Source organism: Heteronotia binoei, chromosome 1, assembly GCF_032191835.1.
Source record: "Heteronotia binoei isolate CCM8104 ecotype False Entrance Well chromosome 1, APGP_CSIRO_Hbin_v1, whole genome shotgun sequence".
NCBI classification, from domain to species: Eukaryota; Metazoa; Chordata; class Lepidosauria; order Squamata; family Gekkonidae; genus Heteronotia; species Heteronotia binoei.
Window position 1 is genome coordinate 239,555,194 of NC_083223.1, and position 132,802 is coordinate 239,687,995.

A 132,802-nucleotide genomic window follows, 5' to 3' on the forward strand; every position below is an offset into this window, starting at 1 on the left:
GTCAGGACAGCTCTTTTGCTCATCCCATTCTGTCAAAGATATGCCCAGAAATATAGATGAGCAGTTGCTGATTTGTTATATATATATTTATAGAAATTCTGAAAGGAGGAAGGGTAAAGGAATACAGAAATGAAAGGGGAAAAGGGGTAAAGTTTAAAATAAAGTCAACAACATTTTTTTCCTGCATCATTTGATTATTTGATTATATGATAGTGCTCTTAGTCTTAACAAATTCATAGCCTATAGGTTATACTAAATAATTCGCTTGTATAAATTCAACCATATCAAAATGAGGAATACATTAGATAGCACAACAGATGATTTACATGATCAAGTTCACACATTAAGCCATTCATAAAAAGGTTTCCAGAGATTTTCTCCATCTTTTGATATCTTGTCCTTAAGACAAAGTGCAAGTATGTCCATTTCTGCTGTCTTTAATATTTTATCAATCAAATCTTGTTTCTTTGGAGCTTCGTGATGTTTACAATGTTGTGGTATCAAAAGTCTTGCTGCCATTTTAATATGTATCATCAAATGTTTACTCTGCCTTGAAAGGTCCATTGGTAGTATGTTCAATAAAAATAGTTCTGGTTTAAAATGAATGTGTTTTCAATATCTTTTGTAACATTTCATGCACCATAATCCAATATTTTTTCATAACTCCACAAGTCCACCACATATGGAAAAATGTACCCACTTGAGAAGTACATTTCCAACACTTATTAGAGTTGGAATACATGTATTAGTTGGAATACATGCATTAGTATATATAACAGCGCGCCTCGCGGTCTCACTGGATTGCTTCTATATGTGACTTATGGCTACCCCAGCCCCTCTTCAGCCCCAGTTCTTCCTTTTGAATTTTACCTTACAACTATGAAACTCAAGGGGTGGGTGTAATATGGATTTCTCACTACTAGTCTCTTCGGGGTTTTTGGTTTTGCTTTCAGATGGATATAAACTCAGTTTGTAGGTAGGGGACCACAGCAGCTTTGATAGCTTTCCCAATATACTGGCACCAGAGAACTTTAAACCACAGAAATTTATTAATGTGGTGGCCAGATTGTCCCGGTCACCCGGGAAAGTCCCGGTTTTGGCCCCCAATTCCCGCCTCCCGGGCTGGCTATACCGGGACCATTAGAAGTCCCGGTTTAGCCAGCGAGAGGAGCCGGCGGGCCGCGCGGGCGGGGAAGGCGGCGAGTGGGGGAGTGAGCGCCCCTGCGCATACACACGACGATTGGGGGTGGTGTGGCGGGCTCTGCGCATGCGCCGCCAATCGCCGTGCTCACTCGCCGCCTTCCCCGCCCGCGCGCGCAGCCCGCCAGCTCCTCTCGCTGGCGTAGGGCCCCGGTGGCACAGGGGGAGGCGGCGGAGAGGCCGGCGCTGGAGGTCCGCGGGGGCCGGGGGAGGCGGCGGAGGCAGCGGTGGCTGGAGCGGGAGGTGGGCTGGCGGCGCCTGTGGCGGCGTGGCAGGAGGCCCCGGGTCGGTGGGCTCGGAGTCGGCCGCCTCCTCCTCAGCCGCCGCCAGCCGCCGCTGCGCCTCCTGGACAGCCCGCCCAGAGGGGAGGCCGCCACCCGCGCCCTGGAAGAAGGTAAGCAGGCAGGGAGGGAGGGAGGGGGCCGAAAGCGGGAGGGGCGGCTGGCGGGAGGGGGCGGCCTTCCTTCCTTCCTTCCTTCCTTCCTTCCTTCCTTCCTTCCTTCCTTCCTTCCTTCCTTCCTTCCCTCTTTCCTTCCTTTCTTCCTTCCTCCCTCCTTCCTTCCCTCCCTCCTTCCCTCCCTCCTTCCTTCCTCTCTTCCTTCCTTCCCTCCCTCCTCCCTTCCCTCCCTCCTTCCTTCCTTTTTTCCTCCCTCCCTCCTTCCCTCCTTTCTTCCTTCCCTCCCACCTTCCTTCCTTCCTTCCTTCCTTCCTTCCTTCCTTCCTTCCTTCCTTCCTTCCTCCCTCCCTCCCTCCTTCCTCCCTCCTTCCCTCCTTCCTTCCTTTCTTTCTTCCTTCCTCCTTCCTTCCTCCCTCCCTCCCTCCTTCCTTCCTTCCTCCCTCCTCCCTTCCTTCCCTCCTTCCTTCCTCCCTCCCTTCCCTCCCTCCTCCCTCCCTCCTTCCATCCCTCCCTCCTCCCTTCCTTCCCTCCCTCCTTCCTCCCTCCCTCCTTTCCACCTTCCTTCCTTCCTTCCTTCCTTCCTTCCTTCCTTCCTTCCTTCCTTCCTTCCTTCCTTCCTTCCTTCCTTCCTTCCTTCCTTCCTTCCTTCCTCCCTCCCTCCCTCCCTCCCTCCCTCCTTCCTCCCTCCCTCCTCCTTCCTTCCTTCCTCCCTCCCTCCCTTCCTCCCTTCCTCCCTCCCTCCCTCCCTTCCTTCCTTCCTTCCTTCCTTCCTTCCTTCCTTCCTTCCTTCCTTCCTTCCTTCCTTCCTTCCTTCCTTCCTTCCTTCCTTCCTTCCTTCCTTCCTTCCAGGGTGTGGATCCCCCAGTGGGGTGGGCTCTCGACTCCCTCCGCCAGCTGTTTCTGATAGCCCTGCACCCCCTCTTTCATTTGATATGTGTCCCGTGCGAGTGCCACCCTCCCGCCAGGAGATGCCGCAAAATGAGCCCCCTTGAGGCTTATGGCGGCAGGGCTCAGGGGAAGCGAGCTAGACTGCTGCTCTTTTGAGGGGTTATAGAGTGTTTCGAGCCCGTCCCTGTGGCATTGGTCCCATCATTGTGGGACCCAGGGGGCCGGCTATAAAAAGGGCAGTCCAAAAGAACACGAGGGACCATTTTGATGACTCCTTGACTACAAGAGCATCGTCTAAGATTGTGGGGGATTCTGTGGTATCTTCCGAAAAGGATGGCTGATGGTAATGCATTAAATCTAGCCAGCATGAATGCTCTTTTTTGGTGAGGATCAGTTAAAAAGAGGAAATAGGGAGCTAAAAGCCCAGGAATCTGGGATAAACCCAGATAGCTTGGGAAGCAAGTTTTCTGAGCTGCCTCAGTTAGACATTGCAACTGGATATCTAGTAGTCTACGTTTGATGCATTGAAATACCGCAGAAGCAGAGGATAGATAAAATGCATCGAAGGAAATTCCTATGGATGTGATTTTCTTTTGGATCAGGGTCAACCATTTGGATGCATGATGGTCCATCAGCATCAAAAAGGTGAAAGAATTCTGATCAGAATTAAATAAAAGGCGCAGCCAAAACTTAAAGGTCAAAAGCCAGGCGCGAGTTTCCAGCAGCTACAGTCCAGTTTCCATGCAAATTGCAGCATAAGGAACACAGTTGGGTAGTCCCAGAATTTTCCTCAAAAAGAAGGATTGTAGGCCTTCAGTGGTGTGATCGAAGGCACTGATCCATATATGGGGGCACCATATAAAAGTTGGGGGCTAGATTTCGCATTAAAAGCTCTTAGGGGCAAAGGGACATATCGGTTCCCTTTCAGATAAAAGAAACAGGCAATAGCCAAGGCACTAGTTCTTGCCACTGTTAGAGCGCACTTGCGATGGGTTGCCCAGCTCCCATTATAGGAAAAATTAATCCCCAGATATTTGGTAGTTTTGACCTGTTCAATAGGGTTTCCCTGGACTGACCATAATAGTTGCTTCCAAGATTTAGAGAAAACTAAAATCTTTGTTTTCCCATAATTCAGGGTTAACTCATTGTTATTGAGATAGGTCATAACTTGGTATAATAGACACCTCAATCCAATTTGGGAACGTGACAATAAGACGGCATCATCGGCATATAAAAGGATGGGAACGTGACGGTGAGCAATTTTAGGGGCATGCCCATCGATTGCATATAAAACAGGGGCTAGATCATTTAAAAAAAGATTAAAAAGTGCTGGGGCAAGGATACAGCCCTGTTTCACACCCTTACAAATTGGAATTTCCGAAGTTAGATTTCCCTGGAGGTTGTACTTAACTTGACAGCCGGTACGTGTATACAGTTTTTTAATCAAGGTAAGCAATCTGGGATCCATGTTCATCCTGGCCAACTTAACCCAGAGCAACTCTCTAGGAACTGAGTCAAACGCCCCCTTGAGGTCTAAAAAGGCAGCGAAGAGTTTGTTGCCAGATTTCCCACTGTATTTGGAAACTAGGTGTGATAAAATGACACAGTGGAAACTACTATCAAAAGCACCTCTAAGCCTGCTGTTGCTATCAAAGGAAACAGCACTCCACCAAACAAGGCTATGCCAAATCACCTAATTAATTGGACGGAACCTGTTGAGTCTCCTCACCTCCTGGGTGAGAACCCTGTAGGCCAGCCTGACTTGGAGGGTGACCTCCTGGTTGCTTACAAAAACCTGTCTACCACTGAGCAACAACTAATTACAGCCAGGTTAGAAGAATTGAAATCCTGCTTATTGTCCTACCAAAATAAGAATGAGAACCCTTCTGCAAGACCCTACTACTATGCCTACATGTCCCATGTCCACCCAAAGTTCAGCCGGACCTTCTAAGCGCCTGATCGAGGTGGAAGCAGAGATTCACCCTCTCCTGGACTCTGGGATGGCCAGCCCCATGCAGCCCAGTGTGGTCTTGGGTATAATGTGCCAAGTCCCTTAAGTCGACTGGTGTCTCTTCTCCCAGGCCTTCAGACTTCTAGACCCACATCTTTCCCTCAACCACCTCTTTAGCTCTTAAGAGAAGTGTTTCTGTGTCTGTGACCTCGCAGGTCTTTTACTGTGACTCTTCTCTGGTCACACACAGCCTCTTGGCTGTCTTTATAGAGTGAACAGTGAGCTTTGCTTCTCTCGAAGACTCTCCTCAGCTCCTGTCTCAGCTCCTTCTCAGACCAACTGCTCTCTTCAGCAGTCTCCCTCAGACTCTGTCAGACACTAACTGCCCTCAGCCGTTAGCTATCAATCACCTCTGAGAGTTCCGATCACTCTGGCCCCCACCCTCAGGTCATCTGACACAGGCTCTATGCATCCTCAGTTTTCTTGTTAACCCCTTAATTACCGTCACAGTATACATCAGGGGTGGCCAACGGTAACTCTCCAGATGTTTTTTGCCTACATCAGGGGTGGCCAACGGTAACTCTCCAGATGTTTTTTGCCTACAACTCATGCTGGCTGGGGCTGATGGGAGTTGTAGGCAAAAAATATCTGGAGAGCTACCGTTGGCCACCCCTGAGGGAGACTGCTGAAGAGAGCAGTTGGTCTTGAGAAAGAGGCATGGCAAGTTGCAGCTTTGCAGCAGAGTGTGCAAAATCGGGGAGAAGCACCACGGGAAAAAGGAATGTTTCAGGAACAAAAGCCCTTCCTCAGGATAAGAATTCCTTATAACATCAATAACCTTAAAAGCATCTGAGACTGTGAATTTGATGAGCTTTTGCAAGATAGAATGTTATATTGGAGTCCTTGTGCTTTCATGTTATTGATGTCATAAGGAATAATTATCCTGAGGAAGAGCTTTTGTTCCTGAAATGCGTATACATCCAGAAATTGCATAGCAGCACAGCACAGCATTTTGAAGATACATTTGCTAATATTATGAATTGCATTTAATCTCTTCTGAAGATTTGAGCTATGTTCAACGTACAACATAATACTTTATTAAGATTGTACCAGAATTGAAGAATTGTTTCTCAATATTATGAACTGTATTTAATCCCTTCTGAGGATTTGGAGTTTGCATGAAGATGTGTACTTACATCTTATGGAAGAGAAGAAAGTCATTGTTGGAGAAATCACTTATTGAGGGTAAGAGAGTATATATTCAAGCTGTGATTGCTATACATTGTAATATTGCTTCATTTTTGTATATTTGTAATATATGAATAGATTGGATAGCATCTTAGAACACGGACTCTGTCTTACATTTTCTTGAAGGATCTCACGGCAGTATCACTAGCAACACTAGCACCAACAGGTGCTCTACTGGAAAACTTATTGTCCCTCTCCTGTAATACTAGAACTTGGGGGCATCCAATATAGTTGTTGTCAAATATGTTCAAGTCAGACAAAAGAAAGTGGTTTTGCTTAATGAATAATTAAATCCTGGAATTTACTATTAGTGGACACATTGATGGCCACAAGCACAGACAGGGGCTTAGACAGATTCACAAAGAAGTCCTGTGTTAGGGACCATCATTGTACAGTAATTTTCCTTCTGGCAGGGATCCATCTCTGAAGCATGGCCATTTTACACTGTGCTGCTTTCCATTTCCCGCCCACCCCCTCCCTCACCCCTCATGCACGATCTTCCTGAGAGGGTTTTTGTTATGCATGTGAACTAAAGTGTATAAGGACTGAATTGGGTGCTCCTGCCTGGCTCATTGGAGCCAAACGAATGGAGCTTGGGGAACTGGGAACAATGGGCAGCAGGATCCAAATATCTGCTGCCCTTTACCAATCACAGGCCCCCGGCTGGTTTGAATGATCTAATAATGTGCTTGTGCGGGAACCCTGAGTTGTATATAGTTGTGGCCCCGTTGGCAGGTTCTCCAGTCTTGTTAGTGCATCCACCTACCATGCTGCTGTACTTCATAAAGAGCTGTTTATCACTGCCACCTCGACTCATCCATGCATAGATCCCACTATATCATAGCTTTAAAAAACTTTCTATTGGAAACGCTATGGCACTGAAACTGGACAACAAAACAGTGCAAAACAAAGTGCTGCCATTTGGTTGTCTAGCAATTCAGTGCCATAGTGCTCCCAAAAGTATGTTCAGAAAAAGCAAGATCACCACCTGGCAAAAGAGGGTTTAAAAAATCTTTCCCAGAAGTGCTATGGAGCATTTCACACAGCCTTCTGTAGTGATTCTAGCCTGGAAGAAGGGGTTGAAAATAGAGATGAAAGCAGACTTCATGAAGAACATCTCAGGCATGCCTCACGAATGGGAGAGCAGCGGGATTGTATGAAAAGGTAAAAGTACTCTGTCAGTTACTGAAACGGGTCTGTCTGAAATGACAGAAGAAACCTGTTAGTGGCCAGTTAGCATACTGGAATATTTAGGCTGTCGGAAAAGGGCCATAGTGACTACAGGGAACTGGTGCTAGGAAGCCATTTCAGGGGAAGAAGAAGAAGATGAAAAGGAGAGGAGGAGGAAGAAATTGGATTTATACCCCACCTTTCGCTTGCAGTCTCAGAGTGGCTCCTTCTCTTCCTCTCCCCCAACAGACACCCTGTGAGGTAGGTGGGGCTGAGAGAGCTCTTTGGAGAACTGCTCTTAAGAGAACACCTCTGTCAGAATTTGTGGCCAATCTAAGGTCACTCCAGCAGCTGAATGTGGAGGAGTGGGGAATCAAACCCAGTTCTTCCAGATTAGAGTTCATGCTTTTAACCACAACACCAAACTGGCTTTCAACTGGAAGGTCCCTTGTGGCCTTTATGCCCTGTTTGTTTGGCTCTTTAGTCTAGAAATCCCCAACCTTTTTCAGCACACGAGCACCTTTGGAATTCTGACAAAGGGTGGTGGGTACAGCTGCACAGTGGCTGCCGTGGCTTACACTGTGATGATTTTTCTGTTGTAGTGACAGCTGCTGCCAAAGCAACATTTTAAAAAACGTGCACAGCTCTTCTTCCTCCTCCTCTTCTTCTTCCTTCTATCTTCTTCTTCAGCAAAATGTATACTAAAATGTATTGATTTACTTCATTTATACTGTGCCTTTCTCCCCTTGATACAAGCTTGGCAAGAATCTTTTCTCTCACTGCACTGGCCACCAGACTTTGGTATGCTAATGTTACTCCTTTCACTGAGACTTATACCTAAAGAAGAGGAAGACAATATCAAACTGCTTTTGCTCATCTCTGGCCCTGAAAACCCCATGAGATGATGCTTCATTAGGTCACCATGAGTCAGTTGTGACTCGATGGCAAACTTTACCTTCCTAAAGAGCCAGTTTGGTGTAGTGGTTAAGTGTGCGGACTCTTATCTGGGAGAACCGGGTTTGATTCCCCACTCCTCCACTTGCACCTGCTGGAATGGCCTTGGGTCAGCCATAGCCCTGGCAGAGGTTGTCCTTGAAAGGGCAGCTGCTGTGAGAGCCCTCTCCAGCCCCACCCACCTCACAGGGTGTCTGTTGTGGGGGAGGAAGGTAAAGGAGATTGTGAGCCGCTCTGAGACTCTTCGGAGTGGAGGGCGGGATATAAATCCAATATCATCTTCTTTTTCTTCTTCTTCTTCTTCTTCTTCTTCTTCTTCTTCTTCTTCTTCTTCTTCTTCTTCTTCTACATATGGCTGTGAGAAGAGCAGATGTTGCAAACCCTTGAACCCACATGATTGCAAACCTTGCCTGATCTTTCTTGTTGTGCAACATTCTAGCATGTCACAATTCCTAGAAGCCTTTAAATATCTGAGGATTGCACCCCAAATCAGTCTGAGCATTGCTTCTTTTCCATTAACGGCAGATAGGTTGGCCCTTCAGCCATGAAGTTCTTTTACCTTCTTGTTGCAGTTCTCTCCTTGATGGTGCTGGTTGAACCAGGTAATATACTATTAACTTTGTGTAATAGACCCCCAAATTGGGAACCTGGAACAATAGGCTATGGGTGCAGAAATCTAATAGCTGAAGCTTTTACCAGTAGAAAAATCAAGTGAGTTGACAACAGTGGAGAATGCAGTAAAGGTGACAATATTGAAAGTTACATTTTGTTGCCATAAAGGCTGAGGAATCTAGAAAACACTTTAATAAACCACTTTTAGAGTCCTTAACATTCTTTGTGGGCTGTAAACGAAAATATCTAGGCAGCTATAACAGAACAGGAAACTGTAGTTTGTTCAACTGTCATTTGCCCAGTTTAGTTCCACTTTTCATTTTGTGTGTGTGTGTAAGAGGAATAGAGATTTGTTAATGTGAAGAGTCATGTAGGTTTGTCAGGTCCCCCCTGGACATCCGCAGGGGATGTGGTGGTGGGGTTTTCAGCTCAAGCTGGGAAACTTGTGGCATGTTGGGGATGGAGCCTGTGCAGGACGGGGACCTCAGTAGGGTACAATGCCATAGACTCTTTCCTCCAAAATGTCCTTTTTCTCCAGGGGAACTGATCTCAGAAGTCTGGAGATGAGCTGTAATTCCAGGGGATGCCCAGGTCCCACCTGGAGGCTGACATCCCTAAATTCCTGTTTGGGTATTATTTCAACTTTCTATTTGTGTCTTTACAGGATTTGGTCAGCGAGTGACCAATTCCTTCCAATGCCGACGTAGATGGGGGTCATGCGTACTTGGAGGATGTAGCCCGGGTACTGTGGACATTGGACGCTGTGGTGGGAGAATGTCTTGCTGCAGATGGTGAGAACAAATAATCCATTAAAAAAAATCAGAATAAACAGACACTTATTTTTGTGTGGGGGAAAAAGCATGAAACTAATTTAAATGCCACAGTGTTTGGTGTTGATGCCAGTCTTGGTGTAGACACCAGATCGGCAAAGCCTGCAAGAATCCATATTTGGATAACGTTGTGAGCATCTGCCATGGTGTCAGGGCTGGGTGGGGGAGACATGCCCTCCAGAGTCTCCTTGTGGTGACTTTGAGAAGTTTCAGTCTACAGAGGTTAACAGCTTCTTAGGCCCTTCCTACTTTCTTGAGGGTTACCATACCCTCCTTGTCTGATTGACAGGCGCTATTGACAATCAGGTATGGCTTCATCCTCCACCTCCCTAAAGTGGCTGCCATGCCTCCTCTAAGTCAAGTGGTGCCAGCACATTAAGACTCAGGGCTACCCCGTGTGGTGACTGTTCCTCCTTTGGCTCACCCTGCTGGGTTGGGTATGCCACTGGCCTCTTGGATGGGCCTTGTTTCAATGGGCCTGCCACCTTGAAGACAGGCTGACAGTATTGACTGGCAGGGGCGGAGCTGATCTGCTGTATGCAGGCAATTGCCAGGTGGACTGCTCAAGCTGGTAATTTCCCCCTTCATCTCTGGTAAGCATGGGAAGTGCTAGGTCTACCCCTGGACAGTTGGTTGCAGGCAAACCTCTCCATTCCACAGCAGGTTGCCCGACTTGAAAAACCAAATGACATTCAGGGTGCAGGCTAGGGTCTTTGGAATCCCTCAGGAGTAAGGTTGCCAGGGGCCTGGTTGCCAGTTTCAGGTTTGAGGATGGAGTCTGCGGAGACCTCATTGGGGTATAATGCCATAGTGTTCACCCAAGCAGCCATTTTCTCCAGGCTAAGTGATGTCTGGAGGTCTCACCTGGAGACTGGCATTCCTACTCAAAATGTAAATTTGTAATTCCTCGGAAAGGTCCAGAAAGACCACAACTAGCTCCCTTTGGAGTCCATTCTTATATCTGAAAGAGAGCTGAAACCAAACATGAAACAGCAAAAAACTTATTTTTCTTCCTATACAGGAGACACACAAGGGTATATTCTGCATTGGGTTACCAGCTCTGAGTTGACTAATACCTGGAGATTTTGGAGATGGAGTTGAGGAGGGTGGGTTTTGGATAGGGGAGGAACTTCAGTGAGGTAGAATAAAATAGAGTCTGCCTTCCAAAGTGGCCATTTTCTCCAGGAGAACTTGATCTCTGTTGCCTGGAGATCAGATGTAATATCAAGACATCTCTAGCTACCACCTGAAGGCTGGCAACCTTAATTCTGCATTGCACTCACCAGAGGGAAACAGTGAGTTACAGCCTACTATGCACATGCCTCTCAGAAAAGGGAGTATGTATGCATATGTTCCAGAATTCTCTTAAATGAGGTAGGTCTCTGGGGAAGACATGCAAGAATTCCTGGGCAGATGTGTCAAACAAGTGGGAAGGTTTCCCCAAAGTTAGACATTTTGTGAATCAGTTTGCACATCACTCATATTGTCATATGAAAGAGGTCAGCCTCAAAAATTCCTCAGAGGTACTTGTCCTTTTCATCCATGGTTTGAGACATGGTTTCATTGAAGGCAGTCTGTACATGGAATAACCTGTGACCCTACATGGATTGGAAGCTTCCTGGAGACATAAGAACATAAGAGAAGCAATGTTGGATCAGGCCAGTGGCTTATCCAGTCCAACACACCGTCACACAGTGGCCAAAAAAACAAACAAACAAACCCAGGTGCAATCAGGAGATCCACCAGTGGGACCAGGACACTAGAAGCCCTCCCATTGTTGCTCCCCCCGTCCAGGCACCAAGAATACAGAGCATCACTTATCCAGACAGAGAGTTCCATCTATATCATGTGGCTAATAGCCATTGATAGTCCTCTGCTCCATATGTTTATCCATTCCCCTCTTAAAGCTGTCTGTGCTTGTAGCTGCCACCACCTCTCGTGGCAGTGAATTCACCATTTGGGTGAAGAAGTACTTTCTTTTATTCATTCTAACCTGACTGCTCAGACAATATGAGTGATGTACAAAGGAATACAGCATATTGTTTAGGTCACAATCAGCATGCTCCTAAGAAAACTGTCCTGGAAGGAAGCTCCTTTGAATAGACCTGAATAGGATGCCAATGTGCAAGCAACTGTGTAGGCAGCTAAGGACTCAGCTCATCACTTCAGTCTAGAAATCATCAATGCCCTTAATGGAATGAAACAGAAGGTGGAATTTAGCCCTTCATTTTCTTTTGCTTGAGGACCTCACAAATAGCTTCCCAACCCAAACCTCTCCGTGTCCAGGCAAGCTTCACAAAATGCAGGCATACAGGGTGATGGAGCCTTTTAGTTATATTTCATATGGTGGTGTTCTGCTTCTGTAAGCAAAGATAAATATCTCACTTCATCTCTTATTTGTACAGAGGGGGATGATGAATCACTGCATCGCTGTACAGGAGCAATGGATTCGACATGCTTTGCTTTCTGCTTCTTTGCTGTTCCTGTGGAAAATGACACTTGCTTGTGGTTGTGAAAAGAAAGGTAGCAACTCTCTGCCTGAATAAAATTAAACTGCTAAGCAACTCTCTGTCTGAAATGTTATCTGTTCACATACACCAAAACAAAATTCTAATTATATTATTTTGCTTTTCAAAATGTCCCCCTTAAAAGCAGTGTCCTAAGTCTTACCTGCAGATGGGTCATTTTGTCAAAAAAAGGTGCCGGAGTTTATTAGCACAGCTCATTTGCATGTGCCACACAACCTTGAAATCACTGGAAGGTGTACTAAATTATATCAGCTCAGCAGCTATCTTAAAATGCTTCTTGAATTATAATTGTCATTAAAAAAAGTCTTACTCCGATCATACTTTTAAAATTCCTTTCTCCTATGTAGTCACAGTGGCAGGATGAAGATTTCCATCTGTCTGCTTTACATGTTTTGGTTATTTTTCCATTTTTTTTGTGGGGACAAATATTAGAAAGTTTGTCAAATCTTAGAATTCGGCAAAATTCTCACAGAAGCAAGTATTTTGGAGGGGGGGAGTTAAGAAAGAAACAGCACAATAAAATTTAGAGGTTCTGGAGCTCCATTCCTGTGAACTCCTGCCCCAAATGAGGCCTGCCTGCAGAACTAGTGGGTGTAGCTGGGCTCATGATACAGTGCTGATCCTGCAATTTAGACAAAGAGCGGACTAACCAGTGATGTTGATTTAGGGATATGATGTTAGTCGGTTTCAAGGTTTGAGGCAACTCTTTCAGTTTCACCTGATACATCCCTGGCTGCATGGCATACAAGAGCAGTGGCTTCAAGTTCTGGAGAACTCTGAAGTATATCTGGGATTGCTCATGGCAGAAATGTTGTACTGAGAGACAATTTGCCTCCCAGAGGCCTCTTTGGGATTTCATTCTTCTGAATGAAATGGAGAGTAAAAATATAAACATGAGAAAAATAATCTTCCCTCGTAGAATGTAATACTAGTTGTCCTGAGTTGCACACACAAAGGGGGAAACAGTGAGGTCCAACCTACTAGATCCTATTGCTCTCAGAAAGGGAGAATGGATATGCCCCAGAATCCTCAGTGTAGGAGTGTTCTGGGGAAAACAGGGACGGGTTTCTGAGCTGCTGTGTTAAATACATGGGAAGGTTTTCTTGAAAGTGGGAAAACAGAATCGTTGGCTTAGAACAGCCTCAGGAATTCTTCTGAGATTACTCAGCCTTATCATACGTGCCTTGAGGCATGCCATCATCCTTCACCTGTTTGTTCATATACCTGAGGCCTCTGGGTATACATTTCTGTACTTCACACGGACCATTTCTCATTTTGTTCCCACCATTTCTAAAATATGTCACTATATTACTTATTTATTACAGAAGACATAAGAACATAAGAGACGCCATGTTAGATCAGGCCAATGGCCCGTCCAGTCCAACACCCTGTGTCACACAGTGGCAATTTATATATATAAATATATATATATAAATTGCCACTGTGTGACACAGACAGACACACACACACTGTGGCTAATAGCCACTGATGGACCTCTGCTCCATATTTTTATCTAAACCCCTCTTGAAGGTGGCTATGCTTGTGGCCGCCACCACCTCCTGTGGCAGTGAATTCCACATGTTAATCACCCTTTGGGTGAAGAAGTACTTCCTTTTATTCGTTTTAACCTGTCTGCTCAGCAATTTCATCGAATGCCCACGAACTGATGAGTGACAGTATGACTGTACCATAACAGCAGTTTTGAAATGCACTGCCTTCTGCTTCCTTGCTACTCCCAATGAGAAATGAGTTTGAAATTTTAAATATGGAGATAGATGTGGAAATTCCCTGCTTCAATGAAAGCAAACTGCTATGCCACTCTGCGTTATGAATCTGTGAGCATCCAGCAAAAATGAGACTTTTGTCTAATTTTTATTGTTTTATTTAAGTACTGTTGGCAGAACTGGATGGTGCAACTGTACCCATGATATAGTGCCAATCCTGCAGGTTAAGTAGCCATAAGATCAGTCAAATTTGCAAGGGTGTATCTCCTTGAATTGAAGAGCAAAATCTGCAGGTATTCTGAACATATATAAACAGCTGATTAAGATACTACCTGAGTTCCCTGCCAGATAGATGTTGGAAATGTAAAAAGCATGAAGGTTCCTTCTACCATATGTGGTGGACTTGTGAAAGAGCAAAACAGTTTTGGCAAATGATTCAACAAGAAATTTCTAGAATCTTGGGATATGAATTTAAGAGAACTCCAGAGACTTTCCTATTGGGATTACAAATGGAGAAATTTCCAAAAGAAGATAGAACTGTTATTTGGTACTTGCTTTCAGCTTCTAGCACATTATATGCGCAGTTATGGAAGAAAGATAAAATACCAGAAAAATGGGACTGGATTGTAAAAGTTACGTCATGGAGTAAAATGGACAAACTGACAAGAATCTTGAGAGACTATGAGTTAGATGGATTTAAAAGGGATTGGGATAAATTTAGAAAGTACATAGAAAAAGAATGGAAAATAAAAGGACACTGGGTGATTTTTGAGAATACCACTTAGGTTTTCAGAAGAAGAAGGAAGATGAATTATAACAACTGGGTGGGACTTTATAAAGAATAAGAAATGTTTTTTTTTTTACTTCTTTGCAAAATTATATATATATACATTCTTTTTATTTCTTATTATTAAAATTCTTTTAAAGCTAAAGATACCTTTTGATATTAGAAGTTTAGGTAACTGACACCGGCGGAAGTCAAGATTTGAGAGGAGGGGAGGAGGGGAAAGTGTAATGTATGGGGAAGGTAGTAAGTGTTAATATTTTATTAGAACTGGATATAATTACCATATATTACCAAATAAAATTGTGTTTAATCAAAAATATACTACCTGAGTTCCCAATATCAAAGTATGGGTATGAACATCAGGGTTGTCAGCCTGTGCTGCAGGCCCCAGAACTTTTTGGAAGGTGGAATGTGAGGAAGCGGAGTCTCACTGTCATGGCAATGTCACTTCCAGGTGACCATGCAAAAGATTGTTAGCCGTAATAGCAGACAAATAAAGAACAATTTTCATTAATGTCAATGATGACATAATCTTGTTATAGTTTTACACAATATTATTGCCTCTTAACATGAAGCATTAAAGCAACAGGCAGAGTACATAAAGTCCAATAAACAAAGAAATTAACACACAAAGTCCATTTATAAGTTCACACTCATTAGTTCTCTTTTGATTCCAAAACACTTAAGGCAAATATTTCTAATAGTAGCTTTGCAGAGTAATGGCTACTATTACATGTCTGCAAGGCTACTATTAGAAATATTTGCCTTAAGTGCTTTGGAATCAAATAGAGTGCCTTGTCTAAGAGAATTATTTGAAAACTTGGACTTAGTCACACAATTAATTAATTGGACCCACAAAATATTCAGGGTGGACATAAAAAATACCATGATGGCATAGTTTGGTATATGTCTTCACTATCTGGGGTTCATGAGGAAGAAGTAATCGGAACGAGGGATTATCTAGGATTCTCGTATGGACTAGGAATTCATACTGGACTTCTCATGGACTTGATGGTTTCCATTTGAGAACTAATGAGTGCGAATTTATAAATGGACTTTGTGAATTAATTTCTTTGTTTATTGGACTTTATGTACTCTGCCTGTTGCTTTAATGCTCCATGTTAAGAGGCTATAATGTTTAAAACTATAACAAGATTCTGTCATCATTGACATTAACGAAAATTGTTCTTTATTTGTGTGATATTACAGCTTAAAGTGTGTTGTTTCTAGTTGGTCGTTCATTCTGTAATCCTTAAATATTTCTGATCATTCAAAAGAGGCATTACTGTCCATCTATTTTGTGCATATATGGACATCGGGATCAATGACTTGGTTGCCAGGATGCCTGGAGTATGGACTCACACACATCTGTTCTAGAAGATGGGCCTTGGGTAGCAGTTTCCTGACAGGCCTATGTGGATAGCTTCATCTTTACAGCAGTCTCTTCTCTGACAGGTCCTAGCCTGAGCAAATAAGCCTCTCAGCTTTCTCGTGTGCAAAGCCCCGGTTTTTGCAGTGAAATAGGTTGTGCCGATGCCATGAGCTGTCCAGTCGAATGGTCTTCAGCTCATTCTCTATGGAAGCCACTTCCAAGGCTAACACCACCAGCGATCATCTCATGCATCTCCGGACGCCATTAGGGAGAAGCGGGAGCTCCACGTATCCAGTGGTTGCCTCAGACATTTCCATCAGGCAATCAATCTTATCTCAGGAGTGGATCCTGTCAGACATCCTGAGTCCATTGTCAACAGAGCATCTCACGAAAGACTGTGCCAGCCTGAAGAGGAAGTATACAAAGACCAAGTCTAATCTGGAATTCAGTGCCATTGTGGAAGTCGAATGTCACCTTAGATAACCATTCGACCCTCTATTGTCACCTTTAGATAACTTTGTGTAACATAGTTAATCCCTTCAGTTGATGTCACTTTCCAAACATCATCAATGGAGCCTCCCCTTTTTCTGAGGTAATGTACCACATGTCCCAGTGTCATGACCCACCTGACCTGGTGTCATTGGTCATCTGACCACCTCTTCCTGAGGGCACAAGGTAGACTTTAAAAGTTCTAACCCAATGATCCCCAGGTGTGCATCTGACAGTACCCCTACCTTGCTGTTTAGATACACCCCCAAAACCTGATCAGTTTAGGGTCTTTATAGGGAGACTCGCTGGCCGACTCTCCTTCCCCCATCTTTTTCAGCACCATTGGAGACTTCCTTGAAGACTACGATCAATAATTATCATCCTGTTTGTCCATCCCTGTATTACCCCTGTCTATTTTATGCTTTATTTCTTAGATCTGTCTGTGTGCTGAATGAATTAATATCCTTGTATGTTTGCCTTATTTTTATAATAAATATTGTTTGCTTAAATCAACATCTCGTTATTGGGTGACTTTCCTGAGAGAGATCTCCTGTATACACAGGTTCTGGATCTTGCTAAAGCCTTAATTGCTCACCAAACTAATTCCCCAAAGCTCTCTTGAGGGCAATTTGGCTTACAACCATGTCTCTCTAGGAACTCCTCTGGTCTCTCTCTGGTAAACTAGGGGAATTCCTAGAACAGTGTGAATGTGGTGACAGGTGCAATATTGTGTTGCATCTGTAATTTTACCCTCCCCTGTTCTCTCCTGCAGTGACAGTGGTAGATACTAAGAACATAAGAGAAGCCATGTTGGATCAGGCCAACGGCCCATCCAGCCCAACACTCTGTCACACAGTGGCCAAAAAACCAGGTGCCATCAGGAGGTCCACCATTGGGGCCAGGACACTAGAAGCTCTCCCACTGTTTTCCCCCAAGCACCAAGAATACAGAGCATCACTTGCCCCAGATAGAGAGTTCTATCTATACCTTGTGGCTAATAGCCACTGATGGATCTCTGCTCCATATGTTTATTCAATCCCCTCTTTAAGTCATATATACATATATAAGAACATAAGAGAAGCCATGTTGGATCAGGCCAATGGTCCATCCTACTGAGGAAAAGCAGGTGGGGGCAGGCAGCCTGGTAAGCCTAGTGAGCACTAAGGCACCAAAGTGTACACTAGAAAGATTCACACACCTCAGCTGCCAGGCACGATAATTATATTTTTTCTAAGACATTGTTTAGCTGAAGGAACACTTTTCTCATTTTTAATAAGCATGTTGTTTTTTAATAAGCACAATAATCTAATACAGCAGCAGTCCCCAACCTTTTTGGCACCAGGGACTGGTTTTGTGGAAGACAATTTTTTCAGGGACTGGGGGGTGGGGAGGGGCGATGGTTTCAGGATGATACACTTGTGCACTTTATTTCTATTAGTTTGGTGTGGTAGTTAAGTGTGTGGACTCTTATCTTGGAGAACCAGGTTTGATTTCCCACTCCTCCACATGCAGCTACTGGAATGGCCTTGAGTCAGTCATTTATTTATTTATTTATTTATTTATTTATTTATTTATATTAAGATTTATACCCCGCCCTTCTCACCTAAGTGTCTCAGGGCGGCTTACAACATGATAAATTAGACAACTTCAGATTGAAACATTTAAAATACAATTAAACTATAGGTTAATAAAAAGCAGGATAAAATAGGATAATTAAAACCGGCGGCCTATAAATACATTTTGTTCCATCCAGGATGTTTTCATTGTCAGTTAATGTCATAGGCCTGCCGGAAGAGGACTGTCTTACAGGCCCTGCGGAATTGCCCTAGATCCCGCAGGGCCCGTACCTCTTCCGGCAGCTGGTTCCACCAGTAAGGTGCCGTTGTTGAGAAGGCCCGGTCCCTGGTGGATTTTAGACGGGCCTCCTTTGGCCCGGGGACTACCAACAGGTTTTGTGAGCCTGAGCGTAGTACTCTCTGGGGAACGTGTGGGGAGAGACGGTCCCTAAGGTAGGCAGGTCCTAGGCCATATAGGGCTTTAAAGGTGATGACCAACACCTTGTACCGGACTCGGAATATTACTGGCAGCCAGTGCAGACTCTGGAGCCCCGGCCGAATGTGCTCCCATCTAGGGAGCCCTAATAATAGCCGGGCAGCAGCGTTCTGCACCAACTGCAGCTTCCGGGTCCGGCACAAGGGTAGCCCCATGTAGAGGGCATTACAGTAGTCCAGCCTCGAGGTGACCGTAGCATGGATCACTGTTGCCAGGTCGTCACGTTCCAGGAAGGGGGCCAACTGCCTCGCCCGCCTAAGATGAAAAAACGCGGACTTGGCAGTGGCTGCTATCTGAGCCTCCATCGTCAACGAAGGCTCCAACAGCACCCCTAGGCTCTTGACCCTGCCCGACGCTGTTAGCGAAGCGCCGTCAAAAGCTGGCAGGGGGATTTCCCTTCCCGGGCCGCAGCGACCCAAGCAAAGGACCTCTGTCTTCGCCGGGTTCAGCTTCAGCCCGCTCAGCCTAAGCCACCTAGCCACTGCCTGTAACGCCCGGTCCAAGTTTTCTGGGGCGCAGGCGGGTCGGCCGTCCATAAGCAGATAGAGCTGGGTGTCATCAGCATATTGATGGCAACCCAACCCATACCCCCGGGCCATCTGGGCAAGGGGGCGCATATAGATGTTAAATAACATCGGGGAGAGGACCGCCCCTTGAGGCACTCCGCAGTCAAGCGTGTGTCTCCGGGACAGTTCCTCCCCAATCGCCACCCTTTGTCCCCGACCGTCAAGGAAAGAGGAAAGCCATTGCAAGGCCAACCCCTGAATCCCTGCGTCGGCAAGGCGGCACGCCAGAAGCCGATGGTCGACCATGTCGAACGCTGCCGACAGGTCCAACAACATCAGCACCGCCGAGCCGCCTTGATCCAGATGTCGCCGAAGGTCATCCACCAGAGCGACCAGCACCGTCTCCGTCCCGTGGCCCGGGCGGAAGCCAGACTGGTAGGGGTCAAGGACAGAAGCATCCTCCAGGAAACTCTGTAGCTGCAACGCCGCTGCCCTCTCTATAAGTTTGCCCAAAAAGGGCAAATTCGATACCGGCCGATAGTGTGCCAATTCGGTCGGATCTAACGTTGTTTTCTTCAAGAGGGGACGGACCACCGCCTCTTTGAGCGCTGATGGAAAATGTCCCTCCAGTAGGGATCTATTTATGATATCCCGTATAGGATATCTTAGCTCCCTCTGGCAGGTCTTAATAAGCCAGGAGGGGCATGGGTCCAATTTACAAGTTGTTGGGCGTGCAGATAGGAGGATCCTGTCAACTTCTTCCAGGCTGAGGGCGCCGAAGCTGTCCAAAACACAATCCGAAGACAGGCACGGAGCCTCAGGTCCACTAACTGTATCCAATGTGGCAGGGAAGTCGGAACGGAGCGATGCGATTTTATCCGCAAAATAATCCGCAAAAGCCTCACAGCCAATTTCCAATTCATTAATATTTGGTCTGCCCTGTGGCAGCGTTGTAAGGGTCCGAATTATATTGAACAGTTGTGCCGGGCGCGAAGTTGCGGACGCAATCTCTGCCGCAAAGTAAGTTTTCTTTGCGGCCTTGACTGCCATCTCATAGGACTTCATAACCTCTCTATAAGATGTTCGGGTCGCTTCGTCTCGGGTACGCCGCCATTGCCTCTCTAGCCGTCTGAGTCCTCGTTTCATAGCTCTTGTAGAGTTGTCCTTGAAAGAACAGCTTCTGGGGAGAGCTACCTCACCTCCACCCACCTCACAGGGTGTCTGTTGTGGGGGTGGGGAAGATAAAGGAAACTGTGAGCCACTCTGAGACTCTGAAATTTGGAGTGGAGGGCAGGATGTAAATCCAATTTATTATTACTACTACTACTACTACTACTACTACTACTACTACTACTACTACTACATTGTAATATATAATGAAATAATGATACAACTCACAGACTGGTTGCTAAGAGGCCACAGACTGGTACCGGTCCACAGCCCAGGGGTTGGGTGCCCCTGTAATATAGCACACAGAAAGAAAGCAGACTAAGGCAGGAAACATCTGGAAGGTCAGGCATCATACAACCAAGTGTGCTAGTGTGATGCCATTTCCCTTGAGGTCACTTCCTATGACCACATTGGTGGATTTCTGTACTTATCCACAGAAACAGATGGATCTGTGAGATCAGAATTATATATTATTGTTATTATGGTAGCAGCATCCAGGCACTCTCCCTGCCCACTGGTCTGAAACAGCGAGCCCAGAGGGAGCAGCAATGTCATGGCAAAGCATCTCATTTGCTGTCGGGTTTATCAGTCCATCACCAGCAACTCTATTTCCAGTGAACCATTTCCCATCATCCACTTTGCTGTTTTTTCCATTGCACATAGAATTGACTTTTACAGAATCAGATTCTTTCTTACTACTAATTCTTTCTGGGCATGATGATACAGAGCTGGGATTGCCAAAGGGAGGCTCCAGTGCCAAAATAGGACAGGGAGAATGGTTGCCTACTACTTTCCTTCTTAAAATGAACTACCAGGAAGAGTGGGTGTGGATTCAAGGGTTGGTAAAAATTCTGCTGGGTTATATGGAATTATGACTAATATTGAATCTTAGTGCAATAGTGACCTGGATAGCCCAGCCACTAGCCCAGTCTTGTCAGAACTTGGAAACTAAGCACAGTCAACCCTGGTTAGTATTTGGATGGGGGACCACCAAGGAGGACAAGGGTTGCTACACAGAGGCAGGCTGTGGCAAACCATCTGAGAAAATCCTACAAGGTCATAATGCATTGGCTACGACTTGTAATATCCCATTTGCTATTGCTTGTTAAAGACCTTGGCAAAAGATGAAAAATAGAAAAAGAAAACTGAGCAAACCTAAAACAAGAACAAAGACATGACCATGGCTTTGATCTCATGGGAAATGTTTGTTGATAGAAGGGATTTCAATCAGTGAAGTGGGGCTTCTTGAATTGCTTCTTCTGGGGGAGTTGGAAATTGGCAACCTGCCCTTCCCATTACTATTAATTGTTAAGACTTTGTAATCACATTCAACTGAACATGGCATAACTAAGTAGGAGGATGGCACGTATTAACTGGATGTGATACCAGTTGCCATTAAAAAGCCATCATGCCATGGAAATGTTTGTCCAGAGAGGCTGAAAAGTCCTTGCTATTTGTACAAGCAAGCCAATAAAAAGGTCCACGTGCTGGGATGAAAGAGGAGCAATAGAATGTAAGAAGAGAACAAAACCTAGAGTGGGACAGAGGGTTCTCCTTTTTTGTTAGGCAGCTACGGGCAGTACCTTAGTTCCAACTGCCTGAAATACCTTTCTGTCTTGTAGCTACTGGGGAATGTGAGTATGCTCTCAGCATTTTCATGAGTGTTTTGATCTGCAGTCTAATGATCTTTATAGAATTAGCTGAGAACAAGTGGAAATCAACAGATTCTGCATTTTATTTTTAAAAAGGTAAAGGTAATCCCCTGTGCAAGCACCGGTCGTTTTCGACTCTGGGGTGACGTTGCTTTCACAATGTTTTCACAGCAGACTAGTTTGCCATTGCCTTCCCCAGTCATCTACACTTTCCTCCCAGCAAGCTGAGTACTAATTTTACCGACCTTAGAAGGATGGAAGGCTGAGTCAACCTGGAGCTGGCTACCTGAACCCAGCTTCTGCTGGGATCGAACTCAGGTCGTGAGCAGAGGGTTCCGACTGCAGCACTGCAGCTTTACCACTCTGTGCCACTCTGCATTTTATTTTACCTTTGTTGAATGCTCAAGGATATATCTTGCCAGATCTCTGCAGCTAAGCAGGATTGGCCTACAGAGAGGCAGGCAATGGTGAATCATCTGTGAATGTCTCTTGCCTGTGGGGTCACCATAAATTGGATAAGATTTGACTGCAAAAAAAGAAAAAGAAAAAAAAGAATAATGGGCTAGACCTGGGGTGTCAAACCTGTAGCCCAAGGGCTGAATCAGGCCAACCAGAAGACTCCTATCAGGCCTGTGAGCAAGACTGCTTCCTTCTCCCTCTCTCTGGCGTCCTTCAATTATCAGACTGTTAATTAAAATATTGCAAGAGTGCTAATCTTTTAAACATGTTTTATTTAATTTTTTTTCCCAAAAAAATCTTTAATTGTGTTTGTGTCCTTTACAAAGTTTATGTCTCTACTACCTGGCATTATATTTTATGACACACATGGCCTGACCCCAACAAGGTCTCATTTATGTCAGATCCGGCTCTCATGACAAATGAGTTCTATACCTCTGGGCTAGACTGTTAGAACAAAGGTTTTTCAGGAGAACTCAGCTCAGTGTCCATTGGGGCAAATAAGGCTTTTCATGAATGTCCGAAACACTAAAAACATATTCAAAACTCTGCTCAACCATCTGTCAGAAAGTGACCTGAGGGCCAATATGCTTTTAAGAGAACTGTGCCTGTGGTGTTGATCCAGAGGCTTTCCCTAATCCAAATGAGTTTGTACTCTGGCTGTTTATTAAATGGGACAAAAGCTTCCAACCTTTTGAGTAGCCCATCCGCAAGCTATTTAAAAGAATAAAAACTATTATCTCCTTAAGTGGCCTGCACTGGTTGAAATCAGGCCCATTCAGAGGCTACACAAAGGGAAGGGATTTTTATTCCTTTAAACAGCTTGTGTTTTACTTGCATTGGCCTGTCATGCAAGCCTTTTAGAAGAATGAAAGCTTTAAATCCAGGCTGGGTTGTGCTGTTTGCCAGCATTTTGCCTTCCAAGAATGGTTAAACTCTACAGGTAGGTGATCTGGAAACTGTCCCAGACACCTGTTTACATCTGTCTTATGAGAAGGTAGATAACAATTGGTCTATCCTTAAAACTTTAATCTCATGTTGTCTTTTCCCTTTATTGCAACTGAAGTAACAGACATGAAGACCACATACTCTTTCTGTACATGTATTTTCTTGGGATTCTTAGTTGTTACAGGTAAGTTGCATTAAAGAAAAAAATGAATAATGATATCAGACACATTTAAAGAAATAAGTGACTAGCATAAGGAAACATACTGTGAGGTAGTGTGGTAACCTTTAGACAAGGCCATGCCACTGTGCTGAAACTCAGAAAGAGCACTCTGCCAAGTGTAGGCAAGGACGGCTGCCTGACAAGTCCAGCCATCCTAAACCAGACCCTACAGACTTGAACTCTGTAGATGAGACACTTCCTGTCACCTTTCCTGTACTGTTCAAAGAGTACTCCAAAGCAGAAAAAGAAGTTATTTTAAGTGGGCAGATTCAGAAGCCCTAGATGTACTCAAATAAGTCTGTCTGTCTGACTTGTTTGGTGTATTGGTTAAGAGTGGCGGACTCTAATCTGGAGAACTGGATGTGATTCCCCACTCCTCCACATGTAGCCAGCTGGGTGACTTGCGGTCATTCACAGTGGTTTTAGAGCTGTTCTCTCAAGACCAATTCTTGAAAGCGTTCTCTCAGTCCCAACTACCTCACAGGGTGTCTATTGTGGCGAGAGGAAGGGAAGGAGATTGTAAACTACTCTGAGACTCCAAGGGGTATAAATCTGGATGAATTAGAAAAGCTTCATAAGCAGACATGCCAAAAAGCAGAGACAGCTCTTCAGAAAGTTACTGAGCTCAAGAAAAAAAATACCGGAGAGAACTTCGGATACTTGGGCATGGAAATGCTTTTTGACTTTGGACTATCGTAGCTGTGAGTTGCGCGTAAAGTTCAGAGGGCTCACATCAAACGGTGAGGCTGGAATAGAGCTGATTATATTTATGGCAAACTGGCTAGCAGCTACACTAAATCTTGAAGCTGGATTTATGCCCCTTCTGCAGAGAGCTTATCATACTAGTGAAATATGTGAAGAATCCATTTCGTCATCATACACAAGAGATATACTGGCAGAATTTAAGGACTTTTGAGCATGACAGAAGATTCTTGCAGAGGCTAGGGAGAGGGGTGGTTTGGACTATCAGGGGTTAAAGATCATGATGTATCCTCATCTCCTTCCTGAGTTCTTAAAAATCAGAAGAGATCTTAAAGACGCGACTGCTAAATTGTGGGATTTAGGAATAAGATATTGTTGACTCCAAACTGGCAAACTTTGTGTGCAACAAGGTTCAATTTTTTATACTGCCCATTACTCTTCCTCTGGTGAACTAATGCTGGCTGCTTTAAATTCCTCTCCCCCTGCATTGAGAGTGAACAAGAGGAAAGAGCGCTCTCCCCCTACTCCAGTAAAAGCAAGTCATGTATGCATTTTTGAAGATCATGGCGATTTTGAGGAGGGTGTTGACTCCTTTCTTAAAAAGTGAGGTTTTGGGTGCAATTTATAATGGAAGCATAACTCTGATACTAGAGAGTGGTGGGGCTTTTGTAAGCATCTGGGTATGTTCCTCCAAAGCATAATCAGTCCATGGAAGGTGGAGTTTTGTTCTTCCCCAGCCCTTAATTTTTAAGGTCTCCAAGGACTGAGCTACATTATTATTTGTAGAATAACTTAGCTCAAACTTGATTTGAAACATATACTGTGAAGTTAATATAATGAGCTAAGATTAACTAGTGAGTCTTATAAACCTTGTTATTTAATCTTTGAGAGAAGAACGAAGGAAGAAGATGAAGAAAACATGATGATATAATGTTTAAGTGATATTAAGTTTGTATAGTGTAAAAAGTTTCGTTGGAGTTGTTAATTTTTAAATTCTTCCTTTAATAAAGAAAGAAAATGCAAAAAAAAAAAAGTGGCGGACTCTTATCTGGAGAACTGGGTGTGATTCCCCCACTCCTCCACATACAGCTAGCTGGGTGACCTGTGGTCATTCGCAGTTGTTTTAGAGCTCTTCTCTCAAGACCAATTCTTGAAAGAGCTCTCTCAGCCCCACCTACTTCACAGGGTGTCTGTTGTGGGGAGAAGAAGGGAAGGAGATTGTAAACTGCTATGAGATTCCAAGGGATACAAATCCAACTCTTCCTCCTCCTCCTTCTAGCTCAGCTTTTGTCAGGGTTGCCTACATGGACATCCCCTCTTGCATTTCATCCTCACAGCGACATGTGAGCTGGGAGAGGAAGAAAGAGACCAACAGGTCACTCTATGAGCTTCATGACTGAGTGGGAATTTGAACTGAGATCTTCCCAGTCCTAGCCCAAAAGAACCAGCATGACACCAGATTGGCTTTCATGAGGCTGTAGAATGGTGGAGGCTGTACATTGCATGGGTATCATTGGCAACATGTGTTGTGCTTTTTAAAAAAACATTTTTAAAAGTTCTTTACACACAGGGAATATGTCCAATGGATAATTCAATAAAAAGCTTGCTATCATTGCCACATTTTAACTCTCAATTCTTTGAGATGAGCAGAATATAAATACTTAATTTCATCACTGCCTTGGAGCATTTCTTATAAACCAAAACTAGTTGTTCATCTGATTTGCCATTTGTCTCCAAACATCAATGCTATTTAGGGCTTCTTTTGTTAAAAAAAAAAGGGCCAGCAGGAACTTATTTGCATATTAGACCACACCCTGATGCCAAACCAGCAGGAATTGCGTTCCTATGCATACCTAGTAAAAAAAAAGCCCCAATGCTATTTAAAGGTTGCATCATACCTTACATTCACAGACCTTTTCTCTATTCCCTTCCCTGAATACAGGGATATCAGGAGGGGCTTCAGTACCTCAGACTTATGACCATATCAGGGCCTGTACTTGAGGTCTGTTGCATGTGATGTCAACCTTAGGATGGGTCATTACTACCTAGCTGTACTGTGTCCTCCTTATCTAATGTAGAAAAATGCCTAAGTAAGAAAAATGAGTGTCTCTGATAAGGGGCATTCATTGTGTCAGCAGCCATGGATACGTTTGCCTGGCCCCTTTTGCTGAACAAGGCACAGAGCAGCACTGGTCAGGGCTGGAAATGTTCCAGCCAAGGGGGAGGGGCAGCAGGGTAGCTATTTAAACAAGCTATGCCCCTCCCAAGCAATCACTTGCTATTCAATGCTGAATCAACCACGCTCCCATGCAATATCATGGGACTAGCTGGTTACTTGTAAAGGGCCAAGCAGGAATTTCCTCCAGGAGGACTTTTTATTTTTTTTGCTTGTTGGCTGCTTCACAGTGTCATTAAAGGGGGACGGTGTTAAAATTAATTAGGCCTGGTCTTTGATTGGTTAGGCTGCAACTAGTTGGCAGGAATAAAGCAGGTTGCTTAAAATAGGTAGGGATAATTGACAAACACCCTGAGACATTGAGTGTGATGGAGGGCATGTCTGGACCAAGCCATGGCACACCTTATAGTGGGGTTCACTTTGGATGAACACCTTTGGAGCTGAGCAGCATAATTCCAAACCTGTCACACAACCGGGCCTAGCAGGGCCTTCTGATGGCTGCCACCACTCTGGTAAGGGTCTGTATGGAGGACCCAGAGCATCCAACCACTCTTGTCTTCCTTTGATAAATACCTCCTAATTGTGACCAAGGAGATGTGAGGACCCAAGGAGTATAACAACAACAGTTTATTTACAGTGCTCAAATAAGTGGGTAAAACAGTGAAATATATTTACAGTAAAGCTTGTTGAAAATAAACAAAAGCCCTGACATGTTTAACAATACAGTCCCTGCTCTAATAACCAACACTCACCACTAGCCTTGGGTGAGGGACCTTTCCCCTCCAGCTCAGCCTTCCAGGAAAAGAACGCACCCTTCCTGGCCTTGGCCCTTTTATGTTCTCTTCCCAGGCCCCACCCCTCTCTGGTCCAGTCTCCCTTCAAAAACCTTGCCACCCAATCAGAGGGACAGATGTGATCCTGGGAAATTTAGGGTCTTTTATAACTCCTAGGCAGGATTCTCTGGGGCCTACAGGCCTCACTGGGCCCAGGATCATGACAGGGGCCTTATGAAGCACTGAGAGGAAGAAGATGAGGCTTGGCACCTTATGGAACACAGTGCATGTGCAGGCAATTATAGACAAAGGCTGGCAGAAGCACTGGCCAAATCTGGAACCAGGGTGGACCTACCCAACAAAGACAGCAGCTGGCAGGCTGCCTGGTGCAGCCTGTCTTTAAGATGTGTTAGCGTATTTAAATAAATTATAGATAGGCTTGCCAATCCCGAGGTCCCAGCGGGGGTTCTTCTGCTTTCTCAGGCTCCTTCCCACCCCCAGTCAGCTAGCCGGCGGGGGGAAGCCCCGCCCCCAGAGGACCATGTGCCTTTCCACCTCCAGAGGCTTCAGTCTCAGATTGAAAGGCTTCCTCTTGGGATGGTGTGTCTGTGTTACTTCGAAGAAGCTGGCAGCAACTCGTGAGTAGAGAGGCCAATCCCTCACTTCAGAGTTGCCAGAAACAGAGTGGGGCGGAGGGAAACGTCTGCTGAGCACTTCATTATTCCCAATTTGGAGATCGATTCTCATAGGGTATAATGGGGAATTGATCTGGAGGTTTTGGTGGCTCTGGGGGAGCTGTTTTTTGAGGAAGCGGCACCGAATTTTCAGTATAGTATCTAGTGCCTCTCCCCAAAGTACCTCCCAAGTTTCAAAACGATTGGACCAGGGGGTCCAATTCTATGAGTCACAAAAGAAGGTGCCCCTATCCTTCATTATTTCCTATGGAAGGAAGACATTTAAAAAGGTGTGCTGTCCTGTTAAATGTGATGGCCAGAACTCCCTTGGAGTTCAATTATGCTTGTCACATCTTTGTTCCTGGCTCTGCCTCCAATGTCTCCTGGCCCCACCTCCAAAGTCTCCTGGCTCCACCCCCAAAGTCCCCAGATATTTCTTGAATTGGACTTGGCAACCCTAATTATGGATCAAAATGAGTAGCTGTGTTAGTCTGTCTATAACAGTAGGAAAGAGCAAGAGTCCAGTAGCACCTTAAAGACTAACAAAATTTGTGGCAGAGTATGACTTTTCATGAGGCACTGCTCAGTCATGAAAACTCATACCCTGCCACAAATTTTGTTAGTGTTTAAGGCACTTCTGGACTCTTAACAGAGCAGCAATTTCAATAAACGAATTAAACCCACACTGTTGTCCCATGTCCTTGTTTGGGATGAGGGTGCTTGGGCAAAGAGTATGCAGTACTCAAAACGTAACAGGGAAGATGATTTAGAATTTCCATTTTCTACCTTTTGTGACAGATATCCTTGTAGATCAGTAGATTACTACAGGTCTCCTTTATTTCTGGTTGGTTTCAGTTTACCTCACAAAATGTTAACTTTTCAACTAATCTTTTTTCGTTCTTCAGGATTTGCACATGTTAACTCACCGGAAGAGTGTTTTGTACATGGAGGAAAATGTATTCATTATGGATGTACTGCATATGTTGAAAAATTTATTGGATTCTGTAATTATGAAACTACCTGCTGCTTACGGTAAACCTAAAAGTTAAAAGGGTGACAGTTCAAAAATGGGGAAGTGGCCTGGGATTGCTAGGTCAGGCAAGGGGAGAAAAATGAAACCACAGCCCTTGAATGATGTGCAGGGCCCTGAAGAGTTCACTCCTACCAGTTAGCTGCTGTATTATTAATATGTAGTAACTAAATATGGACATTTCTAAGATGATCCACTGGATGGATCACTTGACTGGACAAGGCCCCTGTGAACATACCCAAATGGAAAATGAGTATTTGAGGTTTGTGAAGACTAGCAAGGGGAATGGAATAATTGAGGAGCCACAGAGATGGAGATATTTCAGTCCACTTGAACTGGCTGCAGTTCAACAAGTAAGGGACATGATTTTCTTTCCCTCAGGGAAGTTTGTATAAGATCATGTGTGGAAGCACTCACTGAGGATGGTTCTGCACTATGACGTTTTCCTGCTGCTCAATAATACATTATCTGTTTATAATGTTTCAATCATTTTCTCCCTCCATGTTGCTCAGGGAGCCCCCAGTCTATTTGATTCTCATAGGTGTAGTTTATGAAGCATTTGGACAAAGTACAATCATTTGGTAGCAGATGATGATGATTTTCTTCCCTTCACTTCCTGGCTGACTGAGAATTTGATTATAGTCTAGAACAGGCCTGGCACTAGGGGTTCTGATGCCCCAGGCTGAACCCTGCCCCCACCCCAAGGAGTCTTCTCATGCATTTTTCGGGCGCAGCCACCCCCTCCCGCTTTAAAGGGAGCTAGGAAGATGCATGGCCTCTTCCCAGCTCCCTCTGAAGCGGGAAAGGGCCAGGCAAGGGGTGGCCTGAGCCGCACTTTCTTTCTTTGAGAATGCACAGCTCTGGCCACCCCTTGCCCGGCCCTCTCCCACTTCAGAGGGAGCCAGGAAGAGGCAGAAGGAGGTGGCTTCCTCCTGGAATCCCAGTTCCCTCTGAAGTGGGATAGGGCCAGGCAAGGGGTGGCTCGAGCCATGCATTCTCGAAGAAAGAACGCATGGCTCAGGCTGCCCCTCACCTGGCCTGCTCCCATTTCAGGGGGAGCCGGGAAGAAGCCCCCTCCTCCTTTCTTTGCAGGTTCCATGTGAGTGGGGACAAGGTGGTGCCCCAGGTGGCCATCTACTTTGCTGACTCCCACGCTCCCTGGGCTAGAAAAATAATGCAAGCAGCCAGGTAGCTGTATGACACATAGGGCAAATCCAGAATTTATTAATTTGATTCATTTTTACCTTGCTTTTCTCCCCAATGGGGACTCAAGGTGGCTTACATCATTATCCTCTCCTCTATATTATCTGCATAGCAACCCTGTAAGGCAGGTTAGGCTGAGAGAGTGTGACTGGCTAAGGTCACCCAGCCAGCTTCCATGTCATGAGTGAGGATTTAATCCTAGGTCTTCCAGATACTAGTCTGACAGTCTTAACTATTACACCACACTGGCTTTCACACTGTCTGATTTACATTGGCACTAAAGGAAAGGGTTAACTCCCCTCTCTCCCTTCCATCATTCTATTTCTACAACACCCCTGTAAGGTAGATTAAGCTCCAAATGAGTAACAGGTTCAGGAACATCCAGTGAATTTCATGGCTGAGTAAGAATTTTTACCAGGCCCCTAGCTAACCAGGGGCCCACAAGGCCCCTTGAAAGTTTTGTGATGCCCTCACCCCCCATCCCAGGGCCACCCCTCTGCCAATCCCATGCCATTCAAGGGCCAACCAATAAGCTGATCAGTGGGTTCTAAATACCACGGGAGGGAGCAGCTCCCGGCCTCCCACATGATTTAAAAGGCCCACCAATTAGCTAACTGGCAAGTCCTTTAAATCATGTGGGAGGGGTGGTGGCTTCTCCTGCATGCACCTCCCATACTATTTAAATTGCACAGGAGGGGGGAGGGAGAGGGGCGTCCTCAGTCTCCCTAGCATCCTGCTCTCACCCTGTGGCCCCCTCCCACATGCCCCCTGCGGCCCCCTTCCCCTGTAGCCCTTAGCTTCAGGCCTGATTTTTACCCAGGTTTCCCCAGTCCTGGTGCACCATGGTAACCACAGCACTACACTGGTTCTGTCAGTAAGCTTTGAGGTAACCTAGAGTTACTAAGTCTGACTCAAGAAATATCTGGGAACTTGGGGGTGGGTGGGAGGGGAGGATGGAGCCAGGAGGCTTAGGGGGTGGAACAGGAGCAAAGTTGTGACAAGCATGATTGAAATCCAAAGGCAGTTCTGGCTATCACATTTAATGGGACAGAATGCCTTTTAAATGCTTTTCCTCAAACGGGAATAATGGAATATAGTGGCATCTTCTTTTGGGGTTCATAAAATTGGACCCCCTGGTTCAATCTTTTTGAAACTTGGAGGGTTTTTTGAGGAGAGGCATCAGATGATATGCTGGAAATTTGGTGCCTTTACCTCAAAAAACATCTCCCTGGAGCCCCAGATACCCATGGATTGATTCTCCATTGTACCCTATGGGGACCAGTCTCCATAGGGTATAATGGAGTATTCACCAGATATTTCCCTCTACTGCCCCTCTTTCTGATAATCTTGCAGTGGGGGAAGGGCCTCCAAACCAGAGGATCCCCTGCCCCCCCCCCCCACTGGGGACTGGGAACCCTAGTAATCCAAGATCTTGTTCATGAAGTACAAACAAATCTAACCAGTCTGCAATGAGCATCCCAGGGTTACTATCATATGGCCATAATGTTGTGCAGGCATTGATTTTAATATGCCCTCTGAAGAAGTGAGCAGTGACTCACAAAAGCTCATACCCTACCACAAATTGTGTTAGTCTTTAAGGTGCTACTTGATTTTTACTCTTTTCTGCTGCTACATACAGACTAACACAGCTACCCATCTTAATATGTCCTCTGTATAAGCAACATTTCCATCTTTTAAATATCAAGGCTGAAACCTGCTTTGTGAAAATCAAAAGCTGGCTCATTATTTTGCTATGTATCATTGGCTTAATAAATGCATTATGACAGCGTTCCTCTTTTGATATTGTTGATATAATCGTTGGCTTAATAAATGCATTATGACAGCATTCCTCTTTTGATATTGTCTAATGGCCTAGTGATACGCTTCCCAATCCCCAGATCCCAGAGGGGGATCCCCCGGTTTTACAGGCTTCCCCCCTCCCCCAGCCAGCTGGCTGGCGGGGGAAGCCCCACCCCCACAGCCATCATGCACCTCCATGAACGATTCCCATAGGGAATGATGGGGAATTGAGCCGTGGGTGTCAGGGGCTCTGGAGGGGCTGTTTTTTGAGATAGAGGTACCAAATTTTCATTATAGCATCTAGTGCCTCTCCCCCAAATACCTCCAAAGTTTCAAAAATATTGGACCAGGGGGTCCAATTCTATGAGCCCCAAAAGAAGGTTCCCCTATCCTTCATTATTTCCTATGGAAGGAAGGCATTTAAAAAGATGTGCAGTACCTTTAAATGTGATGGCCAGAACTCCCTTGAAGTTCAATTATGCTTGTCACACCCTTGCTCTTGGCTCCACCCCAATGTCTCCTGGCTCCACCCCAAAGTCTCCTGGCTCCACCCCCAAAGTCCCCAGATATTTCTTAAATTGGACTTGGCAACCCTACCTAGTGAAGCTGCACTTTCAGAATTAAAATCACCTCAGTAATGGAGTCTGCATCTTGCCTCGCTTTCCCCAGAGGTCTCCTTCCTGATGTCTCAAAGGGGCAATAAAAATCAAACACAACATTTACTGCAGCTGTTACTACCTTTCACACTAGCATTTCCCAGTCTGCTCTTAAAAAGAGATCAAAGTAAATTAAGATTCACAGAATCAAAGCTATGGATTTGTAACCAAGGCATCAACTAAAGGAAGTTTCTGTTTAAAACTCAAGAGAGTATATACTTCAAAAGAGGCAAACCAAATGTGTTGGATTCAACCAGCTTTTCTGTTGGTGAAACTGGAAGGAGGTGGGAGTCTGTATTGGGGATTGTATCATCAAAACCTGTGAGCCTGAGGAGGAGGAAGGAGAAAGGGAAGAGCAAGCAGGAGGAAGAAAGAGAAAGTAGCTCCATCCCCTAGCAATTCCTCACAGGTTCCCATCACTCATACATGCAGGAATGGCACTGGGGCTTTTGCCATTGCAGGCAAAACCTTTTCTCCCCCCCCCCCCCCGTGACTCCCCCCTGTCCCAGTTGCAGGAAGTCTGATAGGGTCAGGGGAGTGCTACTATAATTGTGTACCATGTTTCTTGCAAGGAGTGCGGTATGCAAGTGCCAGCCCTGGCTCTGCTCAGGCTTTCCGCATCACAGGAAGTCTGATCAGGGTCGGGGGAGTGCTACGACGCTTGCATACTGTGCTCCTTGCAAGGAGTCCACTATGCAAGCACCCGCCTCAGCTCTGCTTAGGCTTCCCAGGTCACAGGAACCTTGAGTGGGGTCAGGAGCATCACAGGGGAGAGAGGGGGCACTGCCAGGTGCCTCAGGTAGTTGCCTACCCTGCCTATTCCCATGTGCTGGCTCTGCATACATTCAGCACTCTAAACCCGTTATTCATCCCCCCTCTGTTATTTTACTGTACACTATTTTATTGAACAGTCTGCTTGTATTTATTGTCTAATATATGATTGAGAATTACAGAGTACTATCCCCCTTGCTGTATGGCAGAACCCCAATTTTGAGTGTTACTACTTAGTGTGGGAAGCACTGACTCATATGTATATCAGCCCCAATTTCCCCCAGTAGCTAGATTTTTGAGTACAGGGCTTCATTTTCAAATGTATTGCAAAAACAATATGAAAACAAATTTTATTTATTAAAACAATAGCCTGCCCTTCTGCATTGTTTACACATTCATTTACGGTTGTATGCTTAATGTCTCCCCAGACTTTATTATAGATCTGAAGCCAGTGAATTAGAAGATACTCGATAAAGTCAAAATTCAAGGCTGGAGGCCAGAATGCATCTCTTCAAGGTTTTCAGGCTTCAGCTCTGGTTCAACACTGGGCAGGCATCCAGTCTGCATTAAAATCTAAAAGTTCATGTGAATTCTTAATGCAACTGAAACTTATTTAAAAGATTAAACTTTGTCAAAATGTCTCCCTATAATCTGACATTTGAATTTTAGAATAAAATTTGATAAATGTCAATTTTTTTATATGATTGGTTTCTTTCACCTCTTGTTGGATACATTTCCTGATTTAATAAATGAAGTATAAAATGAACTAAATGCTATTGCAGATCAGCTTCCACATACTGTCAGTTACTGATTACTACTGAAAGCCAGCTGATTGCTAGGCTCATCTATCATCTATATATCTAATAGTGGTGTTTGACCCTTTATTTATAGATACCTAAATCTGCAGATCAGAGCCACACTGATGCAAAACAGACTTTTCTGCAAACTTGGAGGACTCCCCTGGTTTGCAGAAAAATCTGAAATGTTAAAAAATATCATAGTTTAACACCCCCCCCCCATTTTTTTTAGAAGTGTTGTCCACACATTCACAGGCAATGCACTTACTAAAAGAGCTGGTGGCAGTGGCCTCAGGGATCACTCTGGGTGTGGCCATGGCAGATGCTGAGGGCTGCTCCAGGCCTGTCTGCACTGACAATGGATGCCACTACAGGCCTGGCAGTGGTGGTGGCAGATAGTGGGAGCTGTTCTGGGCCTGGCTGCCATGGCAGAGGATTCTGGGAGCTGTTTTGGGTCTAGAGTGGCTCCCAGCACTGCCCCTGCTACTACTGGACTCTAAGGGTGGGTGGTGCAGCCTGGAGCCATGCCAGGCTTGGTGATAGTGGGGAGATGGGATTTCCCCCCTGCAAGCTGTCCACTTGACTATTGTAATTGCTAAGTTGGGGAAATCTGAGGATACTTAAATCAGGTGATTGAAGTTGTGAATGAGCAAGCCAGGTCTTTTCTACAAATCTGAAAAAATGTGTCAGATTTGCAGAAAAATGTAACATCTAAAACTACTTTGAGGGTCTGAAAAAACTCAAAATGATAAAAGGAGCCCCTGTTTCTTTAAGAAAGGAATTTCCTCGATTGCTGTGATGAGGCAACCACAGCATCCCTGGCTTGAGGTTTCTATGAATAAAAGACAAGCAGAGGGGGCAGGCCTGTTCCAGGGCTGTTTTGGCCTTTGAGGGAAGACTAATGGGGGTCAGGCCTGGGGATAGGGTTGCCAGCTACAGGTTGGGAAATTCCTAGAGATTTTGTGGTGGAGTCTAGGGAAAGCAGGGTTGTTCTGCCACACAGAGTTGTTCTGAGGGTATAAAGGAGAGAAGAATAATGCAAGCTACTTTCCATGTGGAGAAAGGTGGGGTATAAATGAAGTAAATAAAATAATAAATATAGCTGATGATGGGAGACATCTAAAAGGTAGGTTGGTGAATTACTGAGAAAGACAGAATGATAGGGAGAAAGGGCTGTTGAGTTTTGCACCAGTTGCAGCCTCCATAGTTGAGTCAAGGACAGGCCCATGTAGAGGGCATTATAGTCGTCTATTCTTGAGGTGACCATTGCTTGGATCACTGTTGCCAAGTCGCTATGCTCCAGGTATGGAACCAACTGCCTTATCCACCTAAGATGATAAAATGAGGATTTGGCAGTGGCTGCTACCTGGGCCTCCATTGTCAGTGAAGGCTCCAGGAGTACCCCTAAGCTCTTGACCCTTGATGCTGGCATCAGTGACGTCCCATCAAAGGCTGGCAAAGGGATCTCTCTACCCAGGCCACTGTGACTTAAGCACAGGACCTCTGTCTTTGCCGGATTCAATTTCAGTCGACTCTGCCTGAGCCATTTCACTACAGCTTGCAATGCCAGGTCCAGATCTTGCAGGGCACAGCTGGACTGGCCTCCCATCAATAGATAGAGCTGGGTGTCATCTGCATACTGGTGACAATTCAGCCCATATCTCTAGACAATCTGACTAGCGTCCCTGAGAATCTAGACCGGGCCCTGCAGGATATGGCAATGTGGTTGAGGAGGAGCGGGCTGAAATTGAACCCAGCGAAGACAGAAGTCCTTTGTCTGGGTCGGGGCGCCCGGGAAGGGGAAACACCTCTTCCGGTCTTCGACGGGGCGCCGCTGAAAGCGGCGCACCGGGTTAGGAGTCTGGGAGTTTTACTGGAGCCTTCATTATCAATGGAGGCCCAGATTGCAGCCACTGCCAAGTCAGCCTTCTTCCACCTGAGGCGGGCAAGGCAGTTGGCTCCCTTCCTAGAGCGCCAAGATCTGGCAACGGTACTTCACGCAACGGTCACCTCGAGACTGGATTACTGTAATGCCCTCTACATGGGGCTGCCTCTGTACCGAACCCGGAAGCTGCAGCTGGTGCAGAACGCAGCGGCCAGGCTACTGTTGGGGCTCCCTAAATGGGAGCACATACAGCCTGGGCTGCGCGAGCTGCACTGGCTGCCAGTTATATACCGGGTTCGTTACAAAGTGCTGGTCATTACCTTTAAAGCCCTATATGGTCGAGGACCTGTCTACCTCAGGGACCGTCTCTCCCTATATGAACCCCAGAGAGCACTGAGGTCAGCTGGAAAAAACTTGCTGACTATCCCCGGACCAAGAGAGGTGAAGTTGCAATGCACCCGCAATCGGGCCTTCTCCTCTGTGGCCCCGAGCTTATGGAACCAACTTCCAGAGGAAATGCGGGCCCTGCGGGATCTTGAACAATTCCGCAGGGCCTGCAAGACTTTCCTCTTCCGACTGGCTTTCGATGATGTAGAAAATTAAGTACTAATGATACCGCCATCATAATAAAGAACAAATAGCAATAGCATTAGCACTTTTATAACTGTAATTAATTTTAAATCTATTAGAATTTTAATGTTGAATGTAACCTTGTTTTTATACAATGGAATGTTACTGTTACTGTTAGCCGCCCTGAGCCTGCCCCGGCGGGGAGGGCGGGATATAAATAAAATTATCTAATCTATCTAATCAATCTGGGCAAGGGAGCGCATATAGATGTTAAACAACATCTGAGAGAGAACTGCCCCCTGAGGTACACCACATACAAGCGGGTGCCTCTGGGATGATTGCTCCCCTATTTCCATTCTTTGTCCCTGGCCTTGGTGAATCCCTATGTCGGCGGGACAGTAGCTGATGGTCGACTGTATCAAACGCAGCCGACAGGTCTAACAACAACAGCACTGCCGAGCCATTCCGATCCAGATGTCTCAAAAGATCATCCATGAGGGTGACCAGTTCTGTCTCCACCCCATGGCCCAGATGGAAGGACTGAAATGGGTCAAGCATGGAAACGTCATCCAAAAAACCCTGTAACTGTGCTAGCTCTGCCCTCTTGATGGCTTTACCCAAAAAGGGTAAGTTTAACACCGGCCGGTAGTTTGCCAATATGGCCGATTCCAAAGATGGTTTTTTGAGGAGAGAGTCCTTTCGACAAGGACCTGTTGATAATCTTCTGCAATAGGGTTCGCAGTTCCATCTGGCAAGCACGTACCAGCCAGGATGGACACGGATCCAAATCGCAGGTAGTGGGACGGACAGTACAGAGCACCTTGTCAACTTCCCCCAAGCTGAGTGGAGTGAAATGATCCAGGATCAAATCAGAAGATGTCCTCGGAGCCTTGATACCATTGGCTCCACCCTCTAAAGCAGTCATTTCCTTCAGGGGAACTAGGGTTGCCAAACTCCACATGGGTCAATAAACAACCCACAGGGTTGTAGTGACAAAATTTACTAAGATGTGTATTACAAAAACAACTCTTTATAGTGAAATGTAGATCATACTATACATGCAATGACATATGTTGGAACAATCTGAATATACTCTCAAATTCCATATAACGTTCACTAGAGTGACTTCTCTCAAGATATTTTAAACTCCACATGGGGGCTGAAGATCATCCCAAATTACAACAGATCTCTAAATGACAGAGATCAGTTCTCCTGGAGAATATGGCTGCTTTGGAGGGTGGATTCTATAGCACTATGCCCTGCATAGGGCATTTCCCTCTATAGAATCTCTCTCCAAAGACTCCACCCCCAAAATCTCTAGGAATTTTTCAGCTGAGAGCTGGCAACCCTAAGGGGAAATGATTCCAGGAGATTTCCAGGAGATACAGTCCAGGTTGGCAACCCCAGGAGACAATGAAGCAGAAAAAGAGTAAGAGGGTATAGTGGAGGATGGGGGAAATGAGGTGCTTCCTGCAAGTCCTTGTGGGTTCCTGCTTGTTAATTATATTTGCCTCTTTGCTTATGCAGAGACTATAAAGAGAACAGTCAATATCAAAACATGCAGAGGAAATATTTGAGGATGATTTTTTGTTCTAGCAGTTATTGTCCATATACAGATAGTGTATATTGGAGCTGTCGTTTGTTTCGTAGAATGTGTCTCTTCTAATTCCTATCTGAAGTACAGTTCCGTGCATGCAAACATACACTGTGATTTTCAGTAATTAAATGGCTATGTATCTCTAAATAATATGGGAAGGAAATCAGAAATTCAAAAGTGTATGAGCCATGTTAATCTATTTTCAGATCTGAAGAAGTGAGCAAGTGACTCATGAAAGTTCATACCCTATCACAAATTTTGTTAGTATTTAAGGTGCTTCTGGACTCTTACTATTTTCTGTGGTTTAGATTAGCATTCATAAATAAATTCCATCTATACCTATTTGCATCTGTGTAGTCTCCTTATTCGGGGGATGGGTGGGCAAGAAAAAAAGGATCAAATTGGTAAGACTCAGAGTGAGTCTGGATGGCTGAAACCAGACGGCCGGTTTGGAGCAGTTTGCAGCCACCCCAAAGAGAACCGGCCAGAAATAGAGCACCCCGGAGCTTCCAGAAGGCACTTGGAGAAAGGGGCGGGCCGTGAGCACTCGGGGAGCATCTGGAACGCTCACGTGTCTTGCTCGCGGCTCCCTGGGCACTCTCCAGCCTTCCAAATGGCCGGGAGCCACCTCGGAGCCACCAGAATGAAAAGCTGGGTGGATCGGCCCAGAGGATGGGGTTAGTGTGGGATGGGGATGGCTGGCAGATGTTGCTGTCTGCAGGGGTTTTTTGGGCCGTCTTCAGAGGCGTCTCTGAGTTGGCCCAAAGTGCTGGTCTGTTATCAGCCGACAATAGCTTTTTTCATCACTAAAGAAAGGGAAGAGGATTTGAAAAAAAAATCTGTCTTTAGTATTGTTAACAGTATTGTAAATCATGAGAAGGTAGTAGAGAAAAAAGATATAGGAATTATTTGTATAGATGGCGAGTGGCTAGAGAGGGAAAACAATTTTGGCATCCTCAGCCAAAATCGAAATAGAATCTGGTTACTTAGAAATATGAATGCATAAAGTTGCCTTAATCTAATACAGTGTTATCTACCTAATTTAGAAATGGTTCTTCAGAAAACATGGCTCACTGGTGCTTCAGGGAGAGAAAGATATTTCTGTGCATTTGCTACTTAAGATCTTTAAATGGAAATGTCAGTGTTTGAATGTAAGATCTGCATGCAACAAATATGTTCCACCACTGATCCATGATCTTTCCCTGAATAAGAAAGAGAAGGACTAGGTGACAGAGGGCCCAAATACCAAGTATGTTAGGAACCCTCTGAGAAAATGAAAATATGTGGAACCTGTGCCAGGGAAATGAGGCAGGAAATATAATCATAGTCTATAAGGCTGGAAATGCATGATTTGGTTAATTAATATTTTAATGCCCTTCCATACTCCAAAGTAATTTTAATGCATACATTCTAATGCAGCTAGATCAAAATGGGTAGCCCTGTTAGTTTGTCTGTAGCAGCAGAAGAGAATAAGAGTCCAGTAGCACCTTAAAGACTTACAAAATTTGTGGTAGGGTATGAGCTTTCATGAATCACTGCTCACTTCAGATACAGATAGAATGTGTGAGTCTATCTGTCCTATATATATTGTTAGTCATTAAGGTGCTGCTGGACTCTTTTCTAATTCTAATGAAAAGTGGCATTAGAAGAAGAAGATACTGGATTTATATCCCACCCTCCACTAAGAATCTCAGAGTCCCAGAACAGTTTACAAAGGAGGACATTTGCATGGGGAAATTGGACTTGAAGAAGAGGGGGTTATGTTTCCTGAATCCATTGTTTTTGTTCCATAAACTGTGGAATATGATTCTAAGAGATGTTAACAGAGAAACAAAGCTGTAAATCCTCAGCATAAGTCTAGTAATGGAAACCATGGGACCAAATCCAGATTACTAACTTCATCCTTATGCAAATTCAGAACCACAGTGGTTTTGAATAAGTATACAGGTATCCTCCTCATACGTCTTCTAAGTGCTTCACAATTTATCTCAATCATCCTTTCAACAGTGCTGTAAGACAGGCATGAAGCTTTCCTTCCCCTGTCCCCATCAAGGATAATGGAACTGAGGCTAAAAGGGAATCGTTAGCCCAAAGATGTCAAATGGCAGTTATGAGTTTTGAATGGGGAAAACCCATATATTATGCTACAACCAATTTATTTAAAAATTGCATGCCACATTTTTGCCATAATAGGGCCATTCAAGATTAGTTAATACAAAAAATAAAATAAATCATAATAAGAACATATTAAGAACAACAATAAAACTTTTTAAAAAAGTGTTGTTATTTGAAGAAGAAGATGATGATATTGGATTTATATCCCGCCCTCCACTCCGAAGAGTCTCAGAGCAGCTCACAATCTCCTTTACCTTCCTCCCCCACAGCCCCACACCCTGTGAGGTGGGTGGGGCTGAGAGAGCTCTCACAGCAGCTGCCTTTTTAAGGACAAGTCCTGCGAGAGCTATGGCTGACCCAAGGCCATGCCCGCAGCTGCAAGTGGAGGAGTGGGGGAATCGAACCCGGTTCTCCCAGATAAGAGTCCGCACACTTCACCACTACACCAAACTGGCTCTCTATTTGGAGTTAATGTCCATGTTGTTATCAGTGCTTTTTTGAGCATGAGTGTTTTTGTCAAGCATTGTGGGTGTTGTATCCTCCCCATGTAATTTCATCACCTTACCTAACCATCTATGTCCCTGAGACTCAATTTAACCTAAAAAGCAGATGCAAAAGGCCAAAAAAGTGAACACAGTTAGTGTGCAGTTGCAAGCCATTCAGAAGCTGCAAAGGCCTTTTTGAATGGTGGTGACAACAACAACAACAACAATTTTTATTTGTATCCCGCCCTCCCCGCCGGAGCAGGCTCAGGGCGGCTAACAACATCATTTCATACATTGGTTATACAATCAATAAAACTACTACATTGAAAGTTTAATTAAAATTCTAAAATTAATACAATTAATAAAATATATACTGGTGCTATGATTACGTTTACATTTATGATGGCGAGTTCTTTAGCAGCTTCCCTCTTAATCGGTGAAGGCCAACCGGAAGAGGGTAGTCTTGCAGGCCCTGTTGGTTCCACAGGTGTGGAGCCATAGTAGAGAAAGTTCGGTTGCAGGTGCTTTGCAACTTCACCTCTTTCGGCCCGTCAGGTTTTTCCCAGCTGACCTCAGTGCTCTCTGGGGTTCATACGGGGAGAGACGGTCCCTAAGGTAGGCAGGTCCTCGACCATATAGGGCTGTGGTGAGTGGAAGAGATCTGAGCCTTGGATCACTTGTAACTGCAGCTGACAAACACAATACGGAGGTGAGGAGAATGTTGTAAGCCGCTTTGGTTTCCCATTTGGAAAAAGTGTGTAAAAATGAAGTGAATTAATAAACGAGTGTTTGGCTGCTGAACCTGTTTCCTATGAAGTTTGTGGCATCCCTTGTTCCTGTTTATTCTTCCATGTCAAACTCATTGCATCCGCACCCAGATTTGAAGATACAAGGCAATAAATATATGAGTTGAAATAGATTTTTTAAAATTGATAGTTCATCTGCATAATATTAAATACTTCGCTCTCATTTTAGTTTCTCTTACCAGTGACAGGCAGTCTCTGGACTGGCTGGCCACCAGTATTTCAGGCAACTCCACCCTGGCATCAAACAGTTTGTTTTAACTTCAAAGTGGTGGCAACAGATGCTGCACCTTATTGGCTGCTGCCAGACACAAAGACTTTAAGGATTCAGTTGTTGATGCTCAGCATCAAGGAAGTTCCCTTACCAGTCTCCAACTGCACAAGCCAAAAGCTTGATGATTTCATAAACCTAACTGATCTCTAAAGACTAGTTGAGTGATGTGCCCATACCCTGAGATCAATGTGATGCAGGTGAAAAAAAAAAACACCTTCCAAGTCAATCTGAAGGAAGCACCCCAAATTCCTGCTTGGCCGCAACAGCAACTGGCTAATAGTATACTGCTTAGTGTGTGGTGGATGGGCAGCTGTTGCAGTGAAAACTTGTGGTGGATAGGGAAAGCAAGCTTATATAGCCTCTTTCTGATCCCTATTCTTATTGGCTGCGCATCATGAGGCATCGGTTCCAGCCCTCTCCAAGCAGAACCTTTTGTAATCTTCCTTATGTCGTCATAGACAAATTGTTATTATCATTTATTATAGAGAATGCTTTCCCAGCCAAAAGGCAGAGAAGCAATGTATCTGTGGATCTAATGAGACTGAATCAGTTGAGCATATCCTACTACACTGCAATATGTATGTAGATATCCTTTTGAAGTTCATTGTCCCTCTGCTTCAAGCTTACCCCGGGCATTCTGATAAATAAATCACAGTGAGTCTTCTGAAAAGGACTAACTCTCGAACAACTATTAACTGTGCAAAATTCTTTGTAGCTGCTTAGAGAATACGCCAGAGACCCACAGCAATAAGTTGATTTGTTTTATTACAGGGTAAAATTGATTTTTTATCTAGTTTTATATTATTTCCCTCAATTGATACCTTTTTGTTTTATTCTGATCTATGATCGTAATAAATATATTGATTGATTGATATCATTTATTATCGTTTTAAACTATTTTAATACTGCTTTTCAACCCAAATTAGGATCTTGAGGGTGGTGAATGTATGTATGTCTTTTAAAGTTTGTTTTAATGTTTCAGCAGTATATAGCAGGAAGTCTAAAAACACACCTGCTCAGTATTGACAGACAATAAGATGAACAAGATATTAACTTTGATTCTTCATTTCATTTGTTCTTTCTGTGTACACTGCCTCATTAACTGTGCAGTTACATCCTTTTAAGCCCATTGACTTCAATGGAAATGTAATTATGTAACTTTGCCTAGGATGGCACTGAATATCTTGCCATTTTTACCTTCTCAGTCTAAGATGAATTCTTTCTTTTGTTCCAATGGCACCCAGGCATTTGTACATTTTCCTATTGTTAGATGACTGAAATATCATCTTTATTGGCTTTTGTTTTCATCAACCTACATCCTCTTTTTAAAAAATGTTGCTGTACATCTCCTCCACCATAAGAAGTTATCTTGGTTGACTTCTTCTTACGTTCCATGTTAAATTTAAAATCTCCACTCTCATCTCTCCCCAGATTTTATTATAAAAATATATGAATATACTGCATTATCACAATAGCCTCCAGTGTGCAAAGAAAAGGCAGATAATCTCTTACATAAACTGGAGGGTTGCATTACATTTATTGCCACAAGATATTAATAATAAGAATCCATATAAAATGGTATTTTAAAAATCTGAATGTGCTAGGAATAGAAGCTCACTATTCTCTAATTTTAGATTCTTGTTGTAGGAAGATAATTAAGATATTTAATCAAATAGAACATGGAGTAACTTGTGGGAAGGTGATTTACTTGTTTTGTTTTGGGAACTTAAATCCCCTCAATTGTACACTGTGGACCATGATGGTCTGTGGGTGATACCAATTCTAAAGCAGATAAAGGCACACTATCTAGTAAACTTGTGCATGGGAGTTTCTTTCATTTTTGTTATTAATTCCAAAAGGTGTATTTTATTATTGGGTTATTTTGAATGGTTTTATGTGATTATTGTTTATTTTGTTTTCATAGTTTGTTTCATTATTATTCCCCATTGGTTTCAATCCAGGTAATGTAATTTATCGAGGGTAGTGTAACTTCAGAGTTTATTCTGAAGAAATCATTCAGGTTGGTGTAGTACACTGCTCTGAACATCATTCAATGTCCAAAGACACAGGAGACAGAAGATAAAAAAGTGATACTTGCTGAAAATCAGGGTTTTAGCAAAACATCTGGAAGGGGAAGGCCTTTCCTTATGTTTTCCGTTATTTGACCTTTTGTACATAGTGTACAAACCTCATCCTCCATTACTTGAGCTGGGACCATGAACAATAATCTCTCAGTTTAAATGAGAATGTTCTAAGGCAAAGGGCTACATCTAATCTTCCACCTGTTAGAAGAGAATAACATGGGGCAGTTAGTAATTGGCTACTTGGCCAAGAGCTGGTGTCCACCCCCATGGAAGTCAGCAAGAGGAAGGATGCATCAGATCTTGAACCAGCTCCTACGTTCTTGGTGGGGAGGGCAGAGCCCTGACACTGCTTATAAAGGCTGATTAAGCAGGGAGGACAGATGCACTGAAAAGAGCTTAGTCCTTAAATTTGGGTCCCTCCCTCCAAAGCTTTGCTGCCTTTAAGGGAACTGGTAAGGAAGCAGAGGGCTTGAAATCCTCATAATAATACATTTCACAGAATACACACAAACAATGCATATTTTCTTCATGGTCTCCTGTACTTAGATACAGATCCACAAGAAGAAGTTTTAATTTGAATTGTATGCTTGCAGAAGAATTATAGCTGTAGCTATTTCCATGACCATGGTGGCTTGAAAAGGCACAGGCATGAGAATGAAAGGACTGTGTCCATTTCCTGGAAAGCAGTTGGTATCTCAAAGTGGCTCTATATCTGAGAACATAAACATTTCATTTTTGAAGACCAGTCCCTCCTTGATATATATAACTTACTTGCATTGTGACTGCTACTTGTTTTTCAGTGGCCTCAAGATCTCAAACAACAGTGCAAACATGAAGATCTTCTACCTTCTGTCCACCCTGCTTTTCATGACCTATTTGGTGGGTCCGGGTAAGCTGCACTGTAACTTGTTTGAGATGTTCTTGGGATATTTTAAGTATAAATGTTTTAAATAAATAATAAATAAATATTTTCAGTACAGTGGTGACAACCATAAGGAAAGAAAGGAACTGAGAATCAGGGCCCTGCTTTTGGAGGTTTTATGTGTGTGCATGTGGACATGGATGCATTTTTGTTTTAATTTATATTTATTTATTATAGCATTCATATACCACCTTCCCTTTCACCAAAGAGGGCTCAAAGCAGATTGCCAGTGATCATTAGAATAAGATGTGGAGCAACAGACAGGGAAGTGCCTGAATTTGGACAGTGAAAAGTAAAAAAGAACATGGCAGAAGTGGGATACTTCAATTAAAAAAAAATGAAGGAGGTGCTTCCTAGATATGGTAGTGCTCTAAATCCAACAGAGATTACACAGCCAGCTAAGCATACATCTTAACAGAATCCCTCTGACTCTAGGTGGATTTTTCAAGATCACCATTCCCCTTAGCATTTCTAAGGGACCCTGAAAACCTTAAAAAGCCCTACTATCATTGTGAGCATAACACAGTTATTAGATTTATTAATTTTGCTTACTTTATTCATAGCTCACCTTTCTCCCTGAGTTGCAAGGCATATTACAAAAATTATGTTTAAAATATTTTTATCCGGCATTCCCACCTCAAAGAGGCATACAGTTAACACTTGTTAAAACCAACTTTTTAAAAAAACTTAGAAAGTGTGCTAAGAACCTGGATAGTGTTAAATGAGAGGCAACATTTATTGAGAGGCATAATGCAAACACCTGGTCAGGAATTTATTTATTTACTTCATGGCCTTGGGTCAGCCATAGCTCTGGCAGAGGTTGTCCTTGAAAGGGCAGCTGCTGTGAGAGCCCTCTCCAGCCCCACCCACCTCACAGGGTGTCTGTTGTGGGGGAGGAAGGTAAAGGAGATTGTGAGCCGCTCTGAGACTCTTTGGAGTGGAGGGTGGGATATAAATCCAATATCTTCTTCTTCTTTATTTATACTCCACCCTTCTCCCCAAGGGGGACCCAAAGCAGCCTACATCCTCCTCTTTTCCTCCCTTTTATCCTCACAACAACTCCATATGATAGGTTAGACTGAGAGTATGCGACTGGCAGACTTCAATGACCGAGTGGGGATTCAAACCTGGGTCTCACAGATCCTAGTCTAACACTACATTATTCAAATACTCCTAGTAATATCAAGCATTCAGCAATAATACATCAACTCTAGAAACCCCACAATAAGTTCCTGTATATTTTAAACACACATACATGAGCACATGATGATGTCTTCTAGTGATCCAGGCCACTGATCTGTCCATGTTAGTGTTGTCTTTTCTGACTGACAGTTGGCTCTCTAGGGTCTCAATGCAGAAGTTTTTCTCATTATTTACTACTTGAACCTTTTAGCTGGACATCCTGGGGATTGAACCTGGGGCCTTTGGCAAAACAGTAAGCTATGACCCACAATCTGTAGGGTGCTCCTTTCAAAAAAGGTGAGCAAGAGGTTATGAGGTACAGCAAGAGGGCAAAGCAGGGGCTATATCCAGTTCCCTAGGCAGAAGTCCCAGCATCTGGCATCATATTAGCCAGGAAAGATATGTAAACAGAAGAGAAGTAGAGACACATGTGTGTCAGATGGGGTGCGTTGCAGTTCACAGCACAGGGATTCATTTGGAGATCAAGATGGCGACGAATAAGGAGCTCCGATGTTGAAGCTCCTGGAGTAACACCAAATTTTAACTATAATATCGAACTACACCCTCTGTAACTACCTATGCAGTTTAACTAGCAGTTGAAGAAGGCGAGGGCGATTTTAGAGCTTCACCCGTCTCTTCATTCAAAGAGGAAAGTGACGAGAAAGTGCTTTCCGGCGGGGCCGGCGCTGTGGTGGTGAAGGATGGTGCGGCCTGGGAGTACAAGTCGGTCGGGGGCTGTGGGCTGGACGCTGAGGCGGTCGGGGCCAGAGTGCGGCAGACGAGACCAGGCGAGCGCTGGGAGCTGGGCGTGGACTGTGCACTGTGGAGTGAACTGTGAATTGTGGAGTGGCTTGAGGCGGGAGCGTTTGTGGCTGGAGTGTGAGCAAAGCCTGGAGGAGCTGAGCAGCGGCGTTTGGCGAAGCTGCGGGAGAGGGACGGGGTGAAGTACCAAGGTAGCTGGGCTACCAGTGGGACGACGGCCCCTCCTTTCCTCTTCTCCGCTCCTCCCCCCTCCCCCCTGGACGTTGTAGTTTGGGGTTGTGGATAAAGAACAGGGGGGGAGTTGGAACAGGCTGGGGAACATCAACGGTGGTGAGGTGACCAGAGGACGCCAGCGGAGACGGTGATATCAGCAGGCTACTGGGCAATTCTGGGTTCCTGGGGGTGTAACCGCGCAGCTGGAGGGACACAGGGGGGCTAGCACCTCCCTGGGCCCCCGGTGTTGTGTGGACGGCTGCCTCAGGTTGCCAGATAGCACAATAGTACACTGCACCTCTGCACCTCTGAGTAAGACCTCGCCACCCCTCCCCCCCAATGAGAACACATGCACTTACACGGACATTGCCCAAGAATAAGAATAAGTTCATCTGCACTCTATGGACACGAATAAAAATGCCAAAGAATAAAAATAAGTTCATCTGCACTCTATGGACACTGACGCACTTTGATAACAACAACAAGAAGAACATTGCACTTTACGGCTATCGCCACTGTGGAAAAAACAGCACTTTACCTAGTTTTTAAGTCTCCTACCTTTTATTCCAACAGATTTTAACTGCCAAATTTTAAATAGAATTGGATAATTATTTATTGGTTATTTAAATGATATTTATTGATTAGCTAATTGGAGATTTATTTATGGCAAACTAATTAGTGATGGGTTATTGGTTGGGGAAGGTTTTTATTTATGGAGCCAACAGAAGTATTAATTTAATTATTGTTAGCTAATGAATTGGAGATTGATTGGGGGAGGGATTTGAATTAAATAACTATTAGTTACTGGTAGTTGGCAGTTTATTGGTTGGAGGTGGGAGAGTGAAGAGGGAATAGGTATAACTATTCTGCCAGTTGAGGGGCTGGTGGCCACCAGTAGGAAATGATGGGCCTGGGGATTCCGGTACTCCTGGGGAGGGGAAGGTATGACGGTGGGAACAGGCAGAATTATACGGGAAGGAGGCTGAGACATGACAGTGCTCGGCCACCTTCCAGCCTGCGTCCCATCCCGACGGTGACAAGTAGTGGGACCAGGCAAAATTACTCGCCTCCGTCACTGGTGTTATGTAATGCCAGGTCCATCAATAATAAGACCGCTACCCTTCAGGAATTCCTGCTAGAGCAGGACGTGGACCTGGCATGCGGGACCGAGACCTGGGTGCGCAATGGGGAGACTGTAGCTCTCACCCAGATGCCCCCCCCGGGATACTCGGTATTTCACCAGTCATGGACTAGCGGGCGGGGGGGGGAGTGGCACTATTCATATGAGAGGCTTACTCCTTTTGGGCTCTCCCGGACCCAGAGATCAAGGGCATTGAATGTGCCGGTTTGATGTGGGACGTTGGGGAGAGGTTGGCGATCTGCCTGGTGTACCATCCGTCTAACGCACTGGCTGTCGCCTTACCATCCCTGATGGAGGCCGCGGCAGGCTGGGCATTGGAGTGCCCAAGGCTTTTGGTCTTGGGTGACTTCAATGTTCATGCCAATGACGTGGCCTCCAATCGGGCGATGGACCTGGTGTCATCCATGGCGACACTGGGACGCTCCCAAATTGTTACAACACCCACCCATCAGGCAGGGCACATGTTAGACTTGGTCTTCGCGGCGGGAGTTTAAGTGAACGATATTACTGCTAAAGCAGTGCCATGGTCAGATCACTATGCCCTCAAGGCTCGTGTGGATGTGCCACCCCAAACCTGTTTAGGCAGAGAGCGTATTTTAGCTCGCCCGCGGAGCCTGATGGACCCGGAATGGTTCCTGATGGCGCTACAGGATCCCTGGCCCCCTGGCGATTCCTTGGATGGTCTGGTGGAGTCTTGGAATGATAGGCTCTCCAGAGCCATTGATGAGATCGCACCTAGGCGTCCTCTGCGCCCGCGTTTAAAGCCGACACTTTGGTATAACCAAGAGTTGCAGCAATTAAAACAGGGACTCAGATGACTAGAGGGGCAATGGCGGCGTACTCGAGATGAAGCAACTCGAACATCTTATAGAGAGATTATGAAGTCCCATGAGATGGCAGTCAAAACCACAAAGAAAACATACTTTGCGGCTAAGATTGAGTCCGCAATTTCACACCCGGCACAACTATTCAATATAATTCGGAATCTTACAACGCTGCCACAAGGCAGACCAAATTCTAACGAATTGGAGATTGGCTGTGAGGCTTTTGCAAATTTTTTTGCGGATAAGATCGCGTCGCTCTGCTGCAACCTCCCTGCCATATTAGAGACAGTTTGCGAACCTGAGGCACCGTGCCTGTCTTCGGATCATGTTCTGGATGGTTTCAGTGCTCTCAGCCTGGAGGAAGTTGACAGGATCCTCTTATCTGCACGCCCAACAACTTGCAATTTGGACCCATGCCCTTCCTGGCATGGGTCCCTGAGGGAGGGGCATTTTCCCACACTGCTTATAGAGGCGGTGGTCCGCCCCCTCTTGAAAAAAACAACGTTAGACCCAGCCGAATTGGCACACTACTGGCCGGTCTCGAACTTGCCCTTTTTGGGCAAACTTATCGAGAGGGCAGTGGCGATGCAGCTACAGAGTTTTCTGGAGGATGCTTCCATCCTTGATCCCCTTCAGTCCAGCTTTCGCCCGGGCCATGGGACGGAGATGGTGTTGGTTGCCCTGGTAGATGACCTTCAATGGCATCTGGATTGGGGTGGTTCGGCGGTGCTGATGTTGTTGGACCTGTTGGCAGCATTCGACACGGTCGACCAACGGCTACTGACCTGCCGCCTCGCCAACGCAGGGATTCAGGGGTTGGCCTTACAATGGCTTTCCTCTTTCCTTGAGGGTCGGGGACAAAGGGTCGCGATTGGGGGTGAGCTGTCCCTGAGACACACGCTTGATTGCGGAGTGCCTCAGGGAACAGTTCTCTCCCCGATGTTATTTAACATCTATATGCGCCCCCTTGCCCAGATTGCCCGAAGGTATGGGCTGGGTTGTCACCAGTACACTGATGACACCCAGCTCTATCTGCTTATGGCCAGCCGGCCAGCCTGCGTCCCAGAAAATTTGGACCGGGCGTTACAAGCCATGGCCAGGTGACTCAGGCTGAGCGGGCTAAAACTAAATCCGACGAAGACAGAGATCCTTTGCTTGGGTCGTCGTGGTCCGGGAGGGAAATCCTCCTGCCAGTTTTTGACGGTGCGCCACTGACAGCGGTGCACAAGGTCAGGAGTTTGGAGGTACTATTGGAGCCTTCCTTAACGATGGAGGCTCAGATAGCAGCCACTGCTAAATCCGCATTTTTTCATCTTAGGCGGGTGAGGCAGCTGGCTCCTTCCCTGGAGCGCGACGACCTAGCAATGGTGATCCATGCAACGGTCACCTCAAGGTGGGACTACTGTAATGCCCTCTACATGGGGCTGTCCTTGTGCCAAACCCGTAAGTTGCAGTTAGTACAGAATGCCGCGGCCCGGTTGTTATTGGGGCTCCCAAGATGGGAGAACATTCGGCCAGGGCTCCGGACTCTGCACTGGCTGCCAATAATATACCGAGTTTGGTACAAGGTGCTGGTTATTACCTTTAAAGCCCTATATGGCCTAGGACCTGCCTACCTTAGGGACCGTCTCTCCCCACATGTTCCCCAGAGAGTACTGAGATTGGGATCTCAAAATCTGCTGGTTATCCCCAGGCCAAAGGAGGCCCGCCTGCAATCCACCAGGAACAGGGCCTTCTCTATAACGGCTCCTTTCTGGTGGAACCAACTGCCAGAAGAGGTGAGGGCCCTGCGGGACCTTGGTCAGTTCCGCAGGGCCTGTAAGACAGCCCTCTTCTGGCTGGCTTATAATTAACTGGCATTGGAAGCTGAGTGTAGTTCTGATAGACCGCCGTTATATGTTTTATATGTTTTATTATTCTACTGTTTAACTGTGTAAGATGTTTTAAATTCAAATTATGTTAGATTTTTATGTGTTGTGAGCCGCCCTGAGCCACTTCGGTGGGAAGGGTGGGATATAAATAAACTTGAACTTGAACTTGGATAGGACAGGCATAATTATACTTGGGGGACAGATTCTGGGACATGTTATAAAAATCAAAGGATTCTTTTATTTCTCAGCTTGGAAAGAAGAGATAGACAAGAGGGGCAGATCTGCTATGAGAGTGGAGGGGAGGGGGAAGAGGAGGAAAGAGATCTAGTCCCAGGAACGTTGAACTAAGGAGGAGGGTGTGGTTCAGAGAGAGGAGGAGCCTCAGTATGGTACAGTAGATATAGTCCACCCTTCAAAGTAGCCATTTTCTCCAGGGGCACTGATCTCTGCCAGCTGGAGATCAGTTGTAAAAGCAGATCTTCAGGTCCCACCTAGAGGCTGGCAACCCTAGGGCCAAGACAGCACTTTTTTGGGGGTGAATTCCTTGCTCATACTCTTAGCAATCATTCACCAGTCTGAAATAGAGGGATCCATTCTTCCACTTCAGCTTCGTCATGAGGTTTATGTAGGTTAAGCCTAATTCTGACAATCTCATTTTGCTTGCACAGGAATTGGAGAGGTTAGATCCAAAGATCAGTGTCATAACTTCAGTGGTTTCTGCATCTTCAAAGAATGCAATCCTGCAGATGTACATATAGGAGTCTGTGAAATGGGTGTTAAATGCTGTGTAAGGTAAGCATGGGTGTGCAAGAGCTTGCATAGAAATGACATTTAGAGTATGGAAGTAAATGAAATGTCTGGATTATTCTCAGTAGTGTGTGGGCTGGCAGCCCACAATGAAAAACAACAGACTAAGCTTTCCTCTTATAGCATCTCTATGGCTTTGACCACTATTCCTACCTTCCCCTCCATTCCTAGAGTTGGGATTTAAAATGTCCTGTTTGAAACCTTTTTCTGAGAAAACTGGCTTTTGGATGGATTTAGATGGGAGCTTTGTTTGTTGCATTCTGGGGTTCTTGCTGAGATTAGGATGCTTGGATGTCACCTTTTTAGAGGACAGTCCTCTTTTCTGAAGTGCATCCTTTATAATGTTTGGGTTCTGTTTCTGTCCAGTATAATCAACTGAAGAAGCTGTGGAGGACAGATTATTGAGCTGCCACAGGGTCTACCCAGAGCTTCATGCAGTGAAAGAAGGGCTGTTCAAGCTAACCAGGATAACTGGAGTGACTTAATGATGATGAGCCATAAGAAGGGAGAGCAGGAAGGGCCTTGAAAAGTACCTCATCCCAATAGTAGCACCTGGACAGTAGACAGAACTGACAGCATTGTACAGAGGAAGTCTTAGCCAATAGCGGGACCCAACCACCTACAGCTCTGCACCCCCAAGGGAGGAAGGGAATGAAAATGGCTCTTGCCACTTCTTGCATCTGTCCCACTTGGGGCTCAGGTTTACTCAGGCTTACTCTGCTGTTGCTTGTGTCTGCCCCATCTGGGGCTCAGGCAGCTGGTTTCAGGTGGTAGTTGTGGCTTCTGACTATGTTTTACAGGGTGAGGGCCAACCGTGGCTTGGCTGTAATGGTAGCCTGTGTGGTAGTTCTGTGGCAGTGATTCTGGGGTTCATCCTGGACTTTTGCCTAGTGCCCCAGAATCACTGGTGTGGTATTTTTATTTAAATTATAGTAATTATATGTAAGCTTGCATCTATGGATATAAATTAGCATCAGCAAATTTGGTCCAAATGTTCTCTCTCTCTCGTCATCCATAGAGTTCCACCATGGGTACCCAACAATTTTGCATCCCCTATCACTGATGGTGAGAGGTAAAAAAATCACATAACCCAGCTTTAGTACCAGCTTGCATTAATGGCATTAATGGCAGGTAAGACATGCAGAACCATGAGAAATTTTAGAAAATTGATCAAAACTGTTTTTTATTTATTTAAATAATTTCTGTGCCTCCTTTCAATCCAATTCAGGCAGTACACATTAAATTATTTGAATAATTACAACATTTAAATATTCAAAAGCATATATAAATAAAACATAAAACCACATAAACAGGGAGGAGAGCTAAAAGGGTGCTTTCACACATGCTGACTAAGGCACTTTTAATCCACTTTCAATGCTTTTCAGTGATATTTTGCAAGTGGATTTTGCTGCTTGATACAGTAAAAACCAGTTGCAAAATGAATTGAAAGTGGATTGAAATAATTGGCGTTTTAGCACTGACCTTACTCCGGAGCGACATCCCTCTTCACCGCGCAGCATCTGCGTGGATTTCGCACCAACTGCTCCGCAGAACCTGGAAGAGCCACAAAGTCCCGCGTTTTTTGCGTCGCAAATGTAAACTGCCAAAAACCAGTTTACATTAGCGACGCAAAAGCCGCGGGACTTTGCGGCTCTTCCAGGTTTTGCGGAGCAGTTGGTGCGAAATCCGCACAGACGCTGCGCGGTGAAGAGGGATGTCGCTCTGGAGTAAGGTCAGTGCGAAAACGCCCAATGATTCAGCATGTGTGAAAGCACCCACAATGAGGAAATGTCAAACAAAACAAGAAAGTTTTCACCTGCTGGAAGAAGACAACAATATACAGTGGGAGGGAGTTCCAGAGTTTCAGCTCCACAGCCAAGAAGACCTTAGTCTCAGATGGCAAGGGCATCCAAAGCAGGGCGTCTGAGAATGACTAGAGAGTTTGAGTAGGATTGTGTGAGTGTAGGCGATCCTTAACTCCTTGCTGTAACTCTCAGAATTGCTTAGATGGAATAACCACAACACTTTGCATGAAGAAAAGTCAGATGATGACACCAGTCTGAGATTATTTTTTCTTTTTCTTTTTAAATTTCCTGGCATTAACTGGCTTGTCCCATTTACATGTCTCTTTTTTCTGCAGACTATAGACCTTTTCTGACTCCTGATTTTTAACTGCAAGAAATGTTGGAGCAATGACATTTTTCCGCAATACGTTTTCCAATTGCCATCACAGCTTCCACCAACTCTACTGAAGATAAAACTGGAAAGAAGTAGAGGAACAAATGCAGATTAATTTCTTTCAACTTTTTCTGAATATTTTTAATAAGACCTGCCTCAGGTTTCTTCCTATTCTTTTGATCCTTGAATTTTTGTAAACGCATTTTTTTACTCTCTTTCTGTTTAGAATGCTAATAAATTATGGAGAACAGGTCGTTTTTGTGATGTCATTTTCATTTTTTATTGGAAAATAAGATATGTATTGATTTATCGGTATTTAATTAATATGATCAAGTTTTTCTTCCAATATGGTGGTGCATGTTTATAGTATGGTACTGTGAATAAACCCATCTTATGTGCTTGGCCTAAAGTGGCACAGAGGATTTGGAGACTATGAGAAAAAGAGGCATCTCTTAACAGCTTCAGATATCACCACAATGTGCATGATGTATTCAACCACTTTAAGACCAACAAGGTTTTATTCAGAATATAAGCTTTTGTGTGCCCTAAGCACACTTCATCAGACAATAGTAAGGATTGTCTGATGAAGTGTGCTTAGAGCACACAAAGCTTACATTCTGAATAAAACCTTGTTGGTCTTAAAGGTGCTACGTGAGTGACTCCTGCTTTGTTCTGCTGTTTCAGACCAACAGAGCTGCCCATCTGGATCTATCTATGTACAAGTATATTTGTATTTGGGAAAGAGAGGGGGCTATATTAGAGTTTTGAAAACTCCTATAACAGTAGAACTGTTTGCATTTGCTAGCTATCAACATTGAGCAGATCATCACATTTTGCACTAGATGGAATTTCTGAGTTGTTTTTAAGGGCAGTACAGCCAAACCACAGGATTCAAAAGCACGGATTAGCATGGCCAGATTGGACAGATCAGAAAAGGTAGAGGGTTGATGCATCAACTGTAAATGGTAGAAGGTGCTTCTAGCAACAATCAACTCGTCTCTCAAATAAATTATTCAGTTTTCTTTGCTATGCCATGAAGATTTAACAGTGGCTGTAAAAGTTAAAATCTGATGCTGAATATAATCCAACTTCAACATAACTTCCAGCTAAACTGAATACAGCTTCTCAACATTCTTTAATATGGTGTCTTACCAAGGCACAGGAAAATATGTATACTTCAGTAAATGGCACACAAGATAAGAATCTTGATGGAATCTTTTGTATAACTGCTCTGCCTCTTTAATGTCAAGGTTATTTTTTGCACATGCACACTGGAAGATAGAGAAGAGCAGGGAAATGGTACAAACACAGGTAAACTGCAACAGACCACACATAATCCAATTTCAGTTTGTTTTCTAAATTCTCCTTGAACTGGAATTAGAAATAAGTAGTATACGGGTCAAAAAGAAAACCTGGAAGAATAAAATATGAGAATAAACCCTCATGGTTCTAAATAAAATGGGGAAGGCCAGGGAGCGTTTACAGTTATTTAACAAAAACATCACTGGATCCACCGAGATACAAAAATTCACAACTTATTCTTCAAATTAAAAGTGCATAATCAGTTTGTGGTACATTCACAACCTGCAGTCATCAGAGCTGAATGTTCAGTGCATGGTTTATTAGTGTCTAAACAGCACAAATATTTTTGGTAATGACAAAAAATAACTGTACATACATGATAACATACTGCTTCTCCACAATAGCTTCCTTCATACCAATTCCATTTCTGCTTCCACCTCCAAGTGTTAAAAGGCATATTATTAAAAGCAAAGCAAATAAAATAAAATAAAATAAAAACTTCATTTTCAAATGACTAATTTATTAATTAGGTGATGTCTCTTTGCTCTTTATGGCAGCATCAATTCATGCTCATTAATGGCTGCGAAACTGTTCAAACTGAGATAAATCCATACATATAATAATAATAATAAATTTTTATTTATACCCCGCCCTCCCCACCAAAGCAGACTCAGGGCGGCTGAGCCTGCATTCTACCACTGGTTTATGGGTATTCTAATTGGTCTTGTCAGCCACCAGCGAGCCTGCAGCAGACGTGGACTATTGCACCCTTCTTAAATCTTCGTTCGCGAAGCCAAGCCGAGAGAGAGAGAGAGAGAGAGAGAGAGAGAGAGAGAGAGAGAATTTCTTCATTCTCTACACATCTGTCAAAATTGTGCTTTGTGACATGGATGAATCTTGAGCATTCTGTTGCAAGGTTTAATATAAGAGTACCCCTAAATTATGAACCATGCATTTTAGGGGGAGCATAATCCCTTTATGAACAGGGAAAACTCCACCTTGTGGGCTAATCAGTCTGTTATCAATATTTTGCCTATCCTGAACTTCAGTTTTGTTTCCCTCAGCCAGCCCACTACAAACTGCAAACACTTATTAAGGATGTCTGCTTTTTTCACCTGAGGATGAAAATAAGAAAAATTGGGTGTCACCTACACATTAATGACACCTCACTTCAAATCTTCAGCAAACTTTACATGGCAGTTACAGGTAGATTGGGAATAAAATGGTGGATACACTAAAGCTTGAGGAACCTCATATCAGAAGTGCCATGAGGCCAAGCACTAACCCTCCAGCTTTACCTTATGGAATCAACCTGAAAGGTAGGATTGGCAAGAGCAGAATGGAACCCTTGATCCCCACCTCTGACCACTAGTTCAGAAGGGCATGATTGCTTATTTGAGCTACTGAAAGACCCAAAATATCATATCCTCTCTTCTGTCTCTCTCTAATCATCCATAAAGGTAACAAAAGTCCATTAACCAGTCTGGAAGTCAGGTTGAAATGGATTTAGACAATCAGTAATCCAGAATAATCTGTAGGTGAGCAACTATAAGAACATAAGAACCCTGCTGGATCAGATCATTTGTTCATATCATCCAGCATCTGTGAAACAGGATAGAGGACAACTGGTTGTTTTAACAGGGAACAAAGGCTAAAGTCTTCCCTTGATGTTGTCTCCTAGCACAGGGTTTCAGAACCTCTGAACATGGAGGTTCCCTTTTCTCACTGTGGCTAGTTGCTGTTAATGAACATTTCATCAATGAATCTGCCTAACCTTCTTTTAAAGCTATATATGCTCATGGCCATCACTATCTCCACTGGCAATGAATCCTACAGCTTAATTACTCACTGAGTAAAGTATTTCCTTTTCTCTGTGTACCCATTAGCTCAAATACCCTCCTTTCTTCCCTCTCTTTCAAGTGCTTTGAACTATATGATACCAGCACCACAACAACCAGGGAATCTGGAAGAATGTAGCTCACAGGGCACCTATGTATTATTTGCATGCCAGATACACAGGATACAACATATTTCTGACCTTCTTGAACTTGATATATTGCCACTGAATTCCTTGCACAGTGAAGAAACAAGGCAGGAAGGGGACAAACTGAGGTTTTGCAAAAAGGCCTTCAGCAAAGCCTCTCCACTGTTAATGCTAAAAAGCAGATTTTGGGAACAGAGAAAAGAGGCAGTAGAGTAGAACTTAGAAGTTTAGGACATTACATAAGAACATAAGAGAAGCCATGTTGGATCAGGCCAACGGCCCATCCAGTCCAACACTCTGTGTCACACAGTGGCAAAAATTTTTATATATACACTCACACTGTGGCTAATAGCCACTGATGGACCTGTGCTCCATATTTTTATCTAAACCCCTCTTGAAGGTGGCTATACTTGTGGCCGCCACCACCTCCTGTGGCAGTGAATTCCACATGTTAATCACCCTTTGGGTGAAGAAGTACTTCCTTTTATCCGTTTTAACCTGTCTGCTCAGCAATTTCATCGAATGCCCACAAGTTCTTGTATTGTGAGAAAGGGAGAAAAGTACTTCTTTCTCTACTTTCTCCATCCCATGCATTATCTTGTAAACCTCTATCATGTCACCCCGCAGTCGACGTTTCTCCAAGCTAAAGAGTCCCAAGCGTTTCAACCTTTCTTCATAGGGAAAGTGCTCCAGCCCTTTAATCATTCTAGTTGCCCTTTTCTGGATTTTCTCCAATGCTATAATATCCTTTTTGAGGTGCGGCGACCAGAACTGCACACAGTACTCCAAATGAGACCGCACCATCGATTTATACAGGGGCATTATGATACTGGCTGATTTGTTTTCAATTCCCTTCCTAATAATTCCCAGCATTGCGTTGGCCTTTTTTATTGCAAACGCACACTGTCTTGACATTTTCAGAGAGTTATCTACCACGACCCCAAGATCTCTCTCTTGGTCAGTCTCTGCCAGTGGACTCATTGTGGACTCATGAGGTGGTTGGAGAAGCTGTTCAGATCCTGTTGTACTCTTAATTTTTTCATTGGAAACACAACGGGGTCTAAACTTCAGGACAGGGATCCAGGAAAGCAGAGATTTTTTTTTTTCTTGGAAAATATCTCATTTAGCTGAGCTCATTCTGAACTGAGCTGAGGAAAGTTTGCCCACCATTGCTTGTCCATATCTAAGATACATGAGGAACTAGCTGTTGTCAATGTGTGATCTATCTTGTGGAATTCCACAGGGCACAATCCCATCCTCTACACTATTCAATCTCTATGTAAAGCCCTTAGGACAAATCATTTGTAGCTTTGGGGATGGATGTCATCAATATGCTAATGAATGCTGGTGATATGGTAAAGGTCCTGAATTTCTGCCTGTCTGCTTGTCCATAGGGAGGCAAGGGTGGTGAGCTCTGCAGAAAGAGGATGCAAAATAAGACAGGACAGCTGTAAACAGTTTCCTCTTCCCAGCCAATAAGTTGCCTGTATCACTAGGCAGTTCTTATTTCTCCCCACACCTAATATCTTGTTTCCACTATTCTCTAAGTAGGATGGGAGCAAATCTGCCCCTGCTTCTATTTGAGAGGGAATATGCTTCTTTTTAATTATTACATTCTAAGCATGGAAGTTTAGATTGATACATTTAAGTCTTCTTGTAGGTATGAAGAAGATTGAGATGTTTTCTTTATGTGATAAATAAAGAACACGCAGTAACGGCGTTGGAGGATCACATATGCTAATTCACTCAGGGGCATAAGTACACAGTGAGCTCACAATGTTCTAGGGGTGACAATAGTTCAATAGTTAGCAAATTAAAGCTCACCTTCTAGATGGTCTAAAAGGCTCCAGAACTAATTTTAATTCAAATAGGTAAACTGGACTCTCGAAAAAGTATGATTAAAAGCATTTTGAGTAGGGTTGCCAACTCTAGATGGGGTTATTTCTTAGAGATTTGGGGGTGGAGCCTGGGGAGGATGCTCAGCAGGGATGTGATGCCAAAAGAGTCTACCCTCCAAAGCTGCCATGTTCTCCAGAGGAACCAATCTCTGGATTCTGTTGAGCAGTTGTAATTCAAGGAGAACTTCAGCCCCCCATCTGGAGACTGACAACCCTAATTGTTAGAGGAGGATACTTTCTTTTTCTGAAAATTCCTCTTTCAATATAGTTATTAATTCCTCTCATCCTCATCTTTCTCTTTTTAAAAGAGGATTTTCCCTTTCATTTCTCTTTGAAGAGAAATCAGTGCAACCTTTTGTAACTTCAGCCCTTGCAGTTATGTTATGTGACACACCATGGCTGTTGCTCAGCAGGAGGACAGGAAGGTTTGAGAAGATGTTGCCTGCCTCTGAGCATCTACAGATTGAAATTCTGAAATTTTGCAGAATCCCTCTTCTTTCCCCTCCTCTCTCTGGCATTTCTAGTTGATTAAAACAAAATTTATTAGAAACAGACTGGGCTAAACTTTTCTCATGTCTGTGATAGCTTTATAGTTGCAGAACTTATTTTTACATGTGGAGTTATAAGGGCTTTTTTTGTAGAAAAAGCCCAGCAGGAACTCATTTGCATATTAGGCCACACTCCCTGACACCAAGCCAGCCGGAACTGTGTTCCTGCTCAATAAAAGCCCTGGGGGTTATTTAAAAACAGTATCACCCTATCGGCAGCTGAAGTGGTAGAGTCCACACTTGCGGTTCAAGGTTTATAATCTCATTTTACTTCATACATAGACCTGCTTTCAATGCAAAATGATGGAGGTCAATCAAATCACCAACATTTTATCCATTTGTTTTCCACGAATGTAAAATTAGCTCATTTTCCCACCTATTTTAAATCCTTTTCCTAGGAAAGGCTATAATTGTATTATCTAATTAATGAGAACATAAAGTAAAGGAGTTGGAGGATCTAATAACTATTTCAGACTCTCGTAAATTCATCATGATCCAAATTATATGTGGGTGATAACAGTTGGTTAAGTTAGAGAAGAACATCCAGGGACTATGCTGAAAGACCAAAAGGTTAATCACATCATGATAAATAGTCTATTTAAAATGAAACAAATTAATGTATTGTGATGAAAGGATGACAAAGCATATAAGGAGTTCTAAACTGGACTGTGACAGTATTTCCCTGGGTTTTGGTAAGTAGTTGTAAACAAATAAGTGGTACCATCTTCACTGCCCTTATGCTTTTTTTCCATTTTAGGATTTTATATTCTTCCATGACTGAACACATGAAGCTTTCTCCCATGGAGTCAGATGACTGGTTGATATAGATCAGTATTTTCTACTCAAACTGGTAGCAGCAGTTCATGCAAGATTATTGAAATTAACAGATTAAGCAGTTTGGAAATCCATACTTGACTTTAGCATCTGAGGACTTTCAAGGAAGGATTTTTCTGAAATTATGAATAGCAAAAATTTTAAGGGGAGGCTCACACATAGCTTTAGCCTAATAGATCACAGGGATGAAAAGCAATGTTTCTAATTGAAAAAGGATGTTTCTAATTGATCACAAGGATGAAAAACAAGAGTTGGTATTTCAAGTGACATTGTGACTTAAATTTATTCTTGTCTTCTTTCTTTTAGTGATGCTGAGACACAGCTTCCTGCTATGAAGATCTCATCCATTCTGCCTACAATTATCTTTTTGTCACTTTTGATTGCCTCTGGTAAGATGTATATGAGCTTGATGAACCTTGTAAAAAGGAGATGCAAACACCTCCCAGAAAATGCTGTACAACAGCTGAAATAATTTGACCAAAATGAGTTGGAGAGAAGAAGCTCCTGGTGTGCTCTCTTCTCATCTGGAGACTGAAGATTTTCTGCTTTTTAATATCCCTAACAACTAGAAAATGCTTCCTGGATACTTGCATTTAAGAGCTCTGATGTACTAAGCTATTTGCCAAATAAATTGAGATGCTAAGTAGCTGAAGTTCCTGCCAGTATTCACATAGATATCTCTAGATTTCTGCTCTGGAAAAAGGTTTTGAATTTAAGCCAAAAAGAAAGGGGGGGGGGTATTAATATTTAAACAAATAAACTTTGCTTAGTGGGGTGGTAGGGTAGGGGTAGGATCCACTCCAGTATCATATGGTCATACAAAGAGATGTGGCATCTGCTTTGCATGTATTAGGTTCCAGGCTTAACCTTCAGCATCTCTAAGGGATCAGATTGAAAGGCCTCTCTCTCAGACTCTGGAGAACTGTTGCCAGACGAAGTAGACAATACTGAGCTTAGTAGACAAGGGATCAGTATTAGGCAGCTTCATGTATTCAAAATAACACATGTGGGATTGGATCTGGACTAGCATTGTAATCCTAACCAAAGTAACAATCTTCTAAACACATTGATTGGACTGCACTGTAAATTTCCTGCTAATAGAAGCAAAGGGAAATGTCTGCTGATTACCCCTTTCTGCTGTTGACTGGCTTCATATTATTCCCCAGAAAACCTTATCTCCAAGAGGCCACTTTTTGTGGAGACCAGTGGGCTGCAGTTGAAGGGAGAAGGCAGGAAAGTTCTGTTTTGCTGATGGAAAATTTAGTCTGGATCCCACTAGTTAAGCTGAAGTTCAGTAGAAGAGCTGTTGATAAGAACCTGACAGAAGCTATAGAGACTCCATTATAGAGTAGTGTTCCCCAACTTGTAGGTCACAAAGCCTCTGAAAGTTGGTTGTGGGCCAGCCCTCTCTAATGGCCACCCCTATCCTTTACATTGCTCTCTTTTGCATTATGGAAACCAAGATGTGTCCCTGGAAAAGTATATTCTATATTATACATTAGTTGATATTTTTTTCTTAGAATCATAGAGGTGGGGTCATCTAGGGTCATCTAGTCCAACCCCCTGCACAATGAAGGAAACTCACAAACACCTCCCCTAAATTCACAGGATCTTCATTGCTGTCAGATGGCCATCTAGCCTCTGTTTAAAAACCTCCAAGGCAGGAGAGCCCACCACCTCCCGAGAAAGCCTGTTCCACTGAGGAATCGCTCTAACAGTCAGGAAGTTCTTCCTAATGTTGAGCCAGAAACTCTTTTGATTTAATTTCAACCCATTGGTTCTGGTCCTACCTTCCGGGGCCACAGAAAACAATTCCACACCATCCTCTATATGACAAACCTTCAAGTACTTGAAGATGGTGATCATATCACCTCTCAGCTGCCTCCTCTCCAGGCTAAACATCCCCAGCTCCTTCATCCTTTCCCCATAGGACTTAGTCTCCAGACCCTTCACCATTTTCGTCACCCTCCTCTGGACCCATTCCAGCTTATCTATATCCTTCTTAAAATGTGGTGCCCAAAACTGAACACAGTACTCCAGATGAGGTCTTACCAGAGCAGAGTAAAGCGATACCATCACATCACATGATCTGGACACTATACTTCTGCTGATACAGCGCAAAATTGCATTTGCCTTTTTTAGCCACCGCATCATACTGTTGACTCATGTTCAGTGTATGATCCACTAAGACCCCTAGATCCTTTTCACACATACTACTGCTAAGACAAGTCTCCCCCATTCTATAACCACGCATTGGATTTTTCCTACCTAAATGCAGAACTTTACATTTATCCCTGTTAAAATTCATTTTATTGGTTTTAGCCCAGTTTCCCAGCCTGTCAAGGTCATCCTGTATCCTGTTTCTGTCTTCTTCTGTGTTTCCAACCCCTTCTAATTTAGTACCATCTGCAAACTTAATAAGCATTCCCTCTATTCCTTCATCCAAATCATTGATAAAGATGTTGAACAAAACAGGTCCCAGGACAGATTCCTGAGGCACTCCACTTGTCACTCCTCTCCAAGAGGATGAGGAACCATTCACAAGCACTCTTTGGGTGCAATCTGTCAACCAGTTACAGATCCACCTAATGGTAATAGAATCCAAACCACATTTCACCAACTTGTCAACAAGGATAGTATGTGGAACCATATCAAAAGCCTTACGGAAATCAAGATAAACGATGTCTACAGCATTCCCCCGAACCAGCAAGGTAGTCACTTTCTCAAAAAAGAGATCAGGTTAGTCTGACATGACTTGTTCTTGAGAAAACCATGCTGACTCTTAGTAATCACATCCATTTTTTCTAAATGTTCCAGGACCGACTGTTTGATTATTTGTTCTAAAACTTTTCCAGGTATAGACATCAAGCTGACGGGTCGGTAGTTACCCGGATCCTCCCCCCCCTTCTTGAAGATGGGGACAACATTTGCCCACCTCCAATCTTCCAGCACCTCTTCTGTTCTCCAAGAATTTTCAAAAATAATAGCCAGAGGCTCAGAAATTACATCCGGACTTAGTTTCATTTAAAGAAACTATGTGTTTATGTACTACCCCTATGCTGATCCTAGGTTGGAACTTCATACCCTCCTTACATGTTCTGTTTTTGCCATGTTGAGCAGCATTCCTTTCAGAAGAGAAGACTGAGGAAAAGTAGGAATTGAGCAGTTCTGCCCTCTCTTCGTTACCTGTTACAATTTCACTTTCTTGCCCTTGTAATGGGCCTACCATGTCCTTGCTCTTTTTCTTACTCTGAACATAAGAAAAGAACCCTTTTTTGTTGTTTTTAGCATCTTTGGCCAGCCTAAGCTCATACTGAGCTTTAACTTTCCTAAATTTTTCTCTACAAGCACTGGTGATTGGTTTATATTCATCCTTTGTTATAAGGCCCTCCTTCCAATTCCTAAAGGAGTATTTTTTATTTCTCAAGTCTTTAGAGAGCTGTTTATGGAGCCACTTCGGCTTCTTTAGGCTTTTTCCATTTTTTCTTCTCGTAGGAATCGTCTGTGATTGCACTTTCAGTATTTCGCTTTTAAGAAACTCCCACCCCTCCTGAACCCCCTTCCTCCTAAGTATTTCTGACCATGGGATTTTACCCAGCATAGTTCTAAGTTTATCAAAGTTTGCCTTTCTGAAGTCCAACCTATAAGACTGACTATGTATAACTTTTTCCTTCCCTAAGACTGTAAATTCCAAAATCACATGGTCACTACTGCCCAGGGTGCCCACTATTTACACTTCTTCAATCAATTCTTCCTTGTTGGTGAGAATCAAATCCAAGATAGCAGATCCCCTTGTTTCCTTCTTCACTTTCTGGAAAAGGAAGTTGTCAGCAAGGCAAGTCAGGAATCTATTTGACTTTTCATTTTTAGCAGAGTTGGACTTGCAACAGATGTCTGGATAATTGAAATCTCCCATGATCACTGTATCCCTTCTCTTGGAGAACTTTGCAATCTGCTGTAGAAGTATCTCATCCAAATCCTCTGCCTGACTTGGTGGTCTATAGCAGACCCCCACAATAATATCACTGTTGTTTCTTACTCCTTTTAATTTTACCCAGAGACTCTCAACTGAGCTGCCATGCTCTGATTCACGTATTTCCTCACAAGTATATACCTCCTTCACATATACAGCTACGCCTCCACCCTTTCTCATTTGCCTGTCCCTTTTAAATAAGTTGTACCCCTGAACCTAATATTCCAGTTGTGAGTGTCATCCCACCACATTTCAGTAAGGCCTATTATGTCATAGTCTCCTTCCTTTATTAGGACTTCCACCGCCCTTTCTCATTTGCCTGTCCCTTTTAAATAAGTTGTACCCCTGAACCTAATATTCCAGTTATGAGTGTCATCCCACCACATTTCAGTAAGGCCTATTATGTCATAGTCTCCTTCCTTTATTAGGACTTCCAGTTCCTCCTGTTTGTTTCCCATACTCTGTGCATTAGTATAGAGACATCGGAATCCACATTTTATGCATCCCGAGGGTTTGGTTTCTGTACAAGCGTGCAAGTTAACATTACCTAGCATATGCACCACTCTCTGCAAATCTTTAATGTTCTTATCCCCAGTTTCTGGCATCATACGAGGCTTTGAATTATTGTCTCACTCCTCCATACAATTTAGTTTAAAGCCCTCCTTATTAGGTTAGCAAGGCTGTTACCAAATACCCTTTCCCCTACCACCGTAAGGTGCAAACCATCTCCCGATAGAAGACCACAATCTCGAAAGTGTAAGCCATGGTCCAGAAATCTGAATCTTTCCTGACGACATCATCGACGTAGCCAGTCATTTATTTGAAGTATTCTTCTTTCTTGTCCTAAGCCACAGCCTTTTAACAGGAAGCACGGGTGAGAGCACAACCTTTATGCCCAGCTCCTTCACCTTCTGACCCAGAACCACATAGTCTTTTCTAATACGTTCAGGGCTATGATGGGCAGTATCATTCGTTCCCACATGGATCAGCAAGAAAGGATAGTAATCCGTGGGTTTGATTCTTCTAATCCTTTTTGTCACATGCTGGATGTGTGCTCCCGGCAGACAGCAGACCTCTCGGGATGACAAGTCCGGTCGGCACACTTTGGTCTCCACCCCTCTGAGCAAGGAATCTCCAATCACCACCACCTTTCTCTTCCTATATTGGGGAGCAGAAGCTCCAGGCTTCTTATTCACAGGATCCTGAGAAACATTGTTAAAGCTTCAAGGAGGCTGGGGAAGTAGGCCTTGTTCCAGTGGTTCAAAATCAGTTACTGTGGGGAGATCCTGGAACCTATTGCTGAGCAGCAGGGGCTCAGAACATCTCCTGATTTTCTTTCTCCTTCGGGTTACATTTTTCCAGGAACCCTCCTCCTGTGTTGGGTTCTCTTCTAATTGCTGAGATACCATTTCCTCTCTCTCCTCTTGTCCTTTCAAGAGTGCCTCATGCGTTTTGTCAAGAAAATCCTCACCTTCCTTTATACACTGCAGTGTGGACCCTGTATACACCTCCCATCCCTGTATCTTCTCCTCCAGCCAGGCCACTAACTTACACTTGCTGCAAGTGTAATTTGTGCTACTCTCAGGTAAAAATTCAAACATCCCACAGTCTTTACACGTCACTGCCTCTGCTCCCTCACCAGCCATACTGATACAATCCATTTCAAAATTTTCTTTATCTTCACTTATTTTTAAATCCCACTACCAACTGCCACTTGAAATTACTTGTGGGTAACTACTCACCTATCTACAGCACCCCCAAGCTAGACCCCCAGGCTAAGAGTCACAGGCCAAGAGCAACTCTAGCAAGGATGAGCCTTGCAAATTAAAAGCTCAAGCTCCCACCCACCTCTGACTCAACAGGCAGAGCAACAGCAGAGGGTGGGGCCAGCAATTGCTCCCAGGCAAACAAGCTCTCCTCACAAAAGCAATCAGAAACCCCTCTCCAGCAGGCACCAAGCACACACACAGTTACCTCCCACAGCAACCCTAGGTAATGCTCCCCAGCAGTTTTAGAAAAGCAAATCAAGTCTCATTCACTTTACCAGCAGCTCTGTTCTAGATCCAAACAGCTTCTTCTACTGCAGCTGAGACACTTCACTGCATATACATGCTCATCAAATAAAATGTGAACAGATGGGTACTAGAGTGAGTTTCTTAAACTCCTAGTGGGGATTAGAGGGAGTAATGGAGAAGTAGAGGATGGTAAAAGACTGGGATGTAACCTCTATATGCGAAGGCTGTGTAAGTTGGGATGCCACTTGCTTGTGGTTCATGGTGGTGGCATCTGCATCCTTTGTGCATGTTTATTGGTTTCTCCAAAAACATCTGTTTAGCCATGGTAGAAAACAGAATGTTTAACTAGATGGGTGCCAAAGTTTGCACCTACCTTGGAATGGGTCAGTATACCAAGTAAAATTAGACTTGTGTGGGTCACCATACTGAAAAGGCATGGGACCACCGTTATTGAGAGTGATGCACAAATTCAAGGGGATGTGGTTCACAATACAAATCACTTGCACTTTACCTGGAGTAACACCACTCCCCCCACCTGTTTTTTTGGTTCAGATCATAATTCTTGTCAGAGAATGTATGAACACATGAAGCCACCTCATTTCAAGACTGCCCAATGGTGTCAGTATATCAAGATCAGTATTGGCAGTCAGCATGGTGTATTAGTTAGCATATCCAATCAGGAACTAGGAAACTCAGGTTCCTATCCCTACCACTCTGTCAGCCTAACCTAATTTACAGGGTTGTTGTGGGCAAAAAATGGAGAAAGGATGAGTGTTTGTAGCTGGTTTGGATCCCCAAAGAGAAGACTGGGAGATGAATGTGTTATAAATATTTAAATAAATAAATATTGCCTACTCAGAAAGGCAGCAGCTTTCCAGAATCTCATGCAGAGATTTTTCACACCATTTACTAGAGGATCTTTTGAACTGGAGAGATCAGAGTTTGCACCAGGAACCTTGGTGTTTTCCAGGCTGGTCGCCTTTCCTGTTTTTGTCAGCGTTGTGGCAGTTCCAAAGATTGCACTGTCAGTGCAATCAATTCACATGGATATTTTTTCTTTGGTCCTTGCCCATCAGTCTTCCATCCCCTCAGATTATTGAGGATTATTTTTCTGTCCCCCCCCCCCCCCCTTTTGTGAGCATGTGCTGAGGCTGTGCAGAAGCCTCAAAGAGACAATTGCACTTCAAGATGTTCTGGATTCCCTCTTACCCTCAGAGCAGGTTCCCTTTTCCCCTTTGTATCCAAAGATATTACACCCCCCTCTCGTGGCCTGTTGTGATTTGTGAATATGAGCTGTATTGGAAGCCTTTCCACCCCACTAGCTCTAAGTTCTGCATAAATGATGAAAATGGCTCTGATGCGGTTTTTTGGCTAGTGAAGATCTGTGGATATCAAGGGTTTCTGTGAGAATGGACTGAGCTGCGGAGCTAGGCATGCCTTTTAATCTAACACTACATCTCCAAACCATCTATGCTATATATCCTCCATCAGATTTACCCAGTTTTGCCAAGAAACATGAAAAAAGTATGAGTGTTACTAAAAAGTTTTTGAAAGTGGTACCTAGGGACGTGCTATAACTGAGCAAAAAGTATAACTGAGCATCCAATCTTAGCTATACTCATTGCTCAGTTACTTATACATCTTGACTCTAACTAATCTTTCCTGGCAACTAACCCCCACCCTCCAATATGAAGGCTTGAGGAAGTCTGTTTCAATATATCTGAAGAAGTGTGCTCCACACAAAAGCTTATACCCAGAATAAAACTTGGTCTTAAAGGTGCCGCTGGACTCAGACTTTGTTCTATTGCTTCAGGCCAACACATCTGCCCACCTGAATCTATGTTGATGATAATGATTAGTAAGGATTAGTGTATTTCCCATTTCTGTTCTGTTCCTTTCCAAGGATTGTCTTGTCCCTGCTTTCCAGTCCCCCTGAATTGTAGTTTAATTATGGGAAGAATTGGAGAGTATGCACTTTGATACAAATGACATTTCCTCCCACTTATCTGAGTCTTTTTTCACTCCATGTTTGTAATCCACATGCGTTACTTGAAAAAGCATGGTTAAAAAGGGCAGGGGAAGCAGCCTCAGTTGCAGTTACATTTAACATTGCATCAAGATTCCTTTAATGTGGTTCCACAGATGCACACATAATGCCACACAAGACCCCTTCCCAACAAAACAAAACCCAGCAGCAAACCCTGTGATCCTTTTCATCATAGGATCTCATTTCAATAACTTTTTGTGGTGTTTAATAATATGCACAGATGCTTTCAATGTTGCTTATGTTGTTGCAGTTGTTATTTTCTGAGGTCCTTCAAGTTTCCAATGAGGCACATTGCTTCCATTTCTTAAAGTAGACCACTTAATTTGAGATTTGGAGAAATTCTGATGAAGAGGACGTCTGTGGCATCCCTAATTCTAATGAACTTCTGTGTATGCAGGTTTCACACATGAGGCAATTGACTTCGATGCCAATTGTCGGCGGTCTGGAGGGCAGTGCAAACCATTGGGGTGTGAAAAGCCCTATATAGCAGTAGGAAAATGTAAAAGAAATGCACCTTGCTGTGTTTCAGAGTAAGTACAGAACATGTGGAAGGTTGATTGATAAATTCACTTTCTGTAAAAGACAAACATTGGATTCTGCAATAACTGAGGAGTGTAATGGAAAGCTAGACATGGCACTACAGGCTCCAGTGCTGCTGAGAAGAATATTTTCTCTGGATTCTATTGCCCCACAGAAATGTGCAAAGTAGTAATGTCTAATATTACCTCGCCCTGACAAAGATAGACCAGGCTAGCCTGATCTCATTAAATCAGAAGCTAAGCAGGGTTGACTCTGGCTAGTATTTTGATGGGAGACCTGCTAGGATATCAGGGTCCTAATCACTTACTAATCAGGCAATGTCAAACCACCTCTGAATGTCTCTTGCCTTGCAAACCCTACAGGGTTGCCATAAGTCAGCTTGATGGCTAAAAACAACAAAGTTCACTTCATGATGATATAGCTCCCTATGTTTCCCTGTGAGCAGCAACCAATTTGTTGAGCAGGGACAGATAAACAAAGTACCTCATAAGAGGACTCATACAAGAGAGTTAACACATGAAGCTGTCTCAGACTGAATCAGACCATGAATCACCGTAGCTCAATAACAGAAAAGAGTAGGAGTTCAGTAGTACCTTAAAGACTAAAAAAATTTGTGATAGATTATGAGGTTTTGTGAGTCATGCACTAAAGCTCATCTTCTACCACAAATGTTAGTCTTTAAGGTGCTACTGGACTCTTTACTCTTTTCTACTGCTACAGACCAATTGGCATGGCTACCTATATCTGTAGCTCATTAATGTCTGCCCTGACTTGGCTGTTCAGGATGTCAGGAGGAAAACAGTCCTTCCTAAAGATGCCTAAGATTTCTTAATGAATCTTTTTGGCAGTCTTAGTTGGTGCAACACCCCATAATCAGTAAATCAATCAGGGAAATGTTTGGATTGTATTAAGTGTCTTCAACAGTTGCTAAACAAATTTGCAGGTGCCTGTAGGTCAGAAGCAGGCACATCCCTGCTTAGTGCTGGGAATCTGTTCTGATCCATCCCAGCCCTCAAAAAAAAAAAAAAAAAGCCACAATGAAGTCACAAAATGGAGAAGAGGAAGTGCTCTCTTTCCTCCAAGCTGACTGAGAGGAGAAGCAGTGCTTTTGATCTCTTTGTTGGAACAGTCAGAAAATGTCCCCCCTACCCCCACCCCCCTGCATCTTGGCAGGTACAGAATAAATGTGTCTCAGCTACCTGTTGCAAAATGGAAGAGAGAAAAGCTCATTTCTCTCATTTCTCTGGTGTGGAGAAAAGAAGCAATCAGTTTCTTTCTTCTCATCCCAAACTGAGATATTGGAGTGTGGAGAACAGAACTGATCTTGTTTTCTCTGCAGACCAAGTTGACAACTTGAAGTTAGGAGAAGAAAAATCAGCTGGGTTTCTGATCACCCCTTTCCCACTAAATTGGCTTCATCTCAGCAGGTTTGCAGAGCAACAACGTTTCCAGGATGGGAGATCAGAAGAGCCCAGCTTCCAGCTGATCAGCTAGGCTCTTGATTCCCTTTCCCAAAAACTGCTGTGTATAGAGCAAAATTTCCCCAGCAGGAGATCAAAAGCCAACTCTCAGGCAATCTTCCACATTCTCCAAGGATCACAGAGAGTATTCACTTCCTTTCCCCAACATGCTAACATCACTAAGTTTGACTTCCATATTCTCTTTCAGGTACAAGGTATCTCAGTAGCAATTGCTGCATGGCAACATTACCTAGTGGAGTTCCACAACACCATTGTTGTCACTACCACCACTGCAACCATCATCTCCACCAAATGAAAACAGGAACCAAGATGTAGATATGAATGCAGAAATCCAAGATACAGAAGCTCAGCTTTTTCTTATTGTTGATACTATTCTTTCTTTCTTGTATTACAATTATATGCAGAAGTGTTCTAGTCCTGTACACGATTGCTCAGTAGTAAATCCCATGATTTGGTGCTTACTCTAAAGTAAGCTACTGTAGAATTGCAGCTTTTGTGACATGCTTATAAAAATGTCATAAAATTTCAACTTTCTTTCAAGAGAAGCTTAGCTCAGTTTTTGATTCCTTTTTTGGTGGAGGGGGGGATCAATAAATACATTGTGAAAACAATTTAAAAGTGTGAACAAATAAGTGAAACTATCTGACAAGTGAGAATATAACAGCCTGGCCTGTATGTTATTGCAATACCTCTGCTTCTCATTCTATGCCAAGGTGGTAGGCTTGCTAACTTCTAGGTGGGGCCTGGAGATCTCTTGGAATTACAATAGATCCCCAGACAACCAAGATAAATTCCCCTGGAGAAAACAAATTATTTGGAGGCTGAGTCTACAACATAGTCCAGAGTGGGGGACCGAAATGTCTGATGCTATCTGAAAAAATGTAGCTGTTTTATTGTCTTTGTTTTTTAATCTGTTTTTATTGGTTGTAAATCACCTAGAGCCTTACATTGTAGGGAACAGGCAATTCATAAATTGAACATATAAATAAAATAAAATAGAACTTGGAGTTGGCATCCCTACAAGGAGACCTTCAGGTACTGTCATTTTCTGGGTATCTGGAGGTCTCAGAGCATATGAAAGGAATCCTTGTGCAGCTTGACAGACTTCCCTGTGTTTTTGTGAGGTTCATACTGAAAACTAAGGTGGGATCATCTTGGGCACATTTAAGAAGCTCCAAAGATCAACCAAGACCTGTTTAAAGTAAATAACTAGGCAGTTCTGATATTCAGACTCTATAATTCCTTGTAAACAAAATGGTTGCTACAGAAATACTTCAAGCTGGATCCAGCCTAATTTTCTATCAGTGGAACAGAACTTTCATCCCTCTTCTCTCCCACTGTCACTCTCTGATCTTCTCAAAATGGTGCTCCTGGGGATGGGGGAACCTGAAGGATGACATGAGAGGGGTGTATAGTGGGAAGGAGGAATGAGTAGAAATGGCCAATTTAGTCTGAATCCAGCCAATCTACTAAAACAGAGATTTGAGAGAATATGAAATGAGCAGCAGCTATGACAATAGGTCTGGACATCACATTTTAAGAGCAGAAAAATGGCTGTCTACCCCTGACTCCTTTCACAAAGCAATTTTAATATAAATCTGTTTGCTAACAGGAATCTTAAGCTTTAATAACCCCTGAACCCCTGAAAAATATGGGGAAAACCCCCGAAATCCTTCTTTTGTGATCTTTAAAGTTTTGTGGTGAACAGGATGAATGGATCCTACTTTGTCTATGTTCTGCATGTTTTCAGGCATCCGTATTGGTTTGCACAATCTGTTCTAAGCCAAACAGAACAGTAGGGTTGTCAATTCTAGGTCAGGAAATTCCTGGAGATTTGAGGCTGGAGCCTGGGAAGAGTGGGATTTGTGGAGGGGAGAGACCTCAGCATCCCACCCTCCAAAGCTGCCATTTTCTCCAGAGGAACTGGTCTCGAGAGCAGCTGTAATTCTGGCAACCCTACACAACAGATATAAGTCTCTCTGCACACAATTGGATGCCTCATCCAAAATGCTATAGTTGCTGTGGTATAGTGGAGGTTTCCTTGGCTGTTTCCTCCTTTCCCTGTAAGGGACTCTTAATATCTTCCACTATTTTAGACTCCTTCTGAGGAAGTGTAAGCTCCCTTCTGATTATGGCCAGGTGGAATGGGAGGGAGGGGAGCAGGAGACTGAGATAGTGGACAGAAGTCCAGGTAATGACAAAAGGTTCTTAAGGGTCCAGCCAAAGAGAACACACTTTTATAGCCACATGCAGATTTACTTTAGAGTATGCTCACTGCATTCAGTGAAACTTATTTCTGAGTATCCCTGCCCTTGGGTTCAGAAGGAGTAAGTCCAGAGAGGCAGCTGTTTTACTTGTTTACAGCAAAACCAGGAAAGGGTCTTGAGGCACCATTTAAATGTTGAAAAATTTAATTTGATACAACACACACAAAATCAGACACATGGATATAGAGAGAAACAAAAAAAGAGGCATTGTGAATTGAGATTGATAAACATGGAGAGATTAACTACTCTAAGACACAAATGGCCAGGCCAGTAGTTTAGATGGCTTTAAAAGGGAGTCATTAGATTTATGAAAGTAGAGAGGTCCATCAGTGGCTGTTGACTATGATTTATTATATTTTTATCCTCCTTAAAAACTTATAGTAATATGCTTTGTTTCTTCCCTCTTCCATTTTGTCCTCAAAACAACCTTGTGATTTAAGTTTGGCTGAGAGTGACTGAACCATCAGCCAGTAAGTTTCATGGGAGAATAGGGATTTGAATGAGGGTGTCCCAGATCCCTCGTTTGACACCAACCATTGTTCACTCTGAGGCCTATTATGCATGGATTTTTTCCTCACTTTCACCATTTATGTCCATTGGGTTCTCTTTGGCATTCTGCATTGATTTTCCTCCCTTGAGCACTAAGTTTGCTTTCTGGTTTTTTCCCCCCTGGGTTTTCTGAGAGTGCTTTTGTGCCAATTTTCCCCTTGTTTTGCTTCCAAGCTGAAGGAAGTCAAAAGTGTAGTTTCCCTTGGATTTCCTTCTTGTTCTTTTGCCACTCCTTGAAGGTCATGCTCCATCCATGTTGGATCATTGCACCCACTCTGCACCTTCCACAATTCTTCCTCTTCATCAGTGTATAATCTCAATTCCCCCCTCATTGTTGAGATTTTTTTGACAAGCAGCATGAGTCTAACAATATGAGACTATCACTACTCTTGGATCACTAAATAAAAAATCCTGAAATGTTTTAAAGGAGCTGTGGGAGGTTTAATTCCCTTCTAGTATTGACTTGAAAGGGGGATCAGAGAGGAGATAAATGATAGTGTCCCTAGTGCAAAAAAAAGAAAAAGATTTCAGTGCTGTAGGAAAACAAAATAAAGGGGAGGGATAGTCAGCATGGAATGAAACCGACATGAGATATAAAGAGGGAGAAAGAGAGAGCCTGGGATGGGCAGGGCCAGCCCTAGACTATCTGGCACCCTAGGCAAGACTAACTTCCGGCACCCCCCTGCACTGGTAACATCATCGAGTCACATGGGGACACCCAATTTGTCACCCAGAAGGCCAGAGACCAAGGCAATTGCCTAGTTTGCCTAGAGACAGGGCTGGCCCTGGGAATGGGAAGCCTAAAGCTTTGAAAACATTTTTCCAATTAATGCTTTAATGAATAAAGTTTGGGGATGGAACCACTTTGACAATCTCCAAAAGCCTAACATTAAAATGGTGGCTGAGCCACAAGGACCTTTTGCAGACTGCTGAACTTAATTGCTTGGGATCAATCCATTTGGAGGACAGAGTGCAATCAGTACAGGACAGGCTTTTAAAAACTGCCAAGATCATGACCAGTGTGAAGGATCAAATTAGAGAATCACAAAGAGAAAGCCATCCAAATTTGCATGGAAGGGCAGGAAAATAATATTACTTATGCAGCTGTGGTAGAGTAGTGGCAAAAATACCTCCCCATTTTTTTTTTCAGTTTAGTGACACAAGACTAAAAAAGCTCTCCAACGCTTCTGCCAGAGGACTCATCCCTCATACAAAATTATAGCTCTGGGCAAATCATGGTAGAGTTGCAGCTGACTTTGCACAGGTGCATGCATGTACACACACACACACTGAAAACTATCACAGCTTGCAATGCCAGTGTCAGTGGGTTCTGCATTCTGTACACTCAACACATTCCCCCATGTTGAGATCCTGTGACTCTTTCCCATTTTTCACAGTGGCAAATAACACAAATACGGAATCCTCTAGTGCTCAGCAATGTAGAAAACAGGGGCTTTGCAGCTGCTTATTAGTTTTTTTAAAAAGTCTGTCAATTTCAACATTTGCCTGCTTCCCTTTGAACCATTAAAATGCATGCACAAAACCTGAACCACAAGGATTTTAATGGAAAGCGCATGCCGAATTCTGCTCTGCAGCTGTGATAGGATAATTGTGTAAATATTTTTAAAAAATGGACACCACCCCCACACATCATAAGTGATATTCTACTCTGATTTAGAAAAGTGTATTTTTTAAAAAAAGTAGATTTAGAATAAATAGACTGGAAGAAAAAGAACGGTGCATAAGGAAGCCACAGAATCTGAAGTCAAGATCTTAAAATCTGCAGTAAGATGTGTTTGCATAATGAGCCTGAGCAAGTCTGGTATAGTCATTAAAAGTGGCAAACTCTAATCCAGAGAACTGGGTTTGATTCCCTACTCCTCCACATGCAGTCAGCTGGGTGACCCTTGTTCATTCACGGTCATTTCAGAGCTGTTCTTTCAAGAGCAGTTCTTTCAGAACTTGCTCAAGCCTACCTACCTCATGGGAGATCTGTTGTGGAGAGAGGAAGGGAAGGAGATTGTAAACTGCTCTCTGGGTGAAGGGCGGGATATACATCCAACTCTCCTCCTCTACTGCTGCTAAATAGAATCTCTCTGTTTCTTAGGCAATATGTCTCCTAACACCACATGTTGGCAAAAACAGGCAGTGGTAATTGTCTGCATCCTCTGCTGGTGGGCTTCCCAAAAGCAATTGTGTATAAAACCAACTGAGATAACAATCTCTGGGATTATACTCTCCACCCAAGGGATCTTCCCTCCCATCTTTTAGGAAGAGGTGCTAAATCTTTGTGTTCTGGTGACAGTTTTTCTTCTTCTAGCAAGGATTCAGTACTATCAGGGTTTGTTTTGTAGAAAAATAGGTGAAGCTCATTAGCATAACTCATTAGCATATGCCCCCCCCCCACCATCCAAAAGCTAGAGATCTAGCCAGCCCAAGCAGGACTTGCTCACCTGGGGCTCTCCTTGGCCACCCCCCACCCCCAGCCAAAGGGCCAGCAAGCCACCCATCACCCAAAATCACACATAAAGTGGAGAAAGGGTGGCACGGGCTTCTCCAGGGCTTAATGAGGGCTGCTTGGGGTGTGGCAAAGCTCCTGGTATCTGGCTGGCTGCTCTCCTAATTCAGGAATTGTTATGCAGCTGCACCTACTATTCAATGGACAAGGTAGGTAGGTGGGCAGAAGGAGGGAGATGTCCTTTTTGCCAAAAAGGTTCAGGAGCTGCACTCCTGTGAGCTCTTGCTGAATTCAAGGCCTGAGTACTATCAGTTAAACAGCTACTGCATTTTTAGAAAGAGTGATTACTTTTTTTTTTGTTGTTCCATGGTTTCAGAATCTGAGCATGTGTAGTTTGTTGAAACCTGCATTTCTTTCTAGTAATTTTAGTATTCTTTACACTCTAAGACACTCTCTACACATATGCACATCGATTGAAAAAGCTGTTTGATGTCTTTGTATGTATGATTGCACCCAGACTCGACTGTGCAACTGAACAACAAAAAAATTACGGATGCAAAAGTTGTTTGCAGCTGTACTGTTCCAAAATCACTTATGATACATGCATATACTTTTATGTATCACTCAAATTTCACATCAATATATTTAATTCTCAATGTGACATCATCTGTGAATACTAAATTCTGGATATTGGAGCTATGGAGAGACCAGACAAATAATTTTACAAACCTGAAAAAAGCTTCAACCTTGCAGAAAATTCTACTCAGGTGGAAAACTTTACTCTTTAATCCCTGAGAGAATGAATGATTAAGGGAGGGATGCAATTAAGATCTTTATCTTAAAATACACTATTAATAGTTTCTGGAACAAAAGTCACAGCACTTGCTCTTGTACATAATGGTCCACGGGCTCTTTCCAGAATTTTGCAAGTGGTTAGAATTATAAATTATGCAGAGTTTCCAGGAGGTGTCATGAAAATCTGGAAATTTAATGGAGCCTTTAGAATCACACCACTGAAAAGAAGACACGTTGCAGTAGCAAAGGATATAAGAGGATCTGGAGTAGTCATGATATTGTCTGTCTCTGCCTCTTGGTAAGTAGAAGCAGTCAACTTCTGAAATGCTGAGAAATCTTTATGCCTCTATGTTATCATTAAAGACAGGGAATATATTTTTGCAACATGTTTTGGGGCAGGGGCTTCCAAAGTGTGCTGAAATTATATTTATTATGGTAGGAATAAAAGTAGAATAGAGGGTGCTGGAAAGAAAGTCACTGGAGTTAAGAGTGGAGAATGTATCAGACCCAGAAGACCCAGAAGTGTACGCTGAACACTGCATACTTACTGCAAGAGTACAATGAAAATGCAAAGGGAAGGAAGAGACCACCACAGGCGTCTATAAAGTTGTGCAATTAAAAATATGTTTGGACAGCTAAGCAAGCAGTGGAAACAATCAGACTTTAGGGCTATTTTGCACATTGCTTGTTATCGGAATTTATTACTAAAATAAGGGATTCTAATCTCTAATTTAGAAGGTTTTTTAAAAAAGAGAAAAATTGATAGTGCTAGCCATGGGTATTAGCCTGACATTTTATTGCAGCCACCATATTCAAACACAGGATGAGCACCAGATACACTAGACAAGCTACAGAGAATGGCCAACTTCCTATTGCTGGAAATATAAACTTGCCAGGGACTGGCTATTTTTGGACTTAGATAGGAATATCAGTACTTTAATACAGAAGGGACCACCATTAAGGATTCTGTTTCTCTTATGTTTATTTGATTTATAAATGGGGAGGCATAGTACAGCTGGAATCTCTGCATCTAGGGCTGATTGAGTTATTGAGAATGCTGCATGTTCTGTACAGCTGCAGTGAGAAAATTAATGGCATTTGACAACTTTCCCTAAAAGAATATTCTGTTACTTATCTCATGTTAAGATTTTTTTTTCAAATGGCATTACTAACCTTAAAAAACTAGGTGGACCTCCTGTATAATTCAGTATTGGATTTCATTGTTATGAACAGAAGGCAAATATCAGCACTTGTTAGTTAGAAGGCACAGGGATTGTGAGGCATATAGTGTTCTCTGGTTCCATTTGCCTGGATTCCTATAAAAAATTCCACAAGGAAGGTGGAACTGTTGACAAGACTCTGTTGGTAGCTTTCCCTGTCAGAAGTTGGTAAGTTCTTTTTGTTATCCATTTTGAATTTTTATGCCATGCCTGTCTCCTCTTTTAGTGAAACTTGGATTAAAGGTACCTTAATGCCATGAAGCCACTTTATATATTCTTCTTGAGCATCTTGGTATCTCTCCTGTTTACTCCAGGTAAACTGTATTATTATATAAAAAGTAACATAATGGAATATTTGTGAGACTGTGAATATATCCAGATTAGATTACTGCAATGTGGGGCTACCCTTGAAAAGTGTTCAGAAACTTAAATTGGTACAGAATGCTACAGTCCAAATGTTGACTGGTTTTAGGGACCGATGTTACTCCAATCTTGGCCTGCCTAAATTGGCTTCCAACTTGTTTCTGGGCACAATTCAAGGTGCTGGTCTTGACCTTTGAAGCCGTATATGGTATGAGACCAACATATTCGATCTCTTATGTACCTGCCCAACTGCTATGGTCATCTTCAGATACCCTGATTTAGGTGCCCCTCCCTTCTAAGAGTACACAGGTGGTAATCCTGGAGATGGCATTCTCACTCATGGTGCCAAAGTTTTGAAACTCTCTAACCAAGGAGATTTTTCTGTCCTCTTCTACTGCCATCTTCTTCCAGGGGGTGACAACTTTCTCATTCCATTTGGCATTCCTTCAGTAATCCCTCCTTCCTAACCAATGTGGTTATGTTTTGTTTGCATTTTAACTCTGTTTTTTAACTCTCTTAAAAGTTATTCTAATAATGCATTTTTTTGGGGGTGGGGCTAATATCATGGTTTGTATAATGTAATTTTACCATGTATCTTTTAAATTGTTAGCTGTCTTGGCAGCCATTGCAAGGGCAGAAAAGTGAGATATAAGTAGGCTTGCCAATCCCCAGGTCCCAGCGGGGGTTCTTCCACTTTCCCAGGCTCCTTCCCATCCCCAGTCAGCTGGCCAGCAGGGGAAAGCCCCGCCCCAAAGCCACCATGTGACTTTCCCCCTCCGGAGGCTCCAGTCTCTAATTGGAAAGGCTTCCTCTTGGGATGGGGTGTCTGTGTTATTTGGAAGAAGTTGGCTGCAACTTGTGAGTAGAGACACCAATCTCTCACTTCAGAGTTGCCAGAAACCAGGGGGGGGGGAACGTCTGCTGAGCACTTCATTATTCCCTATGTGGAGATCGATTCTCATAGGGTGTAATGGGGAATTGATCTGGAGGTTTCGGGGGCTCTGGGGGAGCTGTTTTTTTTTTAGGTAGAGGCACCAAATATTCAGTATAGTATCTAGTGCCTCTCCCCAAAGTACCCCCCAAGTTTCAAAATGATTGGACTAGGGGGTCCAATTCTATGAGCCCCAAAAGAAGGTGCCCCTATCCTTCATAATTTCCTGTGGAAGGAAGACATTTTAAAAGGTGTGCTGTTCCTTTAAATGTGATGGCCAGAACTCCCTTGGAGTTCAATTATGCTTGTCACACCCTTGTTTCTGGCTCTGTCCCAATGTCTCCTGGCTCCACCCCCAAAGTCTCCTGGCTCCACCTCCGAAGTACCCTGATATTTCTTGAATTGGACTTGGCAACCCTAGATATAAGTGTTGTAAATAAATAAAAGAATATTTATTGGTAATATAACCAAAGTTTATAAGTAGGCTTGATGGATGTAATATTTTCCGCAAACTCTGCTTTGCTTTGAAGTTGTCCTCTTTGTTCCCTCATATATGGGAATTGTGGGGTTCAGATTCATTTATCAATGAGGCAGGGGGCCTATCCCACAGCTCAAGGAAAGGATGTAGGACAAGGTTATTAAGGGATTATTAAGCCAGTTTGGGCATGACATCTTGGAAAAATATGGGATTCAAATAATTTAAACAAAATAAAACAACAGAACTATCCACTAAAGTCACTAAAGCTGTAAATGGAATTTTTTTTTTTTTTCTGAAAGAGGCTTTGCTTCAGAAAGGTCTAGGCAGCTACTTGAAGGGCTTGAGGCCTGTTCTTGCAGCATAAAACAGCAAATACAACCTTAACTCAATCACAAATAAGAATTTTGAATGAATTCTGAAGAATGTTAATACTTTGAAAGACATTCGCCAATGGCAAAACAGAAACAAAATGGAAGCAGTTACTTATTAAGGATATGTTTGACCAGAAATATCATAAGCATCACCATCTCAATCTCATTTTGGATTCCAGATAAGGTTGCCATGTCTCTCCTGGCCACTGGTGGGGAACTGGGGGTTGGGGTAGGATTGCTAGCTCCAGATTGGGAAATGCCTGGAAATTTAGAGGTGGAGCCTGAGGAGGACAGGGACCACAGTGAGGTTCAATGCCACAGAGTCTACCTTCCAAAACACTCATTTTTTTCCCAAGGGAACTGATCTCTGTAGTTTGATGAGCTGTGATTTTGAGGGATCCCCAGGTCCCACCTGGAGGCTGGCATCCCTAGTTCTAGCTACCTCAGGAAACTTTCCATCCTAAATGAATTTCTCCAGATATTAAGATTAGTTAGTGAGGTACTGTTTTAATTTTAAAATACATGGATGCCAAAGAATTCAACAAGGAACGGGGACTATCCACTGAGCTTTAGAATATCCTTCCATGGAATGCTAATTTGTTTTACTCTGATGGTAGAATGTCATAATAAAATGTATAATAAGTAATAACACTATTACTTCTAAAATAAATACCTCTATAGAAATTGAGGAAGATCAGAACAATAGGGACAATTGGAATATATTTTAACTTAGACTGAATTGTGTCCATTGTCTGAGACATCTTCAATTCTGAATAAAAATATTTTGAAATTCATATTTTATTTTTGGTTCCAGGTTTTTACCCTACATTTGCAGGATGAGAAGCTGATTAGTTTATAGTTCTACTTTGTTCATTGTGATATTTTCATGCCTCATTCTTGAGTGAAATAATTTTCCTTAGAAAATCCCTACAGAAACTTGTTCTCTGTTTTTAAAATTCCCCCTCAGTTTCCATTTCATTTTTTTATCCCTTCCTTTCTCCATGGAACTCAGGATAGTACGTATATACCTCTCCTCCATTTCCCCCCTGCTGAACCATTGTGAAATAGGTTGAGAAAGATAATGAATGGCTAAAGGCTATCAGGTGAGTGAGGGGTTATAGCTCAGTGGCAGAGCATCTGCTTGGCACCTGGAAGGTCCCAGCTTCAGACTCCAGCATTTCCAGTGGAAAGGACAAAGGTAGTAGATGATATGAAAGTCCTCTGCCTGAGACCCTAGAGAACCACTGCCAGTCTGAGTAGACAACACTGATTTTGATCGATTAATGGTCTAATTCAGTATAAGGCAGTTTCATGTGTTCATATGAGTTTCATGAGCAAGAGCTACCAATCTGATATCAAAGTGCTGTCCAAGTTGGTGTTACTTCAGATAACTGGTAATGCTATTTCTCTTTTTTGCTTTAGGTTGAGATTGACTTGCTGTTTTTTGCTGTGCAGGACTGACACAATATATTGAGAGTGAATCAGAGTGTACAGCGGCTGGAGGTACATGCAAGAAGCCATGCACTTCTTTAGACTATGCTGGCCACTGTACAGATTACCAAGATTGCTGTATAACGTAAGTGTGAAGTAAACACGTATTTAATTAATTTCCCAACCATTTCCATCCAAAGGCCCACAAAATTATGGAGCACCATGGAAACAATTAATTAACAGTTTTAAATAAGAATGACTAAATTTCAACCCGAACCAACCAAGCAATCAACCCAGAGAAGAACATAAAGTTCTCTGCATGTGGTGGGTTGCTGGTGCTAGTTTGTCTGTTCTCTACGGCATCCATCTGGACTTTGTACAATGATGGTACACTTGAACACTGAATTCATTGTACATATTTATCTGAAGCACACTTGCCCTTAAAACCCTATGGCGTCACCATAAGTCATCCGTGACTTGATAGCACTTTCTACCACCACACATATTACAAACAATAACCTTACTTTAGCATAGGCATGCTTAGAAGAGTATTCCTGAAAAGAATGATGGGGCAGGGAGGAGTATCTATCTGCCTTTTAATCTATTGTCAAGGTAGTATGTCTGGTTGTAGTTGTCAAACTGTGTGTGTTGTGTGTGTGTGTTAAGATTATAGCAGAGAAAAACTACACTTGCAAAAAAGAATCAGTGAGGTGAAGTGATTCCTCACCTCCCTTGGCAAAGTCCACAGATGATTGTCATTTATACTATGCTGGAATGTTCTGTATGCAGAAGCATTAATGTGTATAGGTTTGGATGCCCTACCACTTGCAGTCTTAAGTGAAAGAAGAGAACAAAATGACATCCTCATTCTGTGTAATTAATTATGGGTTACAAACAGGGCTTTTTTTTGAGCAGGAATGCACAGGAACACAGTTCTGGCTGACTTTGTGGCAGCGTGTGTGGTCTACCATACAAATGAGTTACTGCTGGGCTTTTTCTACAAAAAAAGCCCCGTGTGAAACCATGGTGATGTCAGAGGGTGTGGCCTAACATGCAAATGAGTTCCTGATGGGCTTTTCTACAAAAAAAGCCCTGGTTACAAAGAAGACGGCATTGTAACTTCAGTGTATAAAGAACTGTGAGTAGGTGGGAAATGAAGGAGGAACTCCAATTGGAAATATGGAAGCACCTTTGAATTGAGGAGATCTGGGAACAGTCAGGAGCTTTAGGAATGGCAGTTGGTAAATGGAAACAGTCAGATGGACTTGGATTCAGGAATGATGAAGAAGCCCTGGTCCCTTCTTCCTCAGGATAGGTGAGATATCCCACTGAGATGGCAGCCTTGTGTAGTGAGTTACTCCGATTCCGCTGCAGTGTATTCTAAGCCACTTTAATAAATGCCCAACCTGCCTCTAGTCCCCTTCTTTATATCTTGCAGTACAGATCAAATTGAAGCCTAACCAGTGGGTTTGCTGGCTTTATTCCCCACAACATACAACTGGCTAAATGGGTCAGGCTGCAGAAGCCACCATGTTAGCCACCTGGTGGACCCAGTGCCCAGAGACCCCTTTCTCTTCTATCTTCCTCCACCTGGCCACAATAATTGCTTCACGGCATGGAACTGGGGACAGTTGTTAGGAAGAACAACAGCTTTGTAAGGTGTAGCATGAAAACTGCAGCAGCTTTTCCTGGTGCTCGATCAAACGATCTCCCCTAAGGTTGCCAACCTCCTGGGGGAAAGGGGACTGGAGTTCTCCTAGAATTGCATCTTATTTCTAGATTTCTCTGGAATTTGCTCCATTCAATTTCCATATTTTCAGTGACAGATGGAAACTACCTGGAAGAAATGGACAATGAGCTATCCTCAGAGGAGCTTGCAGAAGGAAGAGATCCACCACTGAGCACTGCACAGGCTGCTCTTCACCACTGCTGTTGCTAAGTAACTGACTCTGTTGCTACAGAGGCTGCTGCCCTCTGACCTGAGATCAAAAGAAATTAGTTATGCGCTGAACTTTCTGTTTTGTTTTGTTCAGAATGACTCTTTTTAAGGTAAGGCAATTGTTTGTCTTTGTGTGAGCTTATTCCTTACCCTAATGGAAGCAAGAGCCTTTTTGTCTGCACCCCCATAAGAAGTGGAGCATGCCATTCTGCTGGGCAGACCTGGGCCAGATACCTTGCATAGGCAAGGATATATAAGGCTGAAAATGATATCTGCTGAGTTTGGAGCTGGGGCTGAGTTGGCTAAAATGCTTGCAGCTACCAGAGGCTGCCTGCTTGCACTAACAGGAGAGAAATGTTTAATGTTATGCAGATCAACCATCAATAAAGTCTGGTTTCACCTTTTCATTGGTGTTTTGTGTCTTTATTCCAGGTTGTAGAGGCAATGGGCCTAGATACTGTAATGGTTCCTGATGAATACCTTGATTCACTTTCTGTGAGCACATATAATCCTGTCAAAAGGCCAATGGAGGCAGTCACATTGAGTGGAAGATTTGGGGAGGTCACCAGCCTTCAATTTGACCTACCACTTGCCAGCTTGTGATTTCACCTGCCTATTGCCCTCAATTTTACCCTTTTTCTCTCCCCCCACCCCCCGCAATATGACAAATCATACATGCCCTATTGTTTTGGTTGCCTTGATAACCATTTGAATTACTGTGTTTGCACCCACAGCCTATCAAGGGTGTTGACTCTGTCAAGCTCATTTGTTACGAGGGCTGGATCTGCCATAAATGAGACCTTCTTGGGCTGGGCCATGTTGAGTTGGGCCAAGCCATGTGTGTTCCTATTTAAGATTAGGTAGCAGAGATATAAACTTTATCAAGGACACAGACAAACACAATTAAAGATTTTTAAAAACAAACAAGCCTTAAAATAAAACATGGTTAAAACATTAGCACTCGTTGGTCTTAAAGGTGCTTTCTTTGTATTTCTCCCATGGGATCCGGGGAACTGGGCAAAGAAAACTCTGGCTTTTTCCTTCCTTCCCCAGGGGATCAGGAGGGGGACGAGCCTCAGCCAATAAAAGGAAGAGAGTCTTGGCTCAGTAATTCTCCTGCATGATTGAGTGGCAAAGCAAGCTCTATCTCCCTCCCTTCCTCCTCAAGGAAGGAACCTCAGCCAATAGAGGAAAAGAGGTTTTGCTTTGTAGCTCCTATGCAAGGAAGCAGATGACAGCCAGTTGCTTAGAGGCCTGATAGGAGTCCTGTGGGGGCCTGATTCAGCCCCCAGGCCACATGTTTGACACCTGTAGCCTAAATGATGGACAAACACTTGCAAGAGGAAGGAATTCTGTGAGAGTTCCAGAAGTCCTATAAGGAATATGTGGCCTGCTGCTGCAATGTTCTTAAAGAGGGCTGGGAGAGCCAGGAGGCACAAATAATTAATTGCTTTGGGTCCTGAAATGAAGAAGGAGTGAAAGCAGCAAGGGAAGGCAAGATGGATTCAAGTGGCAAAATGTCTCGAGCTTAGTTAGCATAGCACAGATGTCTTTTGGAAGACTCAGCAAGCAGCAACAATGACAATCATTCTGCAAGGCAGTAAATGCAGTTCATTGTAGTAAAGCTGCAAAGAACCTGATCATTCAGTTAAACAGCAGTTTAAACAAGATAATATCCATCAGTCTCTGCATCCATCCAGCTGCAAATGATTAAAGGGATATGAAGAAGCCTAATGAGAGATTACACATTCAGCACTGAAGCTTTTGGCAGCAAGGAGATTTTGTGGGCTGGAGGGAATACACATAAAGTATAGGGAGAAGCACTGGAAAATATCAATTATTTAATTGTTTATTTACTAACAAAGAGAAAACACATAGACACGAAGCTGCCTTACATTGAATCAGACCATTGGTCCATCATGGTTGGCATTATTGACTCTAATTGGTAGCAGCTTTCCAGGGTCTTAGGTAGAGAATAATAATAATAATAAGATATTGGATTTATATCCCACCCTCCACTCCGAATCTCAGAGTGGCTCACAATCTCCTTTATTTTCCTCCCTCATAACAGACACCCTGTGAGGTGGGTGGGGCTAAGAGAACTCTCAGAGCAGCTGCCCTTTCAAGGACAACTCCTGTGATAGCTATGGCTAACTCAAGGCCATTCCAGCAGGTGTAAGTGGAGAAGTGGAGAATCAAACCCGGTTCTCCCAGATAAGAGTCTGCACATTTAACCACTACACCAAACTGGCTCTCATATTGAGGACTTTCATATTGCCTGCCACCTGATCTTTTTAAACTGAAGATGCCAGGGGTTGAACTCTGGAACTTCTGCATGCCAAGCAGATGCTCTACCAGTAAGCCACAGCTCCTCCCCACAAATAAATAGCATATGCGGAAATGTTATTTGGGTTTGGCTTATTTTGTTCAGATACTTTAACCCCATTACATTATTTGTTTATGGTTGTTATATCCCACTGATGTTATTTTTACGATATAATCTCCATTTAAGGCTATTTAATTATCCCTTGTAGCATACTGAGATGTAGGGATGAAATTTCCCTCCAGCCTTTCCCACCATCAGAATATTTTTCTTCAGCATAGAGAAAATTATGTTACATGTTATGATGGACAGTAAATGGTTAAGGCTTTAACCATTATGTTACATGTTATGATGGACAGTAAATGGTTAAGGCTTTAACCTGGCCTTCCAGCTTGGAAGTGCATTGAAAGTAGATTGAGAATGTATTATTTAGTCCTTGTGGAGGAGAGTGAAATTGTCATGTGTCAAGTTTTAAAAATAATCATTTGGGTTTTGGGAAAAAAGACTTTAGATGAAGTCTGTTAAGAAAATATTTTAGGAGAAATGCATGTGTTCACACAAGTATATGGGGAGGAGAATAGCCCACAAAAGGAAACACACATCTGTTTTAGATTAATATTGCAATCCTATGCAGAGTGATACTGTTGAGTTTTGCTGCAACTTCACTTCCTGAAGTCATGAGATAATTGATTATTTATGCATGCTGATGTCTTAGCCTAGCTAGTTAGAGCCAATGGGCTGCTCTGCATGTATTTCCCACCAAAAGCTAGGTGTCAATATACATATCAACCAGTATTGGAACGCTCTAATTAGGTAATCAATATATATTAATATATTGGGAATTGACTGGGGAGAAAGCATTGGGTTGCAGCTTTATGACTTTCTAGTCTTCCTCACCAGTTGCTTTTAGAACTCAGATAGTAAACACGTAATAAGAGGAGGAGTCCAATAGGATATTTATCCTTTTGTTTTCTTAGACCTTCCAAGTTACCCTTTCCTCACTAGATAAGTAAAGATTACTTTAAAGCTAAATGTGTGTGTGCTAGCTGCTTTATTCTTTTATCGTTTTGCTTAACTCTGCTAAGTATCCCTAACAGATACCTGCCTAACCCCAACAAAATCAATAGGTTTATTATGGAGTAACTGCATAGGACTGCATTGTAACAACTGTCAAAGTGCAAACCAATAGTGAGAATTGCTTCTTCAATGTACAAGAAGCCCCATCCCACACATCAAAGCACTATACAAATGTAAGGTTGGGGAAACTACGCAACCCCTCTCCAGAACCTGCCTGCCAATTCTGTATCTCAAATGGAAACATATTATGAGAAATGCAGGCTTTGTTCCAGGAGGTCCATGCACTGTGCAGAGGGAGTATGAAAGTGTGTCGTGGCAAAGAATTTCAATTATTTCATCTCAATTAGAGCATCTTGAGGTATATGGCAACATTTCACTTTTTAACTTTTGTTTTGCTTCTAATATCAGAATTAAATAAGGGCTACAAAGAAAAGAAATACAAATAAATAAAATTAGGAATGTTGAAATAGTTGGGTTATTATGCAGTCAATCACCATGTTCTCTAGGGCTAGATTGGCATGCTGAGGCTTTAGTAATGTTAGAGGTTTCTTTAATTTAGAGGCCCGTCATAATCTGGGGCTCAAAAATGACCCAGCTCTTGTGTTCTCCATTAACATGGACTGCCATCAATATACATGGCACCGATTTCTGTGAACCAAGGCTAACAGATGAATGTTTACCTATATAATGTATATCCTGACTTTTGGATCCAAAGATCCCCTGAAGCTAGTGCTACCAACCAGCTGGAGAGAAGAAGGAGATTGGATTTATACCCTGCCTTTCGCTACCCAAAGGAATCTCAGAGCGGCTTACAATGCCCTTTCTCTTCTCTTCCGCACAACAGACACCTTGTGAGGTAGATGGGACTGTGAGAGCTCTCCCATAACTGCTCTTGAGCAGAACAGCCTTGAGAGAACTTATGGCTGACCCAAGGTCACATCAGCAGGTGTGTCACAGCTAGGGTGACCATAATGTCTGAAGGCCAGCCAGGGACAAGAGGGGGGGGAAGAGGCAGGGGTGCGCGCGCGCGAAGCGCGCGCGCCGCCGGAAACAGGAAGTGACGTCACTTCCGGTGACGTCACTTCCGGTGACGTCATGCCACCACCGGAAACAGGAAGTGGCATCACTTCCTGTGACATCATTTTCCCCACGTCACCTGCCGGAAACGGGAAGTGACATCACTTCCTGTGACATCATTTCCCCCAAATGACATCATTTCCCCCAAATGCCACTGCCGGAAACAGGAAGTGACTTCACAGCACTTCCTGTGACGTCCCCAAAAATCCCCCAAATATCACCGCCGGAAACAATTTTGTTCTCAAATCCTGTATATACTTCATCAGTATATGGGATAAGGCACTTTCTCAACTGTGCTGCATAATGCAGCCTATTTATTTTGTCCTGTTGGCTCTGTTGGCTCTATCTGCGCCACCTTCATCACTTTCGGGGTGTGGATCCCCCAGTGGGGTGGTCTCCCGACTCCCTCCGCTGACTGTTTCTGATAGCCCTGCGCCCCCTCTTTCATTTGATATGTGTCCCGTGCGGGTGCCACCCTCCCGCCGGGAGATGCCGCAAAATGAGCCCCCTTGAGGCTTATGGCGGCAGGGCTCGGGGGAAGCGAGCTAGACTGCTGTTCTTTTGAGGGGTTATAGAGTGTTTCGAGCCCGTCCCTGTGGCATCAGTCCCATCGTTGTGGGAACCAGGGGGCCGGCGCAGCGGCACGCCGAAGCAGCCTGTCACTAATAACACAGGTCGAGATGCAGGACAGGAACCTGGAAGTGACCGACAGGCTGCTTCAGCGTGCCGCTGCGCCGGCCCCCTGGTCCCCACAATGATGGGACCAATGCCACAGGGACGGGCTCGAAACACTCTATAACCCCTCAAAAGAACAGCAGTCTAGCTCGCTTCCCCCAAGCCCTGCCGCCATAAGCCTCGAGGGGGCTCATTTTGCGGCATCTCCCGGCGGGAGGGTGGCACCCGCACGGGACACATATCAAATGAAAGAGGGGGCGCAGGGCTATCAGAAACAGCCGGCGGAGGGAGTCGGGAGACCACTCCACTGGGAGATCCACACCCCGAAAGTGATGAAGGTGGCGCAGATAGAGCCAACAGAGCCAACAGGACAAAATAAATAGGCTGATTTATGCAGCACAGTTGAGAAAGTGCCTTATCCCATATACTGATGAAGTAAATACAGGATCTGAGAACAAAATTGCACTAGAAGACACAAACACAAAGCTCCCTTACACTGAATCAGTGCTTGGGTCCACCAAAGTCAGTATTGTCACATAAGAGAAGCCCTGTTGGATCAGGCCAGTGGCCCATCCAGTCCAACACTCTGCGTCACATAAGAACATAAGAGAAGCCCTGTTGGATCAGGCCAGTGGCCCATCCAGTCCAACACTCTGTGTCACACTTAAGAACATAAGAGAAGCCCTGTTGGATCAGGCCAGTGGCCCATCCAGTCCAACACTGCGTCACATAAGAACATGAGAGAAGCCCTGTTGGATCAGGCCAGTGGCCCATCCAGTCCAACACTCTGTGTCACATAAGAACATAAGAGAAGCCCTGTTGGATCAGGCCAGTGGCCCATCCAGTCCAACACTCTGTGTCACATAAGAACATAAGAGAAGCCCTGTTGGATCAGGCCAGTGGCCCATCCAGTCCAACACTCTGTGTCACACTTAAGAACATAAGAGAAGCCCTGTTGGATCAGGCCAGTGGCCCATCCAGTCCAACACTCTGCGTCACACTTAAGAACATAAGAGAAGCCCTGTTGGATCAGGCCAGTGGCCCATCCAGTCCAACACTCTGTGTCACATAAGAACATAAGAGAAGCCCTGTTGGATCAGGCCAGTGGCCCATCCAGTCCAACACTCTGTGTCACACTTAAGAACATAAGAGAAGCCCTGTTGGATCAGGCCAGTGGCCCATCCAGTCCAACACTCTGCGTCACACTTAAGAACATAAGAGAAGCCCTGTTGGATCAGGCCAGTGGCCCATCCAGTCCAACACTCTGTGTCACATAAGAACATAAGAGAAGCCCTGTTGGATCAGGCCAGTGGCCCATCCAGTCCAACACTCTGCGTCACATAAGGGAGGGAGGGAGGGAGAAAGGGAGAAAGGGAGGGAGAAAGGGAGGGAGGGAAGAAGGGAAGAAAGAAAGGAAGGAGGGAAGGAAGGAAGGAAGGAAGGAAGGAAGGAAGGAAGGAAGGAAGGAAGGAAGGAAGGAAGGAAGGAAGGAAGGAGGGAGGGAGGGAGGGAGGAAGGAAGGAGGGAAGGAAGGAAGGAAGGAAGGAGGGAGGGAGGGAGGGAAAGGAAGGCCACCCCCCCCCGCTTTCGGCCCCCTTACCTACGGCGGCGGCGAGTCCAGCGGCGGCGGCGGCGAGTCCGGCGGCGGCGAGTCCGGCGGCGGCGGAGAGGCCTTTCCGATGCCCTCCCGGGCCTCCGCCAGCACGGGGGGGGGGGGTGGTAGAGGCCGGGGAAGCGTCGGAAAGGCCCGCGGTGGTCGCTGGAGGCCCTCCAGCGACCCCCGCGGGCCTTTCCGACGCCCGGGGAGGGCGGAGGAGGACGGGGGGTGGGGGTGTGGAGCCCCGGGAAGGGTCGGAAAGGCCCGCGGGGGTCGCTGGAGGCCCTCCAGCGACCCCCGCGGGCCTTTCCGACGCCCGGGGAGGGCGGAGGAGGACGGGGGTGGGGGTGTGCAGCCCGGGAAGGGTCGGAAAGGCCCGCGGGGGTCGCTGGAGGCCCTCCAGCGACCCCCGCGGGCCTTTCCGACGCCCGGGGAGGGCGGAGGAGGAAGGGGGTGGGGGTGTGCAGCCCCGGGAAGGGTCGGAAAGGCCCGCGGGGGTCGCTGGAGGCCCTCCAGCGACCCCCGCGGGCCTTTCCGACGCCCGGGGAGGGCGGAGGAGGACGGGGGGTGGGGGTGTGCAGCCCCGGGAAGGGTCGGAAAGGCCCGCGGGGGTCGCTGGAGGGCCTCCAGCGACCCCCGCGGGCCTTTCCGACGCCCGGGGAGGGCGGAGGAGGACGGGGGGTGGGGGTGTGGAGCCCCGGGAAGGGTCGGAAAGGCCCGCGGGGGTCGCTGGAGGCCCTCCAGCGACCCCCGCGGGCCTTTCCGACGCCCGGGGAGGGCGGAGGAGGACGGGGGGTGGGGGTGTGGAGCCCCGGGAAGGGTCGGAAAGGCCCGCGGGGGTCGCTGGAGGCCCTCCAGCGACCCCCGCGGGCCTTTCCGACGCCCGGGGAGGGCGGAGGAGGACGGGGGGTGGGGGTGTGGAGCCCCGGGAAGGGTCGGAAAGGCCCGCGGGGGTCGCTGGAGGCCCTCCAGCGACCCCCGCGGGCCTTTCCGACGCCCGGGGAGGGCGGAGGAGGACGGGGGGTGGGGGTGTGGAGCCCCGGGAAGGGTCGGAAAGGCCCGCGGGGGTCGCTGGAGGCCCTCCAGCGACCCCCGCGGGCCTTTCCGACGCCCGGGGAGGGCGGAGGAGGACGGGGGTGGGGGTGTGCAGCCCCGGGAAGGGTCGGAAAGGCCCGCGGGGGTCGCTGGAGGGCCTCCAGCGACCCCCGCGGGCCTTTCCGACGCCCGGGGAGGGCGGAGGAGGACGGGGGGTGGGGGTGTGCAGCCCCGGGAAGGGTCGGAAAGGCCCGCGGGGGTCGCTGGAGGGCCTCCAGCGACCCCCGCGGGCCTTTCCGACGCCCGGGGAGGGCGGAGGAGGACGGGGGGTGGGGGTGTGGAGCCCCGGGAAGGGTCGGGAAGGCCCGCGGGGGTCGCTGGAGAGCCTCCAGCGACCCCCGCGGGCCTTTCCGACGCCCGGGGAGGGCGGAGGAGGACGGGGGGGTGGGGGTGTGGAGCCCCGGGAAGGGTCGGAAAGGCCCGCGGGGGTCGCTGGAGGCCCTCCAGCGACCCCCGCGGGCCTTTCCGACGCCCGGGGAGGGCGGAGGAGGACGGGGGGTGGGGGTGTGCAGCCCCGGGAAGGGTCGGAAAGGCCCGCGGGGGTCGCTGGAGGCCCTCCAGCGACCCCCGCGGGCCTTTCCGACGCCCGGGGAGGGCGGAGGAGGACGGGGGTGGGGGTGTGCAGCCCCGGGAAGGGTCGGAAAGGCCCGCGGGGGTCGCTGGAGGCCCTCCAGCGACCCCCGCGGGCCTTTCCGACGCCCGGGGAGGGCGGAGGAGGACGGGGGGTGGGGGTGTGGAGCCCCGGGAAGGGTCGGAAAGGCCCGCGGGGGTCGCTGGAGGCCCTCCAGCGACCCCCGCGGGCCTTTCCGACGCCCGGGGAGGGCGGAGGAGGACGGGGGGTGGGGGTGTGCAGCCCCGGGAAGGGTCGGAAAGGCCCGCGGGGGTCGCTGGAGGGCCTCCAGCGACCCCCGCGGGCCTTTCCGACGCCCGGGGAGGGCGGAGGAGGACGGGGGGTGGGGGTGTGCAGCCCCGGGAAGGGTCGGAAAGGCCCGCGGGGGTCGCTGGAGGGCCTCCAGCGACCCCCGCGGGCCTTTCCGACGCCCGGGGAGGGCGGAGGAGGACGGGGGGTGGGGGTGTGCAGCCCCGGGAAGGGTCGGAAAGGCCCGCGGGGGTCGCTGGAGGGCCTCCAGCGACCCCCGCGGGCCTTTCCGACGCCCGGGGAGGGCGGAGGAGGACGGGGGGTGGGGGTGTGCAGCCCCGGGAAGGGTCGGAAAGGCCCGCGGAGGTCGCTGGAGGGCCTCCAGCGACCCCCGCGGGCCTTTCCGACGCCCGGGGAGGGCGGAGGAGGACGGGGGGTGGGGGTGTGCAGCCCCGGGAAGGGTCGGAAAGGCCCGCGGGGGTCGCTGGAGGCCCTCCAGCGACCCCCGCGGGCCTTTCCGACGCCCGGGGAGGGCGGAGGAGGACGGGGGGTGGGGGTGTGCAGCCCCGGGAAGGGTCGGAAAGGCCCGCGGGGGTCGCTGGAGGGCCTCCAGCGACCCCCGCGGGCCTTTCCGACGCCCGGGGAGGGCGGAGGAGGACGGGGGGTGGGGGTGTGCAGCCCCGGGAAGGGTCGGAAAGGCCCGCGGGGGTCGCTGGAGGGCCTCCAGCGACCCCCACGGGCCTTTCCGACGCCCGGGGAGGGCGGAGGAGGACGGGGGGGGTGGGGGTGTGGAGCCCCGGGAAGGGTCGGAAAGGCCCGCGGGGGTCGCTGGAGGCCCTCCAGCGACCCCCGCGGGCCTTTCCGACGCCCGGGGAGGGCGGAGGAGGACGGGGGGTGGGGGTGTGGAGCCCCGGGAAGGGTCGGAAAGGCCCGCGGGGGTCGCTGGAGGCCCTCCAGCGACCCCCGCGGGCCTTTCCGACGCCCGGGGACGGCGGAGGAGGACGGGGGGTGGGGGGTGTGGAGCCCCGGGAAGGGTCGGAAAGGCCCGCGGGGGTCGCTGGAGGGCCTCCAGCGACCCCCGCGGGCCTTTCCGACGCCCGGGGAGGGCGGAGGAGGACGGGGGTGGGGGTGTGCAGCCCCGGGAAGGGTCGGAAAGGCCCGCGGGGGTCGCTGGAGGGCCTCCAGCGACCCCCGCGGGCCTTTCCGACGCCCGGGGAGGGCGGAGGAGGACGGGGGGTGGGGCTGTGGAGCCCCGGGAAGGGTCAGGAAGGCCTGCGGGGGTCGCTGGAGAGCCTCCAGCGACCCCCGCGGGCCTTTCCGACGCCCTCCCGGGCCTCCGACGCCACCGCCGGGCCCCGTGCGCGGGCGGGGAAGGCGGCGAGTGAGGGAGGGAGCGTCCCTGCGCGTGCGCAGGGCGATCTGCGCAGGCGCAGGGTCGCTCTCTCCCTCACTCGCCGCCTTCCCCGCCCGGGCGCGCGGCCCCCGGCTCTCTGGCTGGCTAAACCGGGACCTCTTAATGGTCCCGGTATACCCAGCCCGGGAGCCGGGAATTGGGGGCCAGATCCGGGAAAGTCCCGGGAGACCGGGACGGTCTGGCCACCCTAGTCACAGCTGGGGCCGGGTCAGGCAAAGTCCAGGGGCAGTCCGAGGTCTGTAGCCAGTAAGCAGGAGGGTCTGAGGTGCCAAATCCGAATCACTGTACAAGTATCACAGGTCCGAGGTCCAGAAGCTGAGGTCAGGGAGTCCAGAAGTCACAAGCCAAAGTCAGGGAGTCCAGAAACCAAAGTCAAGCTGGAGTGGATGCTAGAACGTCAGGGAGATGACTAGTTGCTTCCACAAAGCCTCCTCCCAAAGCCTACAGCTATATAGCCCTCTGCTGGCTGTTGCCCATTTGGGCTAATTGCTGGCTCAGAGAGGCAGCCAGGATCCTGTTACAACTCAAGCATCCTTGCTCTTAGAAGGGCCATAATCCTCTCAAAACTCGGGGAGCGTCTTGCTTGTGAGCGTGCCGCCCTCCTCCGATCCCTGAGGTCCTGACGGAGGCGGTCACGCACACGCGCCACCCGAGAGGGCGAGGCAGGGGGGCTGGGATCTTCTCCAGCAGGAGGCAGGGGCACTGGTGCAGGTGGCGGGGGCACAGTTTCTTCTGCAGGCTCAACTTCCTCTCAGGGTCCCCAGCACCCATGACAAGGTGCAAGTGAAGTAGTGGGGAATCGAATCCAGTTCTCCCAGATAAGAGTCCTCACACTTAGCCACTGCACCAAACTGAAAAAAAAGTCCTGTACCTTTGACAAAGACTTAATAGAATGCAGGGCATTTTTTCTGAAAAAAGGTGCTGGAACTCTCAAGAGGGAAATGAAGGAGAAACACGAGTGCCTCTCATGAACTTTAAAACATTTTTTCTGAATTTTGTTTCCACAAAGAAGGCCCGTAACTCCATTCTGTTGTGTTACCCCAGAAAAAAAAGCCCTGATGGAATGTTAGATGTTATTTACCTGATGTCATGAAAAGCTTCAGGTTCCCATTTCACACATTCAGCCTCTGTTAAAAGGGCAAGACAGATTTTTCTCCAGGTTGTTGGCAACCAAGCCAGAAGTGGCTCACATTTTTTTCCCCAAAACAACTTATTTGGGGTTTCTGAGGAATTCCAATAATTTTGACCAGAAAGCTCAAAGCCAGCTTGCCTTCAAGAAGTCCAAATTTATTTTCTTATAATTTTTTAGTTTTTGTATTTAATTTAAAATAATAACAAAATAATAAGGAAAAACTTAACAAATAAATCCAACCCCCCTAATTGTGATAACTGAGAAAATAGAAACATTTGGAAATGAAACCAAAGGCACACTTAAAAGGAATTTTTAAAATCAAACGTTATAGGTGAGGGAAAATAATTTCTAAGAAACATATTTAAAAGAATGCTATTAAACTGAATGACAATATTATAAAAGTATTAATCCTTCCCCTACAGCTTGGTCTTGATTTCCAAACCATAAATTTAAAAGGAAAAGACCTTACAGTGTTTCTGAACATACTGGATTGTTTCAGCTGCTCTTACCCTAGTAGAAAGACAGGTGACCTCTCCCACACATTTGCAAAAATAAATGAGCCTATTTTTTAAAAATGGCATATTTGGTTCAAGAGAGAACCCCACTCAAACCCATCTTTTGCTCAGGTGCTTGGAAACATACTTGTCTATAGGAACTTAGCCCAGCAGGGAGAAAAATGCTGAAGGACATGGAATTCAGCAGCAAAAGAAAAAGCTGGAGGCCTTCAGTTTACTCATCCATATGCTGCATTTTTGTAAAGAGCCAAATCCACTGCTTTCTGGTTTTGGGAACAGAGGAAAAAGCTGGTTCACATTCCAGATCACATTCACTTGTGCAGGCTGTGCAAGTGGAAAAACTGTGTAGCTGCTACAATGCCATGTCCTACCTGCTCAAGAACTGGGAGTAAAAATCTTGAGTGAAGGCTGCATTGCCAGAGAATTTCACTCCCATGGGTGAAAAAATAAATCTGCAAATTTGTTTCACATTGAAACCAATAAACAACTGTTTAATGACTTTCCCAGTATAACTAACTAGCTGTATAACTAGCTTTCCCAGTATAACTAACTAGCTTCTGACAATTTTTAAGCACCATACAATCCAACCAAAGAAGCCATTACCACTTCCTGGAGAAACATATTCAATTGTTTGAAAAGGAGGACCTTTAACTACTGACCAGATTTCCCAGGCTTGTCTTTGCTAGGGTTGCCAAGTCCAAGCCCAGAAATATCTGGGGGCTTTGGGGGTGAAGCCAGGAGACTTTGGGGGTGGAGCCAGGAGACACTGGGGTGGAGCTAGGGGGGAGGGGGGAAACGGCGCCGGGGAGTGTGGCGAGCCGCCCCGTCTTGGAGCGGGCGACGCCGCTGCGCCGCTGCCGCTTCTTCTCCACTCGCCGTGGCTGCTCGTCCGAGATGGGCTCAGCCTGAGCCCATCTCAGAGGAGTATCCACGGCGAGCAGAGAAGAGGCGGCAGCAGTGCGGCGGCCTCGCCCGCTCTGCCGTGGAATCGGAGGGGGGTGGTGGAGGCGGGCCGGGGGCATGGCGAACCGCGAGTCTGGGTCCTAGAAGGGCCCGGATTCGCGGCTCACCATGCTCCTGGCCTGCCTCGCCCTCCCCTGCGCTGCTGCCGCCTCTTGGCTGCTCCTCCGAGATGGGCTCAGCCTGGGCCCATCTCGGAGGAGCAGCTGCGGTGGGTGGGGAGGGGGTGGCAGCGGTGCAGCGGCCGCGCCCGCTCTGGGATGGGGCGGCTCGCCATGCTCCCCGGCGCCGTTTCCACCCCCTCCCCCTGCTTCCTTTTTTTGGGGAGCGGGGGAAGAGGGTGGAAATCCTGGGGTCCCCCGCCAGGGAGGGAGGGTTGGGAAGCCTAGTCTTTGCTTTGCTGAAATCTCATGTGTAGTGTATCGGCGGCCATACGCGCCATGCGCAGAGGCGACTGGGCGGTCCCAGGCGCCTCCAGCGCGGGGCGCGAAATCCCCGCCAATCACCAGTGGTGGCGGGAAGTTTAACAGGTCAGGATTGGCCTGACCTGTCCAGTAGGCTGTACCGGGGATTGTACATAAGCGGGAGCCGGCCCGCGTGTTCTCTCTCTTGCAACGTGCTCTGAATAAAGAATGTTGCCCTACTCGCGTCTCCAGACTGAGTACGTTACACTGGCGACGAAGGTGGGATTCTAGCCTCACCGGCTACGTCGGAGACCAAGGGCACCACCGACCACGACCGCCGCCGCAGCCACCATGGCCAACCAGGGCGGAACCACCGGTCACGTTGAGCCGTTCGACCCAGCGAATCCAGAGGCCTGGGAGTCCTACTTGGAAAGGGTCGAATGTTACCTGAGGGCCAACAAGGTCACGGAGGACAGCATGAAGAGGGACGTTCTCCTGAGCGTCTGCGGGGCGGCCACATTCGAGATCGCCAAGGGTCTCTCGGCCCCCGCCCGCCTCACGGAGAAGTCCTTCGCCGAGGTCAGCAGACTCCTCACCGGCCACTTCTTACCTCAGCCTTCACGGGTGGCCCGCCGGTTCCTGTTCCACAGAAGGGACCAGGCTGCCAGAGAATCGGCCGCCGACTACTTAGCGGCCCTCCGCAGGATTGCCGGGAACTGCAACTTTCCCCAGCTGAAAGACACCCTGGCCGATCGCTTCACGTGGGGCCTCCGCGACGAGAGACTCCAGCAGAAGCTCTTCGCCAAGGAAGAGCTCACCCTCCAGAGCGCTTTCAACGAAGCAGTGGCGTTCGAGAGGACCTCCAGGACCTTTCCCAAGGCCCGGACAGACGCCGTCCACCACGAGGAGCTGGACCACGACCGCCCGGAGGAGGGAGAAGCCTACCAGCTGCGTCGCCCCGCCGGGCCACCCAACAGAGCAGCCCAACGCCACCAAGCGCCCGATCGACCACCAGCGTCGGAGAGGGTTCCTGTCACCAAGTGCACCAGCTGCGGCGACCCCCATGACCGGAGAGACTGCCAGTACCGGACCTGGGACTGCCGGAGCTGCGGGAAGACCAGCCACATAGCCAGGGCTTGCCGAGCCAAGCCCAACCGCCGGAGGCCGACCACGCATCATGAGTCGGCGGAGTTCCACTCCACAGACTCCACATCCCTTCAGGTACTGAACTTGCCCCTCGCCACCCCCGACAAAATTAAAATGGCGGTCCTCATCGAAGGGAACCCCTGCCAAATGGAGGTGGACTCAGGTTCCTCCATTTCCATTATAGCGGAGGAAACCCTGAGGAAACTGTGTCCCCACCAGCGGCTTCAACTAAGGCCGGCGGACTTCATACTCCGGGACTTTCAGAAGAACCCGGTGCAAATCGCGGGGTGGGCACGGGTGCAAGTCAAGCGGGGGTCCTTCTACGGCCCGCTGGACATCCTGGTGGTAAAGCGCCAGCTTACCACCCTGCTAGGACTGGTGTGGTTCAAACCCTTGGGGATCCGCTTGGAGGGGGTGGGGCAAACCCTAACGCCCAGAGGGTTTGGGGAGATATGCCAAGAGTTCCCTGATGTATTCGATGGGTCCCTAGGGAGCTACAAAGGGCCGGCCATCTCCCTACCACTAGACCCCACGGTCAAGCCGATTCGGCTCAAGGCAAGGAGGGTCCCGTTCGCCTTGAAGCCAAAAATAGAGGCCGAACTAGACCACCTCATGGCCCAGGGAGTTCTGGAGCCAGTGGACTACGCCACGTGGGAGACCCCCATCGTAACCCCAATCAAGCCAAATGGGGAGGTGCGGATCTGTGCAGACTATAAATGCACGATAAACAGGGCACTGCAGGATAACCCCTACCCAGTGCCGGTGGTGAGCCATGTCCTGGCTGCCCTCGTGGGGTCTAAAATCTTCGGGAAGCTGGATCTGGCACAGGCCTACCAACAGCTCCCGGTAGACAATAAGACGGCCGAGGCCCAAATGATCGTGACACATAGGGGGACCTTCCGGGTGAGGAGGCTACAGTTTGGGGTAAGCGTCGCTCCGGGGATCTTCCAGAGTATAATGGACGCTCTCCTTAAAGGGATCCCCGGAGTCCAGCCGTTCTTCGATGACGTTTTAGTCGCCGCCCCGGACCCCGAAGAGTTCGGCAACCGCCTACGTGAGGTGCTCCACCGGTTCCAGGCAGCGGGGCTCAAGGTTAAGAGGGAGAAATGCTTGCTGGGGGTCCCATGGGTGGAGTTCCTGGGGTTCGCCGTAGATGCAGCGGGAATCCACCCAACGGAAGAAAAGACCCGAGCCATCGTGCAAGCCCCGGCCCCCACCTGCAAAGCGGAGCTACAAAGCTTCTTGGGGGTGCTTAACTTCTACCATTCATTCCTCCACCACAAGGCAGCCCTTGCAGAGCCCCTTCACCGGCTGTTGGACAAAAAAGCCCCTTGGGTTTGGGGCAAACGACAAGCCGCCGCGTTTCAGGCAGTCAAGGACGTCCTGGTGTCCAATGCGGTGCTCCACCATTTTGACGAGGGCCTCCCCGTCATCCTGGCCTGTGATGCATCGCCTTATGGGGTGGGAGCAGTCCTGGGGCACCAACTCCCAGATGGGAGGGAGGTACCGGTAGCGTACTACTCCCGCACACTGACTCCGGCCGAGCGCAACTACGCGCAGATAGACAAGGAGGCTCTGGCAATCGTGGCGGGGGTCCGCAAGTTCCATGAATATCTGTACGGGCGGAGGTTCACTATTGCTACGGACCACAAGCCCCTCCTAGGTCTGTTAGCCCCAGACCGACAAACCCCCAAATTCTATCACAGCGGGTGTTGAGGTGGAACCAATTCCTCAACTCATACACTTACACACTGGTCCACCGAGCCGGCAAAGCTATGGGTCACGCGGACGCACTCAGCCGGCTGCCACTTCCTGAAGTAGGTCCAGACCCCGCCCCCGCACACCAGGTAATGCTAGTGGAGAGCCTCCCGGAGCAGCCCCTCCACGCAGCGGAGGTCGCCAGGGCCACCCAGAAACACAAGACACTGGCACGGGTGCTCGACTGGGTGGTGAGGGGTTGGCCAGAAGGGAACATGGGGGAAGAATTCAAGCCGTATAAAACCAGGAGGGAGGAACTAGCAGCCCACAAAGGGTGCCTATTATGGGGAAGTAGGGTGGTGGTCCCCCCCCACTGCAAAAGCGTGTTCTGGAATCTCTACACGAGACCCACCCCGGCATAGTCCGCATGAAGGCCTTAGCCAGGAGCTACGTTTGGTGGCCGGGGATGGATGGGGAGATCGAGAGCTGGGTCCGGAGGTGCCAGATATGTCAGGAGTCGCGGCCCGAACCTCCCAGTGCCCCCGCCACACGGTGGGAGTCAACCAGGAAGCCGTGGTCGAGACTCCACCTGGATTTCGCGGGGCCATTCCAGGGGCAGGTCTTCCTGATAATCATGGACTCCTACACCAAATGGTTAGAGGTCATTCCCGTAGGGCCCACCTCGTCCGCAGCCGCGATCAGAGCGCTGTGCAGGGTCTTATGCACACACGGTATCCCGGACACCATAGTCTCTGATAACGGGACCGCGTTCACCTCGGCCGACTTCCAGGTGTTCCTCCAAAGATATCTGATTAGGCACATAAGGTCTGCCCCCATCCACCCGGCCACCAACGGCCAGGCAGAGCGGATGGTCCGCACAACAAAAGAAGCCCTGAGCCGAATCGTGCAGGGCGACTGGGACCACAGGTTGGCCGCATTCCTTTTCGATAATAGGGTCACCCCCAACCCGGTCACAGGGGTTAGTCCGGCCAAGCTCCTCATGGGGCGCAAGCTCATAACCCGACTGGACAGACTACACTCTGACAGGGCTTCGGAGACCCGCGGAAGTCCCGAGGTCCGGGACGCAGCCAGGGGTTTCTTTGCGGGCGACCCAGTATATGCCCGGAACTATGCGAGGGGGCCTGAGTGGGTGGCAGGCAGAGTGCTACGAGTAACGGGGTCCCGCCACTACGATATATCAACCGAGGGGGGCCAGGTATTACGGCGGCACATAGACCAGCTACGCTGCTGCATCCTACCAGAGGAACCTGTGGATACAGAAGGGGCGAGATCCGGGGAGGAGCCAACCGAGGGCCGACCAGAGGACGCAGCCCCAACACCGGCAACACCGCCGCACGAAGCGCCGGGACCGACAGAGCCCGAGAGACCGACGGAACCAGACCGCCACCTCCGGCCACACCATGGCCCTCCAACGCACCAGCGGCGGAAGCCGCGCCGCCTCCACCGGACCTCCCCAGAAGGTCCACCAGGGAGCGCCGACCTCCCGTATACCTTAAGGACTATGTTCATTAACCAGGGGGGGAGGAGTGTATCGGCAGCCATACGCGCCATGCGCAGAGGCGACTGGGCGGTCCCAGGTGCCTCCAGCACGGGGCGCGAAATCCCCGCCAATCACCAGCGGTGGCGGGAAGTTTAACAGGTCAGGATTGGCCTGACCTGTCCAGTAGGCTGTACCGGGGATTGTACATAAGCGGGACCCGGCCCGCGTGTTCTCTCTCTTGCAACGTGCTCCGAATAAAGAATGTTGCCCTACTCGCGTCTCCAGACTGAGTACGTTACATCATGAAACTTCTTGCTCTTGCCCTTTCCTATCTTTCCCTTCCTTATCATGTACTCATTATTTTGCAGATTTCTGCTACCACATTTGTTTCCAGATTTCAATGGTATTCTTTCAGATATAATCATTTTCACCTCCCCGCCCCCCCCCCCCCCCAGCAAAGCTTAAGCTCCTTCCTCAGCCTAGAAATGCACATCCCATAAAATACAAAAACTATGTAATCATGGATTCGTGAAATGACTGAGGAAGAAAGAAAATGTCCTGGAAGCTTCAGATCCTTACATGTCCTTCTCTAGAACAATATGACCCCCTTTTGCTAATTGAAAATTAAGCTATCAGTGCTCCATTAAGTACATTAAAATGTTTTGTACTTAACTATGTTTATAAGGAAAAATGAGGAGAAAGGTGGTTACTAATGGGAGTGTGTCAGGGATGTAAATCTGAGACAACTAAAGGCTTAGTGCCATCAGTTCTGTACATAAAATGAACATGGAAAGTTCATGCTATCTTCAGTCAGCAGGAGAATGCCTTTGTTAAAACAGGAAAAAAATGTAGTATCATCATCATGATCATGGCTTTTTTTGTAGAAGAAATTCCTTTTCATATTAGCCCACATGCCCCTGATGTAGCCAATCCTCCTGAAGCTTATAGTAGGCCCTGTACTAAGAGCCTGTAAGCTCTTTGAGGATTGGCTACATCAGGGGTGTGTGGCCTAATATGCAAAGAAGTTCCTGCTACAAAAAAAAGCCCTGATAATAATACTAATAGCAGCAACAGCAGCTCACAGAGCGCCTAACAAGACCATGATGGTGAAACGATTAGTGTGTAGATGGCCTAATCAGAAAATGCAAAATGGCCAGAACTGGTTGACTCACTTCAGGTCAAAAAGTCAGAAGAAATTCAATTAACTTTAGTTATCATTTTGAGATTAACAAACATGGCATGTTTTACATTAATTTTGGTTTCTTTTGCCATTACAATTCATTTATTTCTTATTCTGGACATTCTCTCAGCCTCTCTTATTTATGAAAAAACATTTATCTCTCACCTTTCCCATTGTTTATAGCACTTGGTAAACTGTCCAGTGTCTACTTTTCCTACCTTCAGCCAAAGAGATGCACCACCAAGCACATATGACGGCTATATCTTCACTAAGTAGAATAATGCAAGGAATAGGTTTTCCAGCTGACATCTCCATCCTTGAAATTCTATGAATAAAAGATAAGGTCATCCTTTGTCAGTCTGAATTCTCTGAGAGAGAGGGTGATAGAGATGAAAAGATAATCTTCTGTTTCAAATATGTATATGAAATGTTTCAGGAGTCAGAAAACGTGCTTTTGACTGGTACATAATGCTTATGGAAACATCTATCATGGGTTCAGGAGGTAAGTTGTAAAATCTGTAAAGCTTGTCAAGGCACCATCATTCAAATCAAATTTCAATGAAGCATTTCTAATGGAATCAGAGAAAAAGAGACACGTTGCACAAACAAAGTATATAGGAGGACTTGAAGCAGCTATGACATTCATTGTCTTCCTTGCTGTCATTTTACTGGTTGGTGGTTTCAGCATGATCTCAGATATGCATTTCTATATTGAGTAAGGTTCTGCCAGGTACCAACAATTATGGAAAAGTAGGCTAAAGTTTGGCAGAATGGCCAAACTCAGATTTTTGGGAAAAGAGCTTAAGGGAAGAAGGTTTTGCATTCCTTGAACAGTAATAACCTGAAAAGAACTGACATCAAAGAGGGACCTACTTGAAGCCTTGAGCTGCAAATCACTCTTGCAAATCACTTTACAGTGCAATCCTAAGGAGAATTACTCCAGTCTAAGCCCACTGAAATGAATGGGCTTAGACTGGGGTAATTCTCCTTAAGATTGCACTGTTAAAAACCTCATGATGGACTGACAAGCAAACTACAAAGATGCAAGATCACTATAATACTGATTGTCCATGGCCCTTTTAGGAATCCAGTGTGCCCCTGCAAAGAGAACAATATTAACCATGGCTATGACAACTAACTTTAGAGCCACAATGCTATAGGCAAACAGAAAGAAATGGCCATCTTCCTCTTCTTCTCATTGTGAACTTACAGAGGAACCTGTTTACTACTCTGGGAGTTAAAGTATTAGATAAGATGGACCATTGGTTGCATCCAAATAGGCAGTTCTTCTGAGCTGAAGAGGGATACTTGTTTCAGAAAAGCTTATGGGATTCAGTGGAAGCAGGCCTTGGATTCAGTGGGAGCTCACAGGAGAGCAGCTGAGAGTTCTACCTCCTCCTGAGAGTTCCACCTCCTTGTCCTTTGAATAGTATGTGCAGCTGCATGACAATCCCTGAATTAGTTCCACCACCTATTTTTCTACAAAATTACCCCTGACCAAGGATGTTTTATAAATTGCTAGTTGCACTGCAGGGCATGGTAGAGTGTGAACATTTTCATTTGGGGTTGATGATCATCTTGAGGAAAAGGTGTACTTTCTGTGGAGCTCTGTGGCAGGATTCAGGGATTTAATGGAATTATGGAATCACAGAATATGAACTCTATCTATCTATCTATCTATCTATCTATCTATCTATCTATCTATCTATCTATCTATCTATCTATCTATCTATCTATCTATCTATCTATCTATCTATCTATCTATCTATCTATCATCTATCTATCTATCTATCTATCTATCTATCTATCTCATACCCATAGCTGCGATGTTCTTCCAAAGTTGCCCTACAATGTTCCCTTGGAAAACAACAAGGAATGTCTTCCTCTTATTCAGAGTTCCAGGTCCTAATGCCTAATCCTAATGCTTTATCCAAATTTACTTTCACATAGAAATAAAATCCTCTCTTTTCCCTTTTTCTTACACCTGATGCCAAAATAGTCATTTCAATATAAAATGAGAATACTTTTCAAAATGGGGATCAGTTGCTTAATTTCCTCCTCTGCGACAAGCAAAACATGTTTGTGCTGTGATATCACCTATTGGTTACCATGTTTTCACACTCCCTTTTCACATTACAGGCTGTTCCTGCATGACACCACAGCTGGTTCGGAGACCTAACTCTAGAATGCTATGAAATATATACCTGAGTAGATTTTGTATCTCTTCCTCCTGTATCCAGACAAGAATAAGAGCACTACTACTATATTATCCTACATTGTCAAAGATGTTTTGCCATTCTTATGTAACCGAGGTTCTAAATTATGTAACCATCTTTTAAATTATTCAATATGTCTAAATAGGTACATGGATCTTCAGTGAGAGGTGCCAGGCTTGAGAAGTCTTTTAGTTCCTATCCGAGGTCAGAAATTGGGGCACCAGGTGAGGAATTTGCCTGCTTTTCATATAAATCCCAGCAGTGATCTGGTTTCCTTGTGCAAGCAGAAGAAATTCTACCATTTTTTTAATGAAAATAATGAGATTAGTAATAGACTAAAACTCAGGATGTCTCCACTTAGTCATTTTACTTTCTTACTTCTGTGCTGTGCTCTCTTTCTCTGTCTTACAGATCTTGAGAGCTGACTCCTTTAAACATGAAGGGATTTTATATTCTCACCTGGATTTTCTTGGATTTTCTATGGCTTGCTCTGGGTAAGGTGTATTTTTATATGCAAACAACAATAAAAATGCACCAGAATATCTGTGTGATTGCAGATATATTTTCTAGTAAAACAAGTAATATCAATATGTATGCACAATGGAGGAACTGGAAGTTTCTTAATAAAAGCATAACACAAATCATGCTATTAAAAAACACTACACTGACAGTTCTTTCTCTCCATATGGTTGCCTGAACTCACATAACCAGGTCACTTATTCAGTTTGATATTTTTAATTTAATTTTATTTATGTGTTTGTTTCTACATCTCAGTAGACTCCCTAGGCTTTTGTTATTTGCAGGTGTGGTCTGTCAGTTTCAAGAGCATTGCTTTTTGCATAGAGCTTACAACACCCCCCCCCCCATTTTGTTTTGCTATGCTTTCACTTTGGTTCTGTTGAGCTTAGGCTGTTATAGTGGCACTGGGTTCTGCTGGGCATTCTTTACATTGCAATTTTGTCTGGTGGGCTTGCACACACCTCCAGCTTTGATTTGTTTTGTTGTGATTCTTTGGTTTGACATCAGTCCTGTTGGGTTTGTACTGCCACAGTGGCAATGCTGGCCATTCTGTACATTGGAATTGGTTCTGCTGGGTTTACAAAAATACCCCCCTTCAGTTTCTGCTGCAGAGATTATCTGGATTTGCTATTGGTTCTGAGTGAGTGCTACTTGCAGGCATGACTTTTTGCCCTGGAAGCAGCTTGCAGAGTCTCACTCCCTGCCTTTCCCCCCTCCTCCATAGGAAATAATGGAGAGTGGCTGTTTAGGGGCCCATAAAATTGAACCCATTGGTCCAATTGGCTTGAAACTTAGGGAGCTATTTAAAGTATAGGCACTAGCAGCTGTGCTGCAATTTTGGTGCCTGTACCTTGAAAAACAATCCCCCCAATCACACAGAAATTTTTCCCATTGGGAATAATAGGCCCCCCAAAATTGGGACCCCCCCCCAAACCCTGAATTCAAATATCGTACTGGTATTTGGAATTTGGGAATATCAGGAATATTTGGATTTGGAAGCTAAAAAAAAAGGGGGGGGGTTTGCCCGAATTCCTTTGTAGGGATGACTGTGGCTACTACTGTTGCCATGCTGGCAGTGCTGTTTGCACAGTCTGGTCAACAGTGTGGGATTTCACAAGATGTTACTCTTTTTTTTTGCACCCTCTAGACTCTGATGTACTTCCTTGAGTGATATAGTCCATCATAAGTTGTGAAGATGACCCATCACCTCTGTTCCCTTCCACTTGGGTGCAATCTGATGCCCAGGGATCCTTTTTTAGGGAGAAGGGCTTCCTATTGGAATCAGGGGCAACACAGAAGTAATGGCTGGAGATGACTGAGGGGATGCATCATTGTCAATATTATCAACTAAAAGTGATCCTGTCATTCAGAGAAGAGTCTCCTAAACTTAAGTCTTATTCTTCCTGAATTCTTCTGTAGGGATGACTGTGCTACTACTATTGCCACGCTAGTAGTGGTGCTGGTACAGCCTAGCTAACAGTGTGGGATTTCACAAGATGCCACTGTTTTCATGTGGATTTGAGTTATGTGAATTCAAGATTTCATATTATTCATTTTCAAAAAATCAAGAAATGCACAGAAGTTTTCAGTCTTAGTTAGGGGAATTCCATTATTGAACAAGGTGATTGAACATTTGATGGCTGGGCAACTTCAGAGATTCCTGAATGAAATCAATTGGTTGGTCCATTCTCATCAATTTTCAGACATGCTCATGGGAATAATATGGCCTTGGCCACCCTGGTGGATGTCCTGGAGATGGACACAGGGAGTGCAACTCAGTTAATTCTCAAGGACCTCTTGGTAGCCTTTGATAGCACCACTGATTATAGTATTCTTCTGGACCACTTTTTGGGGTTGGGACTAGCACTGTTTTACAGTTGTTTTGGCTGTACTATGAAGGTAGGTTTTAGGGTGTGTTTTGTTGGTGACTACTGCTCTGTCCTTTGGCCTCTGAGGTCCCACAAAGTTCCATCTTGCTCCCTATACTTTTCAACAGCTTCATAAAGGTGCTAGGAGATGTCATCTGGAGATCTGGGCTAAGCTGCCACCTGTATACAGATGACATTCAGCTCTATCTAGCACTTCCCAGGAGGCTGTGGAAATTGAGCAGGTGTTTGGAGGCAGTTTAGGGATGGATGAGGGCTAGCAAACTGAAACTTAATTTCAACAAAACAGCGGTTCTACTGGTTGTGGTGGAATATTTGATCCAGGAATTGGGATATCTCCTGTTCTGGTTGCACTCCCCCTAAAGGAGCAGGTTCATAACTTGAAGGTGCTGCTGTAACTGGACCTTCTGTTGGTAAACAGATGTCAGCAGTGGCCAGAGGTGCCTTTCATCAGCTTTGGTTCTTACTAGGTGGGAAAGATCTTACCATTGGTGAGTGCTCTGGTAATATCTAGATTAGATTACTACAGTGTAGTCTACATGGGGCTGCCCTTGAAGATTGCCTGGAAGTTACAGTTGGTACAGAATGATGTAGCCAGAATGTTGACCAGAGTTAGCATCCAGACCCCTCCTTCAGAAGGGCAATCTTACACGATACCTATCTCTCATTTTCACCCCAAAAATCATTTGGACACTGTATAGCTTGGCCTAGAAATGGAACTAAGATGGTGTCAGAACAAACAAAATGGACGCTGGCCAGGAGATAAGTCTGGGAAATTATTTTGGGAAAGGTGATTCCCAAATCAGAGAATACCAATCAGAAAAAAACTGACTTGCTAATAGCTGTCTCCCCAACTCAAAAGAGATAATCAATCTCAACTGTGGGCTTCTCAGGAAAGGCAATATCCCACCTTGACCTCATCACACCTGGTTACATTTCCCTTGCCTATTCACCCTAATTATCAGGCTGTTCATATAACTCCCATCCTATATTCATATGTCTCCCATCCTATATTCAGAAGTCATCAGAAAAACAACATCTCATGCCACTATATAAAGCCAGCTGCGTGACCTTTAGTTAGTCATAGTTCTCTCACAGCTGCTCTCTCAAGAGCAGTTCTCCAAAGAGCTATCTCAGCCCCATCTACTTAACAGGGTCTGTTGTGGAAGGAGGAAGGGAAAGAGATTGTAAACCATTCTAAGTTTCCAAGAAGAGGGCTGAATATAAATCTGACTCTTCTTGTTGTTTTCAAAGCTAGACATTCCTATTTCTTCTGCCTCTGCTCACTGGATGTGTCATCCTCCTCCTCTTGCTGTGTCTCCTTAAAGCTAATTCCCCCATCTACTTAGGAGACATCCCATATAAGGACCACATCACTCTAGTCTTATTGCATCCACCCTGACTCATAATTTGCTTCTGGGCTGGCATTGCTCTTTAAAGCCCTTCAGGGGTGTTGAATTTATTTGTTACGAGAGCCAGATCCGACATAAATGAGACCTTGTTGGACCAGGCCATTATGCCATAAAATGTAATGCCAGGTAGCAGAAATATAAACTTTATAAATACACAGATAAACACAATTAAAGGGGGTTTATTTAAACTTAAAACATGCTTAAAAGATTAGCATCTTGCAACATTTCGGCCCCCACCCAGCCGAGTGGCCGATCGGCTGCTATAGGCTGAGGGCCGTCCATTGCCTCCCTGGAAGGAGGAGACAGTGGACTCTTCTAAGAGGGATTGGGGGCGTGGGCGGATTTATAAGGCCGGCCCTGCCCCCAATGGCGCAGTTGGAATTCCACTCTTGGAAGGGGCAGATCAGCCGCACATCAGCTGTGCAGTCTGCGAGGCCCTGAGCGGCGCGTCAGCTGCTGACTGGGTTTTGGCCTCCGGCGTTGGCAGCAGTGGTGTGCTTTTACACGCCAGTGGAGCGGTGGGGTTTTTTTTGTGTGCAGAGTGGCAGCTGTGGCGGGAGGAGCCACGGCCCACCTGATCCCTTCCCCTGCGTCAGCCTCGGCCGCACATCGGTGGAGTGGTCTGGGTCCACGGGAGCAGCATGCGTCGTTGTTGGAGCTCATTCCCGATGTCGCAGGCAGCAGCACTTTGGCGGACTTGCAGCAGCTGGTCCGGGAAGGTTCCCCCCTCACCTCAACCCAGAGGCTGGGTCGTTGGGGCCCTAGTGGGAGGCTAAGTGGTCTTGAACGGGGGCCAGGTGTAGGGGGAGTAGGTCAGCGCTCTCTGCCTTGCAACTTGTCAGTGCTCCTGGGCTTTTATTTCAGGGGAAGGGTTTGGGCCATATTGACCTGACATTGGGCTGAGACTACAGCAGCTACATGGAGCCTAAGAAGAGGCAAGGCCCTTCTAAAGGGAAGCAGCCTGCCAAAAGGCCCACTAAGAGGCCATGTCCTGTTTCACCCCCTGTTGATGAAGTGCAGACCCGGCAGGCCATTCTAGATCGATTGGCCGTTTTGGAGGGGGAAAGAGGGGTGGCGGGCCCATTGCATTGATTCGCGGGGCTTAAGGGTTCTGGTAGGGCCGCCACCATAACCTTTCAAAAAGAGGTGCTCGCGCGGCTTTCTGCCTTGCAGGGTGGCGAGGAAGGCAGTAGCAGTAGGATCGAGGTGGTACCGTTGGACGATGAGCAGTGGGAGGAGCCTGAGGCGGTTGCGGTGGTGCCTTGTGATGTGGAAGGTAAGTCTCCTGCCCAACAAAGGGGGATGGTGTGGCCTTGGGGCCCCTGAGGCCCGGGTGTAATACCGGGTACAGGGGTGGTAGGGTTGTCTTCAGCCACAGGGTTGCCCTATGTGGGTGGTGGCCCGTCCACAAGTCACCAAGGGCCTTCAGTTTTGACACCAAATCAGTTTAGTGGTTCTCCTTCTTTTTCTTGGCCCCCGGGGTCAGCGGGAGCAGGGCAGGCTGGAAGCGCAGGGATAGCCGGGCCTTCGGCGGTGGGGAGCGTGTCGCCGTGGGGTTGGCAGCAAACTGCCCTTTTGCCTCTGGCCTGGGCTACGCAACAGTGTGGGAGTTGAGAATTTCCTTCTCACCCCCCGGTCCCTTACAGCACAGTGGCTTTTCATGCGCTACCCTTCGGGGAGCCGGCTATACCGCTGGGGGATCATCTTACAGTGGCAACCAGGGAGAAGATATTAAAAGGGGAATATGTATACGTTTTCAGCCTTTTATACAGGGAATTGGAAAAGAAGTCCAAAGAGGAGCTGGATGAGAAGGACAAAGAGAAGTTGAAGTGGAGAAAGGTTGATAGGTCTTGGTCGAACTGGCTACCGGGATTCTTCATTTACGCAAGAGTTATTGCCAGGGCCCAGTCATGGAGGGCCGCCCCCCTCTTCCAATATTGCAATATTATTTATCGGGCACACAATTATTTTTCAGGAGAGGGGACGTGGCTGCAATATGATGAACAATTCCGTATGTGAGCAGCTGTTAATCCTGGTCTCCTGTGGGACCAGATTAATCAGCAGCTTTGGTTGCAGTTTATGGCACCTGCTAAACCGAATATAGGTGATAGATCTGATAGTGGTCATCTGGTTCAGAAGACAGTTCCTTCTGCTAGCACCCGCACGGCTGTGGGGCAGTCGGTTCAGCCATGGCTACTTTGCTGGGAGTTTACCTCCCAAGGCATGTGCGCCAGAAAAGCCTGCAGGTACAAGCATGAATGTCCGTTGTGTGGCGGGCCCCATGCCTTTATGGCCTATAACAGGTCCAAGCCGAAAGGGGCCAACAAGCGGCCCGGGGGTGGGCCTAGCCAGCATCCTAGAAACGGTCCCAGCCCCATTCATCTTAGGGTTCTTAGAAAGTGGCTGCAGGATTATCCGCATTTGGAAGAGAGACGTTATTTGTGGGAAGGGTTTTCCCGAGGGTTTAGAATTCCTTATCAAGGTCCTTGTACCCCGTTCTCTTGCTCAAATTTGCGGTCAGTGCATGGTTTAGAGCACGTTGTTAGGTCTAAGATTAGAAAGGAGTGTGCTGAGGGTCGAGTGTTGGGTCCTTTCGCGGCTCCTCCAATGCCCAATTTGCGGGTGTCTCCCTTAGGTGTGGTCCCTAAGAAGGCAGTGGGGGAGTTTCGTATAATCCATCATTTATCCTACCCGAGGGGGCGGTCGGTCAACGACGCCATCCCCACTGAGCTGTGTTCTGTTAAATACACATCATTTGATCAGGCAGTGTGGATAGTGCGCCACTGCGGGGTTGGCGCGGAACTGGCAAAATGTGCATTAAGTCTGCTTTTCGCCTCCTCCCCGTGCACCCTGAGGACTTTGAATTGTTAGGTTTTGCCTTTGAAGGCTGTTATTATTTAGACAGAGCTCTGCCAATGGGATGTTCCGTATTGTGTGCTGCTTTCGAGCGGTTTAGTACTTTTTTGGAATGGGCGTTATGATTTAAGACGGGTGTGCACGATACGGTGCTTTATTTTGACGACTTTCTCTTCACTGGCCCCGCTGGCTCCGGGCAATGTTCACGAGTGTTCACAGCTTTCGAACGGTTGGCTGTGGAGCTTGGTGTTCCCTTGGTTAAGGAAAAGACAGAGGACCCAACTATGGTTTTGACTTTTGGGGGGATTGAGCTGGATACAGTGCATCAGCAATTCTGGTTGCCGCTAGATAAGTTGGAGAATCTGCGGGCAAGGGTGTTGGTGGTGAAGGTTAAGCTTAAGGTCACTCTTCTTGAGCTACAGCAGCTGGTGGGCCACCTGAACTTTGCATGCAAAGTGGTGGCCCCAAGACGGGCCTTTCTTCATTAATTTTGTGACGGAATGGCGGCCTTGCGTTTACTGCATCACTATACCCGAGTGACTGGGGGTATGCGCAGTGACCTTGACGTGTGGGAGACTTTTTTGAAGGATTTTAATGGCATTTCTTTCTGGAAGAGTGTTATGCAATTGGAAGCTGAGTTGCAAATCGTTTAGGATGCTGCCGGCACCACTGGCTTTAGGGTGTACTTCTGTGGGCACTGGTGCGCCGAATGTTGGCCAAGGGAATGGTTGGGCTCTGAGTTATGTCGTAATTTGACTTTCTTGGAGTTTTTTCCCATAGTGGTTGCTATATTTCTGTTGGGGCACTCCCTGGCCAATCACACGGTCCATTTTTGGTGCGACAACATGGCAGTTGTCCATGTTGTCAACAACCTTACCTCTAAGTCCCCACTGGTTATTAGGCTTGTTAGGGTGTTTACACTGCGTTGTCTTAAGTTAAACGTTTTGGTTTTGGCAAAGCACGTACCAGGCATTATTAATGGAGTGGCGGATGCCCTGTCTTGCCAACAGATGGTGTGTTTTCGTCAACTAGCTCCGGAGGCTGACCTTTTTCCCGGGCGCATCCCATCGGAATTGTGGCAGATTGGAGGGATGAAGTTAGCCAGACAATTCACCTCGCCATAGCACCTAGCACGAAAAGGTCGTAAGGGCGGCTAGTCAGTTTTCTGTGTTTCGGGAAAGTGCCGGGCTTGTGGAGGCTTGACCAGCCCTAGTGGAGCACCTGCTGCAGTTTTGTGTTTGGCAGAAAGAGAGAGGCCTCTCTGTGAAATCCATCAAGGGGCAGCTGGCAGCGGTGGCCTTCCTCAGTAAGGCACGGGGGTATCTGGAGGTGACTAAAGACTTCCGTATTTCAAAAATGTTGGAGGATTGGTTACGGGAGGCGGGGCAACCGGCTGACCGTAGGCAGCCGATTTCCCCATCTATCCTCCGTGGGCTTCATGCCACCTGGGCCCTGGTTTGTGCCTCTGTTTTTGAACAGGCGCTATTTCATGCAGCTGCCTTGACGGCCTTTTTCGGGGCTTTGCGAGTGTTTGAGCTTGTGGCGCTCTCCTGCACTGATACTTCATCTAGGGCTCTCCAGGTGGGGGATGTCAAGTTTGTGGAGGGTCAGGTTTCTGTCCGGGTTCGTCGATCTTAGATGGATCAGAGGCAAAGGGGTTGCACGGTTATGTTAGGACCTTGCTCGGAGAAGGAGTTGTGTCTGGTGGCAGCCCTCGAGCATTATGTAGACTTGAGATGGTGAGCCGAGGGTCCATTGTTTTGTCATAACGACTCAGCCCCCTTGACTAAATTTCAATTTTGGACCGTTACAAGCCGGGCTTTGGGGAAATTGGGCCTTGGGGGTGTGAAATTCGGCACTCATTCATTTAGGATCGGGGCTGCATCTACAGCTTCAGCTATGAGGGTGAGGCCATTCGTCATGTGGGACGGTGGAGATCCGGGGCTTATCGGACTTACATACGGCCTTTACGGTCGTAGGGCGATTCCCCACTGTTGTCACCTTTTCCATAGTTTAAGTGTTTTGGTTATGTTGGAATGTGTCCTAATGGTTTTTCTTTTCTAGGTGCTGTGTCTGGCGTGGAAAGGAGGAGGATCCTCATATGTGGCCACAGTATCGTCTTTTGGGTGGCACATCATGCTCGATGGGCATCGGTCGGCTCTCAGTTAGGCCTGAGTGAGCGGGCTATCATTGAGTGGCAGGGCCGACAGGGCATGAGGTGGTCGGGGCTCCTTCCACTTCTCTTTAAGGAAAGGAGGGCCCCCCACCACATTTGTTGGTGATTCACTTGGGGGAGAATGATTTGGGCTTACTCAAGGGTAAGGCCCTTTCACTTCAGGCCCGGCATGATATCACCATGATTGGTAGAAGGTGGCCGAGCGTCCTCATCCTGTGGTCAGCCATGCTGCCGCACTGGGAGTGGCGGGCGGCTTGGGACCCAGCTGGTTTGAAGCGAGCCCAGAAGAAGGCTAACAGGGCCTTGCGGATAGCCCTTGAGAGAGGGTTAGGAGTTTATGTGCCGCATCCATCCATAAAGGCCTGCTGTGAGGACTTGTACAGGCTGGATGGGGTCCATCTTTCGGTAAAGGGCAACGAAGCCTTTTTGGCCAAGTTAAGGCAAGGGCTAGAACATGTTCTGGATTAGGTGGGGACAGTTGCCTAGCTGAGGCTTGGCTCTGTCTGTGGCTGTTTACTGTTGGGAACATGTTGTGTGGGGTATTGGTGAGCTCCTGCGGAACTGCACCATTGGGGTGAATGGCGTCCCTGGGGTGACCGTTAAGCTGTACAGCCCAAGGTTGGCTCCAGGGAGCCTTGGGATCCCATCACTTGGAATTGTCCACATCCCAGGCTGTACAGCTTGGGGGATGGTGGAGTGCAGGTGAATGGGATCTTGTGCCTGGTCGGCTGGGTTTGAGCCATTGGGTTGGCTCACACCCGGGGCCTGGGGCTCGCCCAGTTCCAGGTTAAGGAGGTGGTCTGGTACTGACCCCTGGCTTAACCTGTCCCCACTGTTTTTTCCCCTTGCCATTAAAAATTAAATAAAGTGGCCATTTAATCCATACTTTTTTTTTCTGTTTAAACAATTTTTATTGGTAACATATGGCAGCAGAACTATATCTACGACTTATAAAGAACTTAAGATAAAAGAAAAATCCTTCTACCCCATATCTTACTTCCCCCCCTCCCCTCCCTCCCTTACTTGACCCCCGCCAGTGTTATTTTTTAAAAAACAAAACAAATATTAAAGGTACCTTTAACCCCCCCCCCCCAAATTATATTCTTATTTTAAACGTCTTAATCCTCATCAAAGATTGTCCAATGTCCTTTTATCTTCTACTCTTTCTCTACGTATCTTCTGAATTTCTTCCACTCCAACTTAGAGTTCCAAATCATAGTCTCTTAGTTTTCTTGTTAATTTGTCCATTTCACTCCATGACATAACTTTTGTAATCCAATCCCATTTTTCTGGTATTTTTTCTTGCTTCCACAGCTGCGCATACAATGTCCTAGCAGCTGAGAGCAAGTACCATATTAAAGTTCTATCTTCTTTTGGAAATTTTTCCATTTGTAATCCCAGCAGAAAAGTCTCTGCCTCTTTATTAAGTTCATATCCCAAAATCTTTGAAATCTCTTGCTGGATCATCTGCCAAAACATTTTAGCTTTTTCACAAGTCCACCACATATGGTAGAAAGAACCTTCATGCTTTTTACATTTCCAACACCTATCTGGCATCTTGTTATTCATCTTTGCTAATTTTTTTGGAGTCATATACCATCTATACATCATCTTAAAACAATTTTCCTTAATACTATGACATGTTGCGAGTTTCATAGAGTTCTTCCATAGATATTCCCAAGATTCCATCTTTATCTCTTTGTTTACATTAATTGCCCATTTTATCATTTGCGATTTCACTACTTCATCTTCTGTAGACCATTGTAGAAGTAGTTTGTATACTTTTGAAATTAATTTCTCATTATCTCCAAGCAGGACTCTTTCCATTTCTGTTTGCTCTTTCCTTATTCCTTCAGCTTTAATATCATTCTCCACCAAGCTTTTTATTTGTTGCATTTGAAACCAATCATATTTGTAACTCAGTTCTTCTGCAGTTTTCAGTTCTATTTTCCCACTTTGTATTTTTAGTAACTGGTTGTATGATAGCTGTTTTTCTTCAGCTGTTTTAGCCGTTAACCTTATCACTTCAGCTGGCACTATCCACAAAGGTCTCCTCTCATCACCATATTTCTTATATTTTATCCATACATTTAGTAGACTACTTCTTATATAATGGTGAGAGAAAAGGCCATCCATCTTCTTTTTTCCGTAATACAAGTATGCATGCCAGCCGAATTTTTTTCCATGGCCTTCCAGCGCTAAAAGTCTTTTATTTAACAACGTTATCCATTCTTTCATCCATACTAAACAAACTGCTTCATGATACAGTTTCAAATCTGGTAGTTGGAATCCACCTCTCTCTTTTGCATCTGTCAAAATTTTCATTTTAATTCTTGGTTTCTTCCCAGCCCACACAAATTCTGAAATTTTCTTTCGCCATTTATCAAACTGTTTAGCATCTTTCACAATAGGAATTGTTTGAAACAAATACATAATCCTTGGTAGAATATTCATTTTTATTGCAGCTATTCTACCCAGCAATGACAAGTTGAGCTTGTTCCACTTTAGCATATCTTCCTCTATTCTACGCCATAGTTTCTCATAGTTATTCTTGAACAAATCAATATTTTTCATTGTTATCTCTACCCCTAGGTATTTTACCTTAGAGGTAACTTCACAACCCGTTAATCTTTGTAGTTCTTGTTGTCTATTTACCTGCATATTCTTGCACAAAAATTTTGATTTTTCTTTATTTATATAGAGTCCCGCCAACTCCCCAAACTCTTGTATTCTCGTTAATAACAAAGGTGTAGCTTGTATGGGATTTTCATTTATAAACATTATATCATCAGCAAATGCTCTGTATTTATAGGTATATCCTTTTATTTGTAACCCTTCTAAATCTTTTTCTTCTTGAATCTGCATCAATAAAATTTCAAGAGTCATTATGAACAGAAATGGTGAAAGCGGGCAACCTTGTCTAGTACCTTTGCTAATTTTCATTTCGTCTGTAAGATCTGCATTAACGCACAATCTTGCCCTTTGTTCAGAGTATATTGCCTTTATCATTTTTATAAAATTTTCTCCAAGCTCCATTTTTTACCATTTAATCCATACTTGTTGTCTGTCTCGTTATTCCGACTGGGGTAGCAATTTGGCCCCCACCCAGACGAGCAGTCAATTGGCCGTTATAGGCTGGGGGCCGTCCATTGCCTCCCTGGAAGGAGGAGACAATGGACTCTTCTAACAGGGATTGGGGGCGTGGGTGGCTATATAAGGCTGCCCCCGATGGAGCAGTTGGAATTCCGCTCTCGGCCCACCCGCACATCATGCAGTGCAGGCAATAGGCCGGTCACCTTATTAGGGGCCAGGTAGGAATTTTTCACCTTCAAACATATTGGCCGGTTTGGGGTGTGTTTTTGCTTACCTTGCACTGTAGGCGCCGGCAATTGGTTTGGGCGGTGCTGTTTAATAGGTTGGTCACTGGCTGTTTACTGTTGGGAACATGTTGTGTGGGGTATTGGTGAGCTCCCGCGGCACTGCACCATTGGGGTAAATGGCATCCCTGGAGTGACCGTTAAGCTGTACAGCCCAAGGTTGGCTCCAGGGAGCCTTGAGATCCCGTCATTTGGAATTGTCCACATCCCAGGCTGTACGGCTTGGGGGATGGTGGAGTGCAGGTGAATGGGATCTTGTGCCTGGCCGGCTGGGTTTGAGCCATTGGGTTGGCTCACACCCAGGGCCTGGGGCTCACCCAGTTCCAGGTTAAGGAGGTGGTCTGGTACTGACCCCTGGCTTAACCTGTCCCCACTGTTTTTCCCCTTGCTGTTAAAAATTAAATAAAGTGGCCCTTTAATCCATACTTGTTGTCTGTCTCATTATTCCAACTGGGGTGGCAATTTGTTTATTTAACAGTCTCTGATAATTGCTCTGAATTATTGCATCAAAATCTGAAGACAATGTCTGTGCTGTAGCAATCTTGAGCATGCTTTTCAGGTGTAGTTCAGGTGTGTATCTGCAAATTGCAAAACTATTTTTGATTTGACATTCATTACAGAAATCTTATGGTCAGTGCTTTGAATCTAACATCCAGAGGAAAACATGAAATGGCTGAGCATTGCCAGCTATTGCAAATAAGTTGTTTCATGTGCTGGTCAAAAACATGGGAAGGAACCATGATACAGACAGGGCTATGTGTTTATCTACTAAACTACAGTCTTCCCCAGAGAAATAACTACAACTCCTATGATGCAATGCATGAATAGAGAGACAGCAATGTATCAGGCTACAATCTGGAAAGTCTACATTCAAAGTCTACATTCAGACTGGAAAGTCTACATCCAGTCTGCAAAGGAAATGTGCTGGGTGAACTTGGTCTGGGCATACTCTCAGCCTACCATATGAGGGTAGATGGGTGACAATCTAAGAAAAGGCCTTCTTGGTCATGGTGACAAGATTTGAACTTCCACCCCAAAAATATTTTCTGTCTCTATATATCATTGTCTTTCACCAGTGGATGAAGACATTGTTGTTTTGTTTGGCATACCCCCAGTATCTCTTACTGGCTCTCCACCCTGGTTGTGTCATTATGTGTATTTTATTTAAATATTTATGTCTTTATGTTTTATTTAAATGTTTAAATATTTTTATATATACCCAGGGCTTTTTTTTGAGCAGGAACGCACAGGAATGCAGTTCTGGTTGGTTTGGTGTCAGGGGGTGTGGCCTAATATACAAATGAGTTCCTGCTGGACTTTTTCTAGAAAAATCTCTGTGTGAAACAATGGTGACATCAGGAGGTGTGACCTAATATGCAAATGAGTTCATGCTGGGCTTTTTCTACAAATAAAGCCCTGTATATACCAGCCCAGAAGGTTTTCTGCCTTACCAGACAGCATGGACTAAAATTTCTGGAAACAAAACCTTCTAGTAACAATCTAACTGCAAAGTGGCACCAAACTGAAATTTCCTGTATTCTTAAGGAAGAAATTGACTCAGCTCTTTTTTGTCTGCTCAGGATGTCCTCCTCCACCTGAACCTAAAGACTGGCAATCATGCACTTTGGCTGGGGGCGTGTGTTTCTCTCCAACGCCCTGTTATAAGAAACAGTACCAGAAAATTGGTATATGTGATGCTTTTGGTAGCCTTTGCATATTGACGTAAGTATAAATAATATTGTTTATGTATTTCAATTAATATCAACTCTGAAAGCTACATTAGAATTCCAAAATCCTAAAGAATGTAAGTAAAGGGAAAACTGGAATGTGATGATGGATTGCTGAGCTTGAGCTTGAATTCAGGTAAAATGTGAAAGCACTATCCCCATATAAGAAAGCTGTGTTTGACAGCAGCTCCACTGGAAAGATGGGCAGGTAGGCAGGATGGCCTAAAATTCAGGAGACGCCACTTGAAGTGGGGTTTGGGTATCAGGGAAAGGCTGAAGTTTAACTCATTCCCATGTGTCCTTGTGCCTGTTCTTTTGACAGTCGCAACTGAGAACACTGGAACAGAACCCAAGCAACATTCCTCTGAAGTTGGCATACGCTTGTAACCCCTTACCTCAGACACAAACACAACAATGTATTTCTTTGTTTGTAGTATTTGTATGCTGCTTTTCTCCTTAAAGAGCTAGGGTTAGGTTTAATCGAACACAATTCCCACACAGATACTAAAAATACAAACTCCCAGTTTAAATAACTCATACAGTTATACCAAACAAACAGATCCTGAGCTGGATTTTAGAACCCGCAAGTCTAAGATTTTCCTGAAATGATAGGCATAGACCACATTGCAAGAGCTGGCTTGTAGCCCAGTTGGACCACGCTTGAATTCTCATTTGATACTTGACCAAGTAACTGAGTCAAGAGGGTAGAATCAGAAGCATGTGGAAGTCATTAGCAATGGGCAAGCACTTTCTAGTAGAATAAGTAGGTATAGAAACACAGAAGTATATGGTTGGCTAGAAATGCTTCAGAGATGATTTGCCATTGCCTATCTCTGCATCATACCCTGGTGTTTCTTGGGGTTGTCCATCCAAATATTAACCAGTGCCTATCCTGCTTAATTTCTGAGATCTGATTAGATTGGGCTAACCTGGGCTATCCAGGTCAGGACAGTTTTGAAGTATGCTGATTGATGAATTTTTCCCTGATGTAGGAAGTAATCCTAAGTAGATCTACCTAATGGGACTTGCTTCAGGAAAGTGTCTTTAAGATTGCAGCCACAGCGTATGTAACTTACCTACTTTTATTACCATACTTACATTCCACAGGGAGAAGAAATTGAATCCCAATCAGAAAACCATGTAAGTCCTCCACTTTAGTGGAAGAAATGGACTGTAAGACCTAAACTGTTTTGATGCCCTCATCAGTTTCAGTCCTTTATCAAAATATTTTATGTATTTTTAATTTTATTTGAAATAATTATACCCTACCTTTCTCCAGATAAGTTCAAGAAAATTTCCGATAAAAAAAGCAGATACAACCATGAGAACAACAACATAAATCACCAACAAAGACACAAGGGGAGAAAAATCAGAATCATATACCCCATAACATAACCCCAAGCCTTGCCCTGACCATCAATAGAAGTCCTAGAAGAGATTGGTATCTTTTCCTGAATATCTGTAAGGAAGGAGCTCTCATTACCTCCTCTGCTAATCAATCCACAGGGAGGTGAGATAATTGGAGGACAAGGTCTATGAACCCACTCTGTAGAGAAGAAATTTAATGATCTATAAACCAGTTTGGTGTAGTGGTTAAGTGCGTGGACTCTTATCTGGGAGAACCGGGTTTGATTCCCCACTCCTCCACTTGCACCTGATGGAATGGCCGTGGGTTAGACATAGCTCTGAAAGCTGCTGTGAGAGCCTTCACAGCCCCACCCACCTCACAGGGTGCCTGTTGTGGGGGGAGAAGATATAGGAGATTGTAAGCCGCTCTGAGTCTCTGATTCAGAGAGAAGGGCGGGGTATAAATCTGCAATTCTTCTTCTTCTTCACTTATTCTTTCTTAAGAACAAAAGAGCCCTGCTAGATTAGGCCAGTAGTCCATCTAGTCCAGGATCCTGTCTCACACAGTGGCTAACCAGTTCCTCTGGAGGGCCAACGACAGGGCATAGAGGCCAAGGCTTTCTGATGTTGCCTCCTGGCTGAGATTCAGAGGCTTAATGCCTCTGAACTTGGAAGTTTCCCTCAGTCACCATGGCTAGTAGCCACTGACAGACATTCTCCATTTATCTAGTTAATTTGCTTTTACAGCTGTTTATTCCTGTAGCCATCACTACATCCTCTGGCATCCTTTCATTTTCTCCTCCCCCACAATTTCCTCTTTCCCTTCTGTGAAAGCTTGTATTGTGTCTTCCCCTTTTACTGCTTTCCTCTCATCTTCCCACTCACTAGCCACCCTACCTTTATCTGCTCCCCTCTCATCTTCAGCTTTCCCCCTTTTCTTTCCCTGGTAGATTTAACCCAGGAAAACTATGATCCAGTTGCATGGTGCTGGCCAGTGGGCCGAGCCAACTGCACAGCAGGTAACTCTCAAGCACTTGCAGATGCCAAAAAATTATCTCCTGTAAACCCCTACCCCATATGATTTCTTCTTTATCACATCCTGAAAACTCCCATATCATCTACCTCTTCCTGCTTCCTTTTCTTCTTCCTACCCACCAACCTATCTACCTTTTATCTGTCCCCCATCTTTCCCTACATTTGTTATGAACTTAATTTTTACTCCACCTTCTTCCACAAAGGAGGTCCAAAAACTGCTTACATCATTCTCATCTCAGTTTTATGCTCACTAGAATCTGTGAGGTATGTTAGCCTTAAAATGTATTACTGGTTCAGGGTCACTCAGCAGGCTTCCACAGCATAATGGTGATTCAGCCCTGGGTATCCTATACCCAAATCTGGAACTCTAACCACTACTTTACATTGGCTGTTGTGGGGTGGGTGTTGTTGAACAGTAGCAAGCAGCCAGTCTTTGATGAGTTCTGCAAGTCAGGTGGTAGCAAGTCACCTGTTGGTTGATACCTACTTGGCCCTGATGAGACCTCCTTCAAAGGCAAGAACAGCCTTGCACCTCCCCCTGCCTTGTACTGATAGAAATCAAGGCTTGAATGCTGGCAGATCTGCCCTAGTTGCCTAGCAATGACTACTGAATGTACTATATCATCTCTCTCTATTAGATTTTTCTGCAAACCTAGGGCTTTTTTCAGGCTTGTAGAAAGATCAACCTTGTTTGTTCATGGCTCCAGTCTCTGGATTTAAGAACCTACAGATGTGGCCACATTGAGAATTAAACATATATTGACAAGTGGTGACCAATGAGAAACTCAAAGGGATATTTCCTCACTGGTCCCTGCTTTCTCCTTGGGCTCCTCACAGCCACATTTTTCTACCCTTTACTTCCACTGTCACATCCTCCTCCCACCTTCCCCCTTCCATTTTCTACTTCTTCTCCACCCCCTTACCCCAATACTAGTTCCACCTTCCCCTTTCCTTTCTGCTGCCCCCTCATTTTGATCTCCTTGCCACTCACCCATCACTATACCTGCCCACCCCCCACATCTCACTGGTCTGCCTACCCCCCCCCCCCACTTCTGCCATGTTGCCTGCTTACCCACCCCTCTCCTTGCTGTGAGCCCCACACAGGGAGGCAACCCTCCTCACCCACCCCACATCACCCTTTGCCCCTTGACCATCATGGTGGTGCAGCCCACTCAGACTATGCAGGCACTCTAGGAGGATGCTCTTCTGGTCAAGGCTGTTAGCTTTTCAGCTCAGCCTAAAGGTCACTCAGATGTGGGCCCACTGGAGAAGCAGGGAACAGACCCAACACTGCATCTTCCTTGCTTGACTTGAACGATACTTAGTTCTTAGCCTGTCAATCATGGTGAGCAGCTCTCCCTATTACAGGAAGGGAGAGAAAGGGAGGCAGCACTGGCAGTGCCTCCAACAGAAGTGTGTTTGGGGTGATTTTATCAGTCACCTCCATTTTTCCTCAGCTTTCCGGTTTTTCTGAAAATTTAGGATGTTTCCCAAGTTTATAGAAAAATGTCCACAGATAGTACAAAGCTTTAATCTGTGTGTTTTAAGCACCTGCAAATGGGTCCATGTTTGTTTACTATTTAGAAGCATAGGTCACCCTTCCCTGGACAAGCAGGGCACAGGGCAATTTACATCAGGATAAATCAATAAACAGGATAAGGCAACAAATTAGGTTCTAATTTTAAAAACAGTTCAGATAGCAAATGATTTAAGTAATATTGCCATTCCTCAGCTTCTAAAGGCAGGTAAAGGGTTTGACTATTAGATATGCTAGAGCAAGGTTTGAGTCCAATGGTACCTTTAAGACCAACAAAGTTTCATTTCTGGGTATAAGTGAGAACTGAGTGACTTAGCATGTGTAGTGAGATAAGAAGCTGATATCTATGTTAAGCCCTGGGAGTTCCATTGTCCTGAGTGCTGTAATAACTTTTAATTCAGTAATCTCCCATTCCAGTCTGTTTCTGAAATTTCTTTGCAATAAAACAGTTACTTTGAGGCCCCCATTGAGTGCCCTGGGAGGTTGAAATGTTCTACAGGTTTCTCAGTTTTGTTATTCTTGAGGTCAGATTTGTGTCCATTTATCATTTGGTGTTTGGTTCGAACTGTTTATCCTATGTAGAGAACTGAAGGGCATTGTTGGCATTTAATGACATGTACAACATTAGAAGATGAGCAAGTGAATAAGCCTGATATAGCATTGTTGATGATGTAACTAAGTTATCTGGGTGTATGTGACAGCAAAGTTGGCACCTGGGTTTATTGTAAGCTCTGGTACCTGTGCTCAGATTAGATGTTGTATTATTGTTGGTGAGGAGTTGTTTGATATTGGATGGCTGTCCATGAGCAAGAAAAGGTTTGCCCCCCAGTATTTGTGAAAGAGAACTGTCCTGCTGATCAGTCTTATACAGCTGTATCCCTGAGGTTTATATATTACCATCTCACCATTTTGTAGTTTAGTTGGGTGTTTAGGTTTTATCTGGAATCTATATGGAACTGTTCTATATGTTGTAACCTGGTCTGAGCCAGCTCTTGGTGGGGCGAGGAACAGGATAAAAGTCACATTAAACAAACATATGTGTTGAATTGTTTTGAGCTGAGAGCTGTATGTTGCCACTAGTGGTATTCTGCTATTGTCTCTTTTGGGCCTGTCTTGCAATAGGTTTTCTCTGGGTACCATTCTGGCTTTGTTAATCTGTTTCTTGGCTTCATCAAGTGAATACATTAGTTTCAAGAAGATGTGATCTCATTTGTCTATTTTCCTCTCAACTAGTGCAAACCTATTAGAATTTAGTTCCCATTTCATTTCATGGCCCTACAGTATTGCTTTTTGCCAGACCCAGTTGCAAATGAGGCATGAAAATATGACTGGTTCTGGCAATTTTTGGCTACTTCACACAGAACAACTTAGCCTAGGCTTGTTGGAGCTTGGGAGCTAAACAAGATCAGCCACAGTCAGCGCTTGAACCACCAAGGAAGACTGGGATTGCTAAGGCAATGTCAAATAACTTGACATGTCAAATAACTTGACATTGCCTTAGCAAATAACAATGTCAAATAAGGGAGTGTGGCAATGTCAAATAACTTCTGTCTTTCCTGGAATACACTACAGGTGGAATTGCCATGAGTTGTTGTGACTTGATGGTGTCTTCTTCTTCCTTTTCTCCTCCTCCTCCTCCTCCTCCTCATCATCATCATGGGTCATGGGACAGAGATGGTGCTGGTTGTCCTAATAGATGATCTCCAGAGGCATCTAGATCGAGGTGGTTCGGCGGTGCTGCTGTTGTTAGATCTGATGACTGCATTTGATACAGTTGACCATCAGCTACTGACCCACCGCCTCACCGACATGGGATTCAGGAGTCTGCCCTTCAATGGCTTGCCTCTTTTCTCCAAGGTCAGGGACAAAGGGTGGCACTAGGGGGGGGGGCAATTGCCCTGGAGACACCCACATATGTGATGTGCCTTGAGGGGCAGTTGTCTCCCTGATGTTGTTTAACATCTACATGTGCCCCCTTGCTCAGATTATCTGGAGATATGGGCTAGGGTGTCATCAATAAGCAGATGACACCCAGCATTATCTACTGATGGGTGACTGGTCTGGCGGTGCCCTGGAAAATGTAGACCTGGTGTTGCAAGCCATGGCAAAGTGGCTCAGGCTGAGTCAACTGAATCTGATGAAGACGGAGGTCCTGTATCTAAATCATGGGGGTCTGGGTGGAGAGATTCCCCTACTGGCATTTAATGGGACACCTTTGATATTAGTGCCTAAGGTCAAGAGCCTGGGGGTCCATCAGTGGCTATTAGCCACAGCATATTGTTGGAACTCTCTGTCTGGGACAGTGATGCTCTGTATTCTTGATTTTTTTTGGGGGGGGGGCAAAGTGGAAGGACTTCTAGCCCCAATTGTGAACCTCCTGATGGCACTTGGTTTTTTTGGCCACTGTGTGACACAGAGTGTTGGACTGGATGGGCCATTGGCCTGATCCAACATGGCTTCTCTTATGTTCTTATGAATAATACAGGAGAAAGCTGTCAAGTTGCTGCAGAATGGAAAAATTCTTATCATCATCACTGCAACATTATCATCAGCCAACAGTATCAATGCCATACCTTAATGAGATCCAGATAGTATTGGCAATGTTGCCCCACCCCCAGTCGGAATGAAGAGGCTGACACATTGTGTTGGATAAACCAGGCCGCTTTATTAAAGATAATTTAATCAACCAGAACAGCAAGGGTTATAGGCCTAACAGGACAAGCCCTGGGGTCAACCACAGGACCCCGCCTTGTCCTTAGAAGGCGAGCCACCCTGCCCCCAGCACGAGCCCAGTATTCTGGCTGGTGCTGAGTGGCCAGGCCCAAACTCCACCTCCACCTAGGCCAGCATCAATCCCTCTGGAAAGATCTGCCCCGATGAGGCTTTGCCATGATCTGCACTCCCAGCATTGAGCCGTACAACCCATCTGAAGTTCATACAGACCACCTGCACCTACTTGTGCAGGGCCATAGGTTCTCTCCTGAACATAAGAACATAAGAGAACATAAGAGAAGCCATGTTAGATCAGGCCAATGGCCCATCCAGTCCAACATTCTATGTCACACAGCGGCCAAATATATATATACATATATATATATACACACACACACACACACACACACACACTGTGGCTAATAGCCACTGATGGACCTCTGCTCCATATTTTTATCTAACCCCTTCTTGAAGGTGGCTATGCTTGTGGACGCCACCACCTCCTGTGGCAGTGAATTCCACATGTTAATCACCCTTTGGGTGAAGAAGTACTTCCTTTTATCCGTTTTAACCTGTCTGCTCAGCAATTTCATCGAATGCCCACGAGTTCTTGTATTGTGAGAAAGGGAGAAAAGTACTTCTTTCTCTACTTTCTCCATCCCATGCATTATCTTGTAAACTTCTATCATGTCACCCCTCAGTCAACGTTTCTCCAAGCTAAAGAGCCTTAAGCGTTTCAACCTTTCTTCATAGGGAAGGTGTTCCAGCCCTTTAATCATTTTAGTTGCCCTTTTCTGAACTTTCTCCAATGCTATAATATCCTTTTTGAGGTGCGGCGACCAGAACTGCACACAGTACTCCAAATGAGACCGCACCATCGATTTATACAGAGGCATTATGATACTGGCTGATTTGTTTTCAATTCCCTTCCTAATAATTCCCAGCATGGCGTTGGCCTTTTTTATTGCAAACGCACACTGTCTTGACATTTTCAGTGAATTATCTACCATGACCCCAAGATCTCTCTCTTGGTCAGTCTCTGCCAGTTCACACCCCATCAACTTGTATTTGTAGCTGGGATTCTTGGCCCCAATGTGCATTACTTTGCACTTGGCCACATTGAACCGCATCTGCCACGTTGACGCCCACTCACCCAGCCTCAACAAATCCCTTTAGAGTTCCTCACAATCCTCTCTGGTTCTCACCACCCTGAACAATTTAGTGTCATCCGCAAATTTGGCCACTTCACTGCTCACTCCCAACTCTAAATCATTTATGAACAAGTTAAAGAGCATGGGACCCAGTACCGAGCCCTGCGGCACCCCACTGCTTACCGTCCTCCACTGCGAAGACTGCCCATTTATACTCACTCTCTGCTTCCTATTACTCAGCCAGTTTTTGATCCACAAGAGGACCTGTCCTTTTACTCCATGACTCTCAAGCTTTCTAAGGAGCCTTTGATGAGGAACTTTATCAAAAGCTTTCTGGAAGTCAAGGTAAACAACATCTATCGGGTCTCCTTTGTCCACATGTTTGTTCACCCCCTCAAAGAAATGTAACAGGTTAGTGAGGCAAGATCTTCCCTTGCAGAACCCATGCTGAGTCTTCCTCAATAACCCGTGTTCATCAATGTGCCTACTCATTCTGTCCTTGATAATGGTTTCTACCAACTTTCCCGGTATTGAAGTCAGACTGACTGGCCTGTAATTTCCCGGATCTCCTCTGGAACCCTTTTTAAAGATGGGGGTGACATTTGCTACCTTCCAGTCCTCAGGAACGGAGGCATATTTCAATGAAAGATTACAGATTTTTGTTAGAAGATCCACAAGTTCAACTTTGAGTTCTTTCAGAACTCTCGGATGTATGCCATCCGGACCCGGTGACTTATTAGTTTTTAATTTGTCTATTAGTTGTAGGACCTCCTCTTTTGTCACCTCAATCTGACTCAGGTCTTTCAACACCCCTTCCAATATTAGTGGTTCTGGGGCGGGCAAACACTTCTCATCTTCCACGGTGAAGACGGAGGCAAAAAATGCATTCAGCTTCTCAGCCATTTCCCCATCCTCCTTCAGTAATCCTTTTACCCCATGGTCATCCAAGGGCCCCACTGCTTCCCTGGCTGGTTTCCTACTTCTAATATATTTGAAGAAATTTTTATTGTTGGTCTTTATGTTTTTTGCAATATGCTCCTCATAGTCCCTTTTTGCCTGCCTGATCACAGTCTTGCATTTGATTTGCCACTGCCTGTGTTCCCTTTTATTAATCTCACTTGGACTGGTTTTCCACCGCTTAAAGGAGTCCTTCTTACCTTTTACAGCTTCCATTACTTTGTTTGTTAACCATGCTGGCCTCTTCTTATACCTGTTTGTGCCTTTCCTAACTTGTGGTATGTATTTTATCTGAGCTTCTAGGATTATAGTTTTAAATAGTCTCCAAGCTTCCCCAAGGGTTTTGACCGTATTTACCTTTCCTTTCAGTTTCCTCCTCACATGCCTCCTCATCTCAGAGAATTTACCCCTTTTAAAGTTAAATGTGGTTGTGGCGGTCTTTTTGGGCAACTCCCTATTTATACAAATGGTGAAATCAATAACATTATGGTCACTGTTCCCAAGCGGCGCAATCACTTTTACGTCTCTCACCAAGTCTTGGGCATTACTTAGGACCAGATCCAGGATCGCCCCACCCCTGGTAGGTTCTGAGACCATCTGCTCCATAGCACAGTCATTGAGAGCATCAAGAAACTCAATCTCTTTCTCTCGACCAGAACACACATTGACCCAATCAATCTGCGGGTAGTTAAAATCACCTATTATGACACAGTTTTTACGTTTAGCCGCTATCTTTAATCCCTCCATCATATTATAATCGTCCTCTCTCTTTTGATTTGGTGGGCGATAACGAACTCCCATAGTTAAATTTCCTTTTGGGCCCTCTATTTCAACCCAAAGCATTTCTAAAAGTGAATCTAATTGTCTGACCTCAGTCTTACTGGACCGTATATCCTCTCTGACATACAGAGCCACCCCACCTCCAACCCTTCCCTCCCTATCCTTCCGATATAACTTATATCCAGGAATAGAACAAGCCAGACGCAAAGCCAATCGGGCCTTGCAGAAGGTCATGGAGGGGGACTTAGGGATATTTCTTCCCCATCCGGCTATACGAGTCGAGAATGCCAACTTGTATAGACCAGATGGGGTGCATTTATCAGAGCTGGGTAACACTGTACCCACTGAACAAACACTGTAGCCCATACCTCATCCTGCCACTGCCACCGCCAATGCCAAGCCTCTGCTTAGGCATTAGTGCCCACTGGACAGCCCACAGCCGACTGCAACCCCTGCCTAATCTCTTCCAGAAAGGCCCGGTTACCCAGCTCTGATAAATGCACCCCATCTGGTCTATACAAGTTGGCATTCTCGACTCGTATAGCCGGATGGGGAAGAAATATCCCTAAGTCCCCCTCCATGACCTTCTGCAAGGCCCGATTGGCTTTGCGTCTGGCTTGTTCTATTTTCCTGGGGGACAAAGCATACCGCCATACTCTGTGTGGCAGGATTGCTGACCACACCAAAAGAACTCCTGGCCATCTCTGCTTAATGGCCCGCAAATCCTCCCGCGCCTGCAATGAAAGGGCCTTTCCTTTCATAAATCGTTACCACCGAGGTGGATAACCGGGATGTGCAGAGGAGGCCCCTTGCCTCCCACAGAACAAAAGTGGCATGATCCCTGGCCAACGCAGGCCATGGCGACCCAGGCACTCCACCGTTGCCCACTCACTGAGACCCAGCTGGGTGCCAACTGGTGAACTCCTGGCCTGGTAGGCAGCCCAGAAAACCATACTGTGCCCGCAGATGAGGATTCGACGCCTCTCCCTATGAGCCACAGCACCTGAAAAACAGAACAGAGTCACAACCCAGAAAATACATGCCAACAGGCAACATAACTGCTACTTGCTGCCCCCCTCCCATGGCTTTACTGAAAGACCAACGGGCGCACATATGCCTTGTAGGCAGCCGACCGCCAATGGCCCATCTGCTGTATGGCCAGAGAGGTGTAGCCCATAGCTGCCGTGGAGGATGCGGCACCAATTCGGAATGGATGTGTGGTGAATTTAACCCCACCTAACCCCAATTTCAATAGTGCCTTACCGGTCACCACCAAAAATTCATATTTTGTTAGGGGGGGGGTCCCCCACTATGGCAAAACAAGGGGCCATCGCCCTCTCCCCTGAGCGATATATACCGCTCTAGCGCAGTGATGGGGCACAGCTCTGGTGATCCACAACGACCAATTGTAATGACTGTCAGGCCAGACCCTGAAAAGCCCCTTCAACACTGATGGAAATATGGGCTGCCGTGCATCCACCCACAGCCCCCGCTCCCTTGCTCAACCTTCCAACATCTTCCTAACCCTGAAGTCGCCAGTGCCATCAGCAAGGCCCTATGATTTACTTATAAACGAAAGTGCAGCCAATTGTCCCCTAATTGACTTAAGCCCCAACCCTCTGCCCTTCTGATGAATGCAGAATTGCAATATGTGCTCCACCAGGACCGGCCAACTATCTGGAAGCCCTGCCGCACTCCAAAACACCAGGAATTGCACTACCGCCCTATCATAAGCTTTCCGAGTGCATGGTGCCAAAGCTGGCGAAAACGCTCAATCTGTTGATGAGATAGAGTGTCTGCCACCCCATTGCACACTCCCGGAACATGCCTGGCCAGGAATAGGACATTCAAACAAAGGCATCGCAATGTGAATGCCTGCACTAAATTCATAACCACCGTAGACTTGGATGACAAGGAGTTGATAACATGTACAACAGCCATGTTATCACACCAGAAATGAACTGTATGGTTGGCCAGCTGCTCACCCCAAAGCCAAACTGCCACTACAATGGGAAAGAACTCCAAAAAAATGAGGTCACGACAGAGACCACTGGCCACCCATGCAGCAGGCCACTGCTCCGAACACCAGTGGCCCCAGAAATATACTCTGAAACCAGTGGCGCTCGCCACATCACAGGAAATTTGGAGCACCGCTTCTATCTTTAAATCCTCTCACCAAAATGAAATTCCATTGAAGGATTCCAAAAATTCCTCCTACACCTCCAGGTCCCTACACATACCAGTGGACATCTGAACTCTATGATGAGGAAGCCGCAGGGACCCCATGGCATCACATAACCGCCTCAAGAAGGCCCTCCCCGGCACCACAACCTTGCATGCAAAGTTGAGGTGCCCCACCAACTGTTGCAGCTCCAAAAGTGACACCTTGCGCTGCTTTATAAGAGAAGCTAGACGATCCCTCAGACCCTCCACTTTATCCGCAGGCAGCCGTGAAGCTTGTCGCAGTGTCCAGCTCGATGCCTAAAAAAGGTAATTACTGAGCTGGGCCCCTCTGTTTTTTCATGGGCCAACAGGAACCCGAGCTCCCCTGCCAGGTCCTCAAATAACTGTAATAACCTGGCGCATTGCCCAGACCCTGTGGGGCCCACGAAAAGATAGTCATCCAGGTAATGAACCGTATTGTTCAACCCAGACTTGGTCCAAAGCGCCCATTCCACAAAGGAACTAAATCGCTCAAAAGCGGCACAGGACACTGAACATCCCATGGGTAGGAATCCATGTAGTATTTACCTTCAAAGGAGAAACTCAGAAGATCAAAATCTTCTGGGTGTACTGGCAACAAGCGAAATGCTGACTTAGTCGCATTTTGCCATTTCAGCCCCCACACCACAACCCCTCACCACTTTGACCGCTTGGTCAAATGAAGTATACCTGACCGAACAGAGAACGTCCGGAATGGAATCGTTCACTGAGCTGCCCTTGGGGTAGGACAAGTGGTGTATCAAACGGTATTCCCCGGACGCCTTTTTAGGCACCACCCCTAGGGGAGACACCCTCAAATTAGGTACTGGCAGAGCATCAGAGGGGCCCAGGACCCTCCCCTCCTTACACTCCTTAGCTATTTTCGCCCTAACCACATGTTCCATCCCAATAACTGAATGCAGGTTAGAGGCCATACAAGGGACTCTAGGTCCCTGATACGGAATCCTTAATCCAAAACTAAATCCCTCCAGTAAATAGGCCCTATCAGCAACCAAGGGGTAATTACCCAGCAACTGCCTAAGTACCTTCAGACATATGGGGCTGGGTCCCTTTTCCAGGCGGTTGCTGATTGCTCCCCCCACCAGGGCGCTTGGCATGGTTGGTTCCCCTTGGTTTTTGACCTACTGTAAGCTGAGAAGGCATGTGACCCCTCGCATAGTGGGCACTCGTGTTTAAATTTACAGGGTTTTCTAGAACACACACCCTTGGAAATAAATTCCCAGCAGAGCAGCCGGGGTTGAACCAACTGGCCCGCTGTACTGCGGGCACCTACAGTATTCTGCTTCCTATGCACCAAGTGCCCACTGTCAGCCCTATTACCTGCATTGGGCTTCACCAGGGACATCAACTGCAGCCAGAGCTGCTGATTAATTTGATCCCAGGAAAGACTGGGGTTGACCGCAGCCCTCATTCTGAAGGCCTTGTCATATTGCAACCACGCAACCCCAACGAAGTTGCGTGGTTGCAACCATATTGCAACCAAGACTAAGCACCCACCACCCTATAAGAAACAAATGGGGGGGGGTATGGGTGTGAATGCACACTACGACCCCCACAAACAGGGGGGGTGAATAGGCCACCGGCCTGGCCCCTGCTCCCTACAAACCCCCTTTCCCCACCTTTTCAGCGGCGCCCTGTTGCCACTTCTAAAATAAAACTGGAACCCGCTGTGCTTGCCACCGCTGCTTGTGCCACGGAGCCCGCCAACGCCTCGCAAGCGTCCTTGCTGCTGCGCCCAGGCCTGGCCACGTGATCCCAGGAACACCGATGATGCTCTCCTCCCAAGAGCCGAAGAACAACTACGATGTGTTGGGCGGGGCCGGGGCCTTTATATCCCCGACGCCATGCCCAACGAGCATTCCCGGATGCCAGGGGATGATGGGGCCAGCCTTCCCTCCTTCCAGGAGGGCAACAGCAGCCCCCAGCCTATAGCCGGCAATGCCAGCCCGGCTGGGAAGGGGCCGGTCATGTATTGGCAATTGACAATAATACAATTGATTATTGTATTTTTAACTGATTTATACATTATATATCATTATATAGTAATTGTTATGATTGTCTTATGTTTCTATGTTTTATGGCTGTAACAGTTGTTAGCCACCCTGAGCCCGTTTGTGGGGAGGGCAGGATATAACTCCAATAAAATAAAAATCATCATCATCATCATCATGGCTTGGGAGGGCATTTAAACACTCCCCCATTTTCTGTAACAGACTTTTTTGTGAGTGGACTGACATTGTAACTCTGTCTCCAGAGACTTGCCTATTCTCTTCTATTGTGGTCTTCTGCCAGTGAGTAAATTATTTGTTGTTTTCCTGGCTTTCCCACAATGATCCCTCCTTCTTACCTTATGTTTTATGTTTGTACTTTGACATTTTCCCTTGTGTAATGTACCTTGACCTCCAAATGTTAATTATCATACTTACTTTCCACAGTGCACCAGGGGGATGTGGTCTAAGACCTAGGTAAGTCCTCCGACAAATGACATTTTCGCTTTTGTAATGTACCTTGCTCTCCAAATGTTAATTATCTTGCTTACTTTCCACAGTAGGCCAGGGGGATGTGGTCTAAAACCCAGGTGAGTCCTCCAACAAATGACATATTCCCTTGAGTAGTGTACCTTGCCCCCCAAATGTTAATTATCATGCTTACTTTCCACAGTGTACCAGGGGGATGTGGTCTAAAACCCAGGTAGGTCCTCCAAAAAATGACATTTTCCCTTGCATAGTGTATCTTTCTATCCAGATGTTGCTTATCATGCTCACTTTCCACAGTGTGCCAGGGAGATGTGGTCTAAACCCCAAGTGTATCCTCCAGCAAATTACATTATCCCTTGAGTAGTGTACCTTGCCCCCTAAATGTTAATTATCATGCTTACTTTTCACAGTGTACCAGGGGGATGTGGTCTAAAACCCAGGTAAGTCCTCCAACAAATGACATTTTCCCTTTCATAGTGTATCTTTCTATCCAAATGTTACTTATCATGCTTACTTTCCACAGTGCGCCAGGGAGATGTGGTCTAAACCCCAAGTATGTCCTCCAGCAAATTACATTATCCCTTGAGTAGTGTACCTTGGTATGACAAACTCCTGGTATGCTCCTCTGTTTCTCTTTCCCTTTTATGACTGAGCCACCCTAGTTTTCTGTCTTCTTCCCTAAAGAACTTTGGCAGTCCCAGCCTATGTCAGTATGGTATTTTAAGACTCACTTAGCCCAGAAACCTGAGGGAAGGGTCAGGAGCAGTGTTTAACTTAAACTACTGAAAATGGCACTTGAGACATTTTGGAGTTCAAGATTAACAAAATGTTTTATTAACCATAGAGGGGAAAGGTTCGGTGAAATTAGAGCCTGAAATTTTTGAGGTA

The 132,802-nt window shown here is 45.8% G+C and overlaps 3 long non-coding RNA genes across 6 annotated transcripts; all 3 read left to right on the forward strand.

The window, feature by feature from the left end:
- The first annotated feature begins 43,881 nt into the window (after positions 1-43,881).
- LOC132587514 (uncharacterized) lies at positions 43,882-53,474 on the forward strand. 2 transcript variants are annotated; one of them, XR_009556445.1, is made up of 5 exons: positions 43,882-44,001; positions 44,350-44,438; positions 51,133-51,256; positions 52,290-52,402; positions 53,412-53,474. It is a non-coding gene; the product is annotated as an uncharacterized LOC132587514 (long non-coding RNA). The 2 variants fall into 2 exon arrangements; XR_009556446.1 differs by lacking the exon at positions 52,290-52,402.
- A 6,292-nt stretch (positions 53,475-59,766) lies between these two features.
- Positions 59,767-68,588, forward strand: LOC132587524 (uncharacterized). Of its 2 annotated transcripts, none has more exons than XR_009556447.1 (3): positions 59,767-59,873; positions 60,322-60,404; positions 68,448-68,588. It is a non-coding gene; the product is annotated as an uncharacterized LOC132587524 (long non-coding RNA). The 2 variants fall into 2 exon arrangements; XR_009556448.1 differs by lacking the exon at positions 59,767-59,873 and adding an exon at positions 59,925-60,031.
- Positions 68,589-77,585: 8,997 nt separating this feature from the next.
- On the forward strand, positions 77,586-83,278 carry LOC132587533 (uncharacterized). Of its 2 annotated transcripts, none has more exons than XR_009556450.1 (3): positions 77,586-77,674; positions 80,926-81,079; positions 82,755-83,278. It is a non-coding gene; the product is annotated as an uncharacterized LOC132587533 (long non-coding RNA). The 2 variants fall into 2 exon arrangements; XR_009556451.1 differs by having other exon boundaries at positions 80,959-81,079.
- The last annotated feature ends 49,524 nt before the right edge of the window (positions 83,279-132,802 follow it).